This window comes from Squalius cephalus (genome assembly GCF_949319135.1).
Source record: "Squalius cephalus genome assembly, chromosome: 1".
In the NCBI taxonomy this organism is placed as follows: domain Eukaryota; kingdom Metazoa; phylum Chordata; class Actinopteri; order Cypriniformes; family Leuciscidae; genus Squalius; species Squalius cephalus.
The window spans coordinates 1,093,360-1,237,538 of NC_137122.1; the positions used below are offsets into that span (position 1 = coordinate 1,093,360).

Below are 144,179 nucleotides of genomic sequence, written 5' to 3' on the forward strand. Positions count from 1 at the left end.
ATTAGGATTCCATTTCTTAAGTTTTTTGGGGAGGTGCGGATGTTATATCTTAGTTAAAAGTCGCCTTCCAACCTTATAAAAAAACATACGCTCAATCCATAGACCCACAATAGTTAAGCAAACAGGGAAACACAGAGCCTACGTAGTACCGAATATACCTCTCAATAATGCTAATTGTATATACTTGATAACATGCAACAAATGTAAGAAACAATACGTCGGACAAACCAAAAATTCTATCAGGAGCAGACTACACCAACATAAATATCCTTGAGATTGGGGTTTCTTTTGTATGCTGCCAAAATGGTGATGTTTTGTGTGGTATTGAAGATTTGTGTAAAGTTGTCTTTGATTTTTTTGTTTAGTTTTTTCGTGGTTGGTGTGTAGGTAAAAACGGCTGGGACTGTAATTTGTTGATTCGGGATTCGTCCTTCCCCCGGGGTTGTTTCTTTGTCTTGATATTTGTTATATATTCTTTTGAGTTTTGATTTTGTATATCCCCTGCTACGGAGGGATTTGAACAGGATTTGTTTGGCTTCCTGAAAGTCGTCCTCCTTTGTGCAGATTCTAGAGAATCTGAAGAGTTGTGCTCTGACAATTCTCTCAAAAGTATGCTTTGGGTGGAAGCTTTTATGATGAAGAAGTGCATGTGTGTCTGTTTCTTTGAAATGTACTTTTGAGTCTAGTTTATGTGTGGATTCAAATTCTGGACCTTTAAAGATAGTGGTATCCAGGAAGTTTACCGTAGTGGGGTTTACCGTGGCTTCGACTTTGATTAGTCTATGATGATTGTTTAAGTTTTGTACGAATTCTTCAAAACTGTCCATACTATGTTCCCATATACCCCAAATGTCATCAAGATATCTATAGTATTTGAAAGGTAGTGTGTTGCATTTAGGAAAAAACGTTTCTTCCCAGTGTGCCATGTAAATGTTGGCGTATGAAGGGGCAAATTTTTTGCCTATTGCTGTACCATTTGTCTGGAGGTAATATTCCCCTGCGAATTTAGAAATCCTTGCATGTTAAACTAATTTCCAATAGTTGGAGGATTGACTCGTCTGGTCTTTTAATATCTTCATTCTATTAGAAAATTTCCTTAACTGCCTGGAGTCCTAATTGGGTTTTGATATTTGTGTATAGACTGACTATGTCCATTGTGAAGAGAATGGCTTCCGGTGGGATTTGTATCGTTTTGAACTGATCAATTAAGTCATATGTATCCCTAATGTAGCTGTCATGTTTGATTGATAGTGGTTTTAGATGGTCATCAATGTATTCTGCAATCCGCAATCCGATACTATCGGGCGTCCAGAGGGCACGTATGGAGTTGGCCATTCTTCTCTAGGTTTGTGGATTTTGGGTAATAAGTAGAATCTCCTAGGTCTAGGATTGTGTTCCCCTAATAGGTATTTGATTTGATTTGGTTGTAAGAAACATTCTCTACCTAGTTTTTCAACGATTTGTGTGATTCCAGGAATGGTTTCCAAATAGATTGGTTTTGGAATTTTAATGTAAAAGTTTGTGTCCTGTAGTTGTCGTAGGCCTTGTAGTTCATACTGTGTTCTATCCATAACTACTACTGTGTTGCCCTTTTTTGCTGGTTTAAGAACCACGTTTTTTCTGTTGGTCAATCTATCTTAGGCTATCAATTCTTGGGGGGATAAGTTGGGTTTTGGTGATTGAGGGTGGGAGGTTAAACTTTTCATTTGTTTTTCATTTTTGAAATCCTATAGTTTGTTTGGTAGTTGTTGGGGTGGGGGTCTCCAGTTTGAGCGGTCACTAAAGGGGACTTTTTGTTTTGAGTCACTGTTTTCTCCAAAGAACATTGCTCTTTCCATATTTTGGTGGAATTTTCTTAGTTCTGCGCATATTATGTGTCTATCTTGTGTCTTGGCCAGATAGCTAGGAATAAAAGATAGTCCTTTGTTGAGTAGTGATATTTCTGCTGATGATAAAGTGTAAATTTGTGAAAGGTTTAGGACCGTTCTATCTCCTTCAACTGATCCTGGGTTTGCTAGTTGTTTGTTATTAATGTGTGTTACTGGTTCTTGGGTAGATTGGTGTGGTTTATTTTTGTCCGTGGACTGTGTAGTCATAAATGTTGTGATTCTTTTTGTGGCCTGTTCTATCGTATGTTCCTGTAGAGTTCAAGTTCCGTTTACCCCATTTTATAGCTATTTGCCAAGCCTCTGTCCAATTGTTACCGGATGTGATGATAATGTCTGTTTGTATTGTTATCAGATCTTCTTGAGAATGGTTTTTATGTAACGTTCTTAGGTAAGTGTATAACTTCCTGGTGAGTTGTTTGAATTCCGGTTCTGTTGTCATGTTGTATTTGTTTATTTTGAATCGTTTTAAAATAAATCGTTTTAAAATAATAGTATAAACTCTCAATGTGTTATGTTATTTTATTACTTGTTAATGAACCTGAGAGTGTCAGACCTGTCTGGGTCATTCACTTCCATATTCCTGTCTGGGTATTCGGTTCACTCCCTAGTCTCATCCACCCCCTCCCCAAGGGGAAGAGAGGACAAGAAAAGGAAAGTAATGTGATATATTTGTCCTAATTGTTTCATATATTATCTTCTTTCTCAATGTCGTTGTAATTGATTATTTTAAGGTATTTATTGTGCGGTAAGAGAATAATTATAATTATATCTTTAATTATAATTATTATATTATTATTGTTGTTTTTATTATTTTTACTTTGTACCTTAGTATTGAGGGATCTAAGGTTTCTAGTTATGAACTTTCTGTTGGCTAATGAGTTAGGCTCCTAATCAGGAAGATCGTAATTAGAAAAGGCCTTCCGTGAACCCTTGGTGTGAATAAGGTAGGTCATGTCCGATGGCTCTGGCTAAGGTCAGGTTTTGAGGAAGTTACAACGACTCCCCCCTTACTTAAACATTTGTTCAAGAAGGTTTGGAATAGGGAGACCGAGGAAGTGCACAGGCCTACGCATGTTTGACTCTACCCGTACCTGTGGGTGACACTTTTCTGGGCATCCTATAACCTGTTTTGGTGTAAGGCCTTTTGGTTCAAAGTGCTGATATTTCTAGGTGGGATTTTCTAGGGGTTCCGAACCGTTTTTAGTTTAGGGTTCTTTTATTTATCCCTAGTGGGTGTGTTAATCGTGTTGGCTAAATTAAGTTTAACTAGGGTTATTTGGATTCAGTTTGGGACTGTTATGTCTATTATAGGTTTGTTCTATGGCTGTTTAGTTAGGTTTGGAGCTATTAGGTTTAGAATGTGTATGTTTAAATGGGGTATGGGTTTTTCTTAATTGTGACCCCAAGAAATTTTGTCAGAGCTATCCGAATTGTTTTAAGGAGACTACAATGCACTGCCTGATGCGGTACTGTAGTACAGGGGTTCCCAAACTTTTTAGCCCGCGACCCCCATGATAAATGCGCTGCTGCCCCGCGACCCCCCCGACTGGTACTGAAAAAAATCCACCAGCCAAGAATATTTTTTACCAGCCAAAACAATAAACAGCCTTTTTTTTGTCACATATACATTCATTTCAGTACTTTTAATTGATATAATGAGGTAGCACTATTATGTTGAATACAAATATAAAAAAAATGTCCAGAGTAAAATTTGAAATGTATAATAAAAAAATAAAAAAATCGATATTGATCAAAATGTGAGAATATGAAATATTACTATCATTGGGGTGAAATACTTTTTTTTTTTTTTGTCAGTTTTGTTACCTGACTCGTACGGAAGGGAAGGCAGAACGTACTCGGCTACGTAACCTCGGTTCCCTGAGAGATAAGGAAGTATAAGTGTATAAGAGTCTTGCGTTGCAAACGCTATGGGAAAACTCCTTTTCTCGAGAAAAGAACGGCCATGGTGTGTAAAGCAGAAGCAGCCTGGCCAGCGGCGGAGTATGCACGATCCGCGAGTGCTGAAGACGTTCTGCATGGCTTAGATGGGTGCGCAGCCTTTGCTCTCCAACTGCCAGCAGGACACAAATAGGCGGCGACCGCCTCTTCCAGTGGCGGGAGCTTTTTCCTCAGCGCCGTCAACAGATAGAGCGTTAACTGTACGCACACACCGCCGCCGACTTGAGCTGCAAAGAAGCTCTGGCTGTCCTGTCAAGGACGCTTGTCAAAAAGTACGGGGAAGCTTGACGCTTAGAGCCGCTCTGAATAGTGAGTGCGCGCGCGCGGCCGGGGCTCTCTCGCTCTCTCTCGCGCGCGCGCTCTCTCTCTGCTCGTCAGAGGCATAAGAGCGCGTGCGCGCTGAAAATTTCATATTTTGGTATGAACATTCACCCGGCACCGCCAGTGTGGCGGATAGCCTTTTGAGATTTACTCGCCAAACAGAAAATCTACCCGGTGTGATCGTACGTGCGAAAGGGTTAAATTAATTGCAACAAAAATATATGGGGCCTATATATTTTTTCCACTTTTTTTTTTATAGAAATCATCTCGCGACCCCTGCGCCGGGGTCCTGCGACCCCCCCGGGGGGTCGCGACCCCCACTTTGGGAACCACTGCTGTAGTACACGGTTGCATAGTTATAATTTTGTCCCTGATATTATCAATCTTGTTAGTGAAGAAGTTCATAAAGTCATTACTGCTGTGCTGCTTGGAAACTTCGGTGCTTGAAGCTTTCTTTTTCGTTAGTTTAGCCACTGTTTCAAATAAATACCTAGGATTGTGTTCATTTTCTTCTAATAGGGTTGAAAAATAAGCAGATCTAGCAGCTTTTAAAGCCTCTCTGTAAGTAATCGAACTCTCTTTCCATGAAATCCGAAATACCTCTAGTTTTGTTTTCTTCCAGTTGCGCTACATTCCTCTGGCTGCTCTCTTAAGGGCCCGAGTGTGCTCGTTGTACCACCGTTGTGCTACCGTTGTAGTTAAAAGTTTCTGTCACAAAATCAAGTTCTTCTAATCTATCTGGGATGCTGAGATGATTAAACTGATCAGGAAGATCATTGATAAAGCAATCTTTAGTGGCAGAAGTGATAGGTCTAACATATTTGTAACACAGGCTAAATGAAGTTTACACGAGACTAGATAATGATCTGAGATGTCATCGCTCTGCTGCAGAATTTCAACGGCATCAACATCTATTCCGTGTGATAATATTAGATCTAGAGTATGATTACGACGATGAGTAGGTCCTGACACGTGTTGTCTAACTCCAATAGAGTTCAGAATGTCTTTAAATACCAATTCCAATGCATCTTTTTCGTTATCCACATGTATATTAAAATCACCAACAATTAGTACTTTATCTGCAGCCAATACTAACTCTGATAGAAAATCAGCAAGTTCTTTGTTAAAGTCTGTATGGTGCCCTGGTGTAGAGCCCTGCAAGCCCGTCGGGGCCCGATGGGGCCCGACAGGCTAAGCCCATTCGGGCTGGGCTCGGGCCGTTTTTTTTTTTTACAGATCGGGCTCGGGTCGGACTCGGGCTTATTTTAGCTTCTCTCCTCATTGTGCATATATTTAACGTGCAGCAGAGCACACGTCACAAAGTGTGTATTAAATATTGTTATATTGATTATATTATAAATATTATACATCGCCTAAGAAAGTAACACAAACGCAACACGCATGCACACACACGCGACGCGCGTCACTCACGTGCATTAAACAGGTGACACTTCAGTTACTAAAAAGCAAAGAAAGGTAGGCCGTTTATTTACTTATTTTTGCGGTTTGATCCCGTAGCACTATATTCTCCCTTCATGTTAATGCTTCTGTGTAATGGACGGTTTGTCCAATATTTTTAGGCATGATGTTTCAGGCCTATAATAAAAGTTTACCTCTTAGTAGCGTGTGACGTGTGTGTGTTTGCGTGTGTAGCAGAGACAGCGCGCATCAGAGAGCGCGCAGAGAGAGAGAGAGAGCGCATCAAAGAGCGCGCGCGTCAGAGAGCTTAAAAGTGATTGATGTTGGTCTCGGGTCGGGTCGAGAAAAAATTACAGACGTTGTCGGGCTGGGGTCGGGTAGGGCTTGAACACCACGGACCAGGGCCGGGTTAGGGCTGGAGTTTTTGGCACGTGCAGGGCTCTACCCTGTTGGCCTGTATACAGTAGCCAGCACAAATCTCAAACGTGATTTATCATTTACACTATATATTGTTACATTAAGCACCAACACTTTCAAAAGAATTTGAAACTAGACTTCTTAGTAATTCTGAAGATATTACTATAAATTACAGCAACACCTCCCCCTTTGCCCTTCAGACGAGGTTCATGTTTATAACAGTAATCTTGCGGGGTGGACTCATTTAAAGTAATGTAATTGTCTGGTTTTAGCCAGGTTTCTGTCAAACACAGCACATCTAGGTTGTAGTCTGTAATCATATCATTAACAAACAATAAGTGCTTTTGAAGTAAGCGATCGAATATTCAGCAACCCAAGCTTTATCATTTGTTCATCCGTATTATATCTGTCTTTTATTTGTTGAAGATCAATTCATTTTTTACCCTTGAATGGGTTTAGGAGTTTTTACAGCTAGCAGACGGTCGGTTTAGCCAGTATTATTATTGCAAGTGACTTAAGATGGGTTTTTTTTTTCAGTTCATAATCAATTAGCATTCAGCTGCAACTTCTACAATCCAACATAACAATATTAAAGTTCTGAGCTTCATTTCACTAAGTTTTCTTTCTACCACTGTGATTTTCAGGTGCTGAAGATGAACAAGATGATCAGGAGTGTCTGAGGATTGCTCTGATCGGGAAGACAGGAAATGGGAAGAGTGCAACAGGAAACAGTATTCTGGGAAGAGATGAGTTTGTCAGTGAATTAAGACTAGATTCAGTCACGACAGTTTGTGAAAAGAGAGTTGGTGAAGTTGATGGTCGACCAGTAACTGTTGTTGATACTCCAGGTCTCTTTGACACGACACTGACGAATGATCAAGCAGTAAAATAAATATTGAAATGTATTTCCATGTTGTCACCTGGACCTCATGTGTTCATCATTGTGTTGAGTTTGGGAAGATTTACAAGAGAGGAGATGGACAGTAGATCTGATAAAGAAGATCTTTAGTCCAAGAGCCGCTCAGTTCAGCAACAAAAGAGTGAGAGAGAACAAATGAAGAAGATGATGGCAGATCTTCAAAGAGAGAAAACAACATGGTATGAAATGTAATTATACAGCATGCGGGAGAAATATGATGCCAGAACTAAAGCAGAGGAAATGTATAAGGAGCAGATTTGGGCTCTCAGGGATAAGCTGGAGGAAGAACATGATGGATATGAGTTACTGCAAGAACAGAGTGAATTCCTTCAAGATGAACTAGAGAAGAAATCGCTGTAATCTCCTGTGATCAGAGTCCCAAATAATTACATGCTTCATATTACTTTTCTACTGACCTACCGACTAATTAGCCCCTGTAAACTGCTGTAAAGCCTTAAATCTAGCCTTTGGTTGATTGACTCACAGTGCATATTAATATTCTGATTGCTTAGGATTCTGATATTCTCTATGTGTATTTTCTCTGATAAAATTATATTGTGTCTGACTGTGTTTGATTTGCCTTGACTGATTTTTGCCATAATTGTCTTTAATTCTGTTTTTGTCAAAATGTAAAAAAAAAAAAAAAAAAGTGAGTGAGGGTGAGTGTGAGTGTGAGTTGAGTGTGTGTGTTGAGTGTGTGACCTACGCTCATTTGCTGTGTGCCAACAACGGTTAGTTGGCTTGCCAGTTTATCCTTGTGAGGGACCTGGAACATATTATATCATTTTAGTGTTGACTCTTTACCTGTGGATAACTAAAAGATATTGTGAAAGCAGGCATTTACTTCATTTTCTGTTGGTAATTAAAATGTATTGTATAACTTCTTATTAGCGCTGTTCACTTGATTATGGTTACTGGACCAACTCATCGTTTTAATCATACACTCGATTTAATTATATCACATGGAACCGATCCAACCGATATAGATATCATTCCACAAAGTGATGATGTCACTGACCATTACATGGTAACTTGCATATTACAGATGTGGCCTTTAAAAATGCGTGTCTCAGAGAGAAGAATGCTGCGAGCACTTCCGAAATTCTGCGGGATCCTGCAGAAGGGGGATTAGGTGTTGGACACAGGACGTACTAAAACCTGTAGATGGCAGTCGTGTTTAGGCGTCGATTTCGGTGGGGATGGTGGATACGCGTATGTACCCATCAGATTTCGTCATGAGTCATTTTGTACCCACAACTTTTAACTTCCGTCCATATTAATTTGACTTTTGGACTTTTTTTACCGTTTTCCGTTTCATGAAACATTGATTAATAAATATCTGCGCAAGAACAAACACACAAGAAATATGTGCACGAATTAAGAATCTGGGTAAGTCGCATTATTTAAGCCTTTCATTATGTTAGGATGATTTTGTGTATAAAATACAATAAAAAATACTGCTGGGTTTTTACAGGCGGAGTCACGTGTATTATGCTCACACTAAATTCTCTGTTGTTCTTCTCAAATTCTCACAAATTCAAATTCTCACACTAAACACCTTCTGCCCCCTTTCCTCCAGGCCAGCCCGCGCCACACCCTCTGCCCCCTGGTTATCTGATGTTCTCCGGGAACATCGTTCGAAACTCAGGGGTGCAGAGAGGAAGTGGCGCAAATCAAAAGATCCTACTGATCTTGGTCTTATCAGTCCCTCCTCTCTTCCTTCTCTGATAATATCTCTACTGCTAAAATGACTTACTATCACAACAAAATTAACAATTCTTCAGACTCTCGCATGCTTTTCAAAACCTTCTCCTCTCTTCTCAACCCTCCTCCTCCTCCTCCTTCATCAACACTAAAAGCTGACGATTTTGCTACATTCATTATAAATAAAACAACCTCCATCAGTGGCCAATTTAGCAATCCAACAAATTGACACACACACTTTTCCAGCTAACACACACTCTCTACGCTCCTTCTCTCTACTCTCAGAGACAGAAGTCTCCAATCTCCTCCTTTCCAATCGCCCTACCACCTGTCCGCTTGATCCTATTCCCACTAACCTACTTCAAGCCATTTCATCCTCAGTTGTACCCACACTCACACACATCATAAACACTTCTCTTCACACTGGTACCTTTCCCACAGCATTTAAGCAGGCTCGTGTAACCCCACTGCTTAAGAAACCCACTCTAAATCCAGCACATCTGGAGAATTACAGACCGGTATCTCTCCTTCCATTCATCGCGAAAACACTTGAGCGAGTTGTTTTCAACCAGATCTCTTCCTTCCTTACACAGAACAACCTCTTGGACAACAATCAATCTGGTTTCAAAAGCAGACACTCAACTGAGACTGCCCTGCTCTCAGTATTTGAAGCTCTGAGACTGGCAAGAGCAGCCTCCAAATCCTCAGTTCTCATCCTGCTGGACCTGTCTGCTGCCTTTGACACAGTTAACCACCAGATCCTCCTGTCAATCCTAAAGACGAAGGGCATCTCGGGAACCACACTCCAATGGTTCAAGTCTTACCTCTCAGGTAGGTCCTTTAGGGTTTCGTGGAGGGGTGAGGTGTCTAAGACACAACATCTAGCTACTGGAGTGCCTCAGGGCTCAGTGCTGGGACCGCTTCTCTTCTCCATCTACGTGACATCACTAGGATCTGTGATTTAGAAACATGGTTTTTCCTATCACTGCTACGCTGATGACACACAACTCTACCTCTCATTCCAGCCCGACGATCCGACGGTAGCTGCTCGCATCTCAGCCTGCCTGACAGACATTTCTGGCTGGATGAAGGACCACCACCTTCAACTAAACCTTGCGAAGACAGAGCTACTCGTGGTCCCGGCCAACCCAACACTTCACCACAACTTCACCATTCAGCTAGACTCGTCATCCATAACTCCATCTAGGTCAGCCAGGAACCTTGGTGTTGTAATTGATGATCAATTGAACTTCACAGACCACATTGCAAGAACTGCCCGGTCATGTAGATTTGCCTTGTACAACATTAGGAGGATCAGACCCTTCCTATCAGAACATGCTACTCAACTCCTTGTCCAAGCGCTTGTTTTATCCAGACTTGACTATTGTAACGCTCTCCTGGCCGGTCTTCCAGCTTGCACAGTCAAACCTCTGCAACTGATCCAGAACGCCGCAGCTAGAGTGGTCTTTAACGAGCCGAAAAGGGCACACGTCACTCCTCTCCTCACAAAATTGCACTGGTTGCCAGTTGCCGCTCGCATCAAATTCAAGTCACTGACGTTTGCCTACAGAACAACCACTGGTTCTGCTCCCTTTTACTTTAACTCTTTACTTCAGACTTACGTGCCTTCTAGGAACTTGCGCTCTGCAAGTGAACGGCGTCTTGTGGTGCCATCTCAAAGAGGCACAAAATCTCTTTCTCGGACCTTTACCATGACTGTTCCCTGCTGGTGGAATGATCTGCCGAACTCAACCAGAGCGGCTGAGTCCATAGCCACTTTTAAGAAACGGCTGAAGACACTTCTTTTTCGACAGCACTTGATCCAGTAATACTAACACAACACAAAAATTGCGTTGAATTAAACTGAGAAGGGTCATAGCCACTTGCATTTTGTTGTCCTACTGCTAGTTTAACTGCTTCTATTGTTCTCATTTGTAAGTCGCTTTGGATAAAAGCGTCTGCTAAATGAATAAATGTAATGTAATGTAAATGTATTTAACACGTGGCTAGACTAACAAATAAACAGGTGTCACCTGAACAAAATATCCCGTTACAGTTTAGTAGTAATGATTTCATGAAGTTCTCCACTGAGAAAATAGAAAGCATCAGAACCACAATTGTAAACGTTCAATCCTCAATCGCGCCTTATTATTCAGCCTCAATTATCACCCCGCAAGAACAATTACAGTGCTTTACAACTATAGAACAAAAAGAGTTACAAAAACTTATCACTTCATCTAAATCAACAACATGTTTATTAGATCCTATACCCACTAAACTACTGAAAGAAGTGTTACATATAGTGGAAGAGCCTCTCCTCAATATTATTAACTCATCTTTATCTTTAGGTCATGTTCCAAGAACATTTAAACTGGCAGTTATAAAACCTCTCATTAAGAAACCACAATTAGACCCACATAATCTAGCAAATTATAGACCTATTTAAAAATCTTATATCAATATATATGATGCCACTTGGAAATATTATAAGGAAACATGGAATTAGTTTCCATTGTTATGCTCATGACACTCAAATCTATGTTTCATCACGGCCAGATGAAAACGCTAAATTATCCAAATTGACAGAGTGTATTAAAGATTGGATGACACACAATTTTCTTTTATTAAATCCAGACAAGACAGAGGTAATACTTATCGGTTAAAAAAACCGCCCACAAAACCTCTCACACTACAACTTTAACATAGTAGGATGTCCTGTTACTTTATCCTCTACAGTAAAAGACCTGGGTGTTATATTAGACTGCAACCTGTCTTTTGAAAATCATATTTCATATGTTACAAGAACAGCCTTTTTCCACCTTAGAAATATTGCTAAGCTACGTAACATGCTATCAGTTTCTGATGCAGAAAAGTTAGTTCATGCATTCATGACCTTGAGACTAGATTACTGTAATGCTTTATTAGCCGGTTGTCCTGCATCCTTAATAAACAAGCTACAGTTAGTCCAAAATGCCGCCGCTAGAGTTCTTACTAGATCAAGAAAATATGATCATATAACACCAATTTTATCATCACTACATTGGTTACCTATAAAGTTCCGTATTAATTACAAGGTATTGCTACTGACTTATAAAGCCCTAAATGGCTTAGCTCCAGTCTACTTAACGGATCTTCTATCGCCCTATAATCCATCACGCTCTTTAAGATCACTAAATTCAAGGCTTTTGGTCATACCTAGGATATCTAGGTCCACCAAAGGAGGGAGAGCATTTTCATATTTAGCTCCAAAACTCTGGAATAGTCTTCCTGATACTGTTCGTTGCTCAGACTCACTCTCGCAGTTTAAAACTAGATTAAAGACGCATCTCTTCAGCCAGGCATTCATATAATACTTTTAATCTTACAGTTAAATCCGACCTATAGTTCATAAACGCCTGAGGAGAACTGGCCCCCGACTGAGCCTGGGTTCTCCCAAGGTTTTTTTTTCTCCATTAGGTCACCTGATGGGTTTTTTTCAGTTCCTTGCCACTGTTGCCTTTGGCTTGCTCAGTTGGGGATATTTGGGGATATTTAATTTAATTAATCAATCAACAATACTATTGATCAGCATTACCAAACGTGGACGTTTTCCACTAGAAACAAACATTGATGTATTATTTTAATTTAATACTGTGAAGCTGCTTTGATACAATCTGTATTGTGAAAAGCGCTATATAAATAAACTTACTTGACTTGACTTGACTCTTGCAGTATGTTGCTGCATTACAGAATCAAACTTAGCTAAGAGTTCTAGCTCTTTTAAAAAGTGACCATTGTTTGGCTGATACAGTGTGTCACTTGATCCTCTTAATGCCAGGTTTCTGCGAGAAAGGGACTGGATTATGGCCACTAAGCGGGTAAGAGCCTCCCTCCAGCACCTCTTCTCAAACTCTAGAAGTGACATTTCCTGCATGTCTATTGTTTCCCCCTTTTCCAGACGCATGTCTAACTCCTTCCATGCAGCCAGATGTTTGATGTGTTCAGGTGAGTTATCGTGGGTGTTTAAAAGGGATGGTGCATTTTTCCAGTCATTTAATCCACTTCTGATTAAGTTGTACCCTTTTACTGAAAACAATTTACAGCAAAAGCAGAAGAGTGCATTGCTTTTAGGTGATTAGCTTAACCAGCTTCTCCTAATTTGCTCACCTTTTACCAAAGTCCTGTAAAAGTAGTGTTGGTGACATGATCTACCATCTTCTCTTCTGGGAAATTTAAAGTCAGATTTTGGTTGCATTGGACCTCTGTTTACTAAATCAGATCTCATTGCAACTGACAAGACAAAAGGCCAGTCAGCTGGGTCCAAAACAAAGTTTTGGTGCTAAATAGGAAAAGGATCAACCATCAGCAGTCGATTTTGATATTCTAGGTGTTATCAACTGGCTGTAATTTTGAGATTGCAATAGACGTGAAGGACTATAATGCATTAAGAGCTCTCTCAAGCACTGCGGAGCGACACCATTTAGTGCTTTGTAAGTAATCAGCAATATTTTAAAATTGATGCGATGTTTTATAGGGAGCCAATGCAGTTTTGACAGAACTGGGCTAATATGGTCATACTTCCTGGTTCTGGTAAGAACTCGAGCTGCTGCGTTTTGAACTAGCTGTAGTTTGTTTATTATGCGTGCAGGGCAACCACCCAATCGAGCATTACAATAATCTAGCCTTGAGGTCATGAACGCATGAACTAATTGTTCCGCATTTGTCATTGAGATCATATGATGTAATTTAGATATATTTTTAAGATGGAAAAATGCGGTTTTACAGATACTAGACACGCGACTTTCAAATGAAAGATTGGTATCAAAGCGCACACCCAGGTTCCTAACCGACGACGAAGACTTAACAGAGCAGCCATCAAGTGTTAGACAGTATTCTAGGTTATTACGTGAGGAAGTTTTTTGTCCAATAATTAGAATCTCTGTTTTTTCAGAATTTAGTAGTAGGAAATTACTAGTCATCCAGTTTTTTATATCAGCTATGCATTCCGTTAATTTTGTGAATTGGTAAGTTTCGTTAGGTTTTGAAGAAATATAGAGCTGATTATCATCATCATAACAGTGAAAGCTAATGCCATGATTTCTAATGATATCTCCTAAGGGTAGCATGAACAGAGTGAACAGCAGCGGTCCTAGTACTGAGCCTTGTGGTACGCCATACTGAACTTGTGATCGATGAGACATCACCTGCTGTTAGCATTCCATTGACTCCCATTCATTTTGGCGTCACTTTGAGTAACTTTACATCTGAGGCATTTAAAGACTCCATTTGTCCATTATTTATTTCTAAAGAAACACGACAATGTATAAAAGGCTCCATTACCTTGTATCTTACGTTATGGCCTTGTAGAACCATTTTTTTTTTTAAAAAAGGCTAACGATTGCGTCATAACCACGCGACTCTCTGTCGCACAGTAGAGTAATTACCGTATAGACAGAAGGAGAAGCTTGCGGGCAATCGGGGGGATGTGGAGGCATAAAGTCCGATCAAGTCAAGGGAGAAGCCCATAGAGAGTCATAAAGTTGCTCCTGCTCCAGCTCATGGACACCTCCTACTCACGCTCTCCGTCTCTGCAAGTTTCGGAAGGGAATTATCTCTTGGCACAGCTGCTAAAGGACAGGCGGGTTGCTCACGTCACATCTACGTCGTCAAGCTCAGTTTGAGTCTGCGCAGTACGCTCGACCATCAGGAAATGAGTGCTTCTAATTTCCTTCACTTTTCTCCGTTGAAGTCTATGGGGTCGCTGTGTCCATTTCTTTTACTGTCTATGGGTGGTACAAGAAAGACTCCCTTGAATGAATAAAAGGATAATGTTATTATCAAGGATTTTGTGCCTGAGGTCGGAAAATATTTTGGAGGATTAACATATCTTTAAAGTTGTAGTTTTTAATGAAAATGTGGAAAATGTGAAAAAGTGTAAATGGCACCGTTGCGTAGAGTGACTCGATAGAGAGCACCACAATCACTATTGTTCCAAGAGTAAAACGCGATTCATATTTATTAGTATTGATTAGGCTCATCATAGGCTCAATGTAGAGCATTTAGCAGAATCTGTTCCAGTATGAAGCTTGAGATCGATTCGCATTAAATCCCTTCACAGATCTTAAACTTTGACTTTTGACTTGACGAAACAATCACACAAACGAACACAAAATCGCTCAGGTCAGCTTTTTAATGATGTGGTCATTTTTTTTTTTTTTCAAATGAATGCAGCTGGAATTAATGCAATAAACATGTTTTTTGACAAAGATTTAAAATTGTTTGTGGTCCATATAACCTGCATCAGAATGAGGTTTGCAATGGTGCGCCCGAAGGCACGGGTTGAAGACCCAGTCAGTGACGTCACGATATGCAAATTTGTATAAATTCATACCTACGTAATCACCATGACCAAAATTTTACTTTTTTTTTTACATTGAATCTTGAAAAGAAAAGAAAAAAAGACCTACCTACCGACCCTTTTTTATATATTTTTTTTGCTGTTACTGCAAACCAAAATATTTTTAAGGATGGCCTGAACTCCACATATCCTCCTCATGCTCGCTGCTGCTGCACTACATGTTTATTTCAGAAGGAAGACGCCAGAAAAGACGCACAAGTATCGCTGTGATCGATGAAAACAATACAGAAATGAGCCTGTCGCTTAATTAAACTGTATAAAGTGTGTGTGAAAATGAGAAACCCTGTGAACTGCTCTCCTCACCTCAGAAGACTCGACGCTGAAACTCAATGAGGGAAGCTATAGGGTGACCATACGTTAGTGATGTTACGTATGACACTGAAGCTTCGATGTGCGTATCGCATATGCGACGCAGTTTCTATTGAAGCCCCGTATCGGAAAAGGAAAAGTTAAAAAATAATCAAACTTATGCTGAAGCTGTGAAAGTAGTAAATGATAGAAATAGGCAAAGTGGGACTGAAAGAATGGAGTATGGAAAAAGAAATGAAGGTACATGAAGAATTGACGAAGGTAGAGTACCAGAAGATGCAAAGATGAAGTAAGAGAAATGTTGTGCTCTTCATGGTGGAGGTCATTAATTGTACAGCACAAACAGAAAGGAGAACAGAAAAGTTACAATAATAGTGAAGGCGGCAGGGAGATTTCTAGATATATAATGATGTATTTGCAACAATAGATAAGAATATAAATAAATCGCTGTTCGCGGATGATGGAGCTCTGGGATTAATAAATACTAGTAATATTAATAAATATATAAATAATAAATATTTAGAGAAAAAAGTGAGATAATTGAAGAATTTCAGATGAAAGGTAGGCTAATCAACAATTAACATTAAAATGATTTTAAACTCAGTTCGGGAGATGAATAATACAAATTTAATCTATAGAATATAGATAGGCTATTAGTAGTATTATTATTAGTAGTAGTAGTAGTATCATTATCCCTGATCTCTGGAATGTGATGGGCTTTGGCTGGAGATGGAGGAGCTGAACACGCTGAAAGCTCGAGCCCTGATTGTTCTGGGAGTTGTGATATACTGTCTCTGATCTATTGCCTACAGTAGATGGCGGTAATGCTCTTTTAAGAATGCGAACCGCCAATAAGCCCAAAGAAGAAGAAGAAGACCTGAGGAATGCGGAAGTGACGCATGTCGCGGAGCTATGAGCGGGAGCAGCCGATAGTAGTTCCAGCAAACACCGACAGCTCCAGCACTGAACCCCATTCATTTCCAGTGTTTCTGAAGCTCGCTCGCTGGTAAGTTGATGAAATTACTGTATTTTTCACTTTTAAACACTTTTGTCGTCCTCTCATGAATCTAGGCAGTAGTCGTATTTATGTAGCCAGCTTTAGTTAGTGTTTATTGTAAGAGAATAGTTAACTACAGCTTAGTGACCAACACTTCACTAATGTTCGCTACCAGTCAGAAATGTGTAAATTAAACCCTGAGGTCATCGTTAAATAATGTGATGTTGCACTTCATAGTTTTTCTGTCAGCCCTGTTTACATACATGAGGTGGTCAGAATATTAGAAATACATCTGGATATATAAAGCACATAAGTACAGCAGCAGCACCCCCACAAATAATAAGACCTCAATGCTAAAAATGTGTATAAAATCCTGAACATTATAGAAAAACAGAATTTATGGCTGAGCATACAGTATCATAATGCAATAAACATATAATTTGCATAATGTGTTGGATGAGCAAAATTATCATCCAGCTTCTTCCATAATGTTGTTGTGTAAGAATAACAATAGTGCTTTGTGTATATATGTGTATATATATATATATATATATATATATATATATATATATATATATATATATATATATATGTGTGTGTGTGTGTGTTTTTATTTTTGTTCTCATTTAAAGGTACAATATGTAAGATTTTTGCAGGGTTCGTACGGGTGCTTGAAACCCTTGAAAGTGCTTGGATTTTGGTGTTTTCAAGGTTTGAAAAGTGCTTGAATTTTGGATAAAATGGATAAAAAATGCTTGAATTTGTTACTGTATTTCTTTCACAAGAAATATCTTTCTGACGAAATAGTTCTTTATTAAATGGAGAAAAAAAATGTATCCCTTCAGAATCAGATACAGATTGATTTGCGTTATGCTGGCCAGAGCAAAAGTAGAGTTTTCATTTTGATTTCCGCGGTTGTTTGGATGCACTGTTTTTATTGGCCACGCAGCGGCAACAGTTGAACTATTTTAAACTTTGACCGCGGCGTGCGGTCGAGCTCGCTGAGCTCCACTTTGGTCCGAGTCACGCGGCGCAAGCCATTGAAATATATCGGTTTCATTTCATAGCACAGCGCGGTCCGCGTCCTATCTGAAAGGGCCATTAGTGACTGAGAGTACTTGGTGTGATAATGTAATGTAAGTATTGCATGTCCGTTATGTCACGTTCATTTGTGGAATATGCAGTGAACATTGCCAAAATTACAGAACTGTAACGTGCAAATTAACCTGCAAACGTTAGCCCAGTGCATAACAACAGTCGTTGATTGCTGAACTGAAATCAGTCAGTGTCATAAGTAGTATACTGTTACTGTAAGGTTTAGGATGGCCCTATGCAATATTTACACTGCTCTATAACAGTAAATGTATTAGCTAACGTTATGTCTTGGCCCAAGACATCTTGGCAATGAAATACAGTTATCAGGCAGGTGCACTCAGATATTGTTCAAACCTTTTCTATATCAAGAATGTGTCCCAAAAACGGGAAGGCCTGTCAAATATTTCTGTTCAAATCCTAAGTCTTCATATTTGAAATTAATTCAGTTTTACAGCCTATAAATCACATTATCTGGTAAGCAATATTTGGACATTAATATAATGAAAAGTATATTATTCATAATATGCTTTTGGCTATATACTTAATGATACATTTTGAAAAATAAAACTTGTGATTGGCTTAAATATTAGGGCTGCACAATATATTGAAATATTGCAAATGTATATATTACAATATGCATAATTGCATATCGCAACGGCTTGCAATAACTGGGGTCATGAACAAAAGACAAATAAAATCACTCACTGTTGAATAGGCTAACTTTTGCAGCTTTAATAAGAATCAGTATATTTAATTCATGCAGTGAAAACTAAGCAGTGTTTATTTTTACATTTGATTAATCAGTTTCTGTTGTTAAATAAACCTAATGTAGGATAACCTGAACCCCAGTGATGTTAGAATAACACTTCTTATGCTACAGTAAAACACTGATGTTCACTGTCAGAAGTTGTCGGGATATTTCCTTATCACAAAAAGAATGTGAAACACGTATGTGTAGGTTATATCATTTTAAAGATAATTTAAGTTAATTTGATACACTTTAAGCATTATCGTATTGCATGTTGAATATCGCTTTATTTAATGAGTTATCGCATATCTAATTTTTCTTCAATATTGTGCAGCCCTCTGCTATTATGAAACATTTGACTGTTTATCTCTTTTGATGTGATAAAAACACTAAATAATAATTTTAACTAGGCTAGGCCTATGTATTGGTATGTAATTTAGGGTAGTGTAAGGTGCTGGAAAAATCTTTAAAATGGACCTGGAAAGTGCTTGAAAAGTGCTTGAATTTGACCTTGGAAAAAGTGTACGAACCCTGACAGTGTGATATATTTCCTGCAGTTGTGTACTTACAATATCCCAAAAGTCTCCAAATATTTTTTATTTATAGAAATTCCAATTTTAAATAATGGCCCGTCCCGGAAAAAAATATCGCCTGTCAATGACGCAATATCCGCGCTATCCTCGGTTTCTGCTCGTACTGCCATAGACATGACGTAACCATGGCGACAGACGTGGACAACCGCGTAGTGCGTAACATTTAGCGGCACGCTTTTCTTGTTTGGTTCAAACATTATGGACCATGGCAAGCATACTGTAGAACACAAAAAGACTAAAACTAAAATGAGGCTCAATATCAGCGTGGCGTTTTCCAGATGCCGAGAGCTCCACGTCCGCGACTAACCTGGACTCGACAGAGCTTCACAAGTCACGACTTGACAGCGACACCGCTCTTGAGCATTCTTTATTAGACAGGTGAGCAAATGTACATAAACAAATCAATGTTATAAAGCTCAACATGATGAAATGTTAGAATATGATCATGTTATTCTAATGTTGATCTAGCTTACTGCTAGTCTCATATAGCAAATAAACTAACACATAGAATAACATTATAACTTTCACCACACTCAAATGCAGTTTAGTGTGATAGTGTAACGTTAGACCCAGTGACACAGCGCTGAGTTTCCTCAAGTGTGATTCGTCTGATGAACTGACCTGTGTGAGCAGTAATTCAGCACTTGCGGGAAGTTCGGTAGAAGGAAATGTACAATCAATCGGACCAACTAACACAAGTTTCAAAAATGAAAATGGGGAATCGATTTTAACGGCCTTCTCTCGGAGTGCGTCCAGTTTATCACGATACGCCCATCCACAGCAACTGCAGGCTCTGACACACACACATAAAGTAACGGCCACCTAGTGTTAAGTAGTGTTCATAACATGAATGTTGATGTGCCTTTAAGATGACTTCTTCTATGGCGTACGTTATTGAATGCGTGCTGTTCTTATGTGTAGGGGTGGGTATCGTTCCAAAATTTCGATACCTTGATTTCGATACCGGTTCCTGAACAATCTAAAATCTTATTTGAATATATTTCAAAATGTAATTTATTCATGTGATGTCAAAGCTAAATTTTCTAAATCATTACTTCAGTGTCACATGATCCTTCAGAAATATGAAAACAGTTTGCTGCTTAATATTTTATGAATAAAAAATTCAAAAGAACAACGGTCATTTTTGATAACTTTAATGCATCCTTACTGAAAAACAATTCGGACTAACCAACAATTTTTGTACATTCAGTAGGTCATTATTGCAATATAAACACTGTCAAGAGTGATCAACAAGGTATCTCTTCATTTACCAGTCGAAGACGAAGCAACTTTCTGCTCTTATGTTTACTACGTGCACTGTTTTTATCATATCTGTCGTGGTACCGGTCTTTGCAGCAATTATTTTACCGCAAATACTGCGTCGCGTGCTGTTGGCATCGAGCCTGGAGAAATGTAGCCACACTTTGATCGACTTATCCACATCTTTAGGGTATTGTGTGTGTGTGTGTGCGCGCGCACTCGCGTCTCAATAGGAGTATGTGCGTGGACAGTTTGTGTGTGTGTGTGTGTGTGTGTCCGCGTCTCATTGAGTAGGCTATGTGCGCGAGTTTGTGTGAGCGCGCGCCTCTCATATGAGTATGTGCGCGGAGATTTCCGCGCGTCTCATGTGTGTAGAGTTTGCGTGTATGTGAGCGACTTTAGGTGTGTCGTTGTGCATTTCATGTATTTGTTTGAGCACTGACGTCAGACATGGGGACTTGTGACTTGGTGACTTGGACTCGAGTCGACTCGAGTCGCTATTTTTATGACTTGTGACTTGACTTGACAAAAAATTAAATACTTGAGACTTGACTCGGACTTGGAAGTTAAAGACTCGGGACTTGACTTGACTTGAGACACGATGACTTGAATGACTTGAGTGTTAATCACATCATGTTTTCAGTTTGAATATAAAATATATAAATTATTTAAAAAAATAAAGTTGATTACCCAGCTGGAGCGCAGGCTGAGAATAGCGTTGTCATGACTGGATCACGACACTATCATCAGTCGCGCCCTCTCGTACCTTGCACACGACGCCCACTTAGATCAGATATCACATCAACATGTCAGCCGGAGGGGTACTGACTCCGAGGGTCATCGCTTTCGGCTTCAAGAATTATTCACAAGATGGCAAAAGATGAACAGCGCTTTGCAAGACATGCAACATTAACATCGCGGATAGCCAGACAGAGCTGCCAACTCACGCATTCACCGTGAGACACACGCGACACTTTTCACATGCTCTCACGTCGCCACACATTCATTTTCTCACGCACAGAAAAATCGCGACGCAAGAGCAGGTTACATATGATATAAAAAAAATCTCAGCTCTCAGATTCTGTCACTTTTATTACGAAATTCAAACAATAAATACCGTTTTGGCGCTTGTAAATGTGACGCGACAGATCCCTAGCGGCAGGTGAACCGATCATCTCTAGAAATAAACACGAATGAACAATGTTGAAAGATACAGTAGGCCTACAACTTACCGAAATGTATATTCCTCATACATAATATCGACCAATCAATCAAACAAATGGGTCAATAAAACAGCTGGAGAACAATTATGTCACATATACATTTACCTCAGGAAAGCCATTTGATGACCATAATATGGCTATAGCACGTTAGTTGGCTAGAAAAAAGTATTTTGCTAAATATGTGTACTATTACATATTTATTATATTTTTACTTATCATTAAATAAAGTTGTTATTATAATAAAAAACGCATTATATCTCTCTGTATGTTTACAGCATTAGGTAAGTTGTTTTTTTCTTGAGAAAAATTAATGCCTATCTTGTGTAGCCTACCTAATATTTATCCAAATGAGTCAATATTAAATCAGATCACAATAATTGAATTGAAATAATAAAAAAGCGTAGCTTACCAGAAATTGTACCATGTAAACATTGTAACATGTTGTCACTAAACCGAATACAATTCAGTTTAGTTACTAAAATGTTTTGACAATCACAATACACTTATTGTAAACACAGTTTACGTACAACATTAAACTTTGTTACATTTTAAACACTGTTGGCAGAAGTGAAAAATAAATAATTTTTTTAAGTTACAATTTTGTTTGATTCCATGATGTATTTTACTGAACATGAGTATTTACAATGCAACTCCAAATTATTGTAATTTATTGACAGTTACCCATATCTGGTCTTTTCACTTTATTAAGATCAGATTCTGCAGGTAAAATTACAATAATAAGGTGACTTGACTTGGACTTGACTTGACCTACTACAGGACTTGACTTGACTTGACTTGACTTGACATAGCCTGTGACTTGACTTGACTTGACTTGCCCAAGAAAAAAATACTTGGGACTTACTTGAGACTTGAAGGTTAAGACTTGAGACTTACTTGAGACTTGCACATGTGTGACTTGGTCCCATCTCTGACTGACGTTGACGAGTTAACCCCTTAGGTATCTTAGTCTGACGTGTAATAGTCACCAGATTAGTTGGGTTTGCTGTACGGCTATTGAAGGCCTTAGACGTTCTATCTTGTAATAGAACAGCAATAGAGAAAGATACAGTCACACTGGGTTCCCGCTTGTTCTGTAAACATTTGAGAAAGTTACTGTTATCATAGCGGGGACCCGACACATATCACTGAGAGCTGGTATCAGTTGTTTTTGGCGGGCTTTGGTGGTTGCGGTGCCTGTTGTTTTTTGGTTGATATCTGGGGGCTTGCAGCAAAATAGTGGGATAGTTTGGTTCCAGCAGCATACACCAGTTCTTCTATTTTCTGTGAGAAGCACAGAAGTGGAGATGCTGGAGAGAAGGATAAAGTGTCTGGTGAAAGGGGCTGTAATATGCTGTTCTGGCTTCCCTGGCTGTGTTCCAGGAAGTCGTCCTTGGGTGCTGAATCTTGGAGCAGTTCTAATATGTCTGTCTGTGGTGAGCTCTGTGGGCAGGGCTCAGCTGAGATTGTGTCCGTGAGCAGAGGTTGTTGTGGCGGAGTGGTGTTATCATTGTCCTTGTGTGATATTTCAACTGCATGTCCATTGTGCTGCTGAAGTGAAGTCCTGTGGTCATTCATACTGTGTCCAGGTGTGTGTGTGCCGTTCAGATTGGCAGACACTGCAGAAGGATGATTGAGGGAGAAGTAGATATTGTCCTTTAGCACTCTTGAACCAAGTTTGTTTGGGTGGTGGCCATCCCGATGAAAGAGTTGTCTCTAGGGTTGCAAAATTCTGGGAATTTTCAAAGATGGAAACTTTCCATGGGAATTAATGGGAATTTAAGGGAATTAACGGGAATTTATGGGAATAAACGGGAATAAACTGGGAATTTTCAAAGTTGAAGGTTGGCTCTTCATAGGGAACTTAAATATAGGAATATATAAATATTATATAGGAAATATAGGAAATTATATTTTAGCATAATCTTGACTAAAACAAACAGATGCCTTTCAAATACACTTGAATATCCATGCCATTCCTCAATCACATGCACATAGCACACTGCTTACCGCATGGCTATTGAGACCACTAGGGCTGTACTGTCCTAGTCGATTAGTCGATTATTTGGTCGATACGTTCTGGTTCGACCAAAATTCTGATTGGTCGATTTTCTGCCGCGTTTATTTCATCAGTTTTGCCGCGCTGAGGCGCGCTCAGTTCATCAGGTGGAATAAAGCACTAACTGCTAATGGGGGTGTTTTCAGAGTAGCCTTGTTTCACTGTAACAGTCTGTCTTCAAAACACCCCCCTTGTTTTCACCTTTTTTGGATTAGCCCAACCCAAGAGAGAGCGTCGAGCGATAACTAGAAGGTTTGATGCTGAATATTATTTATTTAATTGTGAGAGCGTTTAATAGTCAGTCCTCTTCTAACATGTCAACAACTAAGAAATCGACAGTGTGGCAGCATTTAGTTAAAATTGATAACAGGAAAAAGGTCGAATGCAAAGTTTGCAAGCAACAGTTTTCCACAGCTCGACGACAAACATGACATATCATCTAAAAGTGGTAAGCTTACTTGTCTGCGTTAGCTTGCCCTGTCTGTTTTGAGTAACTTAGGCTATATGAACAGAATTTGCATATTTCAATGTTTTAGTGTGATAACCTAACTTTTTTTATTTTTTATTTGGAGCCTAATGCGCGCTCTGTGCTGTTGGTTGTGTTAGTTTTGAGCCTAGGATGCTTTATTTTTCAGTTATGCACTTTATTTAGTTTCTGCTCTTGATCTGGTTTGTTTAATAAATATTCTTTTTTTATTAAAGTGGACGTGCCTTTTGTGTTTATTAAGAGTAAAAGCTTTAAGTGAATAGTCTATTCGTGTCTCAGCTGCGAAGCTGAGCTCATGTTCAGCCTCGCTCGGTGCGAGGAAATGCACGGTGAAATGATAGTGTCTGACAGTTATAACTTATTATTATAACATATGACAAAAATAATTGTCTAAATTATGTTGCGTATTCCTCAACAGTTCTTGTGATGATATCACTAGTTGACAACATAGTACTATTTTCGGAAATCATAAGCTATCTATGATATTGCGCAGGTGCACGTGATGCAGCGCTGTCAGAGCTGACAAATTCGAGTGTCAGACTAATTTCAGTGCAAAATAATTAGGTCAAAAAAGATTTAATATACTGCAAATAGCCTACTAGTTGTTTGTTTATTTATAATTCATTTAGGCGGACAACAAGGCTACCAAGTCCTTCGCACAGTGCGCATCTAATTAATTTAACGGGTTTTTTTTCTAACGTCATTTTTAGTCGATTTTAGTCGATTTTTAGTCAAATTTCAGGACTTCAGTCACCAAGATTTTCTTTGGTTGAGTACAGCCCTAGAGACCACACCCCCTACTGGTACTGTGCATGCCTCCATCACATGTACAGAAGCCCAAAGCACAAGACTATTGAAAGCACACATTTGAGCCTGTGGACTAAACAAAGTGAAGTAAATTTTGATGCTATTATGGGGAAATATATTTAATAAATGTTTAAATTGCAAATATCACATACAAATGTATTCATCTAGTAGATGGCAAGCTGATAAGTTAGATGCTAAAAAGAGATGCACCGATTACAATTTTCTAGGCCAGTTCCGATTTCCGATTTTTCATTGAGTTTGACCTGCCGAATCGATACTGATTTTAAATCTTTTTCTAACCACTTTACAGCACACACAAATAATTATTTTCGATCTTTTCTTTAACCCTTTCACGAGTAAGTTTAAAATATTCTAACTGACACCCCCACCCCCAGAGTGAGTTTTTTCAAGGCGAACGTTCCCTTTAATGTTTCCATAGCGACGCGTCACGCGATACACCGCAGCCACAATAATACTGTATGACAGATGTGTCGCTTTTATTTCGCTTTTCCTTTTTTATTAAAAATATTCACAAACTTGCTAACCATGTCATCAACTAGCCTATCTGATATTCTGATTCTCAATTACGTGTAAGTGAGTGTGTTTGGTTGTTTAAAAACCTTTATAAATAATCTTGATCTATAACATGAGATGGGCGCCGCAATTTTGTCCTGTCAGTCGGATTTACAGCACATGAATTCATCAGTTTCACCCGAAATAAATGCAAGAAAGTGGCCAGAGAGCTGAGAAGAATAGAGTAAACTTTATAGTTGCTTCCACTATGTTTGTCTGATATGAGTAACACATGTCGGCAAATTATATTTGAATAGATTGTTATTGCTGCTTCCACAGACATCAGTGTGTATTTTACAAACTCCAAATGTATTGTTTTACTCGTGCTTATGTGTATTTAAATATCTGAAACCTAAAATAAACATTATGAGGTTGAAAACACTGCTTAGTTGTGATATATGACAGCGCTGAACGCGTCCGACTCTGGCTCAGCGCCAGCCAACACGCGAAAGCACAGTTTGAATCGGGCAGTGATGCGACGTCACTGAACATCTAAATGTGGCACCGTACTCTCAGGGGCACAGAAATAAAAATCCCATATATGAGACCATACCTCTCAAAAGGTTAATCATGCGGCGCCCGAGTGCATTTGACCAGCATAAAATCGGCATATGTCAGACTGACCGGCAGGTCGCCAGTCATGGCCGATCACGTGAAAATCGGCCAATTCCGGTCACCAGCCGATCAATCGGTGCATCTCTTATTTGTATGTCTTAAAATGTCCATTTCTAACCACACAACTTGCCAGAGGTCATGGTTTAAGGGGTTATTTAAAAAAAAGAGTCTTTCAGAGGTGCATGCCCCCCCCCCCCCCCCCCCCCCCCCGTGCAACTTAGTAATACGTAACAGCACCGCTGCTGGAAAAATTTCTAGGGGAAACACTGAAGTATCAATGTATAATTTATACAGTGAAGTCAATGTTTTGTTTTATTTTCATATTTGTTAATTTAATTACTTTCTTCAATGCTACTGTTAAATACACCTACTGTAGCTGAAAACATAAAGCACTGTTTATTTAATTTGTATATTAACATTCCTACTAAGGGATAGTTCACCTAAAAATTCAAATTGTCATAATTTACTGTATCGAGTTGTTTTAAACTCGAATAAGTTTCTTTCTTCTGTTGAAAATAATAGTTATTTGGAAGAATGTGGGTAACCAAACAGTCGATGTACCGCAGTGACTTCCATAGTATATTTTTCTCCTATGGAAGTCAATGGGGACCAGCTACTGTTTGGATAGCCACATTCTTCAAAATATTCATATAAGAAAATATTAGAAGGAAACTAATACAGGTTTGGAACAACATTAGAGTGCGTAAATAATGAGAATTTTTATTTTTGGGTGAACTATCACCAGTATTACTACTGTCTCTTTAAGAGCTGTGCGCGACGCGTCAAATATACACGCATTTGACAAGCAGATTTTCTCTCAATTTTCTCAAGTTTGCTTTCACTTTAGACATAACCGACTTGTTTATGTAAACCTTGTGTGTATTTGACAGTATTAGCACAATAAGACTCGAAAGATAACAGGCACTAGTAGACAGGCTTTTAGTGCATGTGAGCTTCACATGTACGCGCTGAGAAACGCACACGTTAGAACAGCGCATCAGCACGCAAATTAAATGTTTAACCGACAAGGCATTAAACCACATGCAAATAATGGATTTTTGTGAACTGCAGTGTCCTGTTCCGCTGCGTTAACATTTTATGTGAATATACGTCGCGTTGTTCAGGATGTAACAGCAACTGATAGAATGCGCGATACTACGATATTTCTTCAAAAGCTGATGGAGACGTGTTAATCGTCCACGATCAAAAATTGTCATATCGCACACCCCTAGAAGGCAGCATGTAGTTGTATCCCTGCTGCTAATGTTTCTGATTATGGAGTCCCCCACTATCAGAGTCCTGTGCTCGGCTGCCTGTCTGCTCGACCTTGAGCGCCAGTGAACATCAGTGTTAGCTACTGGCACATTCAGTCTGTTCGATCACATTCATCACATTTGGAGATTCCTCATTTACATTCATTAGTACTTCAAATCTGTTCTCAAGATGTATAGGTGGTGGCAGGAGACCAGTGTTTGCAATCCTTGTCAGAGCTGTATCTGGGGTAGAGCATGCTACTGCGGCAATATGTGATGCTCGTGACAATCTGATGTTTTGAGTGCCTTTGGGTCTCGCTCCCTGTTTTTGCCATTGATTTGTAAGTCGATCGGCTTGTTTCTCTACCTGTCGAGGAGCACTAGTTTCATGGGACTCACCGGCTATATGCTGAGGCGGTCCATGACGAAGCTCTGTTGTGTGTTCCGTCTGGTTTGGTGGTCCCGTAAGTAACTTTGTTTCAAGAACTGCAATCCTTTGTAAAAGTCTGTGGCAGTTAGTGCAGCAAGTAGATTCTTGAACCAGAAGAGGCATTTTCTCTCTTATCCCTATGAGTGTAGGCAGTTGTGTTTTCCTTTCCCCGGAATGTAAGCTGGTCGGGTAAAAGAATTCTCAGTTTTTGTAGTAATCCAAACTTTGTCGTTTTAGCACTGTGCTGTTTGCTGAAGCACTAACATACAGAGCGGCACCTATTAAAAGGCGATGCCTGGAGTTCCATCTCCTGCTCCCATAAACATACAACGAAACAAATTAGTCGAAGAGAATCAATGTTTATTTTAGGGGTAAGATTTCATTCGTTTTCAAAAGGAAAATATAATGCAAAATGAGAGGGTTCAGTCGGCCACAAAAACAACAAACAAAACAGGTCTTCTAACTAAGTTTTAGTTCGTCTTACCTGGATTTAGAAAAAAACAAATGTACAATTCTTAGCTCCCTGCTAACCAGTAAACAGGAGAAAATGTTAAAAGGAAAAAAAAAGGGCCTCAGACCTCTCACTTAGTCTCAATGAACGGTGTGGGATATCACAATTACCGGCCTATACCGTTAACAGTCAGAACGCCGCTCACAGGCAGCTTACTCTACAAAAGGGAAGAAGCACACGACAGCCAACCGGCTCTTAACACCACTGTGTTGGGCAAAAACTCGTTCACACACACACTCTACAACAGCATGAAGCAGGAGGGGGGAACTCGATGAACAAGCCTCACACAGCTTATATCCACGCGCTGAGTCCATCAGCCCCGCCCTTCTAAGCAGCTGCACCTGTTACACTCAAATGAGCGTAAAGCGACAGGGAGAGAGAGAGAAAAAGAAAAACAAAAAAGAAAACGCATGCGCAAACTTACTTGTTCTAGACAGTATAAACACTTTTACGTTCTGACACGTAACACTCCTCCCCTCCCCAAAAGATTAATGGTTATATCACATTGATCTCACATTGATGCGCACCTACTTGCCGTTTTCAGCACTGTGCGCTCTGGACTTAGGTTTTCAGTGCCGCGCTTATGGGAAATCTCTTGGTTGAACTCTTGAAGTGCGAGAGACCAACGCATTAAGCGTTGGTACGCATTATACATACGACTGAGAAAAAACAACGGATTGTGGTCCGTGTAAACTTTGATAGGGAACGTTGAACCACCCAGATAAACCTCGAAATGTTTCAATGCCATCAACAACGCGAGAGCCTCTTTTTCAATGGGGCTATATTTGTACTGACAGCTATCAAACTTTTTCGAGAAGTAACACACCGGACTCTTGATGTTCATTTCAGACGTCTGCAGAAGGACAGCTCCCGCGCCAACCATACTCGCGTCAACCTCAAGTTGAAAAGGGCGTTCGAAATCAGGTTCTTTCCACGTGGAAGAATATACAACGATATCGTCAAGATATGCAATACAGTTTTGTATATCTCATAGTACCAACTGCATTAGGCGTTGGAACGTGGACGGGGCGGGGCGTTCCGCATCCTGAACGTAGTATTGACAGAAGTTGTCAGGTGTGACAAACGCTGAAATTTCAGTAGCGCGCGGAGTAAGCGGCACCTGCCAATAGCCTTTTAACAGGTCAAGTTTCGAAACAAACTTTGCAGGTCCGACTCTGTCGATACAATCATCTATCCTCTGTAAAGGAAAACAATCAGGTTTAGTAACGGAATTAACTTTCCAGAAGTCAGTACAGAATCGAAAAGTTGAATTGACTTTTGGTACCAACAGGCAGGGGGAACTCCACGCGCTCTGACTTGGCTCTGCTAGACCGTTTTGTAACATATATTCAACCTCTGCTTTCATAAAACTACGTTTATGAGGATTTACCCTATAGGGGTGTTGTTTAATTGGAGCCGCGTCTCCAACGTCGATGTCATGGAACAACACATTAGTGCGAGATGGGACATCAGAGAAAATAGTGTGAAAGCTGTCAATCAATTTTACAATACTTTCTCTTTGACAGTCTGATAAGTGACCAAGGAAGGTATGTAAATTGTTGAGTATGTTAGAGTTTTGCAGGATTTCACCCAGCGCTGGAATATTTCCTCCAGCTTCATCCTCGACGTTGCTCTGGAAAACAGAAGGGACTACCAATGTCACACTCTTAACTGACGCTTCAGCTTGATCTCTCGCATAGTAAGGCTTCAGCATGTTAATATGACACATTCGCATCTTCTTCCTACGATCTGGCGTTCTCAGTATATAATTAGTTTCACTCACTTTTTTTCTACAATGTAAGGACCAGTAAATCGGGAATGCAAAGACGACCCAGGAACTGGTAATAAAGCCAGCACGGACTCACCCGGATTAAATGAACGAACAATGCTTTTGCGATCGTAATAATCCTTCATAGTAGCTTGAGAGGCTGCTAGGTTCAACTTCGCGAGTTCACAAGCGCGTTTCAACCGCTTACGGAGTGTTTCTACATACTCAGTTACAGGCACAAGCGCAACCTCGTTCTCAAGTAATTGTTCACTCAGAAGCCTAAGGGGGCCACGAATTGAATGTCCGAACACCAATTGCGCTTGGCTGAAGCCTACAGAGTCTTGCACAGTTTCTCAAACGGCGAAAAGTAATAAGGGCAAACTGTCAGCCCAGTCTCTTCCCGCTTCTACGCAGTAGACACGCAGCATGGTTTTGAGCGTTTGGTGGAACCGCTCTAACGCTCCCTGAGACTCCGGATGATAGGCACTGGACATCTGATGTGACACCGAAATTCTAGTCAACGCTTGCTTGAAAAGCTTCGATGTGAAATTAGTTCCGCGGTCTGTTTGGATAACACGCGGCAGGCCAAAAAGAGAGCAAAATTTGATTAGTTCCTTTACAACTGTCTTGGCTTTTAAGTTACGGAGAGGGACCGCCTCGTGAAACCGAGTGGCAGCGCACATCAGCGTGAGAACATATTGGTGTCCACTTTTCGATTTTGGGAGCGGCCCTACACAGTCTAATATTAGCCTTTCGAACGGCTCCCCCACCGCGGGGATTGGGTGTAAAGGCGCGGGTCGCACGACCTGATTAGGTTTCCCCGCGATCTGACACGCACGACAAGAATGGCAATATTTCGCAACACTTGCTTTCACTCCGGGCCAATAAAAATATTTCGTAACGCTGAAAAGTTTTATTGACTCCAAAGTGCCCTGCCATTAAGTGACCGTGGGCCAGTTCAAGCACAATAGAACGATAGCACATGGGCACTACAATTTGATAGGCATGGTCTAAGTCAGTCTTGTCCCCAGATATTGGAAGCTACTTGCGCATTAAGACATCCCTGTCCCAATAATAACCTATCCTTACACGAGCAAGTTCGTCCTTTGTTTTTACTGGGGTCTCAATACAGCGCGACAAAGACGAATCCGACTTTTGTGCCATACTAAGCTGCTTTCGTCCGATGTTAACTGTTTGCCCCTGAGTATGCGCATCAGAACTTATCTCTAACACATTGTCATTTACTGACAGTGACAACTCCGTAGGTTTTGAACGCAACAGGAAAGAGTCAAATAGATCAACAGTGTCTGCAAATTTCTGTGACTCACCGCACACGCTGGAAACAAAGGAGGAGAGACAGCCTGCAAAGCTGAGTCTCTCGCAGGATACTCGGACACTACGGGAAAAGGGAAAACATTTCCTCCTGCCAAGTCGTTCCCTAGGATGAAATTTACACCTTCAACTGGTAGTTTAAAGGACAACTCCGGTATTTAACACCTTGAGTCTATTTTGTAGTTTGTTTTGGATGAACAAGAGTGGTGGACAAAGAATTTTTGACAATGGTTCCTGTCTCGACTTTTTGACTACTTTAGAATTGCCCATGACCGCTTTAGAATGGGAGTCAATGGCCATGCACAAACATGCCTTTAAAACAACCTTTAACGTTCGTTTTCAAAACTGTGCAACAGGAGTGAACAGGAACTTTAATGCACCCTAGCGCAATTCCGCGAACTAATATATCAGTCCCTGTATACGTCTCCGCGGATAATAGAAGTACATTCTCGCGAATAAACGAGTGGGCGGCGCCAGTGTCGCGCAAAATGGACAAAGGTTTTAACGTACCGTCTGGAGAAATAGAAACTGAGCCGCTCATCAGGAAGGCTTTAAATAACTCAGTTCCAGGTGAAAACGTCTCAGCCGTTCCTACCTGCGGTTCAAGTACCAAATGTGCAACGCTTTTTGCTTTAGCAGACGCATTCTTTTGTTTCCATGCCTTGCAGTCCGCAATTAAATGACTGGGATCAAGACAGAAGAAACACGCGCGTTTCGATTCTGTGGGCTTAAACATACTTCCCCCGGGCGCGCTCGTACGAGTGTCGGTCTTTGAACGCACAACCACAGAACTCCTCTCAGCAAACGCTCTAACGTTTTTATTTCGAACTGGTTCGGTGAGTCAGCACGTACTCATCAGCAAATACAGCAGCTTCGGACAACGAAGAAACCTTTTGTTCATTTAAATGTAACACTAAGTTTTCAGGGAGACAACCCTTGAAATCCTCCAGTAATATTAACTCCTGGAGACATTCAAACGTTGTAGCATCAGACGCAATACACCACTTCTCTAACATTGCCCTTGTGATGTAGGCAATGTAGCTCGACTACGCCACCTAATTGAAGAGCTGGGACTCGATTAATTAAATAACTGCAAGTTCTTTTAGTTTGGTGGGAGCAACACAACAGATTCACCAATACAACAAATTTAGTAAAAAAAAAAAAATTTATTATAATCTCTAATTCAATAGAAAAAGTAGGTGCCCATGCACACACACACACACTCTCTCACTTGGGATTTTAAAACTATTCATCAAGGTAAAAGCTGGACATCAGACAAACACGTTCAAATCCACTGGAAGTCCATAGGTGCACAGTCCATAAGCGGTCCCTCTCGCACAAGTCCGTCTCACGCCAGGCAGTGACGTATATGCAGCAGGCCACCTGTCAATCACCGCACGCACCAGCACAACACTCACACAACAGGAAGAAAACCGCCAGTATCTCCACAATAGATAACAAACACAGCATAAGCACAGCACCACACTAGAAAGCTATCAATCGTGCACTAATCCATTACAGCACTACAATCCGTGAATATAAGTTATAATGGTATGACTACAGTGGACAGACTGACGCTCTCTAATTTAAATGAGACCGTAGCGTGGATCTTAACTTCGGACGAGGCAAGACAGCATAACTTGGGATAAAACGTCACTCACCCATAAACTGGGAGCAGACGAATCTAACTCCCAGTCTCGTTGAACAGCGCTCCTCAAACCACAGGACCAGAACGAACGAGACGGGGCTCGGACAGCACAGCGGACAGCAGCAATCCCAGCACAACAGAGGACGGCAGAAATTCCAGCACAGCAGAGGATGACAGCAAGATTAGCACAGCAGAGGACGACAGCAATCAAGCAGACAATTATCTGTGCGATGATCGCGGCAACAAATATAATGATCCAGCAATAACGTGGGGATAGAGTTGCAACAACCGAGTTCGTGGGGAAGCAGACACACTGTTTCAGTTCCTTTGCTTTTTTTGTGCCATCTTTGATTTAACGTCAATTACCAACAGCTGTTCATCTGCTAATCAGCTGTCATACGAACAGCTAAGAGAGTACAGGGGGGTGTTGCCCAACATTCTAAATCACAATCAAACAATAATACGTGCATAGAAAATAATCACAAAGAAAATCAAAGGGAAAAAAAGGAAAAACAACCGTGCAAAATACACACGCACACAGAAACACAGCCAAATTCTGTGTGCGAATTCTACAAAAGTTTGTCTAGCCACTTTAGTATGATTTCTGAATTTTTGCCTGTATGCTTCGGGCACGAGTTCATATGCTCGAAGAACCACTGTTTTTACTACATCGTAATCGAGGGAGTCTTCAATGGGCAAGGCAGAGCAAACCTCTTGTGCCTTGCCCACGAAGCTGCTCTGTAACATTACCGCCCACATATCTTTAGGCCAGCACAGCTTCCCCGCCACCCTCTCAAAAGCAGTAAAGTAGGCATCTACTTCCGACTCTCTAAATTGGGGAACGAGTTTCATCTAACGAGTAGGATCAAACTGACCTACCCCATGGGAACCCTGTGGCTCACTACGGGGGGCTGTGCTCGCTCCTCCTGTTTAGTTAACCCTGTTTAGGTCTGGGGTGTTTTTGGGGTCCTTGAGATGTTCTGACATGCCCTGACATTTGTGCTTTTTCAGTTGCTTATAAACATATCAATGGCAAAAAAAAAATTACACTCTATTTAGCACAAACAGGGCTACCATGATATGTGAGCCACATGTATGTACATGTTTTCATTTTTGAGAGAATAATGTTTATGCATGGTTATTGAAAAAACTAAAAATAAACTGAAATAAGGCCACAAAACACATACTAAATGGATGTCGTTGCCTAGAGTTTTTTATTCAAAATGATGTGAAAATCATCCTGCCTAATCATTCACATAAAACGATACATTGATTTAAGTTTTGTGAAACACTTTTAGTTTGGAAAGGTAATATGCGGATGGGGCGTAAACGATCATGCATATTTAGTAGTTCACACCTGATGAGACAATGCCCCTGCATACTTAATGAGCCATTCATTCAGGTGTCACCTATAGCTAACTTAAATATACTAGCTTCATAAAAATTATCATTCTAGAAGAAAATTTCAGATGGCATTTAGAGGCTTTTGCATCTGAACTCTTCATATATATATACACACACACATACACACACACACACACACACACACATATATATATATATATATATATATATATATATATATATATATATATATATATATATTAGGGGTGTAACGATACGCGTATTCGTATCGAACCGTTCGGTTCGAGGCTTTCGGTTCGGTTTTCGGTACACATTACGTACCGAACGGTTCGTTGGACCATTTTTTCTGCCGACAAAAATTTCATTATTTCAAATGAAGACGCGTCGCGGGTGGCAAGCGCGCCGCGACCACAACATCAACTGGCAAATGCAATGTAAGGAACGACACTGAGCTACTCTTATTGTGTTTGTGTGGACCGTTATAAGTTTTGACCTGTGAAGCGGGACTCGCGAGCCTGATCAAGCAACACCACAGCGCTAAGAGACCAGACCAGTAAAGAAAGCATTTGAATTTCAAATGCTTTTTGAAATCGACACTGAAGTAATAACATCGCTGCGAGATCTAGTGAGAAACATGCACATTTCTCTGTTATTAATGGATCAAACAGCGCTGACGTGGAAACCAGGAAGAAACATCGTGCCATGAATGAACTGATCAGATCAGCAACATTCACCGTGGAATGGATTTGCTGTAGTAACACTAACTGCAAGGTATGGAAGTTTGTCAGGAATAGTGGGCTATAATGCTTTCAAGTAACATTACGTCGGTTTTATTTTGACATTATGAATACAATTATTGCTGCCCTCAAATGTTAATCTGAACTAAAATAAACCTTTGTTTATAACTAGCCTACTAGTACAATATTACATTTCATTTTGTCCAAGGATATTTTGTTTTATATGCTCATAAGAAGAGTCAAGTATAGCTCCATTATTGTTCAGTAAAAAAAGCAACAAAAATAAATAAATAAATAAAAAATCATACTTTATGATGTTAGTTTCATTAAATAAAATAATAATAATAATAAAAAAAAATTCAAGGAAATTTCTCTGGCATTTATTTATTTTTGCTGTATGGCAAATGTACCGAACCGAACCGTGACACAAGTGTATCGTATCGAACCGAACCGTGAATTTTGTGAACCGTTACACCCCTAATATATATATATATATATATATATATATATATATATATATATATATATATATATATATATATATATTACACACACAAACACACACACACACACATATATGTGTGTGTGTGTGTAATATATATATATATATACACAAATATAATTTTTTTTTTTTTTTTATATACTTTTATTTTATTTATTTTTTACAAATTGTTCTTGCAAATTGTATAATATCCAAGGTAAACATGTCTAGTAATTGTGCAGTTAATTCTCATACTGTATTTTCAGCTTTGGAATATTTATCCTCTCCCCAAATTTGTTACTAATAAAACACAATACAAATTATTTAAAGGGGGGGTGAAATGCTCATTTTCACTCAATCTCCTGTTAATCTTGAGTACCTATAGAGTAATATTGCATCCTTCATATCTCCAAAAAGTATTTTGTTTTATTATATTAATAACAGAAAGATAGACTGTACCGAGTCTTTCCGGAAAAAACCGAGCGGCTGGAGGCGGGCCCTGTGGGCGAAGCTTAGCTGTGCTAACGCGCCGAGCTAGTGACAACACACAGAGACATTTGTTCAGTTCAACAGTTTTACTCACCGTCCGGTTCCAACGCACGACCGCGAATCTTTATCATTGCGACTGCTCGATCCTAAGCATTAGACGATCTGGGCTTTATTTATAAAACAATCATCGTCGAAATGCAGGGAACAAACAGTCTTACACCGTTTATGCTCAGGAAAACAAACTCCATCCACGGGTTCCTTAATGCTGGGTTCTTTGGGAATCTGTGCAGGGTTGTCTTGCCCTGGCAACCAAAAACACACTTCTTTGGTGACATTGACTTCCCAAAAGCCGGGCAGGGCGCTTTGATGGCGAACTGCTTTCGCTCTCTTGCTCTGGTCTAAGAGTGCGCGCGCGGCCGCGATCTTACCGGAGAAGTGCCCTTAGGACCCATATAAGGAAATTCCGTTACATCTGACGTCACGCATACCCATACTCGAAAAAAACTTTCCGAAACTTGTGACAAACCGGAAGGAGTATTTTTGGAACAAAAATACTCCTTCAAACGTACAACTTAGTTTTTGAAACTTTGTCCATGTTTAGCATGGGAATCCAACTCTTTACCAGTGTAAAAAACTCAGTATGCATGAAATAGAATTTCACCCCCCCTTTAAAGAAAAAAATTATATTTACCTTTTAATAGTTTGTTTACATCTACCTTGTAAATATATTTTTTTATTACAAAGGTTACAATTACAACAACAATTCACGTGTAATCTTACAGTATATTCTACGGTTAAAACTGTACCCAAATCTAGTCAACAAAATGTTGTCTTTCATATTTCGCCTGACTGTAACGTTGTTTTTATGAAATATTAGGGCATATAAATGTTAATTTGCAGTTTAATACGTTGCTTATACAAATAGCCTACATTTTATTTCAACATATTTCAGTCGATTTTTACTCATCTCAGTATAGCAATACAGTTTGCTAAAACATCATCATTCATTCACAAACGCGATTTAAATTTAAACTGTCTTTTTACGAGCTGTGGTAAACAGCTCGCATCTCTGCCGTTCATTCATTCATAAACAGAAACCCGATTCACGTGAGAAGGAAAAAAAACATACTACTGTATTCCTCAGCTCAGTCTGATCCTTGCTCCTCGAAATACCCGCACTTCTGAGGGACATTTTCCATTATTATTATTCCTCACAGCGCTGCGAGACGGTGTAAACAAGTAATGATCTGAATAAACTTGTGTTTTCTCGAGCTGATATGGGGGCGTTCACAGGTTTGCGCCGTGGATTGCCTCAGTCATTTGCGTTTGAATAGCGCGCGCTCTCCGTGGGCGTGTCACATTACATTTGAATCAGCTGTAATGAGCTCGACTGGAATCGCTCTCTTTTAATACAGATTTCACAAGATGAGAATATTTGTTTTTTATATAAATTACTTAATTTAAAAGAAGAGAATTCAAGCTTCATGCCTGTGTGTCTGTATGTCTGTTTGACTGAGTATTCGCTGAGTTATTGTTCATTTTCGGACGCGTTTCAGAATGGACTACACTGACAGAGAGAAGGCAGAACTTTCTTTATTTGGCAAAAAGCACAACACTTTGTTTTTATTGTGAGTATACACAAAAATAATACACATTTAACAGAATCGATTGATGTATGAAACTCCTATGGAAAATCAAAGTCAACAGAGTATTTATGAGTTTCTTTTACACTAATAAAAAAAAAAGCGAGCTGGTATCGCCGGCCATACCGCCGACCTCAGGGGGTTAAACGAACTAATTCTAGTTTGTGCAAAGCTAGTATACGCGTTTCGTGTTCTTGATGCTTAATTTGTAATTCTAGCTCTTTTAATTTCAGTGCTACAACAGGATCAAACTCACGTGTGGGAGGTACAACTGATTCTTCGATCACCATACCAAGAGAGATCATCTCGGACAAGATTTCATTTTTGATATCAGCTTTTAGTGCCGAAGGTGAAACGGATATTTGAAAGCTCTCCGCAATTTGCAGTAATTCTTTTTTTTGAAAACGATCCAACTGCTCCACAGACGGAGAGTTAATAAAAGCTTCAAACTCACTCTCCATATTTCCTTCCCCCCCACCAAATTTAGTTTATCTACATTTGGACAAAAGAGAGAAAAAAAAACTTGACTTTACTCACATGCTTTGAGGTTTTCGCTTATTTTTGTGATTTATGAATCATGAATTATGAATTTTGTCTGGTTGGGCAAGTAGTAGGCCTACAATTCTCTCTCACTTTTCCCTTCAAAAAAACACGCGTCCGAGACACAGTCTATGGTCCCTGACAAGCGTGACTCGAGCGTTGATATGTTTTACTTGATGGGTTTTCCCTGTAGAGAATTACGTTGTTGAAAAGGAAAGTAAAAGAGTGACGCACGTTCATTGCGTTTTACTGTGATGAGAGTTCCGTGTCTTTATTAAATTCAACACATTATAATGATTTATGAAAGAGTTGTCCAAGAGCCAACACCAAGGTGTATGGCGTTTTTAGGGTAATGTGCAGTGCCATTTCTCCTCCAAACATGGTGTGTATTATGGCATCCAAACAATTCTATTTTGCTCTCATGTGACCACTCTAAATTCTCCCAGTATTTCCCTGGCTTTTTCAAATGTTGTGCAGCAAACTTTAAACGAGCTTCAACATGCTTTTTTTCTTCAGTAATGGAGTCTTGCGTGGTGAGCGTGCATACAGGCCATGGAGGTGGAGGGCATTACTTACTGTTTTCTTTGAGAACACAGTACCTGCTATCTGCAGGTCTTTTTGAAGCTCTCCACAAGTGGTCCTTGGCTCTTGGACAACTCTTCTGATTATTCTTTTCACTCCTCTGTCAGAAATCTTGCGAGGAGCACCTGGTCGAGGCAAATTTATGGCGAAATGATTGTCTTTCCACTTCCGTATTATGGCCCCAACAGTGCTCACTGGAACATTCAGAAGCTTAGAATGGCGCCTATAACCAATGCCATAATTTTGTGTTGGAACAATTAGGTTGCGAAGGTCTTGAGACAGCTCTTTGCTTTTACCCATCATGAGATGTCTTGTGTGACACCTTGGCAATGAGACCTTTTTGTAGGCCATCCGTTGGGACTGAACCAGCTGTTATTAATTTGCACGGACAGGGGGCTGGATTGTTTTTTAATTACTAATAGTTTTAAGCTGTTGTCTTGGCTTTCCATGCCTTTTTGCACCTCCCTTTCTTCATGTGTTCAATACTTTTTCCCTGTGTCATTTCACATTATTACACACAACTTAATTTCTGAGCTTTTTTGTTTTGGTTTCTTTGTATGTACTGATTCCTTGGGTTGTCATCAACATCTCAAACAACCTCAAACAGTCACAGTCCAAACTCCACTATGACCAAGACCAAAGAGCTGTCAAAGGACACCAGAAACAAAACGGTGGGGGACCTAGTGAATGACCTGCAGAGAGCTGGGACCAAAGTAACAAAGGCTACCATCAGTAACACACTACGCCACCAGGGACTCAAATCCTGCAGTGCCAGACGTGTCCCCCTGCTTAAGCCAGTAAATGTTCAGGCCCGTCTAAAGTTTGCTAGAGCGTATTTGGATGATCCAGAAGAGGATTGGGAGAATGTCATATGGTCAGATAAACTTTTTGGTAAAAACTCAACTCGTCGTGTTTGGAGAAGAAAGAATGCTGAGTTGCATCCAAAGAACACCATACCTACTGTAAAGCATGGGGGTGGAAACATCATGCTTTGGGGCTGTTTTTCTGCAAAGGGACCAGGACGACTGATCCGTGTAAAGGAAAGAATAAATGGGGCCATGTATCGTGAGATTTTGAGTGAAAACCTCCTTCAATCAGCAAGGGCATTGAAGATGAAACGTGGCTAGGTCTTTCAGCATGACAATGATCCCAAACACACCGCCCGGGCAATGAAGGAGTGGCTTCGTAAGAAGCATTTCAAGGTCCTGGAGACTCCAGATCTCAACCCCATAGAAAATCTTTGGAGGGAGTTAAGTCCGTGTTGCCCAGCGACAGCCCCAAAACATCACTGCTCTAGAGGAGATCTGCATGGAGGAATGGGCCAAAATACCAGCAACAGTGTGTGAAAACCTTGTGAAGACTTACAGAAAACGTTTTACCTCTGTCATTGCCAACAAATGGTATATAACAAAGTATTGAGATGAACTTTTGTTATTGACCAAATACTTATTTTCCATCATAATTTGCAAATAAATTCTTTAATAATCAGACAATGTGATTTTCTGGATTTTTTTTTCTCATTTTGTCTCTCATAGTTGAGGTATACCTATGATGAAAATTACAGGCCTCTCTCATCTTTTTAAGTGGAAGAACTTGCACAATTGGTGGCTGACTAAATACTTTTTTACCCCACTGTATAATCAATTTATAGAAAGGCATCAAATTATCATAATATTTTATAGCCGTTGTCTACTTTCTACCATTACATCAGGGCTCCATTTTTATGTCTTTACACTTTATATTTCTCTCAGTTAATTATTTTGGTGTACTGAAAATTTAATTTCATATTTTTTTCTTTCATTTCAGACCTGATGGAAGTGAAGGAGGAGAGTGAAGAACTGAGTAAAGTGAAGGAGGAGAGTGAAGAACTGAGTGAAGTGAAGGAGGAGAGTGAAGAACTGAGTGAAGTGGAGGAGGAGAGTAAAGAAATGAGTGAAGTGAAGGAGGAGAGTGAAGAGGAGAGTGAAGAACTGAGTGAAGTGGAGGAGGAGAGTGAAGAACTGAGTGAAGTGAAGGAGGAGAGTGAAGAGCTGAGTGAAGTGAAGGAGGAGAGTGAAGAACTGAGTGAAGTGAAGGAGGAGTGTGAAGAACTGAGTGAAGTGAAGGAGGAGAGTGAAGAACTGAGTGAAGTGAAGGAGGAGAGTGAAGAACTGATGGAAGTGAAGGAGGAGAGTGAAGAACTGAGTGAAGTGAAGGAGGAGAGTGAAGAGGAGAGTGAAGTGGAGGAGGAGAGTGAAGAACTGAGTGAAGTGGAGGAGGAGAGTGAAGAACTGAGTGAAGTGAAGGAGGAGAGTGAAGAACTGAGTGAAGTGGAGGAGGAGAGTAAAGAACTGACATTTTTAAAGGAAAGAAGAGTCAAGAAATCTTTCACCTGCACTCAGTGTGGAAACAGTTTCACAACCAAATATAATCTTGAGATTCACATGAGGATCCACACCGGAGAGAAGCCGTTCTCATGTGATCAGTGTGGGAAGAATTTCACAACCAAACTAAATCTTGAGATTCACATGAGGATCCACACCGGAGAGAAGCCGTTCACATGTGATCAATGTGGGAAGAGTTTCACAAGCAAACTAAATCTTGTGCGTCACATGAGGATCCACACCGGAGTGAAGCCGTTCTCATGTGATCAATGCGGCAAAACATTTCTTAGTGCATCAGTCCTGAAGACACACCTGAGAGTTCATACTAAGGAGAAGCCACATTTATGTTCTGTGTGTGGAAAGAGTTTTTCACTTCTGCCATATTTACACGCACATCAGAAAATTCACACTGGTGTGAGAGAGTACATGTGCTTTGAGTGCGAGAAGACTTTTACTACAGCAGGCAGTTTAAAACTGCACCTGAGAATACACACTGGAGAACAACCTTACAAGTGTTCACACTGCGACAAGAGATTCAGTCAGCCATCAACTCTGAAAACACATGAGATGATCCACACTGGAGAACAACCTTACAAGTGTTCACACTGTGACAAGAGATTCAGTCAGCCATCAAATCTGAAAACACATGAGATGATCCACACTGGAGAACAACCTTACAAGTGTTCACACTGTGACAAGAGGTTCATTCAGCCATCAAATCTGAAAACACATGAGATGATCCACACTGGAGAACAACCTTACAAGTGTTCACACTGTGACAAGAGATTCATTCAGCCATCAAATCTAAAAACACATGAGATGATCCACACTGGAGAACAACCTTACAAGTGTTCACACTGTGACAAGAGATTCAGTCATTCAATATCTCTGAAAACACATGAGAGGATCCACACTGGAGAACAACCTTACAAGTGTTCACACTGCGACAAGAGATTCAGTCTGTCAGCAAATCTGAAAACACATGAGAGGATCCACACTGGAGAACAACCTTACAAGTGTTCACACTGTGACAAGAGATTCAGTCATTCAGCAAATCTGAAAACACATGAGAGGATCCACACTGGAGAACAACCTTACAAGTGTTCACACTGTGACAAGAGATTCAGTCATTCAGCAAATCTGAAAACACATGAGAGGATCCACACTGGAGAACAACCTTACAAGTGTTCACACTGTGACAAGAGATTCAGTAATTCAGCAAATCTGAACAGACATGAGATGATCCACACTGGAGAGAAACCTTACAAGTGTTCACACTGTGACAAGAGATTCAGTCATTCAGCAAATCTGAAAACACATGAGAGGATCCACACTGGAGAACAACCTTACAAGTGTTCACACTGTGACAAGAGATTCAGTCTGTCAGCAAATCTGAAAAGACATGAGAGGATCCACACTGGAGAGAAGCCGCACACGTGTGATCAGTGTGGAAAGAGTTTCTCTACTAAACGTCACCTAAAGCTACACATGAAGATCCATGCAGTGGAGAAACCACTTAAACGCAGTCTGAGATCACGGTAAGTAGTTTATTTTCATGTGCTGAGCAACAAAGTCTCTTCTGTGTAAGTTAGCCACACATCACCCTATAGCCAAATCTCTCCTCTCCACCTATAGCCGGTGTATGGTGAGCACAGGACACTTTGTTGATTGATATCTATTAACTTGTGTTCAACCAACAGGAATGTCTATTTTGTCAGTTCAGATCAATGCAAAAAAAACACAAATTCACTCTCTGACAGTAGGTGGCGCTCATGTAAAGCAGAAATACAGCACTATACAGTGTTCTAGACTGCGACTAAATGGTCACATTTTGCAAAGTTTTTTAAAAGAGAGATTTGCCATTTCTGCCGCATACGAGAAACATCACACGACAAACGAAAGCAGAATGAAACCACGCTACTCGTTTGAGCTGCGCAGCGCAAACAGTTTATCGGAAGCTAGAATTTTACTTTGTTTACTTTACACACACTCATCGCTTCGCTTCAGAAGGCCTTTATTAACCCTCCAGAGCCATGGAGCACTTATATGATGATAGATGCCCTTTTAATTTTAACCCCACCCCGAGCACTGCCCATCGTCCCTCACTCCTTCAATATGTCTCGAGAACGCACTGCCTGAAATAGGTTAGAAGGTGCAAATGATTATCCATTTTCTCTGCGCAAACCTAAAATGCAAACCTGCAAAAGCGCAGAAGCCATCCTTCTTATGATGTACCAAGTACATCAGGATTTATGGGAAGTGTTCCCGGTTCCATCTTACCTAATTTATCCAGCCTAACATTGGATTATAGAAGTCTATAATGTATTGTGTACGCTAGTCCAAAGAGGTGTCTTTAATCTAGCTTTGAACTGACAGAGTGTGTCTGCTTCCCAGACAATAGCCGCTTTCCGACCGGAGGAACCTTTTCACAGTTCCTAGAACTATTGGCTAAAGTACCCGGATGTCGGCGTGTTCGCACCACAGGAACTAGGAACGATTTTAGTTCTAGGAACTCCATTTGTAGGAACTAATTTAGGTCCTACTTCAGAGTAGGGTCTAAACCAGCACTATAGGAACTATCCGTGACGTTAGTGTACGCTGATTGACCAAACGCACGCGGAACACCAGCACCCGCCATTTTTAAAACAGCTTGAATGTAAACACACAGGTTATAGCCTATATATTTACTCCATAAACTAACTATACAAACATGGAAAACAGTGATAGATGGGTCTCTAAACCTTTATGCTGAAGAGAAAATCCAACGCAAAACTAAGAGGACCAAGCCAAACATGATATGTTTATCTGCCCAGCTAGCAACACTGGACATCAACCACACGTTGATGTCCATAATAACCTTTTTTCATATACTGTCTACTTTCTATAACAGTTCTATCTAATAAGATATTAAACAGTACTGTTAGACAGATTGCTAACTAATAAACAGAGAATGCGAGCATTGTTTGCTCTGGCGTTCTCAGCGCCGCCAAAATAAAGGTCCGTTGCTCCGTCAAAATAAAAGTCAGCGTGCTTGCGTCACTCCCTTACCCCTCCTACCAGTTCCTATGGCCACTTGGCCAGTGCGAACGCAAACAGCAAAACCGAGTCTGGGGGAGAGTAGTTCTAGGAACGGTTTAGAAGTGGACAGTTCCTAGAACTAAGTTCCTAGAACTACTTGGTCGGAAAGCGGCTAATGTTAGGAAGACTGTTCCAGAGTTTTGGTGCTAAATAGGAAAAGGATCTACCGCCAGCAGTCGATTTTGATATTCTAGGTATTAATAACTGGACGGAATTTTGAGATCCCAATAGACGTGAAGGACTATAATGCATTAAGAGCTCGCTCAAGTACTGCGGAGCTAAACCATTTAGCGCTTTGTAAGTAATCAGCAATATTTAAAAATGTATACAATATTCAATAGGGAGCCAATGCAGTGTTGACAGAACTGGGCTAATATGGTCATACTTCCTGGTTCTGGTAAGAACTCGAGCTGCTGCGTTTTGGACCAGCTGTAGTTTGTTTATTAAGCGTGCAGGGCAACCACCCAGTAGAGCATTACAATAATCTAGCCTTGAGGTCATGAACGCATGAACTAATTCCTCCAGGATTTCAAAATTTTTGTGTGATTTTTGCGATCAAAATGACAGAAATTTGTGAAAAAATGTGCTATTTTTATATTTTATAATTAGGACATCACATTTACCATAACAGTATTATGTCAGATGCACAATAGTCATACATGACAAAAATCACAAACAAAATGCATAAAGCTTGTTTATTTTGGTCTAATCAAATTCTCATCAAATTAACTTTTAAAACAACCTATGGGCAATTTTTCTATCTTACCTAAGTAAATATTAACAGCAGGTGTAGTAATTTATACTGTAGAACTGTGTGTAAATGCTGAGTTGAGGGGTCCTGAGCTGCAGTAGGCAACCTGTTACTTACAGTGCGGCGTTTTGCAAGGCGTCCCCACTGCGTTAAGCTACGCAATACGAAGTGACCGTTCGAAAGGGAACTACTCGGTTACTATCGTAACCTCAGTTCCCTGAGAGTAGGGAACGAGTATTGCGTAGCCGGCCGCACTAAAGTAACCTGGCAAGTTGTCGCTTCAGACGTTAAACCTGCTAAAATCATGGTGTTTTTCGGGGACTAATAAAGGCTAAGGCCACGCCCCCCCTTGGCGGGCTCTGACGTGTAATGGCGTGATGCTGGCTCATTTGCGCCCGCGCCATTGGATATGCAGTTGCCGCAGCACAGCCAATGAGTGAGCCAGACACTCGCTGTGCTAGCTGTGCAGCTGCAAAATGTGTTTTACATTATAGGCTTCAGTAAATCGAGGAAAAGGAGTTTTCCCTTTTCCCGCAACATCTGTATCCACGAAAAAATGCATTGAAACTTTAATTAAACTAGAGATATTTCAATTGGGTGATTATAATTTAATGTTTTGTAAGGTCTTTTTCATTTTTGTGATTATTTTGCAGTTAAATTAGGAATTATGCAGGATCGCAAAAAAAGTGACATTTTGATGATTTTGCGTTGTATTCAGCGATCACGGAATCGCAAAAAACTGGAGGGACTGCTAATTGTTTTGCATTTTTCATTGAGAGCAAATGACGTAATTTAGAAATGTATAATTGTAAATTAGCAATGAATGAATAATTTTTTTCCTCAGGGAGACTACAATGCACTGCTTGATGCGATACTGTAGTAGACGATTGCATTGTTATAATTTTGTCCCTGATATTATCAGTCTTATAAGTGAAGAAGTTCATAAAGTCATTACTGCTGTGCTGCTTTTTTTCGTTAGTTTAGCAACTGTTTCAAATAAATACCTAGGATTATGTTTATTTTCTTCTAATAGGGTTGAAAAATAAGCAGATCTAGCAGCTTTTAAAGCCTCTCTGTATGCAATCAAACTCTCTTTCCATGAAATGCGAAATACCTCTAGTTTTGTTTTCTCGTTGTACCACGGCGTTGGACTATTTTCTTTAATCTTCTTTAAGCGCAACAGAGCAACTGTGTCTAAAGTGCTGGAAAAGAGAGTTAAAAGTTTGTCGCAATATCTAGTTCTTCTAAGATATCTGGGATGCTGAGATGATGAAACTGATCAGGAAGATTATTTACATTTATTCATTTAGCAGACGCTTTTATCCAAAGCGACTTACAAATGAGAACAATAGAAGCAGTTAAACTAACAGTAGAGATTTTGTGCCTCTTTGAGATGGCACCACAAGACGTCGTTCACTTGCAGAGCGCAAGTTCCTGGATGGCACGTAAGTCTGAAGTAAAGAGTTAAAGTAAAAGGGAGCAGAACCAGTGGATGTTCTGTAGGCAGGCAAACCAAGCAATTGCTTGGGGCCCCGAGCTGGCCTGGGGCCCCAAGACAACGACTGGTTAAGAATAAAATGCAACGACAAACTGTGTGAGCGCCCCTTTGATAGTCAATGCAGTAAAGTGCAATGACACTGTTATCGGGATCCCCCTCAAGGGGGCCCTTTCAGTAGTCGTCGCTGACAGCAGCCAACCACGTCTCTGCTGCCGGCAAAATACAAAACCTCCTCGGCAGTTATCATGAAGCGAATTATTCTTCAGGAAGCCAGAAAAGAAAGAAGATAAAGGTAAAAAAATATAGTGATATATGGCCGCCGTTGCCCTACACTTTGGCCTTCATGCCCCGTGAAAAAAAAATCATCGTACGGCCACAGTGGCCTGTGTGCCCTGGCCCTGTCCAAGTTCCATGTATAAAGCAGAGCATGTGAGCGGAGTGGAGCGGGAGCGAGCGGGCGGATCTTGGACAGAGCGCAGAGCGGCAATTTCAAAAGGACGGAGCGTCGCCCTATTTCCCGCTCCAGTTTCGCTCCGCTCACACCACGAGTCTGAAGCATGCTCAGTCAAGACTGACCCTGAATCCATCTGTCTTGCACAGTCATCAACAGTAGACTATTTTCAGTCAAAACTCAGCTCAATAATGGAGTTCAAAAAGTACTTCAAAAAGGAAAATGAGAAGTCATACAGGTGTAGCCTACTATTAATAAGTCGCTCCGGAGTATAAATCGCAACAGTCAAAAAATGCGCCATGAAGAAGAAAAACACATAGGATAGCCTAGCCTAAGTCGCACTGGACTATAAGTCGCATTTATTTAGAAATTTATTTCATACACACACACAAAAAAAAAACAATGTTACAGACTGGACAGTTCTCCGTTACGGACGTGAGCGCTCAAAGCGGCACTAAAAGACTGCTTTATAAAACTTTCACAGAGACCTCAAGCAGAAAGCACAAAGCCTGTCTTTAAATTTAATTTCGTTTTGTATTAATTGTATCTTAATTTTAATCAATGTTTCATCAACCAGTTGTCTGGATTTAATAAATTACAAGTGAATATATTAGAAAATAGATAATCACGACACGAAGGCGCCGGCGAACTGGAGCTTGTCTCATAAATGAACCGAAACTCAGCGTATAGCCTACTTGCCTCACAGACCTGAGACATATATATAAAGCTTGAAATGTCTACTTTTAAACAGAACAATTCAAAACGAAAGAAAACAGACTTCTCTCTTATGTAATTCGTATGAAATGTGCATTTCTCTCTGGCACGTTCACTACTAGTCCAGGCAAAATAGCGTTTTACGACAGACTAATTGTAAAATAATTTTTTTCAGCATAGATCTTTTCTATGAGGTGTCCAGAACAACATACTAAAAGTCCTAAGAAATCCTAGTTGAGGAAATATGTTAAATTCTCATCAATCCGAGATGTGTGCCAATAAGGCCAGGCAACAATACACCCCAATGGGGCTATTTTTTTCCTTTACTCCAAACAAAATGAAACTTTACACAATGAAAGTACCCATGAAAAGTAAACCATTTTGTATTACAAGTTTCTTTGAAAATGAATTTTATTATGCAAATGAGCTATAGACTAATCGAATATGCCCAAAATACACCCAATAGGCTTAATTTTTTTCTTTGCTCTTAACACAATAAAACTTTACATGGTAAAAGTATACATGAAAAGTAACATTTTTTGTATTACAAGTTTCTTTGAAAATGAATTGTATTATGCAAATGAGCTATAGACTAATCGAATATGCCCAAAATACACCCAAATAGGCTTAATTTTTTTCTTTACTCCGAACACAATAAAACTTTACATAGTAAAAATATACATGAAAAGTAACTTTTCTTTTCTTTTGTAAAGAAACGTTTCTTTTGAAATGAATTACAATATGCACATGAGGGCCACACCTATTGAATATGTCCTAATTTGCATAGGCAGATGGCAGAAACACCATTATGACAAATACATAGGCCCAATATTCATCCAATCATCCTACTGCCAATGGGTGATGGCAATGCTGCTTATAGACTGGCCTCTAACCTGAAAAATGCCTGGCTTGGTAGTGCCTGCCAGTGGTATAACCCCTATAGTCTTCAGGGTCACGGAGGCACACAAGCCTCCCCACCACGACAAGCTAGCACCAACAGGGGAGGGTTCTTTCTGGTGTTTTTTATTTTATTTTAGTTTTTTTTTTTTTTTAACTAAGTAGATTTTGCTGTTGCTAGCTTCTCATAACACTGCAAAGCTACTTTACAAATGGTGGAAGTCTGATGTGTGGCCTGCCTGGTCTGAAATATTTGCTAACTACAAACAGAGAAGCAGTTTTGGTGTCTGGCAAAATTATTGTAAAGAGCTGGAATGTCTGGAAAGTGTGTCTATCAGTCTTCTGTGTGAGAGTGAATCGTTTAGTTGGTAAGAATGACAGAAGCCTGTAATCTTATCAACAATACCAATCATTTGTAAATCTACCAGCCCAAAATTTAATATCACCATGTTACTAATGACTAAAATGGCTATTCTAACTTTCTTCTTATGTTATCTATGTGGGAATGTCATTAGGTAAGGCTTGTTTGACAAAAGAAAAAAAAAAGAATTTAGAAAGCAACTGGAGGCAAGATTGTGCAATTAATTCTTAAAGGTAGGGTAGGTAGGATTTTCTAAAAAAACTTTTTTTCAACTTTGTTTAAACTGTCTTTATATACCAATACATAATTAAAATGTAAGTGCTCTGAAAAAGAGAGTATAAAAATCGAGTGACTGTAGACCTTTTAATCTGCAATAAACACAGCTCATTATTTCCATCCGGGACGAAACATTTGATTGGTTTGGGCGACTGTCACTCTCTCGCAACCATGGCAACCACCCCTGTTACAAGATCTGCCCATATGCGTGCACCCGACACCGTTTGATTTGAGGAGTGAAGAGAGGCGCGGAAAGAAAGAGCATTCAAAATTCAAAGCACATATGCAGTCAGCGAAGGCAAACCAGGCAAAAAAAGAAAGACAGTACTAGAAAAGGCAATGAACAAAAAGCATTTGGATAAAAAAAGAAATCAAACGAGAGTAAATATCGGCGTGGCTTTCCAGCGATGGCGAGAAGTGAGGGACCTAAAGGGGATGAAAAGTGATGCCTTGTGTGTCGTACACACTGTGTTGTGTGTGTGTGTGTGTGTGTTATATTATTTTGTCTGCAATACAGTTGTGAGAAGGAGTTGTTTGAGTGTATGTTACTCTGTTTATCTGTAAACAAGACATTATAAAACTGTGGTGATGTAACTTAGTTGTTGTTGATTTGTATCAACCAGTATCCAGTATCGATATGCTAGCTTGATAGTGAGTAGGCTACTAAAAGCCATCTTATTTGTTTATATTCATAGTGATAAAGTTAGGTATTTAATTACATGTGATTCTGACATGATGTCACTGCATGCACTGCGCTCCTTCCTCTCTACTCGTCTAAGGTAAATAAATGCGTCTTCCAGCTGAGCCTGAGCATTTGGCGTCGCGCGTTCATGTGTTTTGGGGGTGTGGCTTTGGAAGGAGCTCAGAAGGGAGGGGGTGGAGTAAATGGAAATAATGAGCTGTGTTTACAACAGTCGTGAGAGGTCTAAAGACACTCGATTTTTATACTCTCTTTTTCAGATTACTTGCATTTTAATTATGTATTGGTATATAAAGACAGTTTAAACAAATTTGGAATGTTTTTTTTGTTAAAATCCTACCTACCCTACCTTTAAGGTCAATATAAGTCTTTTTTGTGGCATGTGACCCAGGTAAGTGTGGCAAGTGACTTTAAAGGATTAGTTCACCCCAAAATGAAAATTTCCTAATAATTTACTCACCCCAATGCCATCCAAGATATCCATGTCTTTCTTTCCTCAGTGGGAGAGAAATTATGTTTTTGAGGAAAAGGATTTTTCTGGATTTTTCGTCTAACAATGGACTTTATTGGTTACCATCGATTTTAAATCCAAATCAATGCAGTTTCAAAAGTCTTTGAAGTGTTTAAACGGGCTGTACGCGATCACAGCTGAAGAAGAGGTTGTTATCCAGCGAAACGATAGCTCATTTAAAAAAAAAAAAAAAAATGTATAGACTTTTTAACTTCAAAAGTTCAGATTGAGCTGATCAACAAACGGACAGGGAACTACGTCATCATGTTGAAAGGTCACGCCGGTGCCGTCAATACTATTTGAACTACTATTCTTATTCATCAGAATGTTATTCATATACTATTCATATTCATATTCACTGAATACTATTACTATATATATAATAGCAAACAATACTATTGGAACTATCCTCCTTACGTACGGTCACATTGTAAACAGTGGGGCGGTACTTCTGCCGGCGCCGGCTTGACCTTTCAACGTGATAACATAGTTCCCTGTCCGTTTGTTGATCAGCTCAATCCGAACTATTGAAGTTAAAAAATTTTTTTTTAAATGACTTATTGTTTTCATTTTGGGGTGAACTAATCCTTTAAATTTATCGTGTTTATGCATAGGTTAATTTACTGTATGGACATGAATGTGTTAGTTATTTGGCCCCTGTTTTTTCTACTTGTGACTTTATGGTATCTTGGCCATACAGTAAGTCAATTAGGCCTAGTGTTGAGCTCATTTGCATATTTAAAATAGATTTTTCAAAGAAATTTGTAAAACAAAAATGTAACTTTTCATGTATACTTTCACTGTGTGAAGTTTGATTGTGATAGGAGTAAAGGAAAAAATAAGTCCATTAGGGTGTATTCTGGACATATTCAATTAGTATATTGCTCATTTGCATATTCAAATTCATTTTCAAAGAAACTTCTAATACAAAATGGTTTACTTTTCTTGTAGACTTTCATTGTGTAAAGTTTTTTTTTTTGTGGTAGGAGTAAAGGAAAAAATTAAGCCTATATGCGGGTATATTTAGCCTATATTCGATTAGTGTGTAGCTCATTTGCATATTTAAATTCATTTTCAAAGAAACTTGTAATACAAAAATGTTTACTTTTCATGGGTACTTTCATTGTGTAAAGTTTCATTTTGATAGGAGTAAAGGAAAAAAATAGCCCCATTGGGGTGTATTGTTGCCTGGCCTTATTGGCACACATCTCGGATTGATGAGAATTTAACATATTTCCTCAACTAGGATTTCTTAGGACTTTTAGTATGTTGTTCTGGACACATCATAGAAATTATCTATGCTGAAAAAAATTCTTTTACAATTTATTCTATTTTTGGCTCCAAAATGAGTTACTTTGCCTGGACTATACTGCGAAGATCGCGAGTCAGCATCTTTCCAGCCGACACAGAAAAAAAAAAAAAAAATGGTTTATTAGTAAACAATTAAAATGTCTCCTGCTATATTTTACATATTCATAATCATTAATTTTGCCGGTTCGTTGTGACAGCTTTTAGGTGCTTTATTGGCAGCAGCGCCATCCTTACATCGCATCAGCACCGAAAACATAGAGATTCTTTTCTTTTGGGGGCATTTTGTTTGTGTTTCTCAGTTGTTTTTAGGCGCGATGTTAGAGGATGCTGCTAATAAAGTTGCTAGTAGGCCCACACATTGGATTCACGTTTATTATTATAGGCTAAAAAAAATACCCCAGTTTTTATGCCGTTCGTATAATTTTATTTTGTTGTATTTATCCGCCACACCTTGAAGGCCGGTCCGTGAAAATATTGTCTGATATTAAACCGATCTGTGGCGCAAAAAAGCTTGGGGACCGCTACAAGTGATATACATGTAGATTTTTTTCCTTTTTTGGAGCGAGCGGGGGGCGATTTGAGTGGAGCGCGAAGCAAACTGCGTTGAGCGCTGAGCGATAATGATTGTGAGGGTGTATACCTTCTGGATGAAATGGTTCTCTCTCACACACTCACATGATATAGAGCAGAGGTCTTCAACCCTGCTCCTGGAGGCCCACTGTCCTGCAGAGTTTTACTCCAACCCTAATCAAACACACCTGAACCAGCTAGTCAAACTCTTCAGGATCACTTGAAATCACAGACTGAATGTGGTTCAGGTGTGTTTGATTAGGGTTGGAGTAAAACTCTGCAGGACAGTGGGCCTCCAGGAGCAGGGTTGAAGACCTATGATATAGAGGACTGAATGAATATTTTGAATGCTTTTATTGGCATTTGTGTTGTTTCTGAATGCTTTTATTGGCATTTATGTTGTTTCTATTGTTGTGTGAGGGTGTATACCTTCTGGATGTAATGTCTCTCTCTCTCTCTCTCTCTCTCTCTCTCTCTCTCTCATTAAAAAATGTTTTTTTTTTTTTTTAGTAAAAAAGTCATAATCCATGTCTTATTCCAAATTAGGATGTTATGGTATAATCTGAATGGGAAAACCATCGAATTGTACTCAATGGCCTTTGTGCCCTGTCATATGGCCTTGGTGCCCCTAAAAAAAAAGAAAAGGTGGAGGCCAAATGGCCTTGCCCCTAAAATTACATAATTCCCACCCTGGTGATAAGTGATAAATTACACTGGATAAAATAGCTCTACTTGTCTTGTACAAATGGTGTACTTTTGCAGCAGGTAACGTTAACGTTAGGCTAGCAAAAATATGTTTATGTTAGCTATCTGCCTGACGGCAAATGCTGCTTGTAATGAACAGTTAGTGCAACTTTTTTTCCGAAAGGACGGAATATGGTTACATACTGTAATATGTTTTTTTTTTTTTTTTTATTAAACGTCGGTTATTTTAATACACATGCACATACAAATACAGTCTCAGCTTATACAGTAAGAAATAATGGGAAATATACAAACAAGTAAACAAATTAACATAATCGGGCTAGGGACTAAATATGCGCCATAAAATAGAGAGTCAAGAGAAATTATTAATGTAGCACCAAAAAGGTGTCCATAACAGCCAAAAATCATCTGACTTTTGATGTATATCATAGGTGAGTTTCTCAAGAGGAAATAATGTACATGCTTGAGACAACCACATTTTAAAAGATGGTACCTGAGGAGATGACCACAATAAAAGTATGCATTTCTTTGCCAGATAAACCAAAATTAGAAACAAGTGTTTGGTGTGGAAGTCCAACGCATTCTCTACTCCTCTATATAATAAATAAAATTCCAGAGAAAAACACAATTTTAACTTAAAAAGCCTTTGTAGAAAATTATGTACTTTCTTCCAAAAAGAAATGATTTTGTCGCAATACCAAAAACAGTGAAGGAATGTTCCTTTGCATTTTTTACAGTTAAAACAAAGATCAGAGGAGTTTTTGTAAATCTTTTTCAGACGTAAAGGTGTGAGATAGACTCTGTTAATGAATTTATAATTGAGTTCATGAATACCCAATGAAGTACATTTAGAGTACAAATTGTTACATATTTCAGACCAATCTGTATCTTCAATTTCGTGACCTAAATCTTTTTCCCACACATTCTTTAAACTCTCAAAAGAAGATGTACATGAGTAAGATAGAGCTTTGTATATTTTGGATATTAACCCCTTGGAAAAACTGCTCGTTACAATTTCCTCTATGGCAGCAAGTTCAAATCTCAATTTACCCTTATCAAACAAGGATTTTATGAAATGACGCAGCTGAAGGTATTTAAAAAAATTGGATTGCGGTATGTTATACTGGTTGGAAATTTCTTGGAAAGATTTTAGTGTACTGCCTGTAAAGAGGCACGATAACTTTAAAATCCCTAATTTAGACCAATCTGAAAAGCCAATATTTTGTAAAGATACAGGGAAATCAGGATTAAAAGCAATAGGCGAAAACAAAGTGATATTAGCTGGAATTTTAAAATACTTTTTTATGTCTCCCCAAGTCAAAAGAGTGTTTGAGATGATGAAATTTGTTGAAACACATTCAAGTTTTTTAATATTTATAATAAAAGGCAAGAATTTTATTGGGAGAGGAGCACAGGCTGTTGCCTCCATATTGAACCATTTAGAGTCAGTCCTTTCGCTGTACCAGCTAACCATATGTTTCACCTGTGCTGACCAAAAGTAAATGCGTAAATTTGGTAAAGCGACTCCTCCCATTTCTTTTGGTTTCATTAATTTATTAAGGTTAATTCTTGGCATTTTATGGTTCCATATAAATTTAGAAAAGTGCTTATTAATATCTTTAAAAAAAGTATTAGGTAAGTAACAAGGAAGCGATTGAAATAAATATAAAAATTTAGGGAGAATATTCATTCTAATCACATTAATCCTACCCAAAAAAGAAATAGGAAGTGTCCTCCAAATGTTAAGGTCTTTTTTGATAACTTCAAAAAGAGGGGCATAATTTTCTTTAAATAAATCCTTAAGTATTGGTGTAATAAATATGCCAAGATATTTAAAACCAACAGAAGTAATTTTAAAGGGTGAAAGGGATGAAAGATCAAGTAGATTAGGGATATGGAAAGAGAGTGCCATAGATTTTGACAGGTTAATTTTATATCCGGATAAAATACTATAATCTGAAATACATTTTAATATCGCTGGGATTGACCTATCTGCTTCAGAAATATACAGCAGCACATCGTCTGCATATAAAGAAATCCGATGTTCTTCGTCCCCTACAGTTATTCCACAAAGATGTTGGCATTGCCTTATAGATTCAGCTAGTGGCTCAATTACAAGGGCAAAGAGCAGGGGTGAGAGAGGACACCCCTGTCTTGTACCTCTTTCTATGTCAAAAGGTTTTGAGGTTAGGCCATTTGTAGTCACAGTAGCTAGAGGGCTAGCATAAAGCAGTTTTATCAGGTCAATGAATTTGGGACCTAGATTAAATCTCTTAAGGGTGGCAAACAGAAACTTCCATTCGACTCGGTCGAAGGCTTTTTCTGCGTCAAGGGAAATAATAAGGGATGGAGTTTTACGTGCTTGTATTGAATTTATAACATTTAAAAGTCGACGAATGTTGTCTGTGCCAAAACGTGATTTTATGAATCCTGTCTGGTCTGGCTTAATAACCTGTGGTAACACAGTTTCAAGTCTGCGAGCAAGTATTTTGGCAAGTATTTTGTAATCGGTATTCAGGAGACTTATTGGTCTGTAAGAGGCACAGTCTTGAAGATCTTTGTCTTTTTTAGGGATTAAACAAATAGATGCTGTTTTCCATGACTCAGGAGCTACTCCGCGATCTAATGCATTTTGGAGGGCGGGTATTAAAATAGGAGAAAGTTCTGGCCAGAATTTTTTATAAAATTCACAAGGGAACCCGTCCGGGCCTGGAGATTTATTTGACGGCATAGAATGGATTGCGCTAAGAACTTCTTCTGGTGACAAAGGTGAATCTAAAAATGTCCTATCTTTATCAGAAATAGTTGAAAGAGGAATTCTATCTAAGAATTCAGTAATGTCAGATTGCCCCGCAGTAACTTGTGATTTATATAATGTTTCGTAAAAGTTTCTAAATAATTTGTTAATTGAGGCGGCATCATATGTAATTGACGCATCTGGAGTCTTCATTGATTTAATTGTTCTCTCATTCTGTGTTTTTTTAATTAGATGGGCCAATAATCTATTAGGTTTATTTGCGTATTCATGGTACGTTTGTTTTGAAAAAAAAATAAGTTTTTTAATGTGGTTTGTGTGGTCCAGATTAAGTTCCGCTCTGGCTCGACATAGTTGAGCCCAGTTTGCTTGAGTAGGGGCTGTACTATGTAAACATTCCAGTCTCTTTACTTCCTTTTCTAACTCCTGCCTTTTTCTAGACCAAATTCGTTTGTATGCAGAGGTATAAGATATGATATGGCCTCTAATTGTAGCTTTAGCAGCATCCCAAATAGTTGCCGATGATACTGGCGAATTTTCATTATCTGTCCAATAATTTTTTAGCCCTTCCCTAATTGAATCACAAAACAATAGTTCATTCAACATGGAAGAATTAAATCTCCAGACCCTTGTGGACCTGTGTACGTTTAGCGTCATGTCTATGTAGACTGGAGCATGATCGGACAAAACAATTGAGCCGATCTGGCATGCAGATACTGCATGAAGATATTGAATGGGGATCAAAATGTAATCTAATCTAGAATACGAGCCATGAGGATTAGAGTAAAAGGTGTATTCTTTACTTCCCCCATTAAATTCTCTCCAAACATCAGAGATTCCAGACTCGTTACAAAGTTCCTTGAGGACTAGGGATGCTCTAGGGTGGGTGAGTGTTTCTGAAGAGGATTTATCCATTTTTTGATCCATGACGCAGTTAAAGTCACCAGCACACAGTCCCAAGCCCTTGCGGTACTGATTAAACAAAAGTATAACTTTAGATATAAATTCAGGGGAATCCTCGTTTGGAGCGTAAACATTAAGTATAGTGATAGGTTGCCCATATACTGTGCCTGTAATTAACACATATCTTCCATCTGGGTCGTTAATCTGATGTTCTAGAATTAAAGGGAAATGCCTACTGATTAAAATAATTGTACCTCTCTTCCTGGTGTTTGCTTTACACGATGAGAAGAATACCTGTCCAACCCAATCCCGTTTTAATTTTAAGTGTTCTGAGTCAGATAAATGAGTCTCTTGTAGCATAGCAATAGTGGTTCTTTGTTTTTTCAGATAGGTTAGTATTTTTTTCCTCTTAATCACATGTCCCAGCCCTTTAACGTTCCATGTAATAACCTTGGTCGTATTGTACGTAGTCATGAAACAGAGAAAAGTAAAAACAAAAAAAGCTGTAAGTTCAAGACTGCATCAAACCTAAGACATATATAAAACCGACGAGAAAGATTTTTGTATTTTGGAACACGAAACATAACATATTGAACCCAAAACCCCCTCCCCCTGCCCTCCGGCCTCGTCCCCAAACGACGAGGCACACCCCGAGAGACAAAACTTAGGTTACTGTACCCGACCGGTACCGAGCATAAGGTAGTAACAGCCCATACCAAGTAGTAATACAGAGTTATACCCATAGGGGGCGCGCAAGTGCTACAGACCAGTTCCCTTCTCATAAACCCAATATCTGAGGATTCGACGTTTGACCAGCGATCGTTCCACAAAAAAAATAAAAAAATATAAATAAAATAAAATAATATATCTCTTTTCTTTCACAACGATTATAATATAAAAAAACAAAAAGAAGGAAAGAGAGAAGAAAAAATAAAAAGATAATAAAATTATCTATATCCTGGCCACGTATCCATTTTTCAAATAAATTGTCCTCAGATTATTGTTAAAAGTCAACACCATAAACAAAGTCTATAAAAGAACCAACAACTTTCAGTTTGATATACTTGTCTCTATTATACCCTTCTGGCATTACTTATCTTCCAATGTTTTCATAAACTCCATGACTTCGGCTGGGGAGGAAAACAGATGTATCCGAGTTCCGTGGAGGCAGCGAAGTTTGGCAGGATAGGCAAAGCCTCTGAACATGTCACAAGCAGACAGTTTTTTTCTGACATCGTCGAACTCCCGGCGTTTCTTTAGCACCTCGGCGGATACGTCTTGGAAAAATCGCAAATGAATCCCTTCATGGCTGATGTTCCGTTTTTTCCGCGCTGCTTGCAGTATCAACTCCTTGTCCACATAACGTAAGAAACGCACCAAAACACTTCGTGGAGCATGGTTTGCTCCCGGCACCGGGCCAAGAGACCTGTGAGCTCTTTCAATCTCAAAGCGTGTTTCAGGAGTAAGGTCCAGCCATTTCGGCAACATCCTTGTTAGATATTGCGCGATAGGGTCAGATCCTTCGGCTTTCTCAGGGAGGCCGACTATCCTCAGATTTTTCCGCCTGCCTCGGTTCTCCAAGTCGTCTATTTTGGCTCGAAGTAATGATAGTTCTTTGTCCCGAGACGTGATTCTTCTTTCCTGCGTTAGCATGCCATCTTCAGCGGCGGAAATTCTTGCTTCTGCCTCGGTTAGTCGTGACTCGTTCGACGCCACTCTGCCGGTTAAATTAGAGAGGGATTCCTGTATTGCGACAACTGATGTAGAAATATTGTCCAAGCGGCTGTCGATTGCACTCAGTCTGCCATCGATATTGCCCAGGCTGGCTCCCAACGAGCGAATTTCTGTCAGCATGGCGTCAGATTGATCTGACGAGGCCTCCTCCGCCTCAGCCTGTTTTTTCTTTGCAGCTCTGGAAGGCCGAGAGGGCGCGAAGAGCGGAAAATCTCGTGATTCTTTAATCTCGGACATTGATGCTTAATGTAAGAGCGATAGACTTCAAGTTTGCGTCGAATTAGCTGAAAGATAACTTAGAAAAAAAGGGAACTGGCTCGGAGCTAACAGATTATGCGGCCATCATCGGCGAGGTCCCTCTAGCGCCCCATATGTTTTTTTTTTTTTTTTTTTTTTTTTAACAGGATAAGGAAGATGCAGATCTGTTCCAGAATCACTGTTTATCGTATTTAATGACATTACATTGCTATAGCTTTGTAATAGGTTTTGATGAAAGTGGCATAGCATGCTATACTAACTATTCCACCGTTATAATCTATTTCCCAAATGGGGGTTAGGAAAACCACACAATAAATTCCGTGTATCAAACATTAGCTCGGGATGTTTTTAAGCATTGGTAGTTGTGAAAACCGCTGCATCCCTTCCCTTCTAATATCAAAATATGGAATTGCTAACATATCTTTTCGGTAACACTTTATAATAATCAAATCAAATCAAGTATATTTGTATAGCGCTTTTCACAATACAGATTGTATCAAAGCAGCTTCACAGTATTACATTAAAATAAAATAATACAACAAGGTTTGTTTCTAGTGGAATTTTTTATGATTGATAGAATAAAATTAAATATCCCCAAAATATCCCCAACTGAGCAAGCCAAAGGCAACAGTGGCAAGGAACCGAAAAAATCTCCATCAAGTGACCTAATGGTGTCCTAAAACTCCATCAGGTGACCTAATGGAGAAAAAAATAACCTTGGGAGAACCCAGGCTCAGTCGGGGGTAATAACCATCATTAATAGATGGTTAATTGTTAGTCTTTAATTTAATCTTTAGTTAATTGTCATTTAACTGTTAGCAAACAAGTCTTTTTACTTAATAAATACTTTGTAAGTTAATCCATCTATAAACATTATTTAACCAGAAAGTGGCAGAGGAACATGATTTTTTTTCATAGCTTATCTTAATGTGCTAGTGTCGGGATATAGGCTTCTGTAGTGACAGTTTATGCAAATATGACATTTATTTTGAAGTTACCAATGGATCTTGAACAGTTACTTCAAGGTTACTGCAAATGTTCAACATTTTATGCACAGTATATGCAACTGCAGTGTTTGCACTGTAAACATTTTTTATTTATATAAAGTGTGGGTGAACTATGGCTATGCTGCGGTGGTGGTGGGGGGGTGTATTGGGGGGGGCCTCCATGTCCATTTTGCTTGGGGCCCCCAAATTCCTTCAAACGGCCCTGTCTGTAGGCAAACGTCAGTGACTTGAATTTGATGCGAGCGGCAACTGGTAACCAGTGCAATTTTGTGAGGAGAGGAGTGACGTGTGCCCTTTTCGGCTCGTTAAAGACCACTCTAGCTGCGGCGTTCTGGATCAGTTGCAGAGGTTTGACGGAAGACCGGCCAGGAGAGCGTTACAATAGTCAAGTCTGGATAAAACAAGCGCTTGGACAAGGAGTTGAGTAGCATGTTCTGATAGGAAGGGCCTGAGCCTCCTAATGTTGTACAAGGCAAATCTACATGACCGGGCAGTTCTAGCAATGTGGTCTGTGAAGTTCAATTGATCCTCAATTACCACACCAAGGTTCCTGGCTGACCTAGATGGAGTTATGGATGACAAATCTAGCTGAATGCTGAGATGATGAAACTGATCAGGAAGAGTATTGATAAAGCAATCTTTAGTGGCAGAAGTGATAGGTCTCACGTATTTATAACACGGAGTCGGCTTTGCAGCCTTGGCTAAATGTAATTTACACAAGACTAGATAATGATCTGAGATGTCATCGCTCTGCTGCATATTTTCAACGGCATCAACATCTATTCCGTGTGATAATATTAGATCTAGAGTATGATTACGACGATGAGTAGGTCCTGACACGTGTTGTCTAACTCCAATTGAGTTTACAATGTCTTTAAATGCCAATCCCAATGCATCTTTTTCATTATCGATGTGTATATTAAAATCACCAACAATTAGTACTTTATCTGCAGCCAATACTAACTCTGATAGAAAGTCCGCAAATTCTTTGATAAAGTCTGTATGGTGCCCTGGTGGCCTGTATACAGTAGCCAGCACAAATCTCAAACGTGTTTTATCGTTTACACTACAGTGAGGAAAATAAGTATTTGAACACCCTGCTATTTTGCAAGTTCTCCCACTTGGAAATCATGGAGGAGTCTGAAATTGTCATCGTAGGTGCATGTCCACTGTGAGAGACATAATCTAAAAAAAAAAATCCAGAAATCACAATATATGATTTTTTAACTATTTATTTGTAAGATACAGCTGCAAGTAAGTATTTGAACACCTGTCTATCAGCTAGAATTCTGACCCTCAAAGACCTGTTAGTCTGCCTTTAAAATGTCCACCTCCACTCCATTTATTATCCTAAATTAGATGCACCTGTTTGAGGTCATTAACTGCATAAAGACACCTGTCCACCCCATACAATCAGTAAGAATCCAACTACCAACATGGCCAAGACCAAAGAGCTGTCCAAAGACACTAAAAACAAAATTGTACGCCTCCACAAGGCTGGAAAGGGCTACGGGGAAATTGCTAAGCAGCTTGGTGAAAAAAGGTCCACTGTTGGAGCAATCATTAGAAAATGGAAGAAGCTAAACATGACTGTCAATCTCCCTCGGACTGGGGCTCCATGCAAGATCTCACCTCGTGGGGTCTCAATGATCCTAAGAAAGGTGAGAAATCAGCCCAGAACTACACGGGAGGAGCTGGTCAATGACCTGAGAAGAGCTGGGACCACCGTTTCCAAGGTTACTGTTGGTAATACACTAAGACGTCATGGTTTGAAATCATGCATGGCACGGAAGGTTCCCCTGCTTAAACCAGCACATGTCAAGGCCCGTCTTAAGTTTGCCAAAGACCATTTGGATGATCCAGAGGAGTCATGGGAGAAAGTCATGTGGTCAGATGAGACCAAAATAGAACTTTTTGGGCATAATTCCACTAAACGTGTTTGGAGGAAGAAGAATGATGAGTACCATCCCAAGAACACCATCCCTACTGTGAAGCATGGGGGTGGTAGCATCATGCTTTGGGGGTGTTTTTCTGCACATGGGACAGGGCGACTGCACTGTATTAAGGAGAGGATGACCGGGGCCATGTATTGCGAGATTTTGGGGAACAACCTCCTTCCCTCAGTTAGAGCATTGAAGATGGGTCGAGGCTGGGTCTTCCAACATGACAATGACCCGAAGCACACAGCCAGGATAACCAAGGAGTGGCTCTGTAAGAAGCATATCAAGGTTCTGGCGTGGCCTAGCCAGTCTCCAGACCTAAACCCAATAGAGAATCTTTGGAGGGAGCTCAAACTCCGTGTTTCTCAGCGACAGCCCAGAAACCTGACTGATCTAGAGAAGATCTGTGTGGAGGAGTGGGCCAAAATCCCTCCTGCAGTGTGTGCAAACCTGGTGAAAAACTACAGGAAACGTTTGACCTCTGTAATTGCAAACAAAGGCTACTGTACCAAATATTAACATTGATTTTCTCAGGTGTTCAAATACTTATTTGCAGCTGTATCATACAAATAAATAGTTCAAAAATCATACATTGTGATTTCTGGATTTTTTTTTTAGATCATGTCTCTCACAGTGGACATGCACCTACGATGACAATTTCAGACCCCTCCATGATTTCTAAGTGGGAGAACTTGCAAAATAGCAGGGTGTTCAAATACTTATTTTCCTCACTGTATATATATTCCACACTGGAGAACAACCTTACAAGTGTTCACACTGTGACGAGATTCAGTCTGTCAGCAAATCTGAACAGACATGAGAGGATCCACACTGGAGAGAAACCGCACATGTGTGATCAGTGTGTAAAGAGTTTCTCTATTAAATGTCACCTAAAGCTACACATGAAGATCCATGCAGTGGAAAAACCACTTAAACACAGTCTGAGATCACGGTAAGTAGTTTATTTTCATGTGCTGAGCAACAAAGTCTCTTTGTTATATTATATAACAGAGTTCTAGGGGCTGTGAAACTACCATATGAGTTTAAAAACATTCAATCCACAGTCAACTACACAGCCTGCATAAAGTAGCCAGTAGCCAGCACAAATGTTAAACGTGATTAATCGTTTACACTAGATAGTGTTACATTTAGCAACAACACTTTAAAAGAATTATATTCAAAACTTGATTTCTTAGTGGTTTTGAAAATATTACTATAAATTACAGCAACTCCTCCCCCTTTGCGTTTCAGACGAGGCTCATGTTTATAACAGTAATCTTGCGGGGTGGACTCATTTAAAGTAATGTAATCGTTTGGTTTTAGCCAGGTCTCTGTCAAACACAGCACATCTAGGTTATTATATGAAATCATATCATTAACAATGAGTGCTTTTGAAGTAAGCGATCGAATATTCAGCAACCCAAGCTTTAGCATTTGTTCATTTGTACTATATCTGTTTATTATTTGTTGAACATCAATTACATTTTTAATTTTTTAACCTTAGATGGGTTTAGGAGCTTTTTGTATGTCCTAATTCGGGGATATGTCTCTATATGATGATACCTAGGTGAAAGAGGTTCTGTGTGATGGGATTTATCTGACCTTGGTGACGTGAGACAGCTATCAGACGGTCGGTTAAGCCAGTATTATGATTGCAAGTGACTTAAGATGTTTTTTTTTTCAGTTCATAATCAATTAGCATTCAGCTGCAACTTCTACAATCCAACATAACAATATTAAAGTTCTGAGCTTCATTTCACTAAGTTTTCTTTCTACCGCTGTGATTTTCAGGTGCTGAAGATGAACAAGATGATCAGGAGTGTCTAAGGATAATAAATATTGACATGTATGTTGTGTTGCGGAGTCACGAGGCTCGACCTGAGAGCGGCATTTCCTTCGCTTCACCTACACCTCAAACTCGACGTCAACGCAGAAAGGGTCACAATAAGAAGCCTGTAACTAAGCATGTCACTGACAAGCTTTCTGGTTTACTGAAACATATAACCATCTAAAAATATTGTTGTGAATAAAGAGTTTTCTGTCCATCTCTGTTTCTCTCAAGTCACACGAGAGAGCAGTAACAAGGGTCTTTGTCCACACATACAAAGGAACTGTTGTATCTTCAGAGGAAAAAGCCACTGACTGGACAGTCAGGCTTGTACCGAAACAGCAGGACTACACTAGCTGGGATCAGCATGTGTATATGTGATATTGAAATAAGCAGTCATGTGCCTTACAGTAAATATGATTCTTTCTTTCATCGTACTATAAAAGAAAAGACCAGGGGTCTCATTTATAAAACTGTGCGTAGGAACCTTACTAAAAGTGTACGTGCGCCCGAAAGCCAAAAATGGCGTACGCAAAAAAATATTGAGACTTATAAAACCGTTCGTACGCCAGAACCTGCGCAGAATTCCCTTTATAAATCCCAGTCAGCGGAAGATTGTGCGCACATGCGTCTCCTCCCCGAAATAACCATATATGGAGCTTACAAGGCCTAGTTTTACTATGCAGATCCTCATCTGCATATCATTTGCATATGATTATTCATCCACGTGATAACGTTTAACGGTACAAGACACATTAGGCAACATTAATAAAAATCAAGTAGTTGCCTATATCTTGCCTTGTTTTTGAATACATAAATCAAATAGTGTAAAATACATTTAGGAGAAAGTTGTTCTCAATCTTTTCCACTGGCCGAATTGTATTTTTAATTGATTTATATTTTTAATGGAAACAGATAGGTCTTGGGCATTATTTGCACGAAACTATTTTCTCAGACAATCTGGTATTATTATGATAAGCAATTATCTCTGTGGTTAAAACATTTAAACACAGCACGCCACAGTAAAAGTGTTCAAAAACACCGCATCCACAACAAATATTTCTATTCTATCTCTGGAACGCCAGCAGTTTTCGGATGCAAGAAGCTTTAAGCCTAGCTAATTTTACTCTGTTAGTTTAGTACTCTATTATAATCTGTAACAAGTATATCTTTCATTTTGATTCTTTTAATAAATATTGTTAAACATTTATTACAATCATTTGACTGGAACTTGGATTTTTGAGTACGTGTCACTTTCTTCCACTCGGATCAGGAAGGTCCTAATTGGAAGAAAACTACAAGAGGGTGAGCATTCTTTCTGCTATAAGAATTATAACTGTGAGATTTGATTGATTAATAAAGCCTAGCCAAAGAGGCAGCTTACGACAGGGTTATTGTATAGCAAACACGGTTGAAGAGTACCTAAACAGGCAGACTTATACTACTAAGGGGAGATTTATTATATTTATAATCCTTATTATCTTTATAATAAAATACGAATTTGTAGAGACTGATCGCCTAACTCTTAAAAGTACGACTAAAGGATAGGCTCTTTAGTTACCGCGGGATTATTTCTATGTCCTGGATAGGATGTAAGATAATTTGGAACGGTATTAATCGTATCAACTTTTACAATGTCCATGTTGTCACCTGGACCTCATGTGTTCATCATTGTGTTGAGTTTGGGAAGATTTACAGGAGAGGAGATGGACACAGTAGATCTGATAAAGAAGATCTGTAGTCCAAGAGCTGCTCAGTTCAGCAACAAAAGAGTGAGAGAGAACAAATGAAGAAGATGATGGCAGATCTTCAAAGAGAGAAAACAACATGGTATGAAATGTAATTATACAGGATTCGGGAGAAATATGATGCCAGAACTAAAACAGAGGAAATGTATAAGGAGCAGATTTGGGCTCTCAGGGATAAGCTGGAGGAAGAACATGATGGATAGGAGTTACTGCAAGAACAGTGTGAAATCCTTCAAGATGAACTAGAGAAGAGATCGCTGTAATCTCCTGTGATCAGACTTCCAAATAACTACTACTGCTTCACATTACTGTTCTACTGACCTACCTGCTGATTAGTCCCTGTAAGCTGCTGTAAAGCCTTAAATCTAGCCTTTGGTTGATGGACTCTTTAGTCAAGTCAAGTCGTCTTCATTTATACAGTATAGCGCTTTTAACAATGTAGATTGTTTCAAAGCAGCTTTACAGAGATAAACGTATAATTTAAGGTAAGATTGTTTTGGCTTTATAGTGGTTCTTTAATAAAGTTATTTTCCAGCTAAAGTTAGTTTTGATTGATTCGCTTCCATCACAACGATCATTTGTTATTAAATTAGGGGCCGCTAAGACGACACCATTCTCTCTACACAGACTTTAAACGCGATCCTGTGAGAAACGCTGATGGCATTAAGTAACTCGCCGTCCATTTGTGATGACCAGAAGCGCCGTGAACTGCGGATAGCAACATACGTTGCTTGCCACACATCCGTTAATACCGTGGACGACTTATCAGACATACTGAAGGATGAGATCGGAGCATTCCAGATGCACTGGACCAAATGTACGGCTGTCATTAAGTCAGTTCTTGTGCCATATTTTAGAGAACAACTTTGACAGGACATTGGTGACTCGCCTTACTCTCTTTACTTGGACGAAACAACCGACATTACCGTAAACAAGTTACTTTGCATATGTGTAAAATATCGTTCTAAGACACTCAATCGGTTTGTGAGCACTTACCTGGGACTTGTCGAACTTTTGGACGCTGATGCTAATGGGATTGTGGATGCTATCATCAGCTTTCTGCAACCTAACGTGCTGGATGTAGCGAACATGGTTGGCATAGCAACAGATGGAGCAAGCGTAATGGTGGGGAGACGTCATTCCGTGTATATGCTGCTCAAACAGAAACAGCCTAACTTACAACTAATTAAATGTGTATGCCATTCCCTGGATATTGTAGCTCACAAGGCAATGCAGCAGCTCCCTAGCAATATTGACTTCATGATCAGGGAGACTTACAACTGGTTTGCACATTCATCTAAGCGTCAGAATGACTACCGAACTCTTTATGAGATGGTTAACAGTGGAGGATGTCCTTAGAAAATGCTTTCTCCAAGTTCTACCCGCTGGTTAGTGACAGCAGATTGCATTGACAGAATCCTTGATCAAGAAGATGCACTTACTTTACATTTCAGTGTAGCAGCAAGCTCTGAACACTGCTATGCAGCGTGGCTTCTGAGTGAAATGTACAAAGACAAGACCAACAGCATTTACCTGCATTTTCTCCGTCCTTTACTGCTGGAAATCAAAGCTGTCAACAAGTGTTTTCAGTTAGAGACCGCTGATAGCCTTTTAGTTTTCCGGGACCTCAACCGGCTGTACATGTCAACACTGAGACGTATAATCAAGCCGAGCGTTTTACGTATGAATAACGAACAACAACTCATGAACTTAGACCTAAAATCTTCCAGTATATACCTCTCACCTAAAGATGCTGACCTGGGGACCACATTCAGTCAGAAGTTGGAGGCGAGCGCTCTGTCACCTGAGAAAAAGCAGGTGGTCTTTTAAAAGAACTCCTGGCCCAGTATCAAATGTTGCCTCAGCAGGGTTCTCACCTAATTTAACCATTGATTATTGCAACCTAATTTAACCATTGTTTTGGTTAGAGGTAGACTCTTTTCAAGATGCTGCAGGAAACCACTGCTTTCATGATTTAGCACTAGGTGCAATTAAAATCCTCACTCTCCCCATATCCAACGCTCCGGTTGAAAGAGCATTTTCGCAAGTCACGCTGCTCAAAGATGACACTAGAAATAGAATGGGATTGCCGCTCCTTTCTGGTTTAATGGATGTGCGCTCAGAGCTGGCACGGAATGGATGGACATCGGCTACCTTCCGTCCTCCTCCCCAACAGTTGTTGGGGAAGTTTGACGCATCCATGTACTAGACAGCTCAGCCAGACTGTAAATAGTTCTAAAACGTTGCATTCAGATGTTCAGCTGTGTTCTTCAGCATCCTGTCAAGTTACAACCGACAGCCTGTTACTGTTCTGCATTTAAAGGTAAGATATCTCGCTCTCTCTTTCACACACACACATTCACCCGTTTATCAGGAGTAAAATGTAGTAGTACTAATAATAATAATTAAAATATATAATATAATTTAAATACATATATAATTTATTAAATATAACAAAATAAACTGGGTATTTAAATTATCGCAAAACATTTTAAATCTACACCGTGAAAGTGCATTGTGTGTGTGGTCGAAGAGCATAGATGTGAACTGGTTTTGTCATTAGGTTGTGTTGTGTATCAAATAGCACGATGCTGACAGACAAATCACACGACTCGAACCGTGCAGCTGTTTAACTTGCGTCTGAACTAGAACTGAGCTCGTTCCAAACCATTATTATTGTCACCACCAGGGGGCAGGCTTTAACATAAAAACTATGATACCCACCCACATATATATTGCAGGTTGTGTTGTCATTTTGTTATTGTGGTTAACTGTTGCTGCTGGTGTTTGTCGTTTGTAGCTATGGTACAGTAATCGTGGCACTTAAAATAACTAAATATTGATCAAATATTTTGGGCTGTTTTGTGTGCGTTTGGGCGGGTTTTGGACAGGTTTTGGGCTGGAAACTATCAGCTCTATCTGGCAACACTGCCTGCAGTTACCTCTACTTGCGGTGGGTGAGTCGGTGCTGTGTTTGCTCCAGACTAAAAGTAAAAAATATGTAATTTCATATAAGATGTTTGACACTGTATGCAAGGATTGCTCGCAGTGGACAGCCTACTGATTGATTTATAGAGCATGTTTTCTGTTTATATTTTTGAGTATTTTGATCGTTTCATGTCTGTTTGTATGCATTATACGATCTTTCTATCTGCGTCATTCTCCATGTGCTTTTTCTAATGAGGTGAGAAACGTATTTTGATTAGGTGACTTTGACTTCTGGGGTCTAAGGTGTTTTTGGGGTCCTTGAGATGTTCTGACATGCTCTGACATTTGTGCTTTTTTCAGTTGCTTATAAACATATTAATGGAAAAAAAAATTACACACTATTTAGCACAAACAGGGCTACCATAATATATGAGCAACAAGAATGTACATGTTTGCATTTTTGAGAGAATAATGTTTATGCATGGTTATTGAAAAAACTAAAAACTAAAGTTTCTGAAATAAGGCCACAAAACACATTCTAAATATATGTCAATAAGACTTTTGACTAATGGATGTCGCCTAGTGTTTTTTCTTCAAAATGATGTGAAAATCACCCTGTCTAATCATTCACTTAACACAATACATTGATTTAAATTTTGCAAAGCACTTTCTGTTTGGAAAGGCAATATGCGGAGTGGGCGTCAATGATCCAATGACACCATCATGTATATTTAGTGGTTCGAACCTGTGGAGACAATGGGGCCCGCATACTTAATGAGCCATTCATTATGAGCCACAAGAATGCAAGAGCAACAGTTGGAAGCATCTCAATTCTTTTTTATTTTCCCACAAATTGTGCTTGCAAATTGGCCTATAATATCCAAGGAAAACATGTCTAGTAATTGTGCAGTTAATTCTCATACTGTATTTTCAGTTTTGGAATATTTATCCTCTCCCCAAATTTGTCACTAATAAAACACAATAAAAATGATTTAAAGAAAAGGCTTATATTTACCTTTTAAAATTTGTTTACATCTACCTTGTAAATATATTTTTTTATTAAAAAGGTTACAATTACAACAACAATTCAAGTGTAATCTTTCTTTGTAAAAACTAAAGTATACATTTTATCATACATATTTCAAAGTTAAGGATTTGATTACTTGATTATTTGAGGTGGCAGATCCAAAACTAATCAACAAAATGTTGTCTTTCATATGTCTGTAATGGTCTTTCGTTTTTATTATAAGAAATATAAATGTTAATTTGCAGTTTAATACGTTGCTTATACAAATACATTTTATTTCAACATATTTCAGTCGATTTTTACTCAGTATAGCAATACAGTTTGCTAAAACCGAAACATTCATTCACACACAGAAACGCCTGACTGTAACGTTGTTTTTATGAAATATTAGGGCATATAAATGTTCATTTGCAGTTTAATACGTTGCTTATACAAATAGCCTACATTTTATTTCAACATTTCAACATTTCACATTGGTGTGTCACTTGACCCTCTCAATGGCTGCTGGATTATGGCCACTAAGCGGGTAAGGACCTCCCTCCAGCGCCTCTTCTCAAACTCCAGAAGTGACATTTCCTGCATGTCTACTGTTTCCCCCTTTTCCAGACGCATCTCTAACTCCTTCCATGCTGCCAGATGTTTGATGTGTTCAGGTGAGTTCTCGTGGGTGTTTAAAGGGGATGGTGCATTTAATCCACTTCTGATTAAGTTGTACTCTTTTACTGAAAAACAATTTACAGCAAAAGCGGAAGAGTGCATTACTTTTAAGTGAATTAACCAGCTTCTCCTAATTGGCTCACCATTTACCAAAGTCCTGTAAAAGTAGTGTTGGTGACAAGATCTACCATCTTCTACTCTGGGAAAGATTTTGGTTGCATTGGACATAGATATCATATAATAAAGGCTAGATGGCCAATGGTTAAACATTAAAAATTAGGGTCGCAATGGCATTTCAAAAGGTCGCATATGCGACCATTTTGGTCGCAGTGTAGTTCCCTGCCATTGGACCTCTGTTTACTAAATCAGATCTCATTGCACCTGAGAAGACAAAAGGCCAGTTTGCTGGGTCAAGAGGTGGAGCGTGCTGGACTTTAGCTGGAACAGAAGGGGCCTCAGTTGGAGGAGTCTCTTTTGCTTGATGGGATTCTGAAGACTGAGGTTTTGCCTCAGGAGGATCAGCAGATGACCCTTAAATATTAAATATACATTAACAGAAATGAATGGACAGTGTAAAGGCTGATTTCAATAAAGTAGGCACAATGTTGTGTTGTACAATATAAATTAATACAACCAGTGTTTTATATCAGAGTGCAAACTAAAATAACCTAATCCTACAGAATCATTCTGATGTTGAGTCTGTGACTGTCAATGCCAGTGCCGGCCCGTGGGGTTGTGGGGCCCTAGGCAAGATCATGAAGATCGGCCCCACCGGAGTAAAACACTGTCATTACAATGTTATGAAGGAAGAGAAAGCACATTTCAATATTTAATTTTATTAATGTGTATTGAGTGTAGCATTCAACATACATAAGAAAAAACATTTTCATGAATTTAAACAAACAAGAGTGCAAGTGAGCTTGAAAAATGAAACTAAATATATATATACATAAAACACAAATAATATAAATAAATTGTACATAACTAAATCAAATAAAAAATAAATAAATTCTATAATAAAATATATGGCTACAGATTTAGATTTTTACTTTGCGTGACTTCAAAGTCGTCAATCACCTCATCATATGACACAGTCTCTCATGTTTGGTGGTTGACACTCAGAATAGCAAGTCCTGATAAGCACTCCTGGGCCATTGTGGATCTCAGGTGTGTGTGGATTAGTTTGAGACTTTAAAAGACTTTTTAAAGCAAATAAGTGACTCTAAAAAATCTAACACCCAGCAGTGTGTAATTTCTGTGCATCTTTTGAATACAACATTCAAATTACTAGACAAAAAATCATATCCTGAGAAAAGTGGATTTTGAGAGGTATAGCGCCATAGACCTCCATTCATTCTGCACTCGTCCTGTGAGCGCCCTCATGTGGAGCCAGAGTGGAACTGCACTCGTCCTGTGAGCGCCCTCATGTGGAGCCAGAGTGGAGCTGCACTCGTCGTGTGAGCGCCCTCATGTGGAGCCAGAGCGGAGCTGCACTCGTCGTGTGAGCGCCCTCATGTGGAGCCAGAGTGGAACTGCACTCGTCGTGTGAGCGCCCTCATGTGGAGCCAGAGCGGAGCTGCACTCGTCGTGTGAGCGCCCTCATGTGGAGCCAGAGTGGAACTGCACTCGTCGTGTGAGCGCCCTCATGTGGAGCCAGAGTGGAACTGCACTCGTCGTGTGAGCACCCTCATGTGGAGCCAGAGTGGAACTGCACTCGTCGTGTGAGCACCCTCATGTGGAGCCAGAGCGGAGCTGCACTCGTCGTGTGAGCGCCCTCATGTGGAGCCAGAGCGGAGCTGCACTCGTCGTGTGAGCGCCCTCATGTGGAGCCAGAGCGGAACTGCACTCGTCCTGTGAGCGCCCTCATGTGGAGCCAGAGTGGAACTGCACTCGTCGTGTGAGCGCCCTCATGTGGAGCCAGAGTGGAACTGCACTCGTCCTGTGAGCGCCCTCATGTGGAGCCAGAGTGGAACTGCACTCGTCGTGTGAGCGCCCTCATGTGGAGCCAGAGTGGAACTGCACTCGTCGTGTGAGCACCCTCATGTGGAGCCAGAGCGGAGCTGCACTCGTCGTGTGAGCGCCCTCATGTGGAGCCAGAGCGGAGCTGCACTCGTCGTGTGAGCGCCCTCATGTGGAGCCAGAGTGGAGCTGGTGGAGTCAGAGTGGAACTGCACTCGTCGTGTGAGCACCCTCATGTGGAGCCAGAGCGGAGCTGCACTCGTCGTGTGAGCGCCCTCATGTGGAGCCAGAGCGGAGCTGCACTCGTCCTGTGAGCGCCCTCATGTGGAGCCAGAGTGGAGCTGGTGGAGTCAGAGTGGAACTGCACTCGTCCTGTGAGCGCCCTCATGTGGAGCCAGAGTGGAACTGCACTCGTCCTGTGAGCGCCCTCATGTGGAGCCAGAGTGGAACTGCACTCGTCCTGTGAGCGCCCTCATGTGGAGCCAGAGTGGAGCTGGTGGAGTCAGAGTGGAACTGCACTCGTCCTGTGAGCGTCCTCATGTGGAGCCAGAGTGGAACTGCACCCGTCCTGTGAGCGCCCTCATGTGGAGCCAGAGTGGAGCTGCACTCGTCCTGTGAGCGCCCTCATGTGGAGCCAGAGTGGAGCTGGTGGAGTCAGAGTGGAACTGCACTCGTCCTGTGAGCGCCCTCATGTGGAGCCAGAGTGGAACTGCACTCGTCCTGTGAGCGCCCTCATGTGGAGCCAGAGCGGAACTGCACTCGTCCTGTGAGCGCCCTCATGTGGAGCCAGAGCGGAACTGCACTCGTCCTGTGAGCGCCCTCATGTGGAGCCAGAGCGGAACTGCACTCGTCCTGTGAGCGCCCTCATGTGGAGCCAGAGTGGAACTGCACTCGTCCTGTGAGCGCCCTCATGTGGAGCCAGAGTGGAGCTGGTGGAGTCAGAGTGGAACTGCACTCGTCCTGTGAGCGCCCTCATGTGGAGCCAGAGTGGAACTGCACTCGTCCTGTGAGCGCCCTCATGTGGAGCCAGAGCGGAACTGCACTCGTCCTGTGAGCGCCCTCATGTGGAGCCAGAGCGGAACTGCACTCGTCCTGTGAGCGCCCTCATGTGGAGCCAGAGCGGAACTGCACTCGTCCTGTGAGCGCCCTCATGTGGAGCCAGAGCGGAACTGCACTCGTCCTGTGAGCGCCCTCATGTGGAGCCAGAGTGGAACTGCACTCGTCCTGTGAACGCCCTCATGTGGAGCCAGAGCGGAACTGCACTCGTCCTGTGAGCGCCCTCATGTGGAGCCAGAGCGGAACTGCACTCGTCCTGTGAGCGCCCTCATGTGGAGCCAGAGCGGAACTGCACTCGTCCTGTGAACGCCCTCATGTGGAGCCAGAGTGGAACTGCACTCGTCCTGTGAGCGCCCTCATGTGGAGCCAGAGTGGAGCTGCACTCGTCCTGTGAGCGCCCTCATGTGGAGCCAGAGTGGAACTGCACTCGTCCTGTGAGCGCCCTCATGTGGAGCCAGAGTGGAACTGCACTCGTCCTGTGAGCGCCCTCATGTGGAGCCAGAGTGGAACTGCACTCGTCCTGTGAGCGCCCTCATGTGGAGCCAGAGTGGAACTGCACTCGTCCTGTGAGCGCCCTCATGTGGAGTCAGAGTGGAACTGCACTCGTCCTGTGAGCGCCCTCATGTGGAGCCAGAGTGGAACTGCACTCGTCCTGTGAGCGCCCTCATGTGGAGCCAGAGTGGAACTGCACTCTTCCTGTGATCGCCCTCATGTGGAGCCAGAGTGGAACTGCAACCAGTTCAGAAGCCGGAAGTGTACTGAGAGTGGAACTTCTCCTCTCTGTGAAGCCTCACTTTCTGTCCAATCACGTGCGCGTTTTGCTTTGGGTGTCAGATAGGGTGTTGGTGTTTGGGGTTAGGGTGGGCCTAGGGGAGAGGGGATAGGGTGTTATGGTGCCTTCACGTGCTATGGTAATTATGGTAAATACCAAAAGCCGACATGGAAAATGCACATGAACACCCCCTCATGTGGTATTTTCCACTGGGCAACTCGTAGAATATTTTGATGCACGAGTTGCCGAGATGAGATAACCTTTGACCTTTTCAAAATGGTGGAGAGCAACGCAAGAGTCGTGAATACTGTTAGCGGATAGTTTTTGTAGCCTATACAATGTTGTGTCATTAACGATTGTAATATAATGCGTTAACACTCAATTTTCAACTTCGCCGCAATTTCCTTGGTTCATATTTAATCATTTTATGTCATGTTTTATTTTTTTAATTATTAATTATGTTTTAATCATCAGAAAGCACCACATTTACGTTTTTTATTTTTTGTTTTTGTTTTTTTTGTAAAGATAAAAAAGATACTCTACTGACACAGACCTTGCGGGTACTACATTACGACAACAAAAGCACTTGAACACAACACACTGGTAAATACCAGTTCACAAGTGGAAAATATCATCTTTTCCATAGCACGTGAAGGCAGCATTAGTGTTTGGTGAAGGGTTTGTATTTAGAGCAATGGCAACAGCCAAAACAAAGGAAAACTTCCCCTATCTGGGAATATTTTGAGCATATAGCTTCCAATGTATGTATGCATTTCTAAAAAAGAAGAAGAAAAAATAAAAATATATTTATTTATTAATTAATTTATTATTAATTTATTTTTTATTATTTTATTTTATAATTGTTGACTGTTGATGTGTCTTATATTCAGTCAATGTACATGTACATTCATTTTTCTCCTCACACTTCTGGGGTGGAAACCTTTGTCTTCTGTTGGACAGTGCTGTAGACCAGCACAAACAAAGCTCAAACACGCACTGTGTGTGTGTGTGTGTGTGTGTGTGTGTGTAGAGTGAGAGAGTGAGTAGGCCTACGTTAGATCTTATTGAATCATATAAGCTCATTTTATATTTTACTGTTACACTTTAATGGGTAAAATAATTTATTTAATGGACAAATCAAACACAAACGTGTAAGGCTTTTATTTGTTCACATAACACTGAGAGTGTGTTGTGGTTGCTTCATCTGCCCTAACACAGGCTTCTGGCTGCTTTATTTTAAATAAGCACCAGGTGGCGCTGTTCTCCACACTCTCGAAACTTTGAGTCTTTCCCGGAACAGTCAGGGGAAAGCCTCAGTGATTCACGAGGCTTCATTTCCCCATCCCTACCACCATACGTCCCCTTTTCCCGGACATGTCCTCTTTTTGGACCTTAAAAAATGATCGCCCAAAAAGCCCGGGATTCAGCTTTTGCTTTATATAGTCGCCGTTCATTCATTGTGTGCGTTTGTGCATTGCTTTAGGTCCCGCCTTCTCGCACGCCACCATTGGTCGGTCGGTCATGTACGTAACGCCGCGGGAACTTTGGAATGCGGAAGTGACGCGTGTCGCGGAGCAAACACCGACAGCTCCAGCACTGAACTCCATTCATTTCCAGTTTTTCGGAAGCAAGCGCTGGTAAGTTGATGAAATTACTGTGTTTTTCACTTTTAAACACTTCAGTCGTCCTCTCGTGAATCTAGGCAGTAGTTGTATTTTATGTAGCCAGCTTTAGTTAGTGTTTATTGGAAGAGAATAGTTAACTGCAGCTAGCTTAGTGACCAGCACTTCTCTAATGTTCGCTACCAGTCAGAAATGTGTAAATTAAACCCTGAGGTCATAGTTAAATAATGTGATGTTGCACTTCATGGTTTTTCTGTCAGCCCTGTTTACATGCATGAGGTGGTCAGAATATTAGAAATACATCTGGATATATAAAGCACATAAGTACAGCAGCAGCACCCCCACAAACAATGAGACATTATAGAAATGTTTTGTTTTTGTGTTCTCATTTAAAGGTACAATATATAAGAAAAAATCCCCAAAATCACTATATTTCCTGCAGTTGTGTACTTACAATATCCCAAAAGAGAAATTCCAATTTCAAATAATGGCCCGTCCCGGATTCAAGATTTCAAATAAACACTTCTTGATGAATGAAATAGAACAAAATATAATATGCTTTACAAATTAAAAATACAAACACACACACACACACACAAAAACAGTTTGACCATTTAATACCGAAAACGTGTATATTTTCTGAGACGATTATCATACCATGAAAATCTCATACCGTTACACCCCTATAGTTAATACCAGCCCTAAAGAACAATTACAGTGCTTTAAAGGGACAGTTCACCCACAAATGAAAATTCTGTCATCATTTACTCACCCTCAAGTTGTTTCAAACCTGTAAGAATTTCTTTTTTCCAAAACAGTTGATGGACCACATTGACTTCCATAGTATTTTTTTTCCTACTATGCAAGTCAATGGGGTCCATCAACTGTTTGGAAAAAAGAAATTCTTACAGGTTTGAAACAACTTGAGGGTGAGTAGCCTAAATGATGACAGAATTTTCATTTTTTGGGTGAACTATCCCTTTAAACTATAGGACAGGAAGAGCTAAATAAATTTCTCTGCATCTAAACCAACAACATTTTTATCAGATCCAACACCCACTAAAAGCACTGATAGAGTTGTTCCGTGTAGTGGAAGAGCCTCTTCTCAATATCATCAACTCGTCTTTATCTCTAGGTCATGTTCAAGATCGTTCAAGCTGGCCGTTATTAAGCCTCTCATCAAGAAATCACAATTAGATCCAAATGAATTAGCAAATTACAGACGTCTAAAATACTAGAAAAAGTCGTGTCTGCTCAATTGTGCTTTTTTTGTGCAAAATAATATGTAGGAAAAGTTTCAGTCTGGATTTAGGCCACATCATAGCAACGAAACTGCACTCGTTAAAATTAAAAAAGACTTCTAGCTTCTGACCAAGGCTGTATCTCAATACTAGTTTTACTCGATCTTTGTGCTGCGTTCGACACAATAGATCATCAAATACTCTTAGGCTATGTTTACACGCAAACGATCTGAAGAGAAAACGCAAAAGTGGCGTTGCGTTATCACTTTTTATTCTGCGTTTAGACGAGCGTTATGGAGGGGAAATCTGCATGCATATGGTGACGCAAAAGTGTGTGAAATTCGATGTAGTATTCACTCCAGGCGGCTAGGTGGCAATGTGAAGCACTGCCACACAACAACACCAAGTCCACGCGGCTGCATACAACCTCCCTTCTACTTCTCTCCCTAGCAGACTTTTGCGTTTTTACCCTTTAGACGGGAACGCGGCGGTGGAGCGTTTTTAAGAGTTCCACTCTGGAGGGTGGTTTCACTTTTTTGCGTTTTTAAGCCCCAAAAACGCCTTCGCTGTCTAAACGAAAGGCACATATTTTTACGTTTTCACCCGCGACCGTTCTTGTGTAAACAGGGCCTTAGATCGACTACAAAATTAGCCCATACATGACCATATTAGCCCAGTTCTGTCAACACTGCATTGGCTCCCTAATAAACATCATATACATTTTTAAATATTGCTGATTACTTACAAAGCACTAAATGGTTTAGCTCCGCAGTACTTGAGAGAGCTCTTAACGCATTATAGTCCTTAAGGTCTATTGCGATCTCAAAATTCCGGCCAGTTAATAATACCTAGTAGGGCTGAGTATTGACACAAACTTCACAATTTGATTCGATTTCGATTCACAAGCTTGCAATTCGATTCGATTTCGATTACGATTAGATTCGATTCAATATCGATTATTTTGGATATCAGGTACAATACATTGCAAATTTTATCAAGGAAAACAAATCTCTTAACAATTATTGTAAACTATGGGAGTCAGTTGTAGCCTCTAGACTTCATTAGCCTACTATAATATTGAAGGTAAAAATGATCTGATTTGTATACAAACAGTTAAAATACACTTTTATTTATTTTTATAATAATAAAGTTATATGAAATTATATACAAATTTAAATGGTGGCTGTCAAAAAAAACTTTCCAGATTTATTCAAACATGCATTAAATATTGAAGAACATTAAAAATTATAATGAATATGTAATATAGTGCAGAGCCTATATTTAACAAAATGCTTCTCTCTAGAGTTAATTTTTCTAGCTGACTAACGAGTTTATGGTCACTGGATATGGTTTTTCTGAGGTAAATGTGATTGTACATGACATTGATTACTAACGTCTTTCCACGGTTGAAACACTGATTGAGCGATTCCATGATGTGACATGATACGGACTTCGATAAGTTGTACTCTATCTTTTAACACACTTTCAGATGCTCATTCATGTTTATCTCGCGCTGTAACTGGTATTATTTAGGCGGAAGAGAAGGTCATGTGCGCTCCGCGCTGCTGCTTCTCTTGAGCAGTGCCAGAGCGATCTCATGCCACAGCGCCAAAACGATAATTATGTTTTTGAATTTCGTAAGAAAATGGACGTAATTTGAAATCTGAGACTTCGTCAACAAAGCACAAACATTGTTGTGATTTATTGGATGGTATGCGCGCAACAATGTTCCATTCATTCATCAACTGAAAACAGGATGACTAATCGATTCTTGGGATTTAAGAATCAATATTGTTTTCGTAAAAATGAGAATCGATTAAAAAAAATCGAGAAATCAATATTTTTTACCCAGCCCTAATACCTAGAATACCAAAATCGCTGTATGAGCTGCAACTGTCTTATGGTCTTTTTGGGAAGGCCAGTGAGGAGTCCATTACAATAATCCACCCTGCTGGTGATGAAAGCATGCACAAGTTTCTCTAAGTCTTGTCTGGAAACAAAGCATCTACTTCTTGCAATATTTTTCAGATGATAGTATGCTGATTTAGTTATTGCTTTGACATGACTACTGAAACTAATGTCTGACTCTAGTGTCACACCAAGATTCCTGACTTGATGTTTAGTTGTTTGACCCCTAGAGTGAAGGTATGCGTCTACCTTGAGAACTTCATCTTTGTTTCCAAACGCAATGACTTCAGTTTTGTCTTTGTTTAACTGAAGAAAGTTTTGACACATCCAACTGTTGACTTCATCGATGCATTGGCACAGGGAGTAAATGGGGCTGTAATCGTTAGGCGATAGGGCTAAGTAGAGCTGTGTGTCGTCTGCATAGCTGTGGTAAGAGATTTAATTCTTTCTCATTATTTGGCTCATTGGGAGCATATACAGGTTGAACAGGAGTGGTGCAAGAATTGAGCCTTGAGGTACTCCGCATGTCATGGATGTCCACTCAGACTTATGGTCTCCTATACTCACATAATAACCTCTCCCATCTAAGTATGACCTGAACCATTTTAGGACTATCCCAGAAAGCCCCACTCAGTTTCCCAGCCTGTCCAGAAGTATGTTGTGATCGACAGTGTCAAATGCAGCACTGAGGTCGAGTAGTACCAGCACTGATAGTTTGCCTGAATCAGTATTTAAGCGAATATCGTTTATTATCTTTATGAGCGCTGTCTCTGTGCTGTGGTGCGGTCGGAAACCAGATTGAAAATTGTCAAAGTATCCATTCGAGCATAAGAATTTGTTCAGCTGATTGAAGACAACTTTTTCAATGATCTTGCCTATGAAAGGAAGATTTGAGATCGGCCTATAGTTGCTTAATATGGTCTTATCCAGATTGCTCTTTTTCAGGAGGGGCTTGACAACTGCAGTTTTCAGGGAGTTTGGAAAACTCCCAGAGTGAAGTGAGGCATTTACCACTTCTAGAAGATCTGCTTCTAAACTGTTTAACACACTTTTGAAAAAGATGTGGGAAGTGTGTCAAGAGCGCAGGTTGATGTTTTAAGGTGCTGTACGGTTTCTTCCAAAATGTTGCCATCAATTTCTTTGAAGTCAGACATAGTAACTACTTTCTCAGGTGGTCTGATCTGTCTGACCTCAGTGCAACTCAAGGATGTGCTGATCACCTTTCTGATATTATTGATTTTCTCAGAGAAGAAAGAAGCAAACTCACTGCACTTGCTGTCTGAGAGCATTTCACTGGGAATCTGGCTTGAGGGGGTTGTCAGTCTCTCTACAGTAGCAAAAAGAGTGCGTGTGTTGTTTAAATTGCTGTTTATAATATCTGGGAAGAAAGTCTGTCTAGCTTTGCCTAGTTCCATATTGAAAGCATGGATGCTGTCTTTGTAGATGTTTTAATGGACTACAAGTTTTGTCCTCCGCCACATGCGCTCTGCTTTTCTGCCTTGTCTTTTCATATTTTGCACTGCTGTTGAGTTTCTCCAAGGTGCTTTTTGTCTGCCACTCTTCTTCCTGACTTTCGCATCTGAACAGAACAGAACGCGATGCTGTGATCATCGGCGATTCCATCGTTCGGCACGTACACGCTACGTTAGGTAAAAGTAAGGTGCACAGTCACTGCTTTCCTGGTGCTCGTGTTTCTAAAATCGCTGCTCGCGTTCCCGAGATTCTGAACGGTGACGAGCACGTCGGAACTTTGGTCCTGCACACGGGAGTGAACGACATCAGGCTGCGCCAGACGGAGGTTCTGAAGAAAGACTTCAGGAATCTGATCAATACGATACGCAGCACATCGCCTGAAACAACGATCATTGTGTCTGGACCGCTTCCCACGCACCGACTAGGACATGAAAAGTTTAGTAGATTATTCGCGCTAAATGAATGGTTAAAGGGCACCTATTATGCAAAATTCACTTTTACATGGTGTTTGAACATAAATGTGTGTTGGCAGTGTGTGAGCAAAACCACCCTAGAATGATAAAAATCCACCCAGTAGTTTTTTTACTATCTCAATAAATCATAAGCACTGTCTCAGAACACCCTGTTCTAGATTTTCCTCACTGTGACGTAGAAATGAGCTAAGCCCCACCGACGTGATTTGATTGACATCTGGTTTTGGCATAGACCCCGCCCTCGGTGATCTGCATCCTCCATTGTTTCAATGACAGCCGGTAATGTCTCCTAAGAAGTGTGTTGTGGGATGTAAGAATGGACATACTAGTCTTCACTGACATCAGAGCCACTGAAAACGCAGCGGATGGATTTTATTTATGAAGAAAAGGCACCACTTAAACTTCCTAAATACGAGATTCATTTTCTGACTGACTGTTTAGTGTTTAGTGAACGAGGGTCAAAGTTAATCCTAGAGTGTGGATCGTTGCCTACAGTTCGCGATCCAACGTCACCTCCAGAAAAAGTAAGTGTATTTTATGATTTTTGAGCAAATAGTCATTTCAATCGATGTCAGCAAGTTCAACAACAAATGCGTCTAAAGCTATTTATTGTCGTCTTCATAGGATGTCTCAACAAACAACGTCAGAGAGTTTTATGTCACGTAGGCATTTTTTGCAGCATTTACAAATGTAAATAAATTAAGGTCTGCTCTATCTCCATAGACAGTAGGCTATATGTGGGTAGATGACAAATAAGGGTGAAACAGCATTTTTTAAAACAAAGTTCTAAATTGCTTGAGAATTGTATGAATTTGTAAAGTTCAAATACTGTTGTTTTTGAAACTGTTAGAGGTTAGCAGATTTTTTTTCTCATTATGTAATTTATTAAGCTTTTCTCACAGCTCCAGGCAAAATATGTCCTGCGGTGTGACATGACATTACTATAAAATTCAAATATTGAAATATTATTAATTTCAAATACAAATCAGGTATGTTTCAAGTTTAACAAGTATTCTTAAAGAATGATCATTAAAATTCTGCATATATATTTTTTTCACAGCTGTTTTTCGATTATATTCTTTGCTTGTGCCATCTTTTACCACTCTCTCCAGTGGAAATATTGTGTAAAATGAGAAACAATATTTGAAAATGTTTATTTTTTTATATAGTTATATTATGCAATGTTTTCAAATGCATATAATCATTTAAGCTAGTTAACATAGTAAAAGTCGTTTAATTGTGTTTGAAGTGATGTCACACCACAGGACATCCCGTCACACCACAGGACGAAATGAAACATTTATGGTGAAATTTATTGAATACTTTTGTAACAAACAAATTATTTTGCATCTCTATTTGAACATTAATGAAAATGCAACATATCAGTACAATCTTATTACTTAGTGTATGAATTTGAACTTAAAACATAGTGAACAAGACATACTGAATAATCAACATTTTGGAGGCGTCAAATCAGACCCAGTCATAAAGACCATTAATTTCTATTTTTAACTTAAAAGACTAAACAAATATCTTGTTTCTCAGGAGAAAGTCATTAAAATCATGCTAAAATAATTAAAGGCATGTTAAAATCATCAATTCAGCTCTTTGAACAAAGATTCCAGTGAACAAGAGAAATTTGACTTCATCCTGTGCTAACCTTTCCCTGTACCGCCTTGTCCTTTCTTTACTCATGCCTAAAACTGACTTTAAAAACAATGATCAGTGACTGTTAACATACACATACAACAAACAAATGAAGACAGATATATATTTAGGTTTAATATATGTATATTATGTATAATGAAGACAGATATATATTTGTTTAATATATGTATAATATAGGTATATTATATTTAATATTTGCAATATTTGTTTAATATATATAGAGACAGAGATATATTTATATATATGTTTAATATTGCAAACATAACAGACGAGAATCTAGCTAGACATCTGACTTAATTATGTCACGCTACAGGACGGGCTGTCACACCACAGGACTCCTTCACCTTTGCAGCCATTTTGAGTCATTGCTATACAAGACTGACCTTTGGCATTACAATAACTGAATAAGTTCATTGTTTTAAACCTGAATATGATTCTTTTTTTTAAATATTTTTATTTTTTCTCGAACTAGATCAGTCTAGATCAGTCACACCACAGGACTATCAAAAATGGACACGTTCATGGTCTGACAGAAATGATGAAATATATCAAATTAATAAGAGATTAACACTCATCTTTTAACCTCCTTAGCACATCCAAACATCTGGGGGACTTCCTGGTAGGGGTCTTGACTAAAGAATCCCTATGGCTGTCAATGTAACTGCCAGTACAAAAATCTAATATCCTATGTCACACTGCAGGACAGCATTTGTGTTACAAAACTAAATGTACTGTAAATATTATTTTAGTACTTTTAGCATTTTGAAAACTTAAGTTAATTAAGTAAATACATACAAAATAATGCCAAGGCATTTATTAGCTGCTCCAAACATATCTGCTTTATTTTACTGATATTTACATTTGATGAGTCATCAATGTTACAGTCACACCGCAGGACATTTTGCTATTCACCTTGAAATATGAACACCACCAAATAAATTTTACGTCCCAAAATCATAATATTAAAATAAAATGATGTTCTATGCCCCACTGGCATGTGTTGTTTTAGTTGAGAAATGCAGTTCAGTAAACATTTACACTTAGTTACAGAAAAAACACGCGTCACGTCATCTGCCCATAAACGTCTATCTCCCTCCCCTTAAGAAATAAATAAAAAATTCGTTTGTACTTCACAGTAGTGTGTGTGTAGTTTAAAAAAATTGCGCGAACGTTATCACAGTTCGTGTGTGTGTGTGTGTGTGTGTGTGTTGCACATCCATAATGGCAAAAGGGATGCGATTAAAACTTTGTAAGTACAGAAATGTATCAAATAACCATTCCGATACGTTTAGTCCATTCTCATTCGTGTTTATTCTGTGCCGGAGTCTCTTCGTCATCTAGGTCCAGCAGCAGGGCGGGGATATGCAGCTCATTTACATTTAAAGTGGTACACACAAAACAGCTCTTTTTAAAACAGGCCCCAAAAATGACATTTTCAAATGGTTATAATAAATTAACTGTGGCGTATTTTGTGCTGAAACTTCACAAATGCATTCTGGGGACACCCAAGACCAATATTACATCTTCTAAAAAGGGGCATAATAGGTGCCCTTTAATGTCATGGTGCAATGAGCAGAAACTGCTCTTTGTAAATAATTGGAATCTGTTTTGGGAGCGTCCTAGGCTTTTCCGTGCTGATGGCTTACACCCAAGTAGAATCGGAGCAGATCTTCTGTCTGATAACATCTCCAAAATGTTAAATACCTTTTGATTAGTAAACAAAAGTCCAAATCATAGTCTCTGCTGCACCAATTTATCTGATATAAATACTAGTGTACAACATTGCATAGAAACTGTGTCTATTCCTCATTTAGTGAGATCAAATAATAAATCTACTGCAGGATCTAGGAAAAATCGAATTGTTATTAAAACAGAAAATGTTGCTATTTGTGAACAAAAACAATTTCTAAACCTAGGTCTTCTAAACATTAGATCACTCACACCTAAGGCAGTTATTGTAAATGAAATAGTCACAGATAATAGCTTCGATGTACTTTGCCTTACTGAAACCTGGCTTAAACCAAATGATTATTTCGGTCTAAATGAGTCTACTCCATCAGGATACTCCTATAAGCATGAGCCCCGTCTGATTGGTCGTGGCGGCGGTGTTGCAACAATCTATAGAGATATTCTCAATGTTACTCAGAAAAACGGGTTATAAGTTTATTTCGTTTGAAGTACTTGTACTAAATGTTACGCTCTTAGATGTTAGAAAAACATCCCTATTATCTCTAGCCTTGGCTACCGTATATAGGCCGCCTGGGCCTTCTAAAAGAGTTTGCAGATTTTCTCTCAGACCTATTAGTCAATGTTGATAAAGCATTAATTGTTGGAGATTTTAACATACACGTAGATAATCCAAATGATGCGTTAGGGGCTGCGTTTACAGATTTATTAAACTCCTTTGGGGTCAAGCAAAACGTCACTGGTCCCACTCATCGTCTTAATCATACACTCGATTTAATTATATCATATGGAACCGATCCAACAGATATAGATATCATTCCACAAAGTGATGATGTAACTGACCATTACATGGTAACTTGCATATTACGTACTCCTGTAATATATCATGCTGCGCCGCGTTATCGATCAGGCAGAACAATCCTTCCATCCACCATAGATAATTTTTCAAATTGCTTATCTGATCTGTCTCAGCTGCTCAGTGAACCCAAACAAACAGATGAACTAGAGGAATTAACTAGCACTATGAGCACCATTCTCTCTGGAAAATTGGATATTGTTGCACCCATTAGATTAAAAAAGGTCAGAGAGAAAAGTAAAGCACCATGGTACAACAATACTACGCATGTTCTACAGAGAGAAACCTGTAATTTAGAGCGTAAATGGAAACAAACTAATCTAGAGGTCTTTAGAATCGCATGATTCTAAAAGACAGTATCATGTTATAAAAAGGCCCTAAAAGCGGCCAGGGCTGAGCACCTCCGCAAACTAATAGAAAACAACCAATACAATCCTAGGTTTTTATTTAACACCATGGCTAGACTAACAAATAAACAGACTTCACCTGAACAAAATATCCCATTATAGTTTAGTAGTAATGATTTCATGAAGTTCTTCACTGAGAAAATAGAAAACATCAGAGCCACAATTGTAAACGTTCAATCCTCAATCGCGCCTTATAATTCAGCCTCAATTATCACCCCGCAAGAACAATTACAGTGCTTTACAACTATAGAACAAATAGAGTTAAATAAACTTATCACTTCATCTAAAACAACAACATGTTTATTAGATCCTATACCAACTAAACTACTGAAAGAAGTGTTACCTATAGTGGAAGAGCCTCTCCTCAATATTATTAACTCATCTTTATCTTTAGGTCATGTTCCAAGAACATTTAAACTGGCAGTTATAAAATCTCTCATTAAGAAACCACAATTAGACCCGCATAATCTAGCAAATTATAGACCCATTTCAAATCTTCCTTTTATGTCCAAAATACTAGAAAAAGTTGTATCCGCCCAACTGGGCTCTTTCTTGCAAGAAAATTACATCTATGAAAAGTTTCAGTCTGGATTCAGGCCGCACCATAGCACTGAAACTGCGCTCGTTAAAATTACAAATGATTTACTATTAGCTTCTGACCAAGGCTGTATCTCAATATTAGTTTTACTTGATCTTAGTGCTGCGTTCGATTCTATAGATCACACAATACTCTTAGATCGACTACAAAATTATACTGGTGTTCAAGGACAAGCATTAAGCTGGTTCAGATCATATTAATCTGACCGCTACCATTTTGTCTATTTAAATGGAGAAAAATCGATCATAACTCCAGTAAACTATGGAGTGCCGCAGGGATCTGTGTTAGGCCCTCTGTTATTCTCAATATATATGCTGCCACTTGGAAATATTATAAGGAAACATGGAATTAGTTTCCATTGTTATGCTGATGACACTCAAATCTATTACGGCCAGATGAAAACGCTAAATTATCCAAATTGACAGAGTGTGTTAAAGATATAAAAGATTGGATGAAGCGCAATTTTCTTTTATTAAATCCAGACAAGACAGAGGTACTAATCATTGGTTTAAAAAAAACACCCACAAAACCTCTCACACTACATTTCTACTACTACTCTACTACTACACTACTACTATTTAACATAGTAGGATCGGATGTCCTGTTACTTTATCCTCTACAGTAAAAGACCTGGGTGTTATACTAGACAGGAACCTGTCTTTTGAAAATCATATTTCATATGTTACAAGAACAGCCTTTTTCCACCTTAGAAACATTGCGAAGCTACATATAACATGCTATCAGTTTCTGATGCAGAAAAGTTAGTTCATGCATTCATGACCTCGAGACTAGATTACTGTAATGCTTTATTAGCCGGTTGTCCTGCATCCTTAATAAACTAGCTACAGTTAGTCCAAAATGCCGCCGCTAGAGTTCTTACTAGATCAAGAAAATATGATCATATAACACCAATTTTATCATCACTACATTGGTTACCTATAAAGTTCCGTATTAATTACAAGGTATTGCTACTGACTTATAAAGCCCTAAACGGCTTAGCTCCAGTTTATTTAACGGATCTTCTATCGCCCTATAATCCATTGCGCTCTTTAAGATCACTAAATTCAAGGCTTTTGGTCATACCTAGGATATCCAGATCCACCAAAGGAGGGAGAGCATTTTCACATTTAGCTCCAAAACTCTGGAATAGTCTTCCTGATACTGTTCGTTGCTCAGACTCGCTCTCCCAGTTTAAAACTAGATTAAAGATCTCTTCAGCCAGGCATTCATATAATACTTTTAATCTTACAGTTAAATCCGACCTCTAGTTCATAAACGCCAGAGGAGAACTGGCCCCCGACTGAGCCTGGGTTCTCCCAAGGTTTTTTTTCCTCCATTAGGTCACCTGATGGAGTTTTTCGGTTCCTTGCCACAAGTGTTGTCAAAAGTACCGGTACTTCGGTACCAAGTCGGTACTGAAATTTTTAAAATGTGACGATACCAGCATTTCTGTAGTACCGGTAGTACCGAGTACCGGGTATATTCGGAACCCAGTAATAGGCAGCTGCTTTCATTCGCTCCATGTTTATCTAAGCGCGCGGCTCCAGACTAACTTTTTTACTAGGAGCACTGTCTGTAGCCGATATATACCACAATATATATACAGTGTCTGTGAATATTAAACCGCAAAAAGACTATTTAAATATTAACCCTGCATGTTCTGCTTGTCTCTGTGTGAATGAATGGCGCAGACGCGCGGTTTCATTTACCTCACACACACAGTGAAGCACGAGTGACGCTCGCGCTGTTTTCAGTCTCTGCTGCCTCACGATATGATGACATGATGAAATTCATCTCCAGAGCCACTCTGAGAGTCACTTCATGAGCATTTTACCGTTTAATTTGAGAAAAACTATCGTCATATCATACACACAGAAACTCAAAGGTCTTCACGGCAACCCGTCAAAATAAAAGTTCGGTTTAACTTGAAGAAATTGACAGAAATAATTATAATAGGCTACTGCAGTGGTTTTCAAAGTGTGGGGCGCGCCCCCCAGGGGGGGCGCAAGGTTACTGCAGGGGGGGCGCGGGAGATCAGCAAAAAATAAATAAATAAAAATACAGCCGTTACGTTACGCGTTCAAGTGCGTGAAAGCGGTAGTGATAGCGCTCTTCTTTTATAAAGCGGCAACGAACGGCACTGAATCGTTCTTCTTCAGACCGTTGGAACAAGCCCAACATTGAAGTTGCTCGCCAAAGAAAAAAACCTCTTCAGCGGACCGAATCACGAGCGGCACTCCGCTCTGGTAAGAAGACCAACCAGAAGCTGAGCTCGTGAGGCACTCTCCAAAGCTGCTATATATTAACTTTTAATTATAAATTAAAAGTTAAAGTTCTGGTTTATTATTCTCTCTTACTGTTGATTCAATGACATGACAAATTAAAACTATTCCTGTTTTTCATTGCACGTTTTTATTTTATTTTGTAATTTTTTTATTTTTCATTTTCAAGGAGAAATACAGAAAGCAGGCCTTAAATAATTTCCTAGATCAAAGACACTTGTAAGTTTATCATTGCACGTTTTTCATTGTAAAAAAAAGTTCCGCATATATATATATATATATATATAATTAAAAAAAATTGGGGGGGGGGGGGGGGCGTCAGATTTTTTTAAAGGTTTAAAGGGGGGCGCGACCAAAAAAGTTTGAGAACCACTGGGCTACTGTACAGTAGATTTAGCCACGTCTCCATGTATTAAAAATACTACAACTAATAATAATTATAATAATGTGTGCATTTGAAGGTTGCTTATGTTTCACTTGGTATTTTTATAAGTAGCCTACTATTTACATTTAAACAGCATGTAGCCTTCAGTGCTTATATGTATAATTTACTTATGATTACCGTCATAAATAGTAGGCTAAGTCATTGAATTGAATTGAATTTTTTTTTCAAATAGTTAGCCTAAATAAAATAGAATAATAGTTCCAACAGATTTTGCTGTGGTACCGAAATTGGTACCGAGAACCGTAAAATTTTAATGGTATCGGTACCGACTACTAGAATTTTGGTACCGTGACATCCCTACTTGCCACTGTTGCCTTTGGCTTGCTCAGTTGGTGATATTTGGGGATATTTAATTTAATTAATCAATCAACAATACTATTGATCAGCATTACCAAACGTGGACGTTTTCCACTAGAAACAAACATTGATGTATTATTTTAATTTAATACTGTGAAGCTGCTTTGATACAATCTGTATTGTGAAAAGCGCTATATAAATAAACTTGACTTGACTTTCACAGGAGCAATATCATCAATTACACTTAACTTTTGAGTTAAAAGAATCAAGGAGAAAATCAACAGAGAAAATCAAGGAGAAAATCAACAGAGTCTGCAGATATGCTTGGTGTTAAGGATATAGCCTTAATAAATAGTACCTTAGTGTTTGTACCTTAGTGATTTGTAAGTCGATCGGCTTGTTTCTCTACCTGTCGAGGAGCACTAGTTTCATGGGACTCACCGGTTATATGCTGAGGGTGTCCATGACGAAGCTCTGTTGTGTGTTCTGTCTGGTTTGGTGGTCCTGTAAGTAACTTTGTTTCATGAACTGCAATCCTTTGTAAAAGTCTGTGGCAGTTAGTGCAGCAAGTAGATTCTTTAACCAGAAGAGGCATTTTCTCTCTTATCCTCATGTAGGCAGTTGTGTTTCCCCGGAATGTAAGCTGGTCGGGTGAAAGAATTCTCAGTTTTTGTAGTAATCAAAACTTTGTCGTTTGAGCACTGTGCTGATTTGCTGAAGTTAAAATTAGGTGATAAAAGGAGATAAAATATAAAAGTATAGAAGATGAAATATAAAAGCGATAGAGCAAAGCGCGGAGCAGTAAGCAAGAGCGTCCGAACAGTAGCTGAGCAGGAAGTCCAAAAAAAGCTTAGCGCAGTTTCGTTCCGATGTTGGGCAACGTTGTGGTGTCAGATCGCACAGAATCGTTTGGTTTGTAATGCGTACCGAACCGAAAGCCTCGTACCGAACGGTTCAATACGAATACGTGTATCGTTACACCCCTAGCCTGGACACGACGACAACAGTCCTAAAGTGTCAACTAGTGTCTCTCCCCTGTGAAGGTCGATAGGTATGCACGTTTAAATATATATGTGCGCAGGAGTGTAGTCCTTCACAAATCAACCCTCAACAAACTACTTGTTAGGCCTTAAAAATTTATAGTTCAGAAATTGTCACTTCTGCGTAGCCACGCAAACTGGAATTATCCCGACAACGTTTTACCTGTATAGAGGTAAAGGGAAGGAGGCCTTCACAGGGGAGAGACTAGTTGACACTTCAGGACTGCATTGTCATCATGTCCTGGCGCTGGTCCTTCATCAGATCTGGATAAGGCCTGGATCCGGCGGACAGCGGTAAACCTCGGGATAAACAGAGAGACTAATATTAGTGTATACGCCATCCTTTTTATGATGTACCAAGTACATCAGGATTTATGGTAGGTGTTCCGGGTCCTTATACATTAAAGTGAATAAGACTTAATATTTAGTTGCAAATCCTTTGCTTGCAATAACTGCATCAAGCCTGGGACCCATTGACATCACCAAACTTCTGCATTCTTGTTTTGTAATGCTTTTCCAGGCTTTCACTGCAGTCTTTTTCAGTTGTTGTTTGTTTTGGGGGGTTACTCCCTTCAGTCTCTTTTAGCAGGTAAAATGTATGCTCTATAGGGTTTAACCCCGAGGTCGGCGGTATCGCCGGCGATACCAGCTCGCTTGTTTTTTATCAGTGTAAAAGAAACTCATAAATACTCTGATGACTTTGATTTTCCATAGGAGTTTCATACATCAATCGATTCTGTTAAATGTGTATTATTTTTGTGTATACTCACAATAAAAACAAAGTGTTGTGTTTTTTGCCAAATAAAGAAAAATAAACACGAAGCGAGTTCTGCCTTCTCTCTGTCCGTGTAGTCCATTCTGAAACGCGTCCGAAAATGAACAATAACTCAGCGAATACTCAGTCAAACAGACATACAGACACACAGGCATGAAGCTTGAATTCTCCTCTTTTAAATTAAGTAATTTATATAAAAAACAAATATTCTCATCTTGTGAAATCTGTATTTAAAGAGAGCGATTCCAGTCGACCTCATTAGAGCTAATTCAAATGTAATGTGACTCCGCCCACGGAGAGCGCGTGCTATTCAAACGCAAATGGCTGAGGCAATCCGCGCAATTCTGTGAACGCCCCCATCAGCTCGAGAAAACATACAAGTTTATCAGATCATTACATGTCAGTGTTTCCCACAGAATTAGATTCAATTTGCGGTGGTGTGGTGTTTGGGGGAGGGGGGGTGTGTGATTAAGTTAAATATATCATATATATATATATTAGGGCTGTTTTCGACTAAGGATTTTCATAGTCGAATCTGATTCGTTAGATTTTGCCGTAGTCGACTGATAGTCGAACCTTTTTTTTCTTTTTTTTTTTAGATAGCAGCTAGATTTTTTCCATTTCAAACAAAAGAGCTAAAACACATATATCACACATATATCATAATATTTCATAAACATGAGGAGCAATATGAGAGGGAAATTTGGTGATCGTTGTTTAGGTACATTAAACCACGTAAAGCTTTTTAACGCACATTTAACGCACATTGTTTTTCCTATGAGGCCCGAAAGAAAATAGTAGAGAGTGCTTTTTTATCTATAATCGACTATGGTGATCTTCTTTATATGCATGCAGCTACATCTCTACTTAGAAAACTAGATTCTGTGTATCATGCAGCTCTGCGTTTTGTCTCCGGTGCAGAGTCGCGGACGCATCATTGTATTTTATATGATTCTTTATCTTGGTTATCTTTATACCAAAGGAGAAAGCTACATATGTATTTATTTATTGCAAAAGCTCTTTTGGGTAAATTACCTTTTTATATATCAAATCTTTTAATTTATTATACAAACAATTATTGTACTAGGTCAGGTTCCCACATTCGGTTAAAAGTCCCTAGGGTATTGTCTGAGTTTGGCAAAAGTGCATTTTCCTTTTACGCTCCATGGGCTTGGAATGAATTGCAAAAAGATCTTAATTTAGACGTACTCCCAACTATAAGCACTTTTAAAAGTCTTTTGCAAAATGTCTTACAGGATACTTGTAATTGTTTTAATTGATTTGTTTTAACCTAACTTTCGATTGCTGTAATTTGTGGTGTTGTCTTATTATTTTGTTTTGTGTGAAACTCTATGTGCCGCTATCTTGACCAGGTCTCGCTGGAAGAAGAGATAATATCTCAATGTGATTCTCCTGGTTAAATAAAGGAAATAATAATTAAACCACTAAAGCTTTTTAACGCACATGAGAACCGCGTGGAGTCAACTCGCACATGAGAACCGCGTGGAGTCAACTCACAGCCGCTCCGCAGCCCTGCTGAAAATGTGAAGCAGAAACGCTTAATATCAGATAACGTCCATAATAATTGGACTCCGGGTTCGATTTTTTTTTTACCATTTTCAGTGGTTATGAGGAGCAATATGAGAGGGAAATTTGGTAATCGTTGTTTACATTAAACCACGTAAAGCTTTTTAACGCACATGAGAACCGTGTGGAGTCAACTCACAGCCGCTCCGCAGCCCTGCTGAAAATGTGAAGCAGATTTTTGAATACATTTTTATTTATTTACATTAGTAAGCTACAGGACATCGTCTTTCAAAACATGACCTGCGCGAAAGCGAAAAAATAAATAAAAATGGTACCCAGCCCTTCTGAAAATGCGAATGCGTCTCTGTCCCCAGCACATTTCAAACCAAACTGACGCCCATGTATTCGACTATGAGGTTCATAGTCGAATCAGACCTCTCCGAATCGAATCGTCGAATCCTCGACTATTAGAAGTCAGCCCTAATATATATATATATATATATATATATATATATATGTTTATATATACATCATATATATAAACTTTATATATATATCATATATTTTTATTGACAAGTACACATTCCCATTGCCAACAGTTATGCTATGACTGGTCCACAGACTTTTTGTTGCAAATTTTGCTCACACACAAACCTGGAACTGGACACACACACACACACAAACTCACAAACTTACTGACACACTCAAACACAGGCTCACACACACACATTCAAAAAGACTCACACACACACGGATTCAAACACAGACACACACTCACACACACTCAGACCCAAACACATACTCAGACACACACAGGCTCACACACACACACACACCAAACTGGACCTGGAGGTGGACACACACAGACTCACACACACACACACACACACACACACACACACACACACACACACACGCACACCTGGAGATTGAGGTGGACAAAAACCAACACACACCAACCTGAACCTGGAGATAATAATAATATAATGTCTAGTCTGGTGGCTGTGATATGAACCTACCAACGTCCGTTGCAATGATTTTTGGAATGACTGATCGCGAGAGGAACAAATTACGTTTTAGTCGCATAACATCGGTTAATGGAAACGACGTCATTTCGCAATAGTTGTAACGGATATTTAGAAAAAAAAATCGCAAAAGTTTTGCGCGAATCTGTAATGAAACGCGACCGCGCTTAACATCTAGACAACTTCTCAGAGTTATGTTGAGCAACAGTGTTCATTATACTAACCATTCAACTCCGGATTGATTCTGGAATCTAATCCGCCCTCTAACGTTACATGCTCATGTTTTGATTCAGATCGTGCGGTAAGAGAAGGAGGGGCTAGTCGTGCCTCCATTGTCAGTTTGTGAGAGAGAGGGGGAGCAAGCAGCGCGAATAAAATACAATTTTACCCATATTAAATAGTTAAAAAATCTGAATCAATCCGTGGCGGTCAGCGTTGATATGTGGCGGGCCGCCACAAATGAATGAATGTATGGGAAACCCTGCATGTTTACACTGTTTCGCAGCGCTGTGAGGAATAATGGAATGTATCTCAGAAGTGCGGGTATATCGAGGAGCAAGCTAAGAAATGTAAGTTCACGTGAATCGGGTTTCTTTATGAATGAATGAATGGCGAGATGCGCGCTTTTTACCACAGAACGCCCCCATATCAGCTCGAGAAAACACACAAGTTTATTCAGATCATTACTTGTTTACACCGTCTCGCAGCGCTGTGAGGAATAATAATAATGGAAAATGTACCTCAGAAGTGCGGGTATATCGAGGAGCGAGCTGAGGAATGCTGTAGTAAGTTTTTTCCTTCTCACGTGAATCGGGTTTCTGTTTATGAATGAATGAACGGCAGAGATGCACGCTGTTTACCACAGCTCGCAAAAAGACAGTTTAAATTTAAATCGCGTGTGTGAATGAATGTTGATGTTTTAGCAAACTGTATTGCTATACTGAGATGAGTAAAAATCGACTGAAATATGTTGAAATAAAATGTAGGCTATTTGTATAAGCAACGTATTAAACTGCAAATTAACATTTATATGCCCTAATATTTCATAAAAACAACGTTACAGTCAGGCGAAATATGAAAGACATATATATACTGATACAAATATACTGTAAGATTACACTTGAATTGTTGTTGTAATTGTAATTTAAAAAAAAAAAAAAATTTAAAAGGTAGATGTAAACAAACTATTAAAAGGTAAATATAATTTTTTTCTTTAAATAATTTTTATTGTGTTTTATTAGTGACAAATTTGGGGAGAGGATAAATATTCCAAAACTGAAAATACAGTATGAGAATTAACTGCACAATTACTAGACATGTTTACCTTGGATATTATACAATTTGCAAGCACAATTTGTGGAAAAAAAAAAAAAAATTGCGATGCTTCCAACTGTGAACCAATTTGGTAGTGTATATATATATATATATATATATATATATATATATATATATATATATATATATATATATATATATATATATATATATATATATGTATGTGTGTGTGTGTGTGTGTGTGTATGCATATATATATATATATGTGTGTGTGTGTGTGTGTGTGTGTATATGAAGAGTTCAGATGCAACAGCCTCTAAATGCCATCTGAAATTTTCTTCTAGAATGATCATTTTTATGAAGCTTGTATATTTAAGTTAGCTGTAGGTGACACACCTGAATGAATGGCTCATTAAGTATGCAGGGGCATTGTCTCATCAGGTGTGAACTACTAAATATGCATGATCGTTTACGCCCCATCCGCATATTGGCTTTCCAAACTAAAAGTGTTTCACAAAACAAATCAATTTATCGTTTTAAGTGAATGATAAGGCAGGATGATTTTCACATCATTTTGAAGAAAAAACTCTAGGGAAGGACATCCATTAGTCAAAAGTCTTATTGCCACATATTTAGTATGTGTTTTGTGGCTTTATTTCAGAATCTTTCATTTTTAGTTTTTTCAATAACCATGCATAAACATTATTCTCTCAAAAATGAAAACATGTACATACATGTGGCTCACATATTATGGTAGTCCTGTTTGTGCTAAATAGAGTGTATTTTTTTTTTGCCATTGATATGTTAAGCAACTGAAAAAAGCACAAATGTCAGGGCATGTCAGAACATCTCAAGGACCCCAAAAACACCCTAGACCTCAGAGGGTTAAGTCTGGAGATTGACTTAGCCAGTCTAAAACTTTCCACTTCTTGCCCCTGATGAACTCCTTTGTTGTTTTGGCTTTGGGTCATTATCTTGCTGCATGATGAAGGATCTCCCAATCAGTTTGGTTGCATCTTTCTGTAAATTGGCAGACAAAATGTGTCTGTACACTTCTGAGTTCATTTTGCTGCTGCCATCATGTGTTACATCATCAGTGCAGATTAATGAGCCCGTCCCAGAAACCATGCAAGCCCAAGCCATGACATTATGTACACTGTGTTTCACAGATGAGCTTGTTTGGGGTCAGCAGATCTTTTTTTTCTCCAAACTTTAGCCTTTCCATCACTTTGGTAAAGTTTCATCTTTGTCTCATCAGTCCATACAACTTTGCCCCAGAATGTTTGAGGCTTGTCTCTGTTCTTTTGGGCAAATTCCAGCCTGACCTTCATATTCTTCTTGCTAATGAGAGGTTTGCATCTTCTGGTGTAGCCTCTGTACTTTTGTTCATGAAGTCTTCTGCGAACAGTAGATTGTGATACCTTCACTCCTGCCCTCTGGATGTTTTTGCTGATGATGTCACTAACAGTTGTTTTAGGGTCTTTCTTTACAGCTCTCACAATGTTTCTGTTGTCAACTGCTGATGTTTTCCTTGGTCTACCCTTCCGAGGTCTGTTACTTAGTTATACCAGAGGTTTCTTTCTTCCTCAGGACATTCCAAATGGTTGTACTGGTTATGGCCAATGTTGGTTACATGTCTAACTATAAATGCAGTCTGCACAGGCAAAACCAAAATCTGAAACTGAGCGCAGACATTCAGTGCTATTTATTGTTTGAATAATCAATGTAATAGGACACACCAGGGCAACAAAACACACCTGCCAGTCACATGTTCCAATACTTTTGGTCACATGAGCAATGGGTGTGTTCAAACAAATGGTTATATCTTCTAAGTGATCCAGATGTAAATACCTGGAAATAAAAGCTGAAATGTTGACCTCTTCCCTGAAATCTCTTCCCTCATATTCATCTTTTGATATCAAAACCAAATATTTTCAGTCTACAGAAAAATTTAATTGCCACTGTTCCAATACTTTTGGAGGGGACTGTATATCTCCAGATAATAATAGGCAGATGCAAATTATCAATTCGTCACCATTCACTTGCCTTTTGACGCCACCTTTTCCACCTCTTCACAATCATGGAAAGTTTCAAGGACATATAATCAATTTATAAAAAGGCAGCAAATTATCATAATATTTTATAGCAGTTGTCTACTTTCTACCATTACATCAGGGCTCACTTCCATGTCCTTTCACTTTATATTTCGCTCGGTTAATTATTTTTGATGTACTGAAAATTAAATTTTATATTTTTTTCTTTGAGTGGAGTGAAGGTGGAGAGTGAAGAACTGATGGAAGTGAAGGAGGAGAGTGAAGTGAAGGAGGAGAGTGAAGAACTGATGGAAGTGAAGGAGGAGAGTGAAGAACTGAGTGAAGTGAAGGTGGAGAGTGAAGAACTGAGTGAAGTGAAGGAGGAGAGTGAAGAACTGAGTGAAGTGAAGGAGGAGACTGAAGAACTGAGTGAAGTGAAGGAGGAGAGTGAAGAACTGACATTTTTAAAGGAAAGAAGAGCCAAGAAATCTTTCACCTGCACTCAGTGTGGGAAGAGTTACACAACCAAACATAAGCTTGAGATTCACATGAGGATCCACACCGGAGAGAAGCCGTTCTCATGCGATCAGTGCAGCAAAACATTTCCTAGTACATCAGTCCTGAAGACCCACCTGACAGTTTATACTAAGGAGAAGCCACATTTATGTTCTGTGTGTGGAAAGAGTTTTTCACTTCTGCTGTATTTACATAAACATAAGAAAATTCACATTGGTGTGAGAGAGTACATGTGCTTTGAGTGTGAGAAGACTTTTACTAGAGCAAACAGTTTAAAACTGCACCAGAGAATTCACACTGGAGAAAAACCTTACAAGTGTTCACACTGCGACAAGAGATTCAGTCAATCAGCACATCTGAAAACACATGAGATGATCCACACTGGAGAACAACCTTACAAGTGTTCACACTGCGACAAGAGATTCAGTCAGCCATCACATATGAAAAGACATGAGAGGATCCACACTGGAGAAAAACCTTACAAGTGTTCACAGTGTGACAAGAGATTCAGTCTGTTAGGAAATCTGAAAACACATGAGATGATCCACACTGGAGAACAACCTTACAAGTGTTCACACTGTGACAAGAGATTCAGTCATTCAGCACATCTGAAAACACATGAGAGGATCCACACTGGAGAACAACCTTACATGTGTTCACACTGTGACAAGAGATTCAGTCGATCAGCAGATCTGAAAACACATGAGAGGATCCACACTGGAGAACAACCTTACAAGTGTTCACACTGTGACAAGAGATTTAGTCATTCAGCAAATCTGAAAACACATGAGAGGATCCACACTGGAGAACAACCTTACAAGTGTTCACACTGTGACAAGAGATTTAGTCATTCAGCACATCTGAAAACACATGAGAGGATCCACACTGGAGAGAAACCTTACAAGTGTTCACACTGTGACAAGAGATTCAGTCTGCCATCATATCTGAAAAGACATGAGATGATCCACACTGGAGAGAAGCCGCACACGTGTGAACAGTGTGGAACGAGTTTCTCTATTAAAAGTCGCCTGAACCTACACATGAAGATCCATGCAGTGGAGAAACCACTTAAACGCAGTCTGAGATCACGGTAAGTAGTTTATTTTCATGTGTTGTGCAACAAAGTCTCTTCTGTGTAAGTTAGCCACACATCACGCTATAGCCAAATCTCTCCTCTCCACCTATAGCCGGTGTGTGGTGAGCACAGGACACTTTGTTGATTGATATCTATTAACTTGTGTTCAACCAACAGTAGGGATGGCTCGATACCACAATTTTGGTTTCGGTACAATACCAGAATGTAACACCTCGGTATCGATACTAAATCGATACCACAGGTGACAAATAACCGGCCTCAAAATTTAAGTGAATTGAAACAATTTTATTAAAAAAAAAAAACACTGCTTGAAACTCTGCACCGAATGTGCAAACATAAGTATCAAATTGTACAAAAGAAAAATAAAATAAAACAGTAGGTTAAATTGATTTTGTAAAGAAAAAAAAAACCTGAAATTATACAATTAAAATAGGTTAATATGTATAATAATAGATTAATATAGAATAATAATAGAATAATGAAATGACATGTAAACCATTAGCTGTCATGCATCAACAGAGAATTATCAACGTAGCATTTATTCATCTTGGTTTGATTTGTTTTTTTTTGTTTGGGTTCATTATTTTGATGCATTGCATAAAGTAGGCTAATGTTAACATGCTAAACATGTATTAGTATAAATAATAATTACTGATTGATTTAGATTAATACATGTTATAATACTGTTAGGTCAGGTTACCTAATGAATGTTGACAAATGTAGCTTAATTGTAAAGTGTTATTCTAACATTTATATTAATAATATCCATTACTACTAAGTTACTTTTTATCTCTCTCGGCTGATTCCTAGGGTAGCCACAGCGGCAGTGATATGCCATTCATTTTACTATCATTAATACTAAAATTAATATTACTAATCTCTTTATTTATTCAAATTCAATTAATATATATGCAAAAATTATGAGACCTAAACTTCATTGTTTCTAGCGTGTCATGCAAGCACATTTGAGCTTTCGTGTTTAGCGTATCATATTTAATTGATAAGCTCTTGTGTATGTGCGCTGATCAGAGTTGTGAATAGAAGTCTAAATTAAATCAGTTGAATGATGCTCACCTGTCGATCTCTGAACACTTTGAACAAGTCAGGATGAGCAAGAGACGGTTAGCCAGATTGTGTTGCCTTCCGTGGCTAATTTAAAGCAGCGTTTGTAGAGTGGTGCATTGAGGTCTGTTGCTTCACCTTTCTCATTACTTTTGTAGGCAAAAGTAATGCAAGTATATATTACTAAAAAGTAATGCCATATTTCACTCCTACTGCTCTCTTTATTTATTAATTTCGGGCGTGTAGAATGAGCTTCATCTGTTTGATCCATCGTGTTCCTCCGTTGTCACCGTTTGCCGGTTTTGCGTGACCCGCGTCAGTTTGGGTAGTGCACTGCCGCCTAGTGGTGAACTTCGAAACAGCAGCGCATCAAATACCGAATTGAGCAAAATCATGATATTGTACCGTTTGAAATATAATATATACCGGTACAGTGTTTCCCACAGAATTAGATTCAATTTGCGGTGGTGTGGTGTTTGGGGGAGGGGGGGTGTGTGATTAAGTTAAATATATCATATATATATATATATTAGGGCTGTTTTCGACTAAGGATTTTCATAGTCGAATCTGATTCGTTAGATTTTGCCGTAGTCGACTGATAGTCGAACCTTTTTTTTCTTTTTTTTTTAGATAGCAGCTAGATTTTTTCCATTTCAAACAAAAGAGCTAAAACACATATATCACACATATATCATAATATTTCATAAACATGAGGAGCAATATGAGAGGGAAATTTGGTGATCGTTGTTTAGGTACATTAAACCACGTAAAGCTTTTTAACGCACATTTAACGCACATTGTTTTTCCTATGAGGCCCGAAAGAAAATAGTAGAGAGTGCTTTTTTATCTATAATCGACTATGGTGATCTTCTTTATATGCATGCAGCTACATCTCTACTTAGAAAACTAGATTCTGTGTATCATGCAGCTCTGCGTTTTGTCTCCGGTGCAGAGTCGCGGACGCATCATTGTATTTTATATGATTCTTTATCTTGGTTATCTTTATACCAAAGGAGAAAGCTACATATGTATTTATTTATTGCAAAAGCTCTTTTGGGTAAATTACCTTTTTATATATCAAATCTTTTAATTTATTATACAAACAATTATTGTACTAGGTCAGGTTCCCACATTCGGTTAAAAGTCCCTAGGGTATTGTCTGAGTTTGGCAAAAGTGCATTTTCCTTTTACGCTCCATGGGCTTGGAATGAATTGCAAAAAGATCTTAATTTAGACGTTCTCCCAACTATAAGCACTTTTAAAAGTCTTTTGCAAAATGTCTTACAGGATACTTGTAATTGTTTTAATTGATTTGTTTTAACCTAACTTTCGATTGCTGTAATTTGTGGTGTTGTCTTATTGTTATTTTGTTTTGTGTGAAACTCTATGTGCCGCTATCTTGACCAGGTCTCGCTGAAAGAAGAGATAATAATATCTCAATGTGATTCTCCTGGTTAAATAAAGGAAATAATAATTAAACCACTTAAAGCTTTTTAACGCACATGAGAACCGCGTGGAGTCAACTCGCACATGAGAACCGCGTGGAGTCAACTCACAGCCGCTCCGCAGCCCTGCTGAAAATGTGAAGCAGAAACGCTTAATATCAGATAACGTCCATAATAATTGGACTCCGGGTTCGATTTTTTTTTAACCATTTTCAGTGGTTATGAGGAGCAATATGAGAGGGAAATTTGGTAATCGTTGTTTACATTAAACCACGTAAAGCTTTTTAACGCACATGAGAACCGTGTGGAGTCAACTCACAGCCGCTCCGCAGCCCTGCTGAAAATGTGAAGCAGATTTTTGAATACATTTTTATTTATTTACATTAGTAAGCTACAGGACATCGTCTTTCGAATGCGTCTCTGTCCCCAGCACATTTCAAACCAAACTGACGCCCATGTATTCGACTATGAGGTTCATAGTCGAATCAGACCTCTCCGAATCGAATCGTCGAATCCTCGACTATTAGAAGTCAGCCCTAAAATATATATATATATATATATATATATATGTTTATATATACATCATATATATAAACTTTATATATATATATCATATATTTTTATTGACAAGTACACATTCCCATTGCCAACAGTTATGCTATGACTGCTCCACAGACTTTTTGTTGCAAATTTTGCTCACACACAAACCTGGAACTGGACACACACACACACACAAACTCACAAACTTACTGACACACTCAAACACAGGCTCACACACTCAAACACAGGCTCACACACACACATTCAAAAAGACTCACACACACACGGATTCAAACACAGACACACACTCACACACACTCAGACCCAAACACATACTCAGACACACACAGGCTCACACACACACACACACCAAACTGGACCTGGAGGTGGACACACACAGACTCACACACACACACACACCAAACTGGACCTGGAGGTGGACACACACAGACTCACACACACACACACACACACACACACACACACACACACACACACACGCACACCTGGAGATTGAGGTGGACAAAAACCAACACACACCAACCTGAACCTGGAGATAATAATAATATAATGTCTAGTCTGGTGGCTGTGATATGAACCTACCAACGTCCGTTGCAATGATTTTTGGAATGACTGATCGCGAGAGGAACAAATTACGTTTTAGTCGCATAACATCGGTTAATGGAAACGACGTCATTTCGCAATAGTTGTAACGGATATTTAGAAAAAAAAATCGCAAAAGTTTTGCGCGAATCTGTAATGAAACGCGACCGCGCTTAACATCTAGACAACTTCTCAGAGTTATGTTGAGCAACAGTGTTCATTGTACTAACCATTCAACTCCGGATTGATTCTGGAATCTAATCCGCCCTCTAACGTTACATGCTCATGTTTTGATTCAGATCGTGCGGTAAGAGAAGGAGGGGCTAGTCGTGCCTCCATTGTCAGTTTGTGAGAGAGAGGGGGAGCAAGCAGCGCGAATAAAATACAATTTTACCCATATTAAATAGTTAAAAAATCTGAATCAATCCGTGGCGGTCAGCGTTGATATGTGGCGGGCCGCCACAAATGAATGAATGTATGGGAAACCCTGCGGTATTTTTGCAGTACCGGTATACCGCGCATCCCTAACCAACAGTAATGTCTATTTTGTCTGTTCAGATCAACGCAAAAAAACACAAATTCACTCTGACAGTAGGTGGCGCTCATGTAAAGCAGAAACACAGCACTATACAGGGCTCTAGACTGTGAGTAAATGGTCACATTTTGCTACCTTTTTTTTCCTGGCACACGGCAAACAAAAGCAGAATGAAACCACGCCACTTGTGGGAAAAGCATGTAAAAGTTCTGGCAGTAAGGATGTAGTGTAACAACGAATTAGTATTTTTTCTGAATTGTTGACAACTTAGTGTTAACTAATAATTGTTGCAAACTGGTACAACCAACAAAATATTAGTGCATTACAGGAACTGGGCGTCGTTACACTACATCCTTCCTTATGCATCGCTTTCTGCCATGACTTTTTCGACAGATCTGATGCCATCACTAGGCTGATTTAAGAATTTAATTTAGGCTGCTTTATTTGAGTCAAGTCACCTTTATTTATATAGCGCTTTTTACAATACAGATTGTATCAAAGCAGCTTCACATTGATAAAATGAAAATAATACAACAAAGTTTGTTTCTAGAAGAAAATTGCATCATTGTCCACCCTAATAAGGCAGATCAATAATATCGTTGAATATTAAATGTCCCCAACTAAGCAAGCCAAAGCCAAGGCAACAGTGGCAAGGAACCAAAACTCCATCAGGTGACAGAATGGAGAAAAAAACCTTGGGAGAACCCAGGCTCAGTCGGTCCGTTCTCCTCTGGCTAACGAGCGAACAGTGTATGATTATGATCCAGGCAGCGTTACAGGGCAGAAGTCAGATTGGTCGTGTCGATGAAGCCGACACTTCAGGGATGCGTCATGGTTGGGTCCAGGTGCAGGTCCACCATCTAGTCTGGATACGGCCGGAGTCCACCTCACTTCAGAAAACGGAGAGACTAGTTGACACTTCAGTACTGCATTGTCGTCGCGTCCAGGCGTAGGTCCTTCATCTGATCTGGATACGGCCTGGATCTGGCGGACTGCGGTAAACCTCGATATAAGCAGAGAGACTAATATTAACGTAGACGCCATTCGTCTTATGATGTAACGAGTACATCAGGATTTATGGGAAGTGTTCCCGGTTCCGGCTGGCCTAATCTATGCAGCCTAATATGGAATTATAGAAGTCTATAATGTGTTATGTGAAAGCTAGGTCAAAGAGATGTGTTTTTAGTCTAGCTTTGAACTGACAGAGTGTGTCTGCTTCCCGGACAATGGTAGGAAGACTATTCCAGAGTTTTGGTGCTAAATAGGAGAAGGATCTACCGCCAGCAGTCGATTTAGATATTCTAGGTATTATCAACTGGCCGGAATTTTGAGATCGCAATAGACGTGACGGACTATAATGCGTTAAGAGCTCGCTCAAGCACTGCGGAGCTAAACCATTTAGTGCTTTGTAAGTGATCAGCAATATTTTAAGATTCATGCGATGTTTAATAGGCAGCCAATGCAGTGTTGACAGAACTGGGCTAATATGGTCATACTTCCTGGTTCTGGTAAGAACTCGAGCTGCTGCGTTTTGGACCAGCTGTAGTTTGTTTATTAAGCGTGCAGGGCAACCACCCAGTAGAGCATTACAATAATCTAGCCTTGAGGTCATGAACGCATGAACTAATTGTTCCGCATTTGTCAATGAGAGCATACGGCGTAATTTAGATATATTTTTAAGATGGAAAAATGCGGTTTTACAGATACTAGACACGTGACTTTCAAATGAAAGATTGGTGTCAAAGAGCACACCCAGGTTCCTAACCGACGACGAAGACTTAACAGAGCAGCCATCGAGTGTTAGACAGTATTCTAGGTTATTACGTGAGGAAGTTTTTTGTCCAATAATTAGAAACTCTGTTTTTTCAGAATTTAGAAGTAGGAAATTACGAGTCATCCAATTTTTTATATCCGCTATGCATTCTGTTAATTTAGTGAATTGGTAATATAATATAGAGAGAAATATAGAGCTGCGTATCGTCAGCATAACAGTGAAAGCTAATTCCATGTTTCCTAATGATATCTCCTAAGGGTAGCATGTACAGAGTGAACAGCAGCGGTCCTAGTACTGAGCCTTGTGGTACGCCATACTGAACTTGTGATCGATGAGACATCTCTTCATTTACTGCTACAAATTGATAACGGTCAGATAAGTATGATTTAAACCATGCTAGTGCAATTCCACTAATGCCAAAATAGTTTTCTAGTCTATTTAAAAGAACGTTGTGGTCGATGGTGTCAAATGCAGCACTAAGATCGAGTAACACTAATAGAGAGACACAACCACGATCGGATGATAAGAGCAAATCATTTGTGGCTCTAACGAGAGCTGTCTCAATCCGGTCTAAATCCTGACTGGAAATCCTCGCAGATATCATTTCTTTCTAGAAAGGAACACAGTTGTGAAGATACTGCCTTTTCTAATATCTTTGACAGAAAAGGTAGATTCGAGATCGGTCTGTAATTGACTAATTCTGAAGGATCAAGTTGCGTTTTTTTAACAAGCGGTTTAATCATAGCCAGCTTAAAGGTTTTTGGTACGTATCCTAGAGACAAAGACGAATTAATGATATTAAGAAGAGGATCTATGACCTCTGGAAGCAACTCTTTCAGTAGCTTAGTCGGTATAGGGTCTAACATACATGTTGTAGATTTAGATGATTTAATGTGTTTAGTAAATTCTTCCTCTCCTATAGCAACGAATGAATCAAATTTTTCCTCCGGGAGACTACAATGCACTGCCTGATGTGATACTGTAGTAGACGTTGCATAGTTATAATTTTGTCCCTGATATTATCAATCTTATAAGTAGGGCTGGACGATTTTGGAAAATAATCTAATTGCGATTTTTTTTACCAATATTGCGATTGCGATTTAATATGCGATTATTTTTTAAGCTCTTTATCTTTTCTATTATTCAACAAAAACAAGCAATAAATCATTGTAAAATAGGGAAGGGAATCTTTAGGCACCTCATGAGCAGATACATTTTTTTTCTTTAATTGAATTTTTTTTTTTTCTTATTAATAAAACTTAAAATATTTAATTACATAATTATAAGTAGGCCTACTTATAATAATTACACATTAAAAAACAAAATTAATACAATTACATGTTAATAATTTTAACAAATATAGCTTCAAAACAAAGAGGGAAAAAAATATTACAAGCAATAAACAAAGAGTGCTTTCAGTATTTAAGAGTAGGCTGTCTGAACGTGTTCATCTCTTTTGAAATTATAAGATGTGGTTTGTCCTGTTTGTTTAATAACTGACTGTGTCACATTACCGGTAATTTCGCGTCATAAAAGCATTTTGAGATGCAAACGTACATTTAACCACGTAGACTCGCTCACAGCCGCATGCTCAAATGCTCTTCGCAAAACGCACGTGAGTATTTGAAATTGAAAGCAGCTTCTGTCGGTGATTTTCATATTTTTAATATATAAGCCAACTGTATTCCAAGACATAGGCCTAATGATGCCTTCGTAGAACATTTGTAAGTAAAATACCGGCGGGCGAGACCGCGCACTACTGAAGTAACATCACGCAGACCGCGCGTATCTCATATCTTGCGCAATGAAGCCCGCGAATGTCCTTGTAACTCGCTTCAACTTTTCCGAACTTTATTAAAGATTATTTCTCGTAAGGTTCGAGTGGTGTCTTGTGTGTGTGTGTGTGTGTGTGAGAGAGAGAGAGACAGAGGAATTAGAAGCAAGCAGAATACGGTTGTTTATAAAGCACGCGCGTCGTACACGTCTGTGTTTAAAACTAAGCTCAGACATATACAATACAGAATCGTTGGAGAGAATCTATAACACAATATCACATAAATTAAACATAAACTGTTATATCCTGTAGCCAGGTCTATATGTGTCGCGTGCCAAGTTGATGCTTCATCTGCAAAACAGACTGGTTTACTCTCGCGTGTCACGTGACCAGACTATAATCGCAGCTTTGCGGTTTAAAAAATCGCATTTCATCATATCGCGATATTATCGCAAATGCAATTAATCGTTCAGCCCTACTTATAAGTGAAGAAGTTCATAAAGTCATTACTGCTGTGCTGCTTGAAAACGTCTGGGGTTGAAGATTTTTTTCTCGTTAGTTTAGCCACTATTTCAAATAAATACCTAGGATTATGTTTATTTTTCTTCTAATATGTTTGAAAAATAAGCAGATCTAAGGGCCTGAGTGTGCTCATTGTACCACGGTGTTGGACTTTTTTTTTTTTTTTAGCTACTGTGTCTAAAGTGCTGGAAAAGAGAGAGTTAAAAGTTTCTGTCGCAATATCTAGTTCTTCTAAGCTTTCTGGGATGCTGTGATGCTTAACTAATGCTGTAAACTATGGAGTCAATTGTAGCCTAGTAGGCTTCATTAGCCTACTATAATATTGAAGGTAAAAATGTACTTATTTGTATACAAACACTTAAATTACACTTATTTTTATAATAATAAAGTTACATGAAATATAAACATTTAAATGGTGGCTGTCGTAAAAACTTGCCAGCTTTATTCAAACATCCATTAAATAGCTTATTAAATACAGTAAAAAATTATAATGAATATGTAATATGGTGGATTTATTTAGCAAAATGTTCCCCTCTAGAGTTAATTTTTCTAGATGAACAACGTGTTTATAACCACTGGATATGTTTTTTCTGAGGTAAATGTGACGTTACATGACATTGTTTACAAGCTGTTTTAGTGCAAGTGACTTGATGTTTTTTTTTTTTCAGTTCATAATCAATTAGCATTCAGCTACAACTTCTACAATACAACATAACAATTTTAAAGTTCTGAACTTCATTTCACTAAGTTTTCTTTCTACCGCTGTGATTTTCAGGTGCTGAAGATGAACAAGATGATCAGGAGTGTCTGAGGATTGCTCTGATCGGGAAGACAGGAAATGGTAAGAGTGCAACAGGAAACAGTATTCTGGGAAGAGATGAGTTTGTCAGTGAATTAACACTAGATTCAGTCACTGCAGTTTGTGAAAAGAGAGTTGGTGAAGTTGATGGTCGATCAGTAACTGTTGTTGATACTCCAGGTCTCTTTGACACGACACTGACAAATGATCAAGCATTAAAATAAATATTGAAATGTATTTCCATGTTGTCTCCTGGACCTCATGTGTTCATCATTGTGTTGAGTTTGGGAAGATTTACAAGAGAGGAGATGGACACAGTAGATCTGATAAAGAAGATCTTTGTTTGATTTGCCTTGCCTTGACTGAGTTTTGTCATAATTTTCTTTAATTCTGTTTTTGTCAAAATGTTGCAAAAAAAAAAAAAAAAGTGTGTGTTGAGTGTGTGTGATGACCTACGCTCATTTGCTGTGTGAAAACAACGGTTAGTTGTCTTGCCAGTTCATCCTTGTGAGGGACCTGGAACATATTATATCATTTTAGTGTTGACTCTTTACCTGTGGATAACTAAAAGATATTGTGAAAGCAGGCATTTACTTCATTTTCTGTTGGTAATTAAAATGTATTGTATAACTTCTTATTAGCTCTGTTCACTTGATTATTGTTATCTGGGAAATGTGTTGTTGCTCCTTTTCTGTTTATTACTCTCTCCTGAAGATTTATTCCAATCTTTTGTTAAGCCTTTTTGATATATGAAGGAAATAAATAATTTTACTTTGTTTTACTCTGAGACTGAGGCTGAAGTGTGTTCTGCACATATCTTTACATCTCTACGTTATCATACTTTCTTTTCCTTTGTTACCTCTCCTACCTGTGTACTGTTATTATTTCCGTTAATCTTTTATATAGTTTATTATCTTTTGTGTGTGAATTTGTAATAATGATTGTTTGTTGGACATTCCCATTAATGCCTTCTGGCGGGATTACATGTCAGAAAAGCTTAATTTCATCTGTGATTTTAAATTTTTTTATATGTTCTGTCCTTACCTTTTTGTATGGTTTAAACAAGCTAAAGTTGCTTTTGGGACGTAACATATTTGGCATATTTTTAAGTTAATCAAATTATGTCTAGGGTCAAAACATAAGGTAATAATAATAAATATCAATACAACCTCAAATTAATAAACTGTTGGAAATGGGGTTTTTAGTGTCATGGAATTCATATGCGAACACAACCATTCAAGAACCCACTCTTCAAACAAAGACACAAAATAAAAATGAGAGAGAGCTAGACAAAATCCAGGAGCTTCTTAAATAGGTTGCCACAGGTGTAGCTGGTTTTCATTAGGGCAATCCCACCCAACAAGGAGCAGTCGGTCCTAGAATAGCCTTTATGCCCAACTGCACTACTTCCTAAACTTCAGCCAGTGCCTTTGTTTCCTGTCTGCCATTATTGGACAAACTGATTAATCCAGGTGTGCCTGACCTCAGTAACAATAATCAGACACACCTGGATTAATCAGTTTGTCCAATAATGGAAGTAGTGCAGCTGGGCATAAAGCCAATTCTCACAAAAAACTAAAGTAAAAAAAAACAAGAGGGGCAGGCCTGTAACATCTCCACCCATAAGACATTAAATAACCTAGATTATTTAATAAAAATAAATAAATCACATCAAATCAATTTATATCAAAAGAGAAAAAGGTATCTACTCATAAATGGGAATTTACCAGTCCCAAAAGGCCACATTTATGAAACTAAATGTAGTCGCACTGGCAGATCACAAGGTGGCAGTCAGGAGCCCTGTCTTACGTTGTTCTCCTCATGTCTATGAGGAATATGAAGAGGAGGAACACCGTGACCATTTATAGTGCTAAGGACACTACTTTAAGTCCATGCTCTGGCTTGTTGTGTGTGTGTGTGTGTGTGTGTGTGTGTTTTATTGCCACATATACCCGTGTGACTCATGACTGGTTTTGTGATCCAGGGTCACATATGTCTACAAGGGATTAAAAAACACACCACACAATTAATTCCAACTTTGACAAATGCGAACAATACATATGACAGAAGAAAGTGCAACAAACTATTTCTGTTGATAAATATTGCCTTCTAAACTTCCAGGTTTAGGTTTGAAAAATAAGCAGATCTAAGGGCCTGAGTGTGCTCATTGTACCACGGCGTCAGGGCCGGCGAGTGCACTTCTGCCGCTCTAGGCGAAAAACAATTGTGCCGCCCCTAGGGCTGGTCCGAATACCATTTTTGAGCTTCGAAGCTTTGGTAGTAATGAACATAGAAAATTTGAAGCTTCGGGGAGAGGGGGCTGAACATATTCTTCTCTCTAATAAAGGCAGGAATCTCTATATTTCTGTATGTCTGTTTGCATTTTGATTATTTCGAGAACCGTTCATCCAATCGACTTCACAAGAGAGTGCAGTGTCGCATTTGGTGCAATATACTAGATGGACACGCGAGACGCGACACGCGACACGTTCACAATTTATAAACTTTTAGTAGCCTATATAGAACAGCGCGAGCGGGAAGAGGCAAACATGGGCAGGGCTTATTTGCTTATTTATTAAATGCACACACACAGGTCTGTTAACTTAAGCAATACTTTTAAGGTAGTCTAATATTTTTCAGACTAAAAAATTACTGACACAGTAAAGTAGATTTAAATAAAGAAAAACGAAATTTAAATAAAGAAAAACAAAATTTAAATAAAGAAAAATGAAATTTAAATAAAGAAAATAGACATTTGAAAAACAAAATTTAAATAAAGAAAAACGAAATTTAAATAAAGAAAAACGAAAAATTAAAAACAAGATTAATTTAGATTCATAATAATGGGTAAAAAGGCTAATACATTTTGTTTCTGTTATTCTATTTTCCACAATGTCAAAGCAACGCAGCTTAAACCACGCTGTTCTGCTCTAGCCAGAGAATACTCCCGTTGTATGAACACTTTAGTAGGCCAAGAGAAATCGTTTAATATCTGAGACTGCACATATTTATAAGAGCATGAAATGAAATTAAATCTTTTTCACAATGTGATTTTTTTATTCTGTAACTTGTCTTATATAAAGTAACCTTTTGCTTTATGTATCTATTGATATTTTAAACTATTCTGATGTGAAAATGTGACTTGTTGTAATTGCTTGCTGTCAGGTGATATGTGTAGATGAGCACCTGTGCTTCTAGGTCATGTGACCACATGCAGATATACACTCACCTAAAGGATTATTAGGAACACCATACTAATACTGTGTTTGACCCCCTTTCGCCTTCAGAACTGCCTTAATTCTACGTGGCATTGATTCAACAAGGTGCTGAAAGCATTCTTTAGAAATGTTGGCCCATATTGATAGGATAGCTTGCAGTTGATGGAGATTTGTGGGATGCACATCCAGGGCACGAAGCTCCCGTTCCACCACATCCCAAAGATGCTCTATTGGGTTGAGATCTGGTGACTGTGGGGGCCATTTTAGTACAGTGAACTCATTGTCATGTTCAAGAAACCAATTTGAAATGATTCGAGCTTTGTGACATGGTGCATTATCCTGCTGGAAGTAGCCATCAGAGGATGGGTACATGGTGGTCATAAAGGGATGGACATGGTCAGAAACAATGCTCAGGTAGGCCGTGGCATTTAAACGGTAAATTTATTTGCTCAATTGGCACTAAGGGGCCTAAAGTGTGCCAAGAAAACATCCCCCACACCATTACACCACCACCACCAGCCTGCACAGTGGTAACAAGGCATGATGGATCCATGTTCTCTTTCTGTTTACGCCAAATTCTGACTCTACCATCTGAATGTCTCAACAGAAATTGAGACTCATCAGACCAGGCAACATTTTTCCAGTCTTCAACTGTCCAATTTTGGTGAGCTTGTGCAAATTGTAACCTCTTTTTCCTATTTGTAGTGGAGATGAGTGGTACCCGGTGGGGTCTTCTGCTGTTGTAGCCCATCCGCCTCAAGGTTGTGCGTGTTGTGGCTTCACAAATGCTTTGCTGCATACCTTGATTGTAACGAGTGGTTATTTCAGTCAAAGTTGCTCTTCTATCAGCTTGAATCAGTCGGCCCATTCTTCTCTGACCTCTAGCATCAACAAGGCATTTTCGCCCACAGGACTGCCGCATACTGGATGTTTTTCCCTTTTCACACCATTCTTTGTAAACCCTAGAAATGGTTGTGCGTGAAAATTCCAGTAACTGAGCAGATTGTGAAATACTCAGACCGGCCCGTCTGGCACCAACAACCATGCCACGCTGAAAATTGCTTAAATCACCTTTCTTTCCCATTCTGACATTTAGTTTGGAGTTCAGGAGATTGCCTTGACCAGGACCACACCCCTAAATGCATTGAAGCAACTGCCATGTGATTGGTTGATTAGATAATTGCATTAATGAGAAATTGAACAGGTGTTCCTAATAATCCTTTAGGTGAGTGTATAGTATGCAGTCTACGGACTGCCATTTTGAATTTGCCCTGAAGAAGGCCACAGAGGCCGAAACATGTTGGCATGTTTTTTAATGGATAGCCAAGTTTAAATAAAGGCTTTTTAAACTTATATTCCTTTTGAGTGCCTCAGAACCATCGTTTATTTGTGAAACATTTCTGGATCTCCAAACTAAAGAGCACCAGAGGAACACACCTCTCAATACCCAGGTAGCACTCCTAGTAACTCGTTTGTGGATCTAAGTAGAAGGATTTTGAGGGATCATCCTTGACAGGAGTAGCTCCCTTCAGTGAACGTCAGGATTTGTTTTACTATTCACTCTGAAAAAATGGCAACTGGATCTTTTTCCTACTCCAAAGAAGAGGGTGAGAATATCATTGTTTCAGAGACATTGTTTGACCAGATAGATACAGAGACTGTAGATGCAAAGAAAATATTTCTAGATCTAAAGAAACTTTCAGAAAAAGATTTGAAATTACAGATGCATATGACTACATTATCAGATTACTGGAGAGAAAAAATGATCCCAAGAGAAATTTCCATCGTTTGGCTTTGGTGACACAGAGTTTAAGAACAAATGGGAAGCTATTTTGAATAAGTGTTCCTTAGACCTTATGCTACTGCTGATTGAAGAAGCTAAGAAGCAGAAATATGCAACAGAGATAGAAATAACTTCAATTAAAAAAGAGATTTCTACAAAATATAAGGATCAGGAACTCCCTTTTGACAAAGAGATTAAAGAAGGACTAGATAAATTACAGCGACACATCAAACAAGAGAAACTAGCAAAATTCAAGAGAGACCAATCAGACTACAAGGGAGATTTAGGCTACGTTCACACTGCAGGCTGAAACGACCCAATTCCGATTTTTTTGCCCCTATGCGACCTGTATCTGATCTTTTCATGACAGTCTGAACGACACAGATCCGATCTTTTCAAATGCGACCCAGGCCACTTGGGTATGTGGTCCCAAATCCGATACATATCCGATCTTTTGAAATGCGACTTCAGTCTGAACGGCCAGGTCGCATGTATCCGACCCGCACGTCATTGATAGGCGAAAAATGTCATAATTCTGCATTGAAGTAGTCGTCGGTTTGAAAACGGACTGCATATTCGTCGAGCTGAGGTAAATCTGCCGAACGGGTCGACCTCGACGAGCCCGTTAATAAAAAAAAAAAAAAAAAGCCCACGGCCATTATATATACGTTATGTTAACTTATTTGTGCTGAATCTGATATTAGATAGGTCAGCGGCTGCTGTCTGGCTCTTGTGTAACGGTCGCTGCGTGCGCTCGTGTGTGTGAGTGAGTGAGAGAATCACAGTTAGTTAAAGCAGAGACGGGCTCTGGTTAAAGTTTAGCTACTTTCGCAAACAACAAGTGACGTCATTGACCGTTGAGTGATCTTCTGCGCATGCGGGTCACATCTGGGTCATTTCACGTTCACACAGGAGATCACAAAAGGCCGCATTTAATTGGAAATGTGAACGGCCTTGCAAAAAAAATCAAATTTTTTCAAAAAATCGGAATTGAGCATTAAGCCCTGCAGTGTGAACGTAGCCTAAGTCTATACGTGGAGGCAAGGACGTAATCGAAATGCACTGATACAAAGGAAAAGAACTGTATCGTTTCAACTGCCAAGTAGTGATGACGACCACTCTGCAAATGAAAGCCTTCCTCCTGTGGATTTTTTAGACACCAGACCCAAAAAAGTCAACAGAGTACTGAGACGAAGAGGCGTAAGACCAGACGAGGACGAAGACGAGGCAATTCATCCAAGAAGCAGGAGCATGAGGAAGATAAACAGGAAGTAATTAATATCTCTGGCATATCACTTTCAAACAGCCAGATTTCAGTTCTATCAAAAGGTCTTTCCTTTGCACCTACAAACCCAACCAAGGAGTTCCAAACTAAAGTTGACTTATTTAAATTTTACCGCAACTATAGTGAAACAGCTGCTCACTCTCAAGAGACACACTTTAGGCCTAAGTCAACTTTTATGCCTTACATAAACAATTCGACTCTGAATACTTTTTCTGAAAAAGTTACATATGAAGTGAATAAACTCTTCGCACCTGGTAGAAAAACTCAACAGAATTACAACCTGTTAAAGGATGAAAAAGAAGCTTTAAAATGTCTGTCAACTAACAACGATATCATCATCAAAAGAGCAGATAAAGGAGGAGCAGTGGTAGTGTGGGGCAGAGACCAGTACATCACCGAGGCCATGCGTCAACTGGATAACCGTGAGTACTATCAGCCTTTACCATCTAATCCAATAGAACAAATTAAGAGTGAACTAGAGGAGATGCTTAAATATGCAAAAAGTGAAGACTGGATTTCTAAAAAAGAACATGATTTCCTACAATGTAAATGCCCAAGAATTGCTTCATTTTACATGCTTCCGAAAATACACAAGAACTTGGAGAACCCAACAGGAAGGCCAATCATAAGTGGCAATGGGTCAGTGACTGAACCGGCATCCAAGTTTGTTGATTTTCATATTAAGCAATTTGTAATAGACTTGCCCTCCTTTATCCAAGACAGCACATTTGTGTTAAATAAGATCAAAGAAATGAAAAATATTGGTACTGCCTTTCTAGTGACGATGGACGTTGAGTCACTATATACGAACATTGATCACAAAGAAGGATTAAAGGCATTGTCATATTATTTGGAGAAGAGACCACCAGAACAGATGCCCCCAGCAGAGTTTATCTTAAAACTAACAGAATGGACACTAACTAACAATGTTTTCTTATTCCAAAACAGATTCTTTAAGCAGATAAAAGGTACAGCAATGGGAGCATGCTTTGCACCAAATTATTCAAATCTGTTTATGGGTCTCTGGGAGGAAACATTTGTCTATTCATGTCTAAATGAGTATGTTAATAAGATTGTATGGTGGGGTAGATATATAGACGATGTTCTTCTTATATGGTCTGGGTCACAGCAAGAGTTGCTACAGTTTCATGCGTATCTTAATAACACTAATCCTAATTTGAAGCTGAGTCTAGAGTTCTCATTAACAAATATCCATTTCCTAGATCTGGAGATATCAAAAGATGACAAAGGTGAATTGTACACGTCCGTGTTTAGAAAACCCACTGATCGGAATACCATACTGAGGGCAGAAAGCTACCACCCACCTTGGTTAATAGAGAATATCCCTTTTGGCCAATTTCAAAGGATTAAATGCATATGTGATTCTGAAGTTGTTTTTGATAAAAATGCTCAAGACATGGTTCAAAGGTTTAAGAAAAGAGGATATAAACACAAGACCTTAGATACAGCCTATAATAGAGTTAAAGAAATTAGTAGAGAACAGCTGTTGGTTCAGAAACAGAGGCGTCAACAAGAGCAAAATCAAGTTTATTTTGTTACACAATACAGTAGTCAAGCCAATAAGTTAAAGCAAATAATCAAGAAGAATTGGGACATAATAAAAAGTGATACCGTTTTGAGAGGTGTATTGCCGGAGGTACCTACTATCACCTTTAAACGAGCTCCTACTCTAAAAGATAGTCTTGTGAAAAGCTATATGCCTCTTGTAAGTCAAGTCAAGTCATCTTCATTTATATAGCGCTTTTAACAATGTAGATTGTTTCAAAGCAGCTTCACAGAGATAAGCGTATAATGTAAGGTAACAGAGATTGTTTTGGCTTTATAGCAGAGTTAAGTTATTTCCATCTAAAGTTAGTTTTAATTGATTTGCTTCTGTCGCAATGGTCATTTGTTATTAAATTAGGGGCCGCTAAGACGACACCATTCTCTCTACACAGACTTTAAACGCGAAACCTGTGAGAAACACTGATGGCGTTCACATGAGCATTTAGAATGGGTTCTATAGTTATGTGCGTTTGAATATACGCAGGTTTGGAATTCCCTACAAGCCAAGCCTAAACAAAATACTTGTCTTTCCTTATAAATTTTGATAAGGAATTATATTTTATTTGTTGCTTTGGGGTAGGACCGCGAGACGAATTTTCCCGACAACGCCTTATCTGTAGAGTGGTAGAGGGATCCTCCATAGGGAGAGACTAGTTGGCACTTCAGCACTGCGTTGTCATCGGTCCAGGCGAAGGTCCTTCGTCAGATCTGGATACGGCCTGGATCCGGCAGGCTGCAGGAAAACCTTGGGATAAACACAGACACTAAAATTAGCGTAGATGCCATTCTTCTCATGATGTAACGAGTACATCAGGATTTTTGGGAAGTGTTCCCGGTTCCGGCTGACCTACTATATGCAGCCTAACATTAAATTATAGAAGTCTATAATGTATTAGGTGAATGCTAGGTCAAAGAGATGTGTCTTTAATCTGGCTTTGAACTGACAGAGTGTGTCTGCTTCCCGGACAATGGTAGGAAGACTGTTCCAGAGTTTTGGTGCTAAATAGGAGAAGGATCTACCGCCAGCAGTCGATTTTGATATTCTAGGTATTATCAACTGGCCGGAATTTGAGATCGTAATAGACGTGACGGACTATAATGCGTTAAGAGCTCGCTCAAGTACTGCGGAGATAAACCATTCAGTGCTTTGTAAGTAATCAGCAATATTTTAAAATTGATGCGATGTTTAATAGACAGATACTAGACACGTGACTTTCAAATGAAAGATTGGTATCAAAGAGCACACCCAGGTTCCTAACCGACGACGAAGACTTAACAGAGCAGCCATCAAGTGTTAGACAGTATTCTAGATTATTACGTGAGGAAGTTTTTTGTCCAATAATTAGAAACTCTGTTTTTTCAGAATTTAGAAGTAGGAAATTACAAGTCATCCAATTTTTTATATCCGCTATGCATTCCGTTAATTTTGTGAATTGATAAGTTTCGTTAGGTTTTGAAGAAATATAGAGCTGAGTATCATCGGCATAACAGTGAAAGCTAATGCCATGTTTCCTAATGATATCTCCTAAGGGTAGCATGTACAGAGTGAACAGCAGCGGTCCTAGTACTGAGCCTTGTGGTACGCCATACTGAACTTGTGATCGATGAGACATCTCATCTGACCGTTATCAATTTGTAGCAGTAAATGATAAGTATGATTTAAACCATGCTAGTGCATTTCCCGTAATGCCAACATAATGTTCTAATCTATTTAAAAGAACGTTGTGGTCGATGGTGTCAAATGCAGCACTAAGATCGAGTAACACTAATAGCGAGATACAACCACGATCGGATGATAAGAGCAAATCATTTGTGACTCTAACGAGAGCTGTCTCGGTACTATGGTATGGTCTAAATCCTGACTGGAAATCCTCGCAGATATCATTTCTTTCTAGAAAGGAACACAGTTGTGAGGATACTGCCTTTTCTAATATCTTTGACAGAAAAGGTAGATTCGAGATCGGCCTGTAATTGACTAATTCTGTAGAATCAAGTTGCGTTTTTTTAACAAGCGGTTTAATCATAGCCAGCTTAAAGTTTTTTGGTACGTATCCAAGAGACAAAGACGAATTAATGATATTAAGAAGAGGATCTATGACCTCTGGAAGCATCTCTTTCAGTAGCTTAGTCGGTATAGGGTCTAACATACATGTTGTAGATTTAGATGATTTAATGAGTTTAGTAAATTCTTCCTCTCCTATAGCAACGAATGAATCAAATTTTTCCTCAGGGAGACTACAATGCACTGCCTGATGCGATACTGTAGTAGACGGTTGCATAGTTATAATTTTGTCCCTGATATTATCAATCTTATAAGTGAAGAAGTTCATAAAGTCATTACTGCTGTGTTGCTTGGAAACTTCGGTGCTTGAAGCTTTATTTTTCGTTAGTTTAGCCACCGTTTCAAATAAATACCTAGGATTATGTTTATTTTCTTCTAATAGAGTTGAAAAATAAGCAGATCTAGCAGCTTTTAAAGCCTCTCTGTAAGCAATAGAGCTCTCCTTCCATGAAATGCGAAATACCTCTAGTTTTGTTTTCTTCCAGTTGCGCTCCATCTCTCCGGCTGCTCTCTTAAGGGCCCGAGTGTGCTCGTTGTACCACGGCGTTGGACTATTTTCTTTAATCTTCTTTAAGCGCAACGGAGCAACTGTGTCTAAAGTGCTGGAAAAGAGAGAGTTAAACGTTTCTGTTGTAATATCGAGTTCTTCTAAGCTATCTGAGATGCTGAGATGATGAAACTGATTAGGAAGATTATTAATAAAGCAATCTTTAGTAGCAGAAGTGATAGGTCTCACATATTTGTAACACGGAGTCGGCTTTGCAGCCTTGGCTAAATGCAAATTACACGAGACTAGGTAATGATCTGAGATTATCCGTCTGTACCTCACAGCTGATAGTGTCTTTAATGACAGCACAACAGCAGCTATCTGAGGCGCTCCGTACACACCGCAGATCAACTGAGATCCTGCTCCCTCGTGGCCATTGTTTAGGTTTTGAGATCATAGATTTGTACTGCAAGAGCACACACACCAGGGCTGCCAACTCTCACGCAATTGACACTTTTCACACGCCACACATCCATTTTCTCACGCACAGAAAAATTGCGGAGCAAAGAGGTACTTTTAATATTAAACTAATTCTCAGCTCTTAGATTCCGTCAATTTTATTACGAAATTCAGACAAATATACGTTTGGCGCTTGTAAATGTGACGTGACAGATCGCTGAGCGCCTCAGTTCAAGTGCACGTGAACCGATCATCTGGTACTTTTTTATTTAAAGATGCAGTACAACTTACCGAAAGTATACATAATATCGACCAATTAGTGTTTTTCAACCACTGAAAGAGGTCAATATATAACAGCAGGAGAACAATTATGTCACATAACGTTACATTTACCTCAGGAAAGCCATTTAATGACCATAGCATGTTAATTGAATAGAAAAAATAGCTAGAGCACTATATTACATATTTATTATATTTTTACTTATGTCATTAAATAATTGTTATTATAACAAAAACTGCATTATATTTAATTTAATTTGTTATTTTTAACCTTTAATAATACCAGCAGATTGGGCCGTCTATGTTTACAGCATTAGGTGAGATTATTTTTTTAAATAAAATTTAAAATAAACATAAACATTCAAATTAGTCAATATTGAATCAAAATTGGAATCAAATCACAAGAATGGAATGAAATCTTTAAATTTTTGTCAAGCAATAATAAAAACTGTATCCTACCAGTCATTGTACAATGTAAACATTGTAACATGTTGAACATGATGTTTAATAGGGAGCCAATGCAGTTTTGACAGAACTGGGCTAATATGGTCATACTTCCTGGTTCTGGTAAGAACTCGAGCTGCTGCGTTTTGAACTAGCTGTAGTTTGTTTATTAAGCGTGCAGGGCAACCACCCAGTAGAGCATTACAATAATCTAGCCTTGAGGTCATGAATGCATGAACCAATTGTTCCGCATTTGTCAATGAGAGCATATGACGTAATTTAGATATATTTTTAAGATGGAAAAATGCAGTTTTACAGATACTAGATGTATAGTATGCAGTCTACGGACTGGCATTTTGAATTTGCCCTGAAGAAGGCCACAGAGGCCGAAACATGTTGGCATGTTTTTTAATGGATAGCCAAGTTTAAATAAAGGCTTTTTAAACTTATATTCCTTTTAAGTGCCTCAGAACAATCGTTTATTTGGGAAGCAAATATATTAGTTTGGGTTCCTTCAACTGTCCATCCTATTAAAATGGCTATAGATAGGCTAATTGTAAAAAAAAAAAAAAAAAATAGAGTAGGCCTATTGTATTTCACCAGATTTTATAGTGTTGAACATAGCCTATTCAAGCGCGAATGAGAACCGTTTTGAGAGGGATGCCAGGTGTGCAACATTTTTTTTCTGTGCAAGCGGCCTCTTGGTTCTGTGGTGGACTTAACGGCGTGTCATCCTTGCAAATTACTCCCTGGATCCTCTGTTGTTAGTGTGCTTTCTCCTTCAAAAGTCTCAATTCATGAACGATTCGTTCATTGCGTATATGTCAGGTGACAAATGAACGAAAGACTCGGAAGGTAAAGTAATGTTCTACATTATAATGATTTCTTAATTCAGAATATGATCAACATTGCGTAGGTGGATGTGATTGGGAATTTGGCTGTTAAAAGTATAACATTTAAAGCCACTTAAATTAACGAAATTACTAAAATAAAGATTTGTTCATTTTGATGAACGTGATCGAACAAGAGAGTCAGTAAAATGATCCGAACTTCATGACTCGTGAGAGCAGGGGCAGTGGCGGCTCCAGATATTTTCTGTTGCAGGTGCTATGGGGATGCTCAACACTTAAGAGAAGGTGCTTTGAATTTTGGGGCGTTTCATTATGGAGGTCGCATCGGACCACCATAATGAAACGCCATCATGAACAACACCATAATGAAAGTATACACATGCGTACATGCCCACATTAACTATACTCGTTCTGCAACTATAAGTATATATATATACTGTGCTATATATATGTAAAAGTATTCAACGCAAGGGCTATAGACAGGGACGCAACTACCCAGTGTCAGAGGGGTATGCAGCAACAATTTTGGCAATCATCAATTTGGTGCACTTTGAGAGTTAAAAATTAAAATCTCCAACCCATATTCAGTGTGCAAATTAAACAAAGAAAAATTCAAACCTCTTTTAGTTAGTGTCAGTCTACATCACACTACCACATAATAATAGTTAATTAATCCCATGATAGTAAGCCATATATTGTAAAACAAATGCACTGAAAAATAAAGGAAACTTTCATAATTAATTTTGTACTAATTTCAATACTTGAAAGAGTATATTTCTATACTTCACATTACAGATGTGATTGGGCCAGCCCCGTGTCAATCAAGAAAAGAACCAATGGGCCGCTGATCTACGTGTTTCATGGGGTGTCAGAAAAAAAAAACTAACACCGACTTTTTTTAATCAATGCATTACACCGGCACTAACCCATGCGCCGCCAATTAAGCAAAACAAAACGAATGGGCCGCCGATGTACGAGTTTTATGGGCCGTTAAGACAAAAAAAAAAAAGTATGAGATGTATCGGCCCAAAAAGCACGTCGGCCCACCGGGAATCTCCCGGTAGTCCCGATGGCCAGTAGCCTACATGGACGTCACACTTTAAATCCTACCTGTTGCCTTTCACCATCCACTTATTTACAGTAGCTGCTGTCGCATCAATTGACATGCCATCTCCTTTTCCCTCTTTCTCTTTCTATTTTTAGTCCGCGACAGCTTTTTTGCTTTATCCATCTTTTTCGACGACAACTCACTAACGTTACTCGTTCCTGCTCGCTCAGCGCTCACGGCGACCGCACCCGCGCCCGCCCGCGCGCGTCCGCTCACGATTTTTAAATTATTATTTAATTCCTATTTTTAACAACATGAAAAAGACTATTCAAACATGACATTAAAATATAAATATTAAAAAAAATTTGACATTTCTTGGGGGTGCTGGGCAGGTGCTATGGCTATTATAGGAGGAGCTACAGCACCACCTAGCTCCTCCCTGGCGCCGCCACTGAGCAGGGGGCGGGGCGGGGTAGCGGCAGCTCAGCAAATCTTATCTAGCCTATTTTGTGAATTGCTCATTCCCGGTTGGCACACATTTTGCCGCCCTTACAAAAGTGGCAATTGCCTAGTTCGCCTATATGGACGCGCCGGCCCTGCACGGCGTGGGACTTTTTTTTTTTTTTTTTTTAGTGACTGTCTAAAGTGCTGGAAAAGAGAGAGTTAAAAGTTTCTGTCGCAATATCTAGGTCTTCTAAGCTTTCTGGGATGCTGTGATGCTTAACTAATGCTGTAAACTATGGAGTCAGTTGTAGCCTACTAGGCTTCATTAGCGTACTGTAATATTGAAGGTAAAAATGTACTTATTTGTATACAAACACTTAAATTACACTTATTTAATAAAATTATAATAATAAAGTTACATGAAATATAAACATTTAAATGGTGGCTGTCGTAAAAACTTGCCAGCTTTATTCAAACATCCATTAAATAGCTTATTAAATACAGTAAAAAATTGTAATATGGTGCATTTATTTAGCAAAATGTTCCCCTCTAGAGTTAATTTTTCTAGATGACCTACGTGTTTATGGTCACTGTATATGTTTTTTTCTGAGGTAAATGTGACGTTACATGACATTGTTTACAAGCTGTTTGCTTGTAAGTGCTTGTTACAAGCACTTGCAGGTAGGCTAGTTCCTCCATATGACAGTTATCTGAGAGGGTTTATTCACTGTCCAGTGCAATGGAAACAAATGGACATTACAAAGTCTTATACTTTCTTTCCTTTGGAAAGTTAGAAAATGTCCACTTACTATATTTCAGCCACCACTTTATTGGGAACAGATACAAGTGTTGGTGTGTTATGTAAAAGTGCACAAAAGAGGAAAACACGTCATTACAATGAACTACACTCGGGAAAAATGTGATCAATAACTCATGGTAAAATATTTTTACATTAATCTAACGCAGTACCAGTTTTTTTTTTTTTTTATATAATATTGAAATATTAATTCATCAATATTTGTGCATTTGAATGTATTCATACATGAAACGTTGTATGTTTTAGATGCCGTCAATACATAGATATTCTGTGACAAATCTGTCAGAAAAGAGTGTTTTCTCACCTGAATACTTGACAGTGTATCTGACTGAGGTCTTGAGTTGATCTCTGCGAGTAAGCTGACATCTCCACTCTCTGTTGTCATCTTCATTCAGGAGTGTTGTAGTCAGAGTGAGGATACAGTGATATTGATCTGGATCTGATGATGATAATATCTGATATCTGGAGTCTGTCTTCAGATCAACACCAGCCTGATTCACCCACAACAGCTTAAGTCCCTCAGAAGTGACCAAATCATCACAGGAGAATCTAGTATACAACTGACAGGAGAGAGTCACAGAGCGGCCTGGACTGATCTCAGTCTGAGAGGATGAAGATGATGAGGATGAAGATGATGATGAGGATGAGGATGATGATGATGATGAAGATGATGATGGAGATGATGATGATGATGATGATGATGATGAAGATGATGGAGACACTGAAACTGAACACAAGACACACATCACAGACTCTTTAATCATCATCTGAGTTTAAAGGAGAACTTGGTAACTTTTTTAACTTAATAAAACTGTCTAGAAATCATTTGGATGGTTAAACAACCTGTTCTGGTGATATTGGTGACTTTCCCCGCTCCCCCCAGCGTTCCCAGGCGGAAAACCAACCTTGCAACTTGGGGACTACCGTCCCGGCAAGATAGAAATTGGAAGTCTCGTGAGAAGCGAGAACGAGAACGAGCGCGAAACACGAATTGCTTTACGGCAATTCAACATAAACACACGCATGAATGATGTATTACCAGATTACCCACCTCGGTAGACAAAGCTCCACACGAGACAGTTGGCTTGCTCCGATCATAACAAACACACATGAGCAGCGGTAGAGAGGGGGAGGAGGCCGCCGCAAGTGAGTTTTTTACGACTGTGTTGTGAGATATACGCCCCCCCACAGCTGTAGGGGGAGCTCGTGGGGAAAACATGCGACAACAAAAGGGAAAATCAGCGAAGAAGTGACTAGAGTTCGCTAGAGTTGCCGAGTTCTCCTTTAAAGGGAGAATCTGCCCTTTTTAAATTGACCACATAATCATAAACTTACCATGAAGAACATGCAGATAAACATAAGCACCAGGTCCTTGTTGTTCTCCATTCACATATTGTCTGCAGATGTATAATCCATAATCTTCTCCTGTGACGTTCTTGATGTTCAGAGAGCAGTCAGACTCAGTCTCTCATGTCTCTCTGTGTCTTTATTCTTTATCCCTCCAGTAATCAGTTCATCTGCTGAACGTCTGATATAGTGGGTCCATGTAGTTGATTTGCAGTCAGAAAGAGCTTTATTACAGGACAGAGAGACATTTTCACCAGAACTGATGAACACATCCACTCCACTGGTTCCTGAAACACAGTATATCTCAGTGATCATTATGATATATATTAAGTCTTATGTTGATTCTCAGTCACAAAGCCTCCAGAAAAATATATATCTATACAAACAATCAATCAATCAGTAATATTCGGGTGCCAGACAGGTATTTAATAATAATATTTTAAAATATTCCTGATTTTAAATCATTCCAGATGCCACAAATCAGGATGTTATAGTTTCCTGTAATCATTGCTTCAAATCTAACATTGTAAATCACTCTAGTTAGCTGATAGTAGAACTTTAGATTAGAGGAATTTCTTAGGTTATTTTTTTATATTTTATGTACTTTTGTATTTTGTAATTCACAATGTATTATTATTATTACTTTTGAGATGTCCTGTATATGTCAGATGTTTCTATTTGTGCATAAAGGAGCTTAATAAAGCTTGACCTTGAGCTTGACCTTGACCTTGACCTTGAGCTTGACCTTGACACCGGGGGTTATTCTGCTGCATCTTACACAAGCGGCTCATTCTGCAGTGGAAACTGTGAACAAACTAGGGCTGAACGATTTTGGAAAATAATCTAAATGCGATTTAGTTTTACCAATATTGTGATTGCGATTTAATATGCGATTATTTTTTTAAGCTTTTTATCTTTTCTATTATTCAACAAAAACAAGCAATAAATCATTGTAAAATAGGGAAGGGAGGTGAGGTGCCTAAAGATCAACTTTTTTTTCTTTTATTGATCTTATTAATAAAACTTAAAATATTTAATTACATAATTATAAGTAGGCCTACTTATAATAATTACACATTAAAAAACTAAATTAATACAATTACATGTTAATAATTTTAACAAATATAGCTTCAAAACAAATAACAAAGAATAAAAAATATTACAAGCAATAAACAAAGAGTACTTAAGAGTAGGCTGTCTGAACGTTTTCATCTCTTTTGAAATTATAAGATGTGGTTTGTCCTGTCTGTTTAATAACTTAGGATATAACTGACTGTGTTTCGTGTCATAAAAGCATTTTGAGATTCAACTACATTTAACAAGGTAATGAGGACACAAGATACACCTGGGAGGCTAATCAACATGAAAAACTACAAAGGACTACCAAACACAGAACATAAAGTCCACACAAGTCATGAATCCTGACAGCAGTTGTGGAGAGTGAACAGTGGATTTACAAATGTATACCAATAGTCTCTTCCAGCTGTGCATCTTTATTTGGTATTGGCTGTAAAGACTGTAAATGACCTGATAAGATGTCTAGGTTGAAGAGGACTCTGTCTCCTGCTAGGTTATTAATGTATGTTATATGTGCCGCCACCGCAGCGTGTCTGTGAATGTAATGGCAGTAGGGAGTCTCAGTACTTACTCTGCAGCATCAGCGTAACAGATCTATTCAGCCAAGACCAAATACATTACCATTGCCATAGCCATTACCATGCTAATCTCTCCGAGAGCTGTCCTGACAGAGAGACTGTTTGTGTTGTCCATCTCCTTTGAGGTGCCGTACGTGACAGACAGAACCTTGAGAAAGTAATAATTAACATGGGTAAAAACACAGCCGATACAGTAAATCAAGTCATTGTAAACGTTATCTTAAATCTAAGGCATTATTGCACGTGAAAAGTTGTACATCAGGTTAATTATTACATATTATGTTTTTATGTCATTAAATTTAACTTGACAGGTTTTGTAAGTTTTGCACATATACATTGTTACTTTCAGTATATTCTGTATATAATTTAATTATACATAAATGGCAAGGAAATAATTAAATAGATTCTGTCCTTTTTTTTTATTAATCCATGCATGTATTCAGTTCTCCTTCTGTGGATACAGGAGTTTTTTGTTTTTTGAAGGAATTTTGTGAATTCTTTTGTGAAAAATTTTGTGAAGTTAAACTCCATCAGCAACATTTGTGGAATGATCAGTCACCACAGAAATAAATGCAAACTCATTCTTTATTTAAAGCATTTTAAAATATTAAAACATTTAGTAGTATTTAATATTTCAGTTGTATTGCCACAAAGCGTTAACATTATATACAGTATGTAAACATCACTTTCTGATTTTGTCCACGTAAATTTACATCCAGTGTTTATTTGTTTGTTTTTCTTTCTTTCTTTCTTTCTTTCTTTCTTTCTTTCTTTCTTTCTTTCTTTCTTTCATTCTTTCTTTCTTTCTTTCTTTCTTTCTTTCTTTCTTTCCATAAACCTAGTAATTTTGTAAGATGCAAATGGATACCAGAAAGTGGTGTGACAATCTATTTTAATTTATAAAACATTTATATTTTCTGTTGTGCTCAACATTGTGAATAAAGTCAAGTCAAGTCACCTTTATTTATACAGCACTTTTTACAATACAGATTGTTTCAAAGCAGATTCACAGTGATAACATGAAAATAATACAACAAAGTTTGTTTCTAGAAGAAAAGTGTGTCATCGTCCACCTTAAGCAGGGCAGATCAATAATATTGTTGAATATTAAATGTCCCCAACTAAAGCTAAACATCTTCTGAACCCGGAACATCCCTTTAATTATGATTAACTTTAACTACCTTTTTATCTGAAACAATAAAAAATCATGTCCAAAAGTCAGTAAATCAGCACACTATAAAAGACCATGCAGGGCGTGGGGATGACAGAGCAAGAGCTGGACACACACATCACTGAAGAATGAAGGGTTTAGTGTGTTTACTGCTGCTGTTGGAAACCTTTGTGTTTGTCGTACATCAGCAGGTCGATGGAGGACTCATTGAGAAGGAGATCAGTCAACAGCAGGTCGATGGAGTACTCAATGAGAATGAGATCAGTCAACAGCTCAGATCTGAGGACGGAAGACAGAGTCCACCTCAAGCAGACACTTCCAGAACTGAAGCTTTGACTGACAGCACACAGTACTGTCATCTGTTCTTCACTGACATCCATGCAGCTCTGAGAGAACTGACCACCACCGTTACAGAGCAGAAAGCAAACATCAGAGAACTGACCACCACCGTTACAGAGCAGAAAGCAAACATCAGAGAACTGACCACCACCGTTACAGAGCAGAGAGCGAACATCAGAGAACTGACCACCACCGTTACAGAGCAGAAAGTGAACATCAGAGAACTGACCACCACCGTTACAGAGCAGAAAGCAAACATCAGAGAACTGACCACCACCGTTACAGAGCAGAGAGCGAACATCAGAGAACTGACCACCACCGTTACAGAGCAGAGAGCAAACATCAGAGAACTGACCACCACCGTTACAGAGCAGAAAGCAAACATCAGAGAACTGACCACCACCGTTACAGAGCAGAGAGCGAACATCAGAGAACTGACCACCACCGTTACAGAGCAGAAAACAAACATCAGAGAACTGACCACCACCGTTACAGAGCAGAGAGCGAACATCAGAGAACTGACCACCACCGTTACAGAGCAGAGAGCAAACATCAGAGAACTGACCACCACCGTTACAGAGCAGAGAGCGAACATCAGAGAACTGACCACCACCGTTACAGAGCAGAAAGCAAACATCAGAGAACTGACCACCACCGTTACAGAGCAGAGAGCAAACATCAGAGAACTGACCACCACCGTTACAGAGCAGAAAGCAAACATCAGAGAACTGACCACCACCGTTACAGAGCAGAAAGTGAACATCAGAGAACTGACCGCCACCGTTACAGAGCAGAGAGTGAACATCAGAGAACTGACCACCACCGTTACAGAGCAGAGAGCGAACATCAGAGAACTGACCACCACCGTTACAGAGCAGAGAGCGAACATCAGAGAACTGACCACCACCGTTACAGAGCAGAAAGTGAACATCAGAGAACTGACCACCACCGTTACAGAGCAGAGAGCGAACATCAGAGAACTGACCACCACCGTTACAGAGCAGAGAGCAAACATCAGAGAACTGACCACCACCGTTACAGAGCAGAGAGCAAACATCAGAGAACTGACCACCACCGTTACAGAGCAGAGAGCAAACATCAGAGAACTGACCACCACCGTTACAGAGCAGAAAGCAAACATCAGAGAACTGACCACCACCGTTACAGAGCAGAGAGCAAACATCAGAGAACTGACCACCACCGTTACAGAGCAGAGAGCAAACATCAGAGAACTGACCACCACCGTTACAGAGCAGAGAGCAAACATCAGAGAACTGACCACCACCGTTACAGAGCAGAAAGCAAACATCAGAGAACTGACCACCACCGTTACAGAGCAGAGAGCGAACATCAGAGAACTGACCACCACCGTTACAGAGCAGAGAGCGAACATCAGAGAACTGACCACCACCGTTACAGAGCAGAGAGCGAACATCAGAGAACTGACCACCACCGTTACAGAGCAGAGAGCGAACATCAGAGAACTGACCACCACCGTTACAGAGCAGAGAGCGAACATCAGAGAACTAACCGCCACCGTTACAGAGCAGAAAGCGAACATCAGAGAACTGACCACCACCGTTACAGAGCAGAGAGCGAACATCAGAGAACTGACCACCACCGTTACAGAGCAGAGAGCGAACATCAGAGAACTGACCACCACCGTTACAGAGCAGAGAGCGAACATCAGAGAACTAACCGCCACCGTTACAGAGCAGAGAGCGAACATCAGAGAACTGACCACCACCGTTACAGAGCAGAAAGTGAACATCAGAGAACTGACCACCACCGTTACAGAGCAGAAAGCGAACATCAGAGAACTGACCACCACCGTTACAGAGCAGAAAGCGAACATCAGAGAACTGACCACCACCGTTACAGAGCAGAAAGTGAACATCAGAGAACTGACCACCACCGTTACAGAGCAGAGAGCGAACATCAGAGAACTGACCACCACCGTTACAGAGCAGAAAGTGAACATCAGAGAACTGACCACCACCGTTACAGAGCAGAAAGCGAACATCAGAGAACTGACCACCACCGTTACAGAGCAGAAAGTGAACATCAGAGAACTAACCGCCACCGTTACAGAGCAGAGAGCGAACATCAGAGAACTGACCACCACCGTTACAGAGCAGAAAGTGAACATCAGAGAACTGACCACCACCGTTACAGAGCAGAAAGCGAACATCAGAGAACTGACCGCCACCGTTACAGAGCAGAGAGCGAACATCAGAGAACTGACCACCACCGTTACAGAGCAGAAAGCGAACATCAGAGAACTGACCACCACCGTTACAGAGCAGAAAGTGAACATCAGAGAACTGACCACCACCGTTACAGAGCAGAGAGCGAACATCAGAGAACTGACCACCACCGTTACAGAGCAGAAAGTGAACATCAGAGAACTGACCACCACCGTTACAGAGCAGAAAGCGAACATCAGAGAACTGACCACCACCGTTACAGAGCAGAAAGTGAACATCAGAGAACTAACCGCCACCGTTACAGAGCAGAGAGCGAACATCAGAGAACTGACCACCACCGTTACAGAGCAGAAAGTGAACATCAGAGAACTGACCACCACCGTTACAGAGCAGAAAGCGAACATCAGAGAACTGACCGCCACCGTTACAGAGCAGAAAGCGAACATCAGAGAACTGACCACCACCGTTACAGAGCAGAAAGCGAACATCAGAGAACTGACCACCACCGTTACAGAGCAGAGAGCGAACATCAGAGAACTGACCACCACCGTTACAGAGCAGAAAGTGAACATCAGAGAACTGACCACCACCGTTACAGAGCAGAAAGTGAACATCAGAGAACTGACCACCACCGTTACAGAGCAGAAAGCGAACATCAGAGAACTGACCACCACCGTTACAGAGCAGAAAGCGAACATCAGAGAACTGACCACCACCGTTACAGAGCAGAAAGCGAACATCAGAGAACTGACCACCACCGTTACAGAGCAGAGAGCGAACATCAGAGAACTGACCACCACCGTTACAGAGCAGAAAGTGAACATCAGAGAACTGACCACCACCGTTACAGAGCAGAAAGCGAACATCAGAGAACTGACCACCACCGTTACAGAGCAGAAAGTGAACATCAGAGAACTAACCGCCACCGTTACAGAGCAGAGAGCGAACATCAGAGAACTGACCACCACCGTTACAGAGCAGAAAGTGAACATCAGAGAACTGACCACCACCGTTACAGAGCAGAAAGCGAACATCAGAGAACTGACCGCCACCGTTACAGAGCAGAGAGCGAACATCAGAGAACTGACCGCCACCGTTACAGAGCAGAGAGTGAACATCAGAGAACTGACCGCCACCGTTACAGAGCAGAAAGCGAACATCAGAGAACTGACCGCCACCGTTACAGAGCAGAAAGCGAACAACAGAGAACTGACCGCCACCGTTACAGAGCAGAAAGCGAACATCAGAGAACTGACCGCCACCGTTACAGAGCAGAGAGCAAACATCAGAGAACTGACCACCACCGTTACAGAGCAGAGAGCAAACATCAGAGAACTGACCACCACCGTTACAGAGCAGAGAGCGAACATCAGAGAACTGACCACCACCGTTACAGAGCAGAAAGTGAACATCAGAGAACTGACCACCACCGTTACAGAGCAGAAAGCGAACATCAGAGAACTGACCACCACCGTTACAGAGCAGAAAGCGAACATCAGAGAACTGACCACCACCGTTACAGAGCAGAAAGTGAACATCAGAGAACTGACCACCACCGTTACAGAGCAGAGAGCGAACATCAGAGAACTGACCACCACCGTTACAGAGCAGAAAGCGAACATCAGAGAACTGACCGCCACCGTTACAGAGCAGAAAGCGAACATCAGAGAACTGACCACCACCGTTACAGAGCAGAAAGCGAACATCAGAGAACTGACCACCACCGTTACAGAGCAGAGAGCGAACATCAGAGAACTGACCACCACCGTTACAGAGCAGAGAGCGAACATCAGAGAACTGACCACCACCGTTACAGAGCAGAGAGCGAACATCAGAGAACTGACCGCCACCGTTACAGAGCAGAGAGCGAACATCAGAGAACTGACCACCACCGTTACAGAGCAGAAAGCGAACATCAGAGAACTGACCACCACCGTTACAGAGCAGAAAGTGAACATCAGAGAACTGACCACCACCGTTACAGAGCAGAAAGCGAACATCAGAGAACTGACCACCACCGTTACAGAGCAGAAAGCGAACATCAGAGAACTGACCACCACCGTTACAGAGCAGAGAGCGAACATCAGAGAACTGACCACCACCGTTACAGAGCAGAAAGCGAACATCAGAGAACTGACCACCACCGTTACAGAGCAGAAAGTGAACATCAGAGAACTGACCACCACCGTTACAGAGCAGAAAGCGAACATCAGAGAACTGACCACCACCGTTACAGAGCAGAAAGTGAACATCAGAGAACTGACCACCACCGTTACAGAGCAGAAAGCGAACATCAGAGAACTGACCACCACCGTTACAGAGCAGAAAGCGAACATCAGAGAACTGACCACCACCGTTACAGAGCAGAGAGTGAACATCAGAGAACTGACCACCACCGTTACAGAGCAGAAAGCGAACATCAGAGAACTGACCACCACCGTTACAGAGCAGAAAGTGAACATCAGAGAACTGACCACCACCGTTACAGAGCAGAAAGCGAACATCAGAGAACTGACCACCACCGTTACAGAGCAGAAAGCGAACATCAGAGAACTGACCACCACCGTTACAGAGCAGAGAGTGAACATCAGAGAACTGACCACCACCGTTACAGAGCAGAAAGCAAACATCAGAGAACTGACCACCACCGTTACAGAGCAGAAAGCAAACATCAGAGAACTGACCGCCACCGTTACAGAGCAGAGAGTGAACATCAGAGAACTGACCACCACCGTTACAGAGCAGAGAGTGAACATCAGAGAACTGACCACCACCGTTACAGAGCAGAAAGCGAACATCAGAGAACTGACCACCACCGTTACAGAGCAGAAAGTGAACATCAGAGAACTGACCACCACCGTTACAGAGCAGAAAGCGAACATCAGAGAACTGACCACCACCGTTACAGAGCAGAAAGCAAACATCAGAGAACTGACCACCACCGTTACAGAGCAGAAAGCAAACATCAGAGAACTGACCGCCACCGTTACAGAGCAGAGAGTGAACATCAGAGAACTGACCACCACCGTTACAGAGCAGAGAGCGAACATCAGAGAACTGACCACCACCGTTACAGAGCAGAGAGCGAACATCAGAGAACTGACCGCCACCGTTACAGAGCAGAGAGTGAACATCAGAGAACTGACCGCAGGTGTATCTTCCATAATCTTCTCCTGTGACGTTCTTGATGTTCAGAGAGCAGTCAGACTCCAGACTCAGTCTCTCATGTCTCTCTGTGTCTTTATTCTTTATCCCTCCAGTAATCAGGTCAACTCTCCCTGAACGGCTGTTATAGTAGATCCATGTAGTTGAGTTGCAGTCAGAAAGAGTTTTATTACAGGACAGAGAGACATTTTCACCAGAACTGATGAACTTAGTCACTCCACTGGTTCCTGAAACACAGTGTATCGCAGTGATCATTATGATATATATTGATAAATATAATTCATAGTATAATTGATAGTATTTTTCCTGACTTAAAGCAAACAACACACTCTCCAGAATAAACTATTAGTCTTTATCAGAGAGCTGTTCAAATCACTGACACACTCTTAATATGAAGATAATTCTTCATCATCAGATGTTTGAGTGACACTATCTCCAGTATCAGGAATAATACAGTATGATCTGTGTGTATCAATACACAACTCTGAGATCACAACGTGAATGTGTGCAAGAATAAACTGAGCATGTTCAAATGAACTCTTTCCAGACTAATTCCACTAAATGTCTTTAGAGAAAATACAGATTTCTTTACCTGTGAGAAGTGAAGAGAGAATGATCAGTCCCAGCAGACACAGATCACACTTATCAGCCATTTTCTGTTTCTGTCAGTCTTGCTCTTCATTATATATAGTTATAGCTCTTTCTCTTCATTATATATAGTTACAGCTCCTCCTTTAAACATCATCAGCTCCTCCTGTGGTTATTAACTTCCTCTCATCTGACCAACCAACCATCACTGGTGAAATAAACATAAAGCCTAATGTTGCAGTGCATGATGGGAACCACCAATCAAAGCTCATCCATGTCTCCCAAAATAATCATTATTGCTAATATAGCGTATAACTGTTGAGCTGAGTGAACCTGAAGGTAGTGATGGTGAGATGAAGCTTCATGAAGCTTTAAAGCTTTCCAGCCTGATGTGTGTAAAAGTGGTTGATTTCTCCAGGTTTGGAATGCACACAGCGACACCTGCTGGTCAATGCTGATATCATGCAGAACAAATCCTCAGTGGTGTGTTATGGAGATTAATCTGACTTCATGCAGGGCTGCCAATGCTGAGAATCAGGCAATCAACACTTTTCACTCGCTCTCACGACACATATCCAGTTTCTCACGCAGAGGAAAATCATGAAGCAAAGAGGACTGACACCGACAGACAAGGTTACTATTGATATGATACACACTCTCAGCTCTCAGATTCTGTCCATTTTATCACGAAATTCAACAATAAATACGGTTTAGGCGCTTGTAGATGTGACGTGACAGATCTCTGTATCTCCTGAACCGATCATCTCTTACTCTTCACTACTAGTTAATAGCAAATAAACAGGAATGAACAATAGGTGTGTTGAAAGATACAGTACAACTTACCGAAATGTACATCCCTCATACATAATATCCATCAGTCAGTGTTTTTCACCTGCGGAAGAGCTCAATAACAGCTGGAGAACACTATAACCTACACGTGACGTACATTTACCTCAGGAACATTAATGACCATAGCACGCTAGTTGGCTAGAAAAAATAGCTATTTTAGCTATTTTGCTAAATATGTGCACTATATTACATATTTATTATATTTTTTACATATTTATTTTTATAAAAAATTTTTTTACATATTTTTTTACATATATCGTTAAAATATTTTAACATTATAATAAAACCCCTATTATATTTCATTTGAGTTGTTATTTTTAACCTTTAATAATAATAAAAGCTGACAGGGCATTATATTTACAGCATTAGGTGAGATATGCTTTTTTCTTGAGAATAATTAACATGTATCTGTACCTAATATTTATCTAAATTAATCAATATTGAATCAAAATCAGATTCAAATCACAAGAAATTTATTGAAAATGTGTGCCAAGCAATAATAAAAACAGTAACCTACCAGTTATTGTACCATGTAAACATTGTAAAAATATTTTTTGTACTTTTAGAGAACAACAGAAACTTTCCATATCATATTCTTCTGATGACGACATTTTCACATTCAGATCGTTAATCGACTTTATTACGTGTTAGAAAGCAAAGGATTAACAGCTCGGATCAGTATGGTTTTCGACCAGCTAGATCCACCTTAGACACACTAATAAGATTAGAAACTGATGTAAAAAAGGCTCTAGCAATGAAAGAGGTGTTAGTGGCAGTATACTTTGACATCGAAAAAGCATACGATATGATGTGGAGAGAAGGATTGCTATTAAAGTTGCAAAGTATTGAAACTGAAGGAAGATTTTATAATTGTGTTTTAAGTTTCTTATTTGGACGGTTGGCAATACATTATCTCAGATGGTGAATGTAGAAAATGGAACACCACAGTCCTGTATTATTTAACATAATGATCAATGATATATAGGCTATGAAGGAATTCATCCAGGAATTAAAACAGCATTATATGCAGATGATGGAGCATTGTGGAAGAGGGGAAGAAATGTTAAATATAAAGTGCAAAAACTTCAAGAAGCAATTGAGATCGTAGAGAAATGGTCAGTGGAATGGGGATTTAGACTCTCTATATCCAAAATGTGTTGTCAGTTTTTTACTAAAAAGAGGATTGCAGAAAATATTAAACTTTATTTATATAAACAGCCACTAGAAAGGGTGTCAAATTTTAAATATTTAGGTTTATGGTTCAACTCCAAATTAACATGGAAAGTTCATGTCAAATATATTGAAGAGAAATGCAGCAAAGTACTAAATCTGATGAGATGTATAGTAGGCCAAGAATGCGGGACTGATAAACAATCTATGATCAACATACACTGTGCTCTCTTACGATCCGTTTCGGATTATGGATGCATTATATATGGATCTGCATCAACTATATGCTAAACAGGTTAATTTAACTCAAGCACGATCTTTGAGATGTATCACAGGAGCAATTAAAACAACTCCAATCTCAGCAATGCAAGTGGAAACAGGAGAGTCCCCATTAGAAATAAGACGCCACAAATGATCTGTTGCTTACTGGATCAATTTACAAGGGCAGAAACAGGAACATTTTACAAAAGCAATAATAGAGGGGAGTTGGGAGACAATAAACTTAACAGGAACAGGTTTTGCATGGAAAGCAAAGGAATGGGCTACAGGAATGTCGCTAAATAATACATCATTTTCATTAACGGTAACCATTTCCCCAATACCCCCCTGGTTTATTAGCCAACCTGAAGCTGATTTACAAACTCATGAGAGTGTTAAAAAAGGACAAATTGACATTAAGAGCTATACAATTGAATATATCAGAACAGTTTATTATGCATTTCTTCCAATATACACAGATGGATCAAGAAATCCAGAGATAGGTCGCACTGGGTCAGCATTTTATGTTCCAGAGTTTAAAATAGGAAAATATGGGAGATTAACAGATGGGACTTCAGTGTATACCGCAGAATTGGTGGCAATTCAGATGGCACTTAGTTGGGTGGAAGAAGTGATGCCAAATAAAGTTGAGATTTGTTCAGATTCAATGGCATCACTTATAAGCCTACAAACATATCAAACAGTTAGATATGATATCTATATAGAAATATTGAATATTATGTATAGATTAAGGCAAGCTGAAACAATAATTAAATGTGTTTGGGTACCAGCACATGCTGATATACCAGGAAATGAAAGCTCTGATAAAATGGCTAAAGAATCACTTAAACTGAACATCCCTACTATTACAGTTGCATTAAGTAGGATGGAAGTGTAGAGCTGAGCAAATATGGGCAGGACTCTTTACTGCCCTAGTACTTCAAAAAGCCTTTTAAAGGTTTACATGTGAATTAAACGTGGCACAATGACCTTCATCATCACAGTATGATAATGCCCATCTAGTGCAGGGATTCATCACTATGCTGACTGAGGACTGCTGGGACACTCCAGGCACAGGATGGTTCTGTCGGGAGAGACGGAGTCGTTTGAGCCTCAATCACACGTCTGTACCATTTGCTTCACAGGACATATGCTTTCAACTACATGCTGTTTATTTACTAGTGTGCTCTAATATGTAGAGTGGGTGAAGTGTGGGTGAAGTGCCTGTACACAAAACCATCATAAAATGATCAAAATCCATCCAGTGTTTTTTTTTTAATCTTCTTATATGTTTCCTCCTGTCTCAAATCAAGCTGTTCGATATTGTGACGTCACAAAATCGACGCCCCTCCCACGATGTCTGATTGACAGCAGCAATGGAAAGCTTTGTCTGCGGTTTCCTATTCATGAGCATTTCCGCCGGTGAAAGGCCATTCTCCAATGCTCTGTAGTTAAGAACAGCCAGGTGTAGATCTTCACCTGTCTCAGCGGCTTTTTCTAGCAGGCTTTTCATGATCTGCACTCCTTTCTCCGCTAAGCCATTGGAAAGCCATCATTTCTTGCAAAGTCCTTAAAGCTCTGACTTTTGAATTGTGGTCCATTATTACAGTTATTGGAATACCGTGACGTGCAAATATGGCTTTTGTTTGCACAACCACTTTCTTCTTTTTAAATTCAGATGCCAGATCATACTTCTGTAGATGAAGCATTGGTCTTTGTATGCGTGGTGGCACTTCTCCCAGGGGTTTCTTTGACATTGCTATGAGAGGCTTATGATCTGTCTCTAGGATGACTGGTCTTCCGTAAACATACTCATGGAATCTCTCACAGCCAAACACTGCACCTAGAGTCTCTTTTTCTATTAGCACATAGTTTCTTCCCGCAGAAGTCATAGTGCGGGATGCATATGCGACTGGATACCACTCGGTGTCATGTTGCTGGAGTAAAACGGCTCCTAAACCCGATTTCGATGCATCTGTAGAGACTTTTAGTGGCTTATCCAGGCACGGCGCCAGGATTTTTTCTCTACTGGTGCTAATGGGGAGCTAGACCGATACGTGGGGGTGCTAAGAAAACAATTGATTTTCATTACTTAAGTTACTCTATAATATAGAGGTTCTCGTTTTTTTCAATAAAAGCAGCTATGATACACTGCACTTTAACTGGATTTGGCCAAAGAATAGTCAACAAAATAACTAAGCCTAATACAAGCGACCACAAGGCAATGACAAAAATGTTTCACGTGGAAAGGTGCGAGATTCAGCACCGGAGAGCGACCATGCGTCTGCCGGTAATCAGACAATACATACAAAATGCGACAAACATATTTATTCCATATGCACAATTAATGAAAACAAACAAACATCTATGCATTGCTAATATTGTCTTGGATCACAACCAATATTAACTCAACTTAAGAAATTAAATTGATAGTTAAATTAATAACATAGGCTACAAAGTGCAGCCGCAACGAGAAGTGCAAACAGTTTGTGTCTAATGATTCGGATCACAACGTCAAAAATAGAATTAATAATATAAAACGCTACAGCAAGAAAAACAAACACCCTGTACCTGTTAACTGGGCACACACTTAAAGAGCATAAAATGAACTGGCTCATTACAGTATTGATTATTATTCTACTGCAAACAAAAACACGCGCCAAATTCTGTTGTGCATTTGTTACAGTGTAACGAATTAAATGTCACGTCATGACATCAAATGTAGCCTATCACAACCAGTCTCTGATCGCAACGTCAGGAAAAAACCTCACTGAGTTGTTTTACAGGAGGACAATGCGTCTGTTGTTGTGGTTAAGTGCAAATGAGTCTATAATCTTTTGGACATCAAGGGCCTTGGTTCTTTCTGCGTGGATGGACAGGCAGGCAAGGTTGCTAAGTCGAGGATTTGCCATTCGGTTTCTCAGGTATGTTTTTACGCGCCGCATGCAGGAAAAACTGCGCTCACATGAAGCGGATGTTACAGGCAGTGTAACAGATATGCGCAAAAGTTTATAGATGTCCTCAAATGAATCTTTGTATGGTTTTAGCATGGACAGAAATTCCAATGTGCTGCCGACTGTTTCACCTTGTTCTTTTTTTTCTTTCCAAGAGCCGGCGCATTTGGTGCACCTCGGCCAGCAGGTCATCCTTTTTGATCCCATACAACTGCGCCATGGGCTCAAGGCTCTCCTTTTCAAGGAATGTGGCATTTTTGGGGTTGAGGGCTGACGTGCCCATGAGAACAGCACCTGCTTCTGATGAAAACCGTCGTGTCATTTCATTCACTAGTCGATCAATGACAGGGTAGAATGAGGATGTTCGGAGTTCATCCAGAGAGGACATGGATCGGTGTTCTGTTTGAACTGGAGCTTGAACTACGTAATCCTGCAGATGGTGAGGCTGCTGGGATTGTCTCTTCTCTTGTGGGAGCTGAGGTGGTTTTGCTACACCGACTTTGGCGCACAGGGCCTCCGCCTTGCGCCATATGGCTCTCCAAGAGTCCTCTGTGCGCTTTTCTTTTAGGCCCGTGATGACCGAGTGCGCGAGGTCGGTGGCAGTCTCCAGCAAAAGATCGGGTGACTGTAGAGTGTCAGACAGGAACTTTGCTGTACGAAAAAGATCCTCAAACAGAATAAGGTGGAGGATGAATTCAGCATCAATGAATGAAAGCAATGACCGTGCATCAGTGGATCTGCGTGGATTTGGTTGCGCCTTAATGTCATTTAAGGTTGCAATGATGGCGGGGAGGGTTTTTTGCACTGCCCAGAGCGAGTAGTACTGGCAGGACCAGCGCGTATCAGACAGTTTCTTAAGTTCAATGGGCTGCTGTGAAGGCTCAAGTTCCTTTTGCTTCTTAATGAAATGGGCATGGACAAATGAGCCTGAGAAAAACTTGTACATGTCTTGCACAATAACAAAAAAATCCCCCGCTGGCTTCACGTTTCTGACACAGTCCACCAGAACAAGATTGAGGCGGTGTGCATGGCAGTGAATGTAGACTGCCTGAGGGACCTCTTCTCTGAATTTCTCTTGGACCCCGTTGTGAACACCAGACATTACAGCAGCACCATCATAACACTGAGCAATACAGGCAGTGTGATCAATGTTACATTTGCTGAGAGTGTTTTTAATCGTAGTGAAAAGTGACCCTGCATCTAATCCGTCAGCTGGCGTGAAATGGAGAAATTCTTCCACAACGTGATCATTTTTCACGTAGCGCACCACGACAGACACTTGTTCCGTTTTACTCAGATCCTTACTCTCATCTACCATCAAAGCAAATATTTCAGCATCTTGTATTTCACCACTAATCTGATCCCTAATCATATTTGCCATAATTTCCAGTATTTCGTTCTGTATATCATGATGCGTGTACTTCGCATTTCTTGGATTTTCTGATATTTTCTGTGCTACGGTTTTGTCAAATTTTCCTATGATCTGTAAAAGTTCTAGGAAGTTTCCCTGGTTGACAGCCCTGTCATTCTCTGTGTCTCCTCTCTGTGAAAGTCCCTGGTACGCAGTGAAACGCAATGACTCCACAACTGCTCGCATATACTCTCTGTTCTCACGGACTATTTTTGTATGTCCATCACTCAGAGCATTACATATTGTTGAGCCAGACTCTTTCTGAATATTCCACTCATTCCATGCTGCCATGGCATATTTATGCTCCACACTGGCATTGTGTGTCTTAAATGAACTTGTCGCCTTCTTCCAGTTCTGGTAGCCATGGTGGGTAAATGCCGCCTTGTCTCCATGGTTACCAGGACGCTGAAAGTGCCGGCATGCAAAGCAGAAAACACGGTCCTTTGAAATAGAATATTCCAGCCATTTGTTATCCTCATACCATCTACGACTGAAGTAGCGATCCTGCTGTCCAACTTTAGTGGCCGGATAACGCCGGAGAAGAGGCCGCCTCGGTTCATCTACAGGTGACTGGCTTAAATCAGAGGGAGCGGTGTCGGTGTCAGCGGCACATCTAACTGGGACTGTTGAGCAACTAGCGGCGATGGACAGCTCCGGTGCTCCTTCGGGTCCTGGCTCATGACTTTCTCTCTCAAATTCATTTTTCGAATCTCCCTCTTCTTCTTTGTCCATCTGGGAGACTGGATCTTGGTCTTCATTTTCGATCTGCACTCTTTTTTTTTTAATAACAAAACGATCCATTGTATTTGTAACAGATTGTAGCCTAAACTAGCTAGCCTAGCCTCACAAGGGTTTCTTGTTTACAAACAATAACGGATGCGCGCGCTTTTTCTTTATTTTAAATTCCGTTTTTCTTTATTTAAATTTCGTTTTTCTTTATTTAAATTTCGTTTTTTCTTTATTTAAATTTCGTTTTTCTTTATTTAAATTTCGTTTTTCTTTATTTAAATTTCGTTTTTCTTTATTTAAATTTCGTTTTTTCTTTATTTAAATTTCGTTTTTTCTTTATTTTAAATTTCGTTTTTCTTTATTTAAATTTCGTTTTTTCTTTATTTTAAATTTTGTTTTTCTTAATTTAAATATACCCTTTACTGCATCAGTAATTTGTTAGTCAGAAAAATATTAGACTACCTTAAAAGTATCGCTTAAGTTAACAGACCTGTGTGTGCGCGCGTTTTATATAGTGTCCATTCTCGGAGCATAAGCCCTGCCCGCCTGAGGCGAGCCGCTCCCGCTCGCGCTGTTCCGACTGTAGTTTACTAAAAGTTTATTCATTCTGAACGTGCGGCGTCTGGCGTTTCCATATTGCACCAAATGCGACAATGCACTCCCTTGTGAAATCGATTGGATGAACAGTTCTCGAAATAATTAAAAAATGCAAACAGACGGACAGACACATAGAGAATACTGCCTTTATTAGAGAGAAGAATATTTTCAGCCCCCTCTCCCGAAGCTTCGAATATTCGATGTTCATTACTACCGAAGCTTCGAAGCTCAAAAAATGGTATTCGGACCAGCCAGCCCTAAATAATACCTGACGATCTTTGGATTGTGGATGACAAGAAGTGACCAGCAATTGTATGGCCTGCCTGATATATATATATATATAGGCCTATAGCCTATATAATTATCTAATTCAGACACCAAGTGTGTAAACAAGAGAAATGATTAGAGCATGCAAATCCCTTGATGCATACAACTACGTGCTATGTGGTCATGCGCAGTTCGTCAAATACTTTGATGCTGCACCTGATTTTTGCGTGTTGAGGTCAGATGTACTCCGGTATGAACTAAGAGCGCGGGTCATTTGCCCGGTTGCGTGGGCTTAACTGGGGCTACACAGATTTTTGACGGGGCTTTAGCGCCCCCTAGCCCCGGTGTAGCGCTGTGCTTGGGCTTATCCTGGTGGTAGAATTTTAGTACAGGTTCTTTAGTCAAACTGCTCTTCAACCACAACCACTCTTCAACATGTTCCCTTTTCCACTGCCACTCAGTGTTTGATTCCAACAGGCTTCTTAATGACCTTGTGTTTGCTGACAGATTTGGAACAAATCTCCCCAGGTAGTTTACTAACCCTAAGGCTCTCTGCAGGTCTTTCTCGACTCTTGGTTCCGGCATTTCCTCAATTGCCTGGATTGTTTCTCTGTCCGGCTGTACCCCTTCTTCAGACAGTCTCTCTCCCAGGTATGTCATTTCTCTTACACCAAACTGATACTTCTTTTTATTCAGTTTTAACCCTGTTCTTTGTGCTTGATTTAGGACCCTGCGAAGTCTTGCATCGTGCTCTTCCTTAGTGCGGCCCCATACTACTACATCATCAACTCCTACTCCTTCGACTCCGTCGGAAAGCTGCTGCACGGTTCTGGGGAATACTTCTGGGGCTGAGCTGATGCCAAACGGTAACCTTAGGAAACAATGCCTTCCAGATGGCGTGTTAAAGGTGCATAGCTTTGCGCTTTCCTCGTCTAGCACTATCTGATAAAACCCGGATGAGGATCCGATTTAGAAAAGTAACATGCTCCACTCACTGAACTAGTTATATCTGATTTTGCTGGAAGTCTATAATGCACTCGCTGGATTGCTTTGTTTAAGTCCTTTGGATCTATACACAATCTTAGATTGTTGATCAGGAGTATTTGACTGTGGGGTGAGTCGTAAATCGTGCCGTGGGGAGGGGTTAGGTCTCGAGTGGCTGGACGAGTACGCCCCAGTCCATTTCTTTTGTTCAAAAGTTCACTTCACTCTTTTAGATGTAAAGTTAGCCCATATTTTGTAGTTTTGTATTTTCTTTAAATGATTTTAGTAGTAGTATGTATATTTATGTTTCATTTTTACAAAAATATTTATTTTTAAAGTTACATTTTAATTTTACATTTTATTTATTTATATTTAATTTACTACCAAACTTTTATATATTGATAATATGATTGGCTCTTGTTCATAAAAATAAAAATAAAAATAAAAATCCCCCAAAAATATTTTTTTTTATCCCAGCCGCTGACATGGTGAAATGTGAAAGTAGTGCGATATCAGTGCCGGTCCCAAGCCCGGATAAATGGTGAGGGTTTTTACTCACTTATGGTGCACTTTGTCACAGTCACCAGCTAGTCACCACCTCCTCACTACATTTCCCATCATCCTCTCTGGCCCTCACCTGCATGCACTTACCTGACTCCTTACCTGCACGATACCTACCTGAACAACTTGTCTTCAGTCATCTCTGCTTCCTTCATCCGTCTTCAGTCATTGCCTCGATCTCCATTTCAGAACAGACATCTATCCTGAACACTGTATTCATCAGTTACTCTCCTGCTTCCATCGCGGCGATCACATACTTCTGCAAATAAACCTGTTGATTACTTTACCTGTGTGAATCCTTTACCTGTGTGAAAAAATACATCAGTGTTTACAACATTTATAATAAGTGCACCATATATGGTATAAATACTTATAAATATAACATATGTGTATATGTTATAACATTTAATAATCCATAAGCATTTCACAGATTCTATGTACACTAATTGTATAAAACAATTCTGTCAGTACACCATAAGTTCTAAAAATGAACTAGATCAATGTGATTAATGCCATTCATAGTTTCCATCCTTATGTTGTGTCTCCCTCTAGTGGGCAAGCAACATTTATTTATTATACCCGTTTTAAACACTTATGAAAATAACATATAATTATAAAATATATATAAATATATCATTCATGCATTTATAACATTTGGAATTTTCTGAAATATTTACTTTTATTTTATAATATTATAATTTGTGATTTTCCATTGATTAAATCATAATAAGTAGTTTACTTCATTATATATTTTTAATTCATGTTAATTTTTTATTAACCACTGAAATCACTTGAAAATTAGTGGAACGTGTCCAGTTGAGTGTGCTTAGTACAGTAGAGGCGGGTTAATACATGTTTTAGTGTTTAAAAAAAACAAAAAAGGGTCACACATCCATAAGGAGACGGAATGTTGTAGGACCCTGAAATTCTAGGTTTTAGTGGTTTTGGAGGGGTCTGGTCCTGGTTTTGGGTGGTTTGGGTTAGGTTTTAGTGGTTTTGGAGGGGTCTGGTCCTGGTTTTGGGTGGTTTGGGTAAGGTTTTAGTGGTTTTGGAGGGGTCTGGTCCTGGTTTTGGGTGGTTTGGGTTAGGTTTTAGTGGTTTTGGAGGGGTCTGGTCCTAGTTTTGGGTGGTTTGGGTTAGGTTTTAGTGGTTTTGGAGGGGTCTGGTCCTAGTTTTGGGTGGTTTGGGTAAGGTTTTAGTGGTTTTGGAGGGGTCTGGTCCTAGTTTTGGGTGGTTTGGGTAAGGTTTTAGTGGTTTTGGAGGGGTCTGGTCCTGGTTTTGGGTGGTTTGGGTTAGGTTTTAGTGGTTTTGGAGGGGTCTGGTCCTGGTTTTGGGTGGTTTGGGTTAGGTTTTAGTGGTTTTGGAGGGGTCTGGTCCTAGTTTTGGGTGGTTTGGGTTAGGTTTTAGTGGTTTTGAAGGGGTCTGGTCCTGGTTTTGGGTGGTTTGGGTTATGTTTTAGTGGTTTTGGAGGGGTCTGGTCCTAGTTTTGGGTGGTTTGGGTAAGGTTTTAGTGGTTTTGGAGGGGTCTGGTCCTGGTTTTGGGTGGTTTGGGTTAGGTTTTAGTGGTTTTGGAGGGGTCTGGTCCTGGTTTTGAGTGGTTTGGGTTGGGTTTTAGTGGTTTGGGGGGGGGGGTCTGGTCCTGGTTTTGAGTGGTTTTGGGTGGTTTGGGTTAGGTTTTAGTGGTTTTAGAGGGGTCTTGTCCTGGTTTTGAGTGGTTTGGGTTATGTTTTAGTGGTTTTGGAGGGGTCTGGTCCTGGTTTTGGGTGGTTTGGGTTAGGTTTTAGTGGTTTTAGAGGGGTCTGGTCCTGGTTTTGAGTGGTTTGGGTTATGTTTTAGTGGTTTTGGAGGGGTTTGGTCCTAGTTTTGGGTGGTTTGGGTAAGGTTTTAGTGGTTTTGGAGGGGTCTGGTCCTGGTTTTGGGTGGTTTGGGTTAGGTTTTAGTGGTTTTGGAGGGGTCTGGTCCTGGTTTTGAGTGGTTTGGGTTAGGTTTTAGTGGTTTTTTGGGGGGGGGGGGGGGTCTGGTCCTGGTTTTGAGTGGTTTTGGGTGGTTTGGGTTAGGTTTTAGTGGTTTTAGAGGGGTCTGGTCCTGGTTTTGAGTGGTTTGGGTTAGGTTTTAGTGGTTTTGTAGGGGTCTGGTCCTGGTTTTGAGTGGTTTTGGGTGGTTTGGGTTAGGTTTTAGTGGTTTTGGAGGGGTCTGGTCCTGGTTTTGAGTGGTTTTGGGTGGTTTGGGTTAGGTTTTAGTGGTTTTGGAGGGGTCTGGTCCTGGTTTTGAGTGGTTTTGGGTGGTTTGAAAATATTGAGATATTGATAGCTGGCTGAATTAGAATTATAGAATATAGAGTTAGAGTGTCAATATCTCATGACCCACACATAACAGAGACATCAGAGTAGACTCCTTGGAAACCTCCTTGGTTCTCACCTTTCCAACGAGTCTACTCTGATGTCTCTGTTATGTGGGGGTAATGAGATATTGACACTCTAATTCTTAACTGGAAGTGGCCGTATCTTCTAATTAGAAGTTCTCATTGAATCATGAGAGGAGTTATAAGTTCCGAGAAGCTTT

At 39.6% G+C, this 144,179-nt stretch overlaps 2 protein-coding genes across 2 annotated transcripts; both read left to right on the forward strand.

The window, feature by feature from the left end:
- Positions 1-16,128: 16,128 nt before the first annotated feature.
- On the forward strand, positions 16,129-64,396 carry LOC307169640 (uncharacterized protein). Its single transcript, XM_079890368.1, has 3 exons — positions 16,129-16,340; positions 40,374-42,468; positions 63,142-64,396. The coding sequence occupies exons 2-3, from the start codon at positions 40,379-40,381 to the stop codon at positions 63,146-63,148; spliced, it is 2,097 nt and encodes a 698-aa protein (XP_079746494.1). The 5' UTR covers positions 16,129-16,340; positions 40,374-40,378; the 3' UTR covers positions 63,149-64,396.
- A 10,481-nt stretch (positions 64,397-74,877) lies between these two features.
- On the forward strand, positions 74,878-107,408 carry LOC307169688 (uncharacterized protein). Its single transcript, XM_079890436.1, has 3 exons — positions 74,878-74,962; positions 96,189-97,562; positions 106,599-107,408. Exons 2-3 carry the CDS (start codon positions 96,217-96,219, stop codon positions 106,603-106,605), a joined length of 1,353 nt encoding a protein of 450 aa, XP_079746562.1. The 5' UTR covers positions 74,878-74,962; positions 96,189-96,216; the 3' UTR covers positions 106,606-107,408.
- The last annotated feature ends 36,771 nt before the right edge of the window (positions 107,409-144,179 follow it).

Coding starts and splice junctions, on each gene's coding strand:
- LOC307169640 (XM_079890368.1), top strand. CDS start 40,379: ATGGAAGTGAAGGAGGAGAGTGAAGAACTGAGTAAAGTGAAGGAGGAG.
- LOC307169688 (XM_079890436.1), top strand. CDS start 96,217: ATGGAAGTGAAGGAGGAGAGTGAAGTGAAGGAGGAGAGTGAAGAACTG.